Source organism: Octopus sinensis, linkage group LG23, assembly GCF_006345805.1.
Source record: "Octopus sinensis linkage group LG23, ASM634580v1, whole genome shotgun sequence".
NCBI lineage: Eukaryota > Metazoa > Mollusca > Cephalopoda > Octopoda > Octopodidae > Octopus > Octopus sinensis.
This window is the reverse complement of record NC_043019.1, coordinates 10,017,177-10,130,632: the sequence shown is the minus strand read 5'-3', so window position 1 is coordinate 10,130,632 and position 113,456 is coordinate 10,017,177. Positions and strand designations below refer to the sequence as shown.

The 113,456-nt window shown below is 36.8% G+C and overlaps 3 protein-coding genes across 3 annotated transcripts; 2 read left to right on the top strand and 1 right to left on the bottom strand.

Annotated features, from left to right (window-relative positions):
- Window positions 1-860: 860 nt before the first annotated feature.
- On the top strand, window positions 861-38,610 carry LOC115223674 (zinc phosphodiesterase ELAC protein 2). The gene is made up of 22 exons (XM_036512539.1): window positions 861-1,243; window positions 3,974-4,024; window positions 6,036-6,106; window positions 7,243-7,307; window positions 8,163-8,217; window positions 9,960-10,100; window positions 10,739-10,803; window positions 14,025-14,083; window positions 15,268-15,328; window positions 16,849-16,900; window positions 18,555-18,661; window positions 18,807-18,865; window positions 20,410-20,652; window positions 21,254-21,372; window positions 22,946-23,048; window positions 23,417-23,558; window positions 27,048-27,196; window positions 29,527-29,617; window positions 29,867-29,987; window positions 32,637-32,715; window positions 35,351-35,495; window positions 38,316-38,610. The coding sequence occupies exons 1-22, from the start codon at window positions 957-959 to the stop codon at window positions 38,490-38,492; spliced, it is 2,442 nt and encodes an 813-aa protein (XP_036368432.1). The 5' UTR covers window positions 861-956; the 3' UTR covers window positions 38,493-38,610.
- A 5,908-nt stretch (window positions 38,611-44,518) lies between these two features.
- Window positions 44,519-46,939, bottom strand: LOC115223475 (radical S-adenosyl methionine domain-containing protein 1, mitochondrial-like). The gene has a single exon (XM_029794073.2). The coding sequence runs from the start codon at window positions 45,969-45,971 to the stop codon at window positions 44,637-44,639; it is 1,335 nt and encodes a 444-aa protein (XP_029649933.1). The 5' UTR covers window positions 45,972-46,939; the 3' UTR covers window positions 44,519-44,636.
- Window positions 46,940-47,036: 97 nt separating this feature from the next.
- LOC115223549 (integrator complex subunit 9) lies at window positions 47,037-92,524 on the top strand. Its single transcript, XM_029794186.2, has 21 exons — window positions 47,037-47,179; window positions 47,875-48,002; window positions 53,984-54,053; window positions 54,651-54,719; window positions 56,789-56,928; window positions 57,842-57,928; window positions 59,611-59,731; window positions 64,548-64,637; window positions 66,402-66,446; window positions 69,460-69,571; window positions 71,247-71,427; window positions 74,322-74,382; window positions 77,749-77,791; window positions 80,468-80,596; window positions 83,445-83,500; window positions 85,705-85,854; window positions 86,272-86,358; window positions 88,191-88,289; window positions 89,450-89,560; window positions 90,810-90,866; window positions 92,087-92,524. The coding sequence occupies exons 1-21, from the start codon at window positions 47,171-47,173 to the stop codon at window positions 92,204-92,206; spliced, it is 1,965 nt and encodes a 654-aa protein (XP_029650046.1). The 5' UTR covers window positions 47,037-47,170; the 3' UTR covers window positions 92,207-92,524.
- Window positions 92,525-113,456: the final 20,932 nt, after the last annotated feature.

The window sequence follows — 113,456 nt, the reverse complement described above, 5'->3', positions numbered from 1 at the left end:
TACTTAAGAAAAGTGGTCACAGTGCGTGCACTCGCGCTAGCTAGTCGTGACTACTCGATCCTTACTATGTGTTTTTGTTTTATTTACTTTGTTTAAAAATTTTTTTTACTTTGTGTTTTTGTGTTTTATTTACTTTGTTTTAAAAAAATGATTTACTTTGTGTTTTATTTACTTTGCTAGGAAGTCATTTCTTTAAGAAACTGAAATTGTAAAAGAATTCATTGCAAAATTTTACTGACATAAGTTAGAAAAATAGTAAATTAGAAAAATGGACGAAATGGAGAATACAAGAGAAAAAAAATTATAAAAGTATTTATGTAAATATCATTACCATTAATTAAGTTCGGTTTAATAATTTAAACATTTTGAAAACGAACAAAGAATACAGAATAGGAGGAATATAAGAATAAGGTGTTGACTCCATTAAAAAAACTTCCAGCTCATAGAAAATATTTTATATGAAATACAAAATATATATACAAGAGAAAAAAAGTTAAAATATCTATGTAAATATCATTATCATTTAATTAAGTTCGGTTTAATAATGTAAACATTTTGAAAACGAATAAAGAATACAGAATGGGCGGAGGGATGAACTTAAGAATAAGGTGTTGACTCAAAATTGACTCCACTAAAAAAAATTCCAGCTCATAGAAAGTATTTTATATGAAATATCGTGAAATATTACATCATTTTATGGTTAAAACCTATTATTTTCTCGCGGTCGTGCAGACGTTATGTATAGTCATCTAGTTTTATATATAATTAGAATTTTAGAATAACTACCAACAATAATAAACAATAATAGTTTATGTAAAATGTGTTCCGAGGTGCAACTCTGACTTTTTCGTAAAGTGATAAGTCAACGAGAGTTACGTCCCTTGACTCAATGTCGTCCATCCACGATGTTCTTCTGTTGTTGACATGAATCTTCTTTTCGAAGTTATAACTTACAAATGAATATATTGATATTCCCAGTTTGGAAAATTGCCAAACCTACATACTTTTTCCCTTCGCCATCAGTGTTAACAGCCTACCATTCTCGTGCCAGCGCAAACAAAGTAAAACGACTCCTTCAGGAGATGCCAAAAGCCCAGACGACGAAGGAGAAGCTTCGACATGTGCGTTACAGGGAGCAGATCGGAGGGAAATTACCAATTCCTGGCAAAATAGAGTTGGAGGTTATTGGTAGCGGTGGTTATGGTACACCCCGCTCTGTAATACTGTCAACGGATCATGTGCGGTAAGTAAAGGAATTCTAACTAATTGCTCGCAATAACAACCTTGGAGTCTCTACACAATCGCTCAACCTTTTAGAAATAACAGCCAAATCAACCTACTATCACACCTTACTCTTTTAAAACGGTAGGGACACATTAAACTGTAGTTTTACAGAGTCTTTGGTGGTAGAGTTTGATTTTTTTTTATACACACTAAATATATTTCTGTGTCTTTCTATCCACTTCAGTTGAGCTCCATATTTCCTTTATGGATGTAGGAAGGCCGTACTTAGTCGTAATGTAAAGGTTCACATTTAACAGAAACAATTTAATTAAATGCTGCCTTTAGTCTGCGATTGGTTTCGAAGATTGCGGAGTAATTTCGAGAAAATATGAAGTGTACCCGAAATGCCGAGACGAAAACCAAATAGGTTTTATAGAACACAAACATTTAGTAAACTTATAAATATTTCATTAGAAACGGCAGTGACAAACCCCCCCATTAATCTTAAGGTAGAATAAGGTAAACGAAAGCGTAGAAACAACTTTATAAAAAGTGGCAGAGGTAAAGAATACCTGTTCGGCGTGACCCCCCCCCCCACTAAACCTAACCCTAACCACCAGGTGTATGTGATCTTTACTTTCGCTTAAAAACACTAATTTTAAGTTGTAATGATACATAACTGCGATACTTACAACTTCGTTTTAAAACCAGATTTAAAGCAAGAAAAAGAAAAAAAACACTTAGGTAATTTAGAAGTATTAATGACGAGGAATGATGCAATTTTTTTTCTCGTTACTTTGCGCCACAGAAATCTCGAAATATATGATTGAATTGTTTATCATCTCGAGTATCAAAGATTCTTTCAAAATTTCATTTCATTCGATTCTATAAACATTCGATATTCTGTGTGACTTTCCTCAACATCTGGATCGATGAAATTCTCACAATATAACAACTGAATGTTTGTAAAGGCCACTGCCACATCGATCCCAGTGATGTTGAGATTCAAAGAGAATAAGTGCAGCCCTGCAGGGGCACCACGTTGAACGGTTTTAGTCAAACAAATCTATCCCCACCAGGACTTACAAACCACCACTGGTTGTCAAGGAGTGGTGGTGGACATACAAACACACGCACACACAGTGGGCTTTCTGTTTCTGTCAACCAAATCCATTCGCAAGGCTTTGGTCAGCTCAGGTCTGTAACAGAAACCACTGGTTACTTTGTTGGAGGTTGTGGGTGGCTACCAGGAATCAGTTAGATCTGTACATGCCCGACCACATTGCTGATGACAAGTGCAAACTTCTTCATGGGCATCTTGACTAAAATTTTAAACTGTGTTCAGCAGAGTTATGAACCAAAAAATTGTTGATGTCCTCAACAGAGCTGGGCATTGGACAAAATTCCTTGATGTTTTTAGTTACAGCCTTTTACATTTCAAAATTCAAATTGCATCAAAGTTAAATTTGTCTTCCACTCTTTCTAGGTTGGTAAGATAAAATATTCTTTTCTACTCTAGGTTCAAGGCCCGGAATTTTTGGGGAGGAGGCCAGTCAGTTAGATCAACCCCAGTGTGCAACTGGTACCCTGAAAAGATGAAAGGCAAAGTTGACCTTGGTGGAATTTGAACTCAGAACATAAAGCCAGACAAAATATCACTAAGCATTTTGCCCAGCATGCTAATGTTTCTGCCTTGGTAAAATAAAATATTAACCAAATGCTGGGATTGATTATACCTGCATCCAAAATGAGTGACTGTCTGTTGGTGTTAGACATCAGTTATAATCATTTCAAATTTAAGTACAAAACCACAAATTTGGGGAGAAGCAGATTTAGACTCATGGCTGAAATTTAGCTTGAAGAGGGTATAGTTGATTAAATCAACTCCTCTTCTCTAGAAAACAACTGGTTACACACCTTAGCATACAGCCACACATTATCAGTTGAGGTGTGAATTAAATTAATGCTTTACAGGTTTGGTACTTGTTTAGTCAACTCTTGAATGACATAGAGTATAAAAGATATTAGTTGGTTAACATCACATTTTATTTCACATACACCTTGAAGTTGGACATTTATTTTCTTTATCTGCTTTTCACTAGAGACCTCCATGATGTTGCCACCTTTCAACAGTATTGCTTTTTCCAGTGATGCTGAGCATCATTGATGCCACCAACAATTGCCTGTCTCTTTTTTTTTTTATTTTTTAATTTTTTTTTTGCTCACCTTCAGTTGTGTTCTGTTTCTCCTGTTATCCATGCAAACATCACTACACCACATCAAGTGTAGTTGTAACATTTTCAGTCATGCAGCAACTATTTTATTACCTGTTGGACTTATCTTCAGCTTTGGTTTTTCATTCACATGTCTCTACTATATCTCTGAAGAAACATTCTCTGCTACCCTCTACAGCCCACAAATTCTTGCTCTTCTTTCATCCTTAAGGCTAAAGTCAGCCATGTAGAACATTACTGATCAAACTATAAACTGATGACATTCAGTGATATGTATAAAGTTAGATATTTCACTAAACTCTTCCAAAATCTTGCTTGTATTAAGCAGTTTATTCATTTTTAAATATAGTCATTTGAGAGGCTAAACTCTAATTTTCTACATATTGTTCTGCTCATCTACAAATATTGAAGCTAATGGTTTAGAAAATTTCTGGTAGTTCATTTACTTGGCCATTGAATCTGCTTTATGATAATTCTTTTACTGTATTTTTTTTTTTTTAATCTTTTGAATGTAGATATTTATTTAATTGTGGTGAAGGAACTCAGAGGATTGCATCAGAACATAAGTAAGTGTATCTTTTTCTTTTTTATAAATTTGTTTTTGAATGTCAATCCCATCAAGGTTGACTTCTCCTTTCATCCTTAGGGATTTCATGAAATAAAGCACCATTCAGTGACTGTCCCTCCTCACTTTTGGAAATTTATATTTTATGTGTACCATTAAACATTTGTAGGGAGCAAAAAGGACAAAAAGTGTTTCCTCAAGTATGGTTTGTGGGGAATCTCCATCACTTAAGATGAGAGTTTACTCATTTAATGAACTAAATTACCTGCGCCTTAATAAGTAGCTGAGTATTCCCCAGACATTTTGTATACTGAATTTAATTCTCAGCCGTAATCAGTATTAGACAGTATGTGGCAAAGCTGTTCCTTTTGGATTATGGATACAATCTGCCCAGCAGGATTTTCTGCAGTTTCTATCTCTCCAATTTCACTCACAGGTATGGGTTGACTGGAGGCAAATGATATTTGCCCAAGACGCCATGCAGTGGAAATGAAATTAGGATGGTTGCAAAGCAAATTTCTTAACTATTCAACAACACTGTACTTGTACTTCAAAAGTATTAGGTACCTTTAAGGATTTTTTTGATGGAAAAAAACAAAAGCTGTTATGTTTCCAGCATAAAATAATTTCCAATCCTATTCCTGCTTGCATTATGGTACTGGAAATTGGGAGATTGGATTTAGTCAGTATCATTTATTGAACACAGAAATGGTCTGCTCATTTTGAAAAATTATCATGAAAGGGTTAAGTTCTAATATTTTTATGCTTTATCTTATGTAGTTATTAATAAAAATAATGTCTTAGTAGTAGAAAAATTCTGATAGTTTGGTACCATTTATTTAATTCTCCATAAAATTAGGGCTCAATGCTTCAGTTTGTTTATCTCAGATTACAATTAAGCTTTTCACATTTAAAACAGCCAAATCCAATCCAAATCTTGTACCGGTTTTATGTTGAAACTGGTCACTCTATTTTTAGAAATGTCATTCTAAAAATAAACAATCACATCATCAAAATCTTGAAGCTACAAGATAATGCGTGATTAATTCCAAACAACATGAATAAATATGCATTACATTTCACAGAGTAATCTGAATGCTAAACTTTGCCAATGTTCACTTAATTGTATTTTCTTGATACAGAAGAAGACATCTTTTCTCTGTTAGTCTCAGCTCTATCTTGTCATACCTTTGTGATCATCAGAAATAATGCTATTTTCTATGTATAATTGTAATGTAACTATCTCTAAAGCTAGAAAGAGCATTTGCAGACCAGGGCTTAAAAAAGACGAGAGGTAAATCTCCTTCTGGGATAGGATCATAGAGTATTGCAGATAGCTTTTAGAAATGTTATCTCCAGCAGGAAACTGCTGCATGAGATAAGGGCCAAGCAACTAAAGTGGTCCTAGAGAATCAGCGATGAATGGAAAGATTGAAAGGAAAAAAGCAGAGGAGGGAGAAGGAGGACATGGATTTCAAGCTTGATGAACGAGTTGGAAGAAAGACTCGTTAACACTCAAGATATGGAACTGTTACAGAAAACAAAGAACAGAATTATAGTAGTACATGATCACCTATGTCCTACATTCTGGACATGGAACCTGAAGGAGAAGTTCTGCAATAGGTGAACTGAATAATGAAGACTTACTTAAGTGTAAAAAGGTATTTTAACTGCAGTATTTGATGGTCTTCACAAGTCCTTTGTAGCTTTAGAGGCATTTGCATTATGAATATACATAGAAAATAGTGTTACTTCTGTAGATCACCAAGATACAACAGGATAAAATTGAGACTACTGGAAACATTAGAAGTAATGCCATAAACATTTCTATAAAGATGTAAACTACTTTCAGATGAAACTGGTGGGATTTGGCTGGATTATGATAATTTTCAATGTTGTTGTTTTTGAAACTGAATTTCTTAGTTGCCAAAATATTATGTCTTTGTTCTGCTGTTTTGCAATTTGCTTTCTAATGTTTCATTTTCTTTTTTTTTTCTTCTTCTTTTTGAAAGATTTAAGTTATCACGGTTAGAGAATGTTTTCATAACGCATAATAGCTGGAACAATATTGGAGGCCTTCTTGGTATGTGGAACCATTTTTAGATTTATGTATTCTGAATTCATGTTATTTTTTCTGGAAAAAAAACAAACTGTGTTTCATATATGCTGGATACATGTTTCAATCTGCCTAGACAAGAATTATGACTCTAGAATTCTTTTTCTGCATATGTTTTCTTCACCATCCAATCCATAGCAAATGTTTGGATTGCTGTAGCTCTCTGCCTCATGCCAAGTCCCTGACTGAAAGATCCATTTTGGTTATGCCAAGGAGATCCATTTGGTCTACACCAACATCTGGATCAAGCTACCTGACACAGAAGTACCCTGAATTCCTGAGTGTTGTATGAAGCAACTAAATGGGTTGGTGTCTAGGACATCCAGCTGTAAAATGCTTCCTCAAGAAAAATATATCTGACTTAGCATGGAAAAGCAGGCATAAAAAAAAACAATGACAATCAATTATTTACAATTGACGGATATTTGTTGTTAACACAACATTTCGGCTGATATACCCTCCAGCCTTCAGCAGGTGTCTTGATGAAGGCTGGAGGGTATATCAGCTGAAATGTTGTATTAACAAAAAACAAGTTGCGGACAAATATCTGTCAATTGTAAATAATGTACATAATTCCTTATCTCTTAAATATAGAACTGAATCATGAAGATGTGGTAGTGCTAGTGTTTGACCTACTGGAATCCCAGAATTCTAATTGGAATTCATTGTTCAGTTAGCTTTTGATTAAGATTTTAATTTAAAATGTGAGCATTTTAATTTTTCTCTAAATTTCTGAGATGAGTTATCAATATTATATGCTGATTTATTCATGTTAGTATCACCATCTTAGTTTTTATAGTGACAGCATTTTGACTGTTGTATTCTCTGGTTTTCTTCAGGTGCCTCTTGTATTTGGTAATGTTCTTAGAATTTCAAACACTTTGGTTTATGCAGTGTGAGCTTGTAACCGACATCATAATACGAAATCTCCCTCGCATGTATAATGGAATGAGAACATTATCAAATATGAGAGATCCCTGAAGAAGGCTGAAGGGTGCAATGGTTGATAGTTTGTGACTTGAACAACCAAGATAAAAACACTAGTCTAAATAGATCAGTGTACTGTAAGGAACACTTCAGAATATTTTTTCTTATATTTTTAGGTTTAGCCCTGACTCTTGAAGCAATTAATGTACCTAAGATCACAGTTCATGGGCCTCTTAAAGTGGTAAGATGGAATTTTATGCTGCATCTAATAAAAAATTTCTCTTCTATTCCAATGGAATTTATATCTGGCAGAATTGCTGGTCCTTTTGGATTCTAAAATATTTTGATTGGACTCTGGTGCTTGTCAATCTGATACACTGCTACAAAATAATATCTGACAAGTGATGGACTCAATAAAATGAAATAAAATATCTCTTAGCTCTTTCATGACTATATTTCTAATAAAATATACTGTTTTACATGTTTCAATTAAATTTGGAAATAATCAAGAATTTGGAGGATTTAGTGAAATAGTTATTTTTTTAATTATTAAACTAATGTTTAGGACATGACTTAACAAAAAGATTTTTCATAAAATTACGATGAAAGGTTTCCATTTAAATATGAATTCTTTAAAATTAGTGGGTTTGTGTTATGGAAGCAGAGGTGATGCCAAAGATGTTAATGGTTTTTATCACTGAAGACTTTTAGCTGAAGTCATCATTGTGAGGTATATTCCACTTTTGGCTGTTTACCATGGCTGGAATCACTTTAGTACTAAAGTCTCAGCTCCTCACAACTTGCTACTTGCATATCAATCTTTTAGCTCTTTTGATGAATCTAATTCCTTTTGTTATTCCTTCTTCTGCTTTCTTACAATGTTCCAAAATAAGACATCAATATATTTTGTCCTCATTACACTGAAAAATCCAAACTTTAGCAACTCTTTAGAAACATCTCATTTCTTTTTCTTTTTTTGTTATCTTCATTGTTATCTCATGTCTTTAACTGAAATGAAATGTAATTATACTTTTTATTCAAATTTAAAACCTTTTATTTGTTTTCCTTATGTCTATGTTTACCTTCTTTTCATTAGGAACAATCAATTCGAATGGCCAAAAGTTTTGCAGAGAATTCAAATATCTGTATAGGTAAGGTTGGTTATAATATATTCATTGAAATTTCTGTGATGAAAGTGGTCAACAAATAAGCTGATAATGTAGAATGAAGACATTGACCACACAAAAATTAATCCTGTTGGTGTTTGCCATCTTCTGATGAGTTAGAACTTTCTCAGATTCAACCTCTTTTAGTAATCCAGATTTCATCTGACTTGACACAATATCAGTTGTCTCTACCGCTTCTCTATTTTTCCTAAATTCTCTCTCTCATCTCTCTTGTATATCATGTTTAACCCCAGGTTAACACTGGTTGATCCAACAAGTAATCAAAGGCATTCCAGCCATAACTGTCCTATCTTTTTTTTATGCACAGGGAACTCGAGATCATATTAGTGGTTTGAGGGAGATTTGATTGCTATTTCTAGCAGTTTGTGAATGCCAAAACTTTTTCCTCAGCATCATTCTGTTAAAAACTACTACAAAAAATAAAAAAGACATTAGAAAGACTTGTGAAAAATTTATCTCCATTTAATATATTGGATATCTTAAGGTATGTCAGCTTGGCAGAAATATTCCTCTCCAGATCAGAATATACTTCTTAATATTATTTCATTAAAGGAGGAAATAAATGTGGTCTTGAGGAGCATTAGTAATAAAAATGGATGGAAATGGATTGAGTGATCCTTGATTAATGAGGAACCATATTTTCTAACCCCTCCTCTTAAAATTGCTGATCTGGGATATCCAAAATGGCAGGATCTATGTAAATACACATTTTTTTAACTGTATTCTTTTGAGAAAAGGCTTTTGTGCCCAGAATATAAAGGATTTAAAAGCTTTCTGCAGTGTTAGCAGCTTTCCTTATTTCTCATTTCATTCATCTTTTTACTTCTGATACTTCAAGTGAACTACAAACATCTTCTTCTTCTTATTGCTATTTATTATAAGATGGTGAGCTGGCAGAGTTGTTAAGATGCTGGATGAAATGCTCAGCGGAATTTCACCCATCATTAAGTTCTGAGATCAAATTCCTCCAAGGTCAACTTTGCTTTTCATCCTTTCAGGGGTGATAAATCAAGTACCAGTGAAACACTGGGGGGTCAGTGTAATTGACTTGTCCCCTTGCTCAACATTTCAGGCCTTGTGCTTTTAGTAGAAAGGATCATTATTATTGTTTCTAAGATGGTGAGATGGCAGAGTTGTTAAGATGTTGGATGAAATGCTTAGTGGTATTTCATCTGTCACTACGTTCTGAGTTCAAATTCTGCTGAGGTCAGTTTTACCTTTCATCCTTTCAGGGTTGATAAAATAAGTACCAGCTGTGTACTGGGGTCAATGTAATTGACTATCCCCTCCACCAAATTTCAGGCCTTGTGCCTTTTGTAGAAAGGATTATTATTATTATTATTTATAAGGTGGCAGATCCGTTAGCACACAGGGCAAAATGCATAGCCGTAATTTCATCTGTCTTTACATTCTGGGTTCAAATTTCGTTGAGGTTGACTTTACCTTTCTGCTTTTTGGGGTTGATGAAATAAATACCAGTCAAATACTGGGGTCGATGTAATCGACTATCCCCCTCCCCACCAAATTTCAAGCCTTTTGCCTTTTGTAGAAAAGATTATTATTATTTCATATTTATTATTACTAAATCTACTTTTTTATATCAATCTACTCAGTTTTACTCTTCTTCAATCTGTTATGGTCTTGTGTCAGTGTTAGAAATCATTTTTATTTGTACTTTCAATGCTTTCTTTTTTTTTTATGTGTAGAAAAACGTGAAGCTGATATGGGCATTTATGAAGACACTGCTTTTAAGATAGAATATGTTTCCCTTCTACCAAATGCCATTGCAACAGAAAGAGTTAAGATGTGTAAACTAAAAGAAAATTTGACTGAAAACAGTGACCCAGGTAAGAAAGAATTAAACATTGTCAACTTTCAGGGAACCAGAATTGTTAAAACATTTCAAACTTTACTCCATGAAATTTGTTTTATCATTTTTACATTGGCATTGTTGTTATGTGAGGATATAGCAACTGGATGATCAAGTAAAACCATTATTTATCTTTCAGTTCAAATACACACACAAACATACGCACCACTGGAGATAAGAAAGTTTCTGTTGTTTTTTAACTTCACCTTGGTATGAATAAATGAAGAGTATGGAGAATGATTGGTGCTTGAAGAAGGGCTGAACATCACCTAATCTTCCCTACCCCCTCTATGTATCCCTTAACACTTGTTCATTCATTATATTCACCGTTGCACTCGACTCTTCCATATTCTCTTGCAATCGCGACCCATCCACATTGATGGTTCTTCTTTTCTTATTAACTTCTGTTTGCCCTGTATCTTGAGGGTCCACATAAAATATCTCATCATCCCTATTTTTATCTCTTCTCCTCTCCACCCTAATCAGCCCCTTGCACTCTTCTAAAATTGTTCTTCATGTGTTTTTGCTTATTAATTTATCTTTTTCATGACATTTTCATGTAGTTTCTGCCCCCCACCCCCTTCTCTCTCACATATTTGATCCCTTTCATTACAGCACCTCCTAAGAAAATGCGATTTTCTGTTGAAGAATTAGATGCTGCCATGGCCTTTATTTGTACAGTAAGTGAGGCTTTTTTTTTTTATCTATGCAAAACATAGGAGGCATTTTTTAACAAAAAAAAGTATTTGCCAGGATTAGAATTATGGTTAAAACCTAATGTTATTGGTGAGCAAAAGGTAACTGTTGATGCTTCAAATTCTAATATAATTTTGTTGTATAAATCTTCACATTCTTTAATAATTTCTGTAAAATTTTAGATTAAGGACTACATGTCTATGCAAATATCTGGGTAGAATAATAAATCTCTGCAAAAAATTATTGATTCTGTTTGATTTGTTTTTATTACAAAATATAGGGCGTGAGGCATATGTGAAATGTTACTCCAAGAAAGGGATCATTGAACTACAAGACATTGAGAATCATTGCTCTGCAGTGTCATTTGACCTGCTAGAAGTAGTAGCTACTTCAGATTACTTCCATTTGTCTTGAAAAAATAACACATTGGATAATGTTTGAAAATACGAAAATGGATGGTCATGATTGGAAGGCTTTGATCATAAATCTGCTTAGTTAAGATTCACCTGGGTTACACAACAACATTAACTTCTCCAGACCCATAAGGTGATCTTGAACTCAGTATTCACTGCTTAATAATCAGTCCTGATTTAGAATTAGGGTAATGGGTCCCTGTGAGTTGCCTTGTTTAGGGGGATGGTGTAATGCCAGTGGCAGGAAACAAGTCAGTGATTTCCTTAATAGGTTTTTATGGTTATACATAAGGTAGTGAATTGGTAAAGATATTAAAGCATCAGTTAGAACGTTTTGTGGCATTTGTTCCAACTGTCTGTGCTCTGAGTTCAAGTTCTGCCATAGTCAGTTTTCATCTTTTCATGATAAATAAATTATTAATCAATGGTGGTTGATTGGCTGAATTGTTAGTATCTGTTCTATTTGTGTGCATTCTGAGTTTAAATTCCACATTCTCTCATTCAAAATATCGAGTGACATTTCTGTCAGAAGTTGTGACAGAAATGTAACGACAATGAAAAAGCCAACGGGTGAAAGGCGAAACTGACTTCACTGAGATTTGACTGTTCTGAGTTCAAATTCTTCTGCCTTTCATTTTTGATGTGAAGAAAATTATCATACAAAACTCTGGCAAGATGAAAGTAAAGTCAGCTCTTGTGGGATTTGAACTCAGGACATAAATTTAACCAAATATTACAAAGAATTTTATTCACTACTCTTCCAATTCTTCCAATTTACCTCTCTAATAATAATAATAATGATAATTTATTTTATTAGCCACAGGGGTATAGATGAGGGAGGCATCACAAGGATAGGGAACAATTTGTGTAGGGATTTACATAAAGGATGCAGGGAAAGAAATGCAAAAGGCAGTGAAATCTGGTAAAAGTATGCATAATATACAAAGTATGTCATAACATGAATGATGCAGTCCTCCTGGTACAGGAGAAACTCCAGCTAAGACCAATCAAGGAACCCCACAGATCCCGGATTACCCTGACCACCAAAAGTATGAACCCTCTCTCCTGCTCATCTACAGGTGTATATTTAGAGTAGGACCATTAACCATTTTTGCCACAGTCACCCATCTTTTCACAATTTAACTGGGAGATAGCACTTCCCTCTCCAATAATAATAATCCCGTCTATTAAAGGCACAAGGCCTGAAATTTGTGGGGAGGGGACTAGTCGATTACATTGACCCCCAGTGTGTAACTGGTACTTAATTTATCAACCTCGAAAGGAGGAAAAGCAAAATCGACTTCGATGGAATTTGAACTCAGAATGTAGAGGTGGATGAAATACCTATTTCTTTACTACCCACAAGGGGCTAAACACAGAGAGGACAAACAAGAACAGACAAATGGATTAAGTCGATTATATCAACCCCAGTGCACAACTGGTACTTATTTAATCAACCCTGGAAGGATGAAAGGCAAAGTCGACCTCTGCGGAATTTGAACTCAGAACGTAGCGGCAGACGAAATACCGCTAAGCATTTCGCCCGGCGTTCTAACAATTCTGCCAGCTCGCTGCCTTAATAATAATAATAATAATAATAATAATAATCCTTTGTATAGGTACAACCCTGGATTTTTGTGGGGTGAGGGACAGTCAATCGCATTGGCCCCAGTTCTTGACTGATACTTAATTTGACCCCCAAAAGGATGAAAGGCAAAATCAACCTTGGCAGAATTTGAACTCAGAATGTAGCGATGGGTGAAATACCACAAAACATTTTGCCCACCGTGCTAGCAATTCTGCCAGCTTGCTGCTTTAATAATAATAACAATAGTAATCCTTTCTACTAAAGGCACAAGGCCTGAAATTTTGGGGGAGTGGGTGAGTTGATTGCATTGACCCCTGTATTTTGAACTCAGAACATAGTGACGGTTGAAACACTGCTAAGCATTTCGCCTGCTCTGCTAATGATTTTGTCAGCTCATCTCCTTAATAGTTATAACAATAATGGTTTCTAATTTTGCCACAAGGGCAGCGATTTTGGGAGATGGGATGAGTCGATAACATCGATCCCAATGTTCGACTGGTACTTATTTTATCAACCCTGAAAGGATGAAAGGCAAAGTCAATCTTGGCAGAATTTGAACTCAGAACATAAAGACAGACAAACTACTGCTAAGAATTCAGACCAACATGCTAACGATTCTGTTAGCTCACAGCCTTAATAATAATAATAATATTATTTTTTTCTGCTATATGCACAAGGCCTGCAGTTTTGGGGGAGGAGGCTAGTCAATTACATTGACCCCAGTACTCAACTGGTACTTATTTTATTGACCCTGAAAGGATGAAGACAATGTTGGCCATTGTAGAATTTGAACTCAGAATGCAGAGAGCTGGAAGAAATGCTGCTAAGCATTTGGTTGGTGTTCTAATGAGACTGCCAGCTTTGCTGCTAAGCATTTGGTTGGTGTACTAATGAGTCTGCCAGCTTGCTGCTTTTAGATAAAAATAATAATAATGATGATGATATGATGATTGCCAGCCATAAATAGAATAGAATATATAGTTTGAGATTTTTAAATGAAATTAAAAGCTGTGAAGTATATATTTTCATAAGACAATAAACAATACAAGCAAAATGGAATAAATTAGCTTGTGGTTTACATTCTCCAAAAATGTAATACCACTCTATAAGTACTGATGCTTGCCACACCAACTTTGATTATGATTTTGCTATTAGATGTGAATGCTGTCACAAGAAAATTAACAAAAAGTTTCTTCATTTCCAGCCTCATCCTGCTCGGCGTCGATTGAATCTTGAGAAGTGTGTAGATCTTGGGGTTCCTGTGTAAGTACCAAATGGCTTTTGTTCTTTTCACCTTCATCCTTCTTTATGCAAAAGGTTCAAACTTAATCATGTTTATTGTCAGTATAGGAACTTTGCAACTGTTTTGAAATCCAACAAAGGCTGACTTTAAGAGTTTATTCCTCTGATGGTTGCTGTTTTAAATGGAGTAGCTTTGATCAGCTATGCTTAAGCAAACTCATTCAATAAGGAAGCAGGTGAAATGTTTTGGTATCAATGGATTTGTAGTTGAGACCAGCTCAGCGTTAATTTATTCTGCGAGCATATTGAACACATGCAGTATCTGACCCTTCCCTTCTTACATAGACAAGATGTTTGAGGGTCAGGGGATTAGTCAACACATCAGTCCCATTGCCTGACAAGAATTATAATTTGTTAGCCCCATAAGGATGAAAGGTAAAGTTGATCTCAGTGGTATTTGAACTGAGAATATAAAGAACCAGAACAAAGACTTCCATGTATTTTGTCCAATTTTCTAATGAAATAATAATAGTTTCAAATTTTGGCTCAAAGCCAGCAATTTCTGTGAGGGGATAAGTCTCTTACATTGACCCCGGTGCTCAACTGGTACATATTTTATTGGTCCTGAAAGAATGAAAGGTAAAGTTGACCTCAGCAGAATTTGAATTCAGTCCATGAAGATGGATGAAATGCTGCCAAGTACTTTGCCTGCCATGCTAATGATTCTGTCAGCTCTTTGCCTTACTACTACTACTTGTAATAATAATAATAAAGAGAACCACTACTGCTAATGAAGCAAAAACAAATCACTGCACATCCTGAAGGCACACAAAACTGCTTGATAGTACAGTGGAAGCATGCAATTAATCATTCAGTAATGTAGATTCATTCAGCTTTGCCATCCAAATATTAAATTTTTCTGGTTCGGCTGTCAAAAGTTCAATTATGATAATGTGCACCCCACCCACACATTCTTAAAATTATAAATAACCTCCTCCATTTGCTGAGGTGACTTACTCCAAGGTATATGCAGTCCTTCAGTAGAGTTAGATGTCTTAGCTACAGATGCAATGTTATCGTGATGTTAAACAAACCAATGTTGTTTCATATACTTTTGTTTGTTTCTTTTGCTTTAAACATGAAAAACCATTTTACTGAAGTGAAATTAAAATTCATTTATTTTCTCTCTTTCTCTATTTTTACAGAGGGCCACTTCTGGGAATTTTAAAGAATGAAACCTCTGTGACGCTAGATAATGGAACTGTGGTAAACATGATGCTTGAATAATTTCATTGTTATATGAAGCACAGTAGCTGCTGTTTTTTAGTTGTAGATCAACCCTAATCTTCTCTATTGATGGTCGAAATCTTCTCATTCTTATGATAACATAATTTGCATTTCAAGCTGCTGGAGTGACATGGATGTTCCCTTATTAGTTCAAAGAATAGTTATCAGGTTAAGTTGCCAGGAGTAATGACCATATTGTTTTGGCTTCAAAACAAACAATAGCCAAGTGGACTAATTTTATTTTCGTTCTGGTCAAACGTTGTAAAGTATCTAAATTTGCAGGATAAACATTAGATGTCAGTTTTTGGCTTTTATGGATGTAAACCTGACTGTGTGGTTAAGAAGCTCACTTGGCAACACTGTAAATTTGGGTTCAGTCCCACTGCATGGCACATTGGGCAAGTGTCTTCTACTATGGCACTGAGTGACTAATGCCTTAAGGGTGAATCTGTGTGAAAACCCTTCATATGTGTGTATATGTGTTCCACTACTGTTTAACTAATGTTGGTTTGTTTACATCTCCATAACTTTGTTTTCTCATATTTTATTCACTGTATACATTTATACAGAAACTCGTATATAAATATATACATTGTTTTTATTTTCTTTTAACATTGGCTCATGGTCACAAATTTTGTGGGAAAGAATTATTAATTGACGGCAATATTTGACTGGTACTTTTCACATTGACTGCAACCTTAAAAGGATGAAAGGCAAAGTTGAACTCAGAACATAAAAGGATCACAAATAAATGCAGCTGGCATTTTGTCCAAGGCTCTTTCACTTCTGCATTGAATCATCAAGTGATGTGAGACATTTTCAGTTCCAATTTGAAATGTTTCATACTGATAATGTCTCATATCATTTTATGCTGACAATTCTAGCTGGCATAGCTGTATAATTAAGAAATTAACTTTCATACTCATGGATAGTGGTTCAATCTCACTGTTCAGCACTTTGGACAAGTATCTTCTGCTATAGGCCCCAATACCTGGTAACTGAAATTGGTCACTGGAAATTGTACTGAAGCTCATTACATGTGTGTGTCTTCTTGTCAACTAGTGTTGCTTTGTATTATGACCCCATAACTTAATAGTTCAGTAAAAAGTAACTGATAGAATAAGTGCCAGACTTTAAAATAAGTACTGGGATCAATTTAATTGACTAAACCCCTCAAGATGGTATCCTAGCATAGTTGCAGTCCAATGACTGATTCAAGTAAAAGAAAGTAAAAAAAAAAAAGGTTTACTTATATTCACAATTTTATTCATATAACATTTTCATCATAAAATGAGGCCCCTTGTTATTGGATATTTGTATATATAATATTTATATATGTGGTTTAAAACATCCTGCTATACTAAGATTAACTTTCAAGTTGTTTTATATTGAGATTTTACAGGTAACAATCGGAGTTAGAGTATTGCCTCTAGAAATTATATCATTTAAGTATTTTGCCATTAATATTATTTGTTGAATTTATTAAAATTATTCATCAGATCCATCCTGATCAAGTACTTAGTGAAGTTGAGAAGCCATATCCTTTATTGGGTAAGTTGTTTGCTATTTATATAACTTGTGTACATCTGCCAGTAATAGAGATCTCAGCACTTTTTTATCATGTCTTGAAGGGACTTAAAAGACAGATGTTAAGTTCCTGATTAGCATGGCTTGGTCGAGTTTTCTGTGCAGTACATCATTAATTGTTATGATCTTTCATCAACTCTTCATTAGAGTCCCAATTGAGTTTGATCTTGTCACTCTTCCCAAGACCTCATCATACTTCCTCTTCTATTCCTAACAGCTCATGACATCTATTTTACCTGACCCTCACTGTTCATTCACATCCCATGTCTATACCAATACAACAATCTCTTTTTCACACATTGGCAGATGGCTTAAACACCCAATTACTCTCCTCATCCTCATGCAGGCCAATGCTACACATCAAACTGCTTGCATTATTTCTCTATAGCCTCTTCATGTTTTATCGTGTCTGTGCCCTGTCGCACCATGCACCATCATACTTCATACACATTTCATAGTTCTCCTTTCACAAAGGACCCTTTGTTGCCCACAGACAACTGTTCTAAACTTTGGCCAGATCTTCCTTCTTCTTTTTTTTTTATTGCATTCACCTCCAAAGCTGATTAAACAGTTATTGTGTGAATGCTTCAACTACGCTTCTGCACCTTTTGTGGAGCCATTGCTTTTCCTGAATACTTAGAATTGACTTCTGACTTCACATATTAAGTAAAGTGACTCCTCAGATGGAAGAGCTGTATTGTCTCTTTCACCAACTAAGCACTTTGGTCTTTGTTGTGTTGATATCTAGGCAGGATTTTTATGTAACTCTCTCTCCGATTTTATTATAAGAACCAAGTCATCAACATACAAAAATTGTCCACTGACAACCAAGCCTGACCTTAAGGTCTCAAAGGAATGAAAAATTTTGGATACTGAGAACAGTGTAAAGATAAGACCCTACTTAAGTTAAATCCCTAAACTCATTGCCAAGCCTTGAAATAAAAATAATAAAAAAATATATCTTTGACATTATGAACCCTGGTGGAATTTTCAACCACTTGATTGGGCCTGATCTCTCTGATCATCATCATTGTAAACAGCATAATAATAATAATAATAATGATATAATAATAATAATAATCCTTTCTATTATAAACACAAGGTCTGAAATTTTGTGGGAGAGGACTAGTTGATTACATCGACCCCAGTGTTTCACTGGTCCTTAATTTATCAACTCCAAAAGGATCAACAGCAAAGTTGATCTCGGTGAAGTTTCAACTCAGAATGTAAAAATGGACAAAATGCTGCTAAGCATTTTGCCTGGCGTGCTAACGATTCTGCCATCTTAATAAGAATAATGTCAACAATAGATGACAACAATAGAATTTATTCATATTTGTTATTATAAGGAATAATTCATATTTTAAACGGCAAAAAAGCGGGCAGCAATGTGAGTGACAACAACGAAAAAGTCAAAAGTGACCAAACTGAACAAACGAATGGAAAAGGTTTTTTGGTGCACACGACAAAAGCGGTTTATAATAAACCAAGAGTTTGCAAGTAGCGTCCGCGGACCTTTAGGGTACGTCAAAAATTTAAGGTAAAACGTTTGGGGTGGTAGTTATAAATCTTTTTTTTTGTTTTTTAATATTGATATATATTTTTTTTTTACCCTCAGTTCTTGAATGCCCTAATATTGACTACTTGGATGCTCTTTTATCAAGTGAGTCCCTTGCTTCATTGCAAGTTGAGAATGATGACCAGCACCTACCTGCTGATGTTGTGGTGCATATGTCTAGTGTTGGAAGTAATTCACATCCCAAATACCAAATGCCCTAATATTGACTACTTGGATGCTCTTTTATCAAGTGAGTCCCTTGCTTCATTGCAAGTTGAGAATGATGACCAGCACCTACCTGCTGATGTTGTGGTGCATATGTCTAGTGTGGAAGTAATTTCACATCCCAAATACCAAAAATGGATGAAAAGGTATGGAAACAAAAGAAATCCTCCATTTGTTTATCATAGTAAGCATTGCTTCAAGCATTCATTGTTTCACAGGCTGTGCTCCATTTTCGTTTTTTGATAATAAATATTAATAGCACTTTCATTTATGTCATTTTATTATGTGACAACCCGAAATAATTTTGTTTTTGAATAGCAACGGTTAGGCTCAGTGACGATAAGGTTGAAGTGTTATACTTCTGTCTTTGCTACTGGACTGTTACTAGCTACTTCAGACTTCCAGTATAGCTATTACAATGTGTATCTGTGTAAGGCATGTAACACTATGCTGCATAGTTTATGTTGTTTGGTTGACAACAAGTTCCTATTTTCTGTCCAATTATGAAGACAATTGTTGCACCAATATGCTGTTGTCAAAATTTCTCCCACCCATGTTCACATGGAAAATGGATATATAGCTGAGAAAAAAACTGTCTTTTGCTATTAGGGTAAGCATTCTGGCAATTTTGCTGGATGCACACTTGGTTGTAGTGAAACAGTAGAATCTGAGAAAACAAGTGATTTTGTCAGCAAATAGTAAATACAAAAGGCCATGTCTCCTTCATGCCATGCATTACCATTTTAACCCTTTTCTTGCCATGTTTTTATTGAGAAACATGTCACTTTAAAGCAGGAAGTTTGTATCACAAAACCAGGAGCAGTCTCAGGCAGGTTGGTTGGGGTAACAAAGAATAAATGTATAGAAAGACAGGACGGTCATAATTGATTCCAATTTGATCATAGGTTTTGCACGACCAGAGCTGACTTGAGCTACACAGCAATACCAACAACTTGCATAGTTTCTGTCTACCAAATTTTACTCATAAAGTATTGGCTGACTCAAAGCTATAATAGAAGACACTTGCCCAAGGTGCCATCCAGTGGGGTTGAATTCAAGGCCACATGGTTGTGAAGAGAACTAAATAAATCAGCCATTCCTTGGCCTCTGTACAACTGCATCTGCCCCTATCCATGCCTATATAAATGCATGTGATGCCAGCATAGCTGTGTGCTTAAGAAATTTGCTTATATCCTCATGGATTACCAATTCCACTCACAATGTGTCTGAATATTCATATTCTCTTCTTTAGACAAATTCTATAGTGTTTTGTTGACTTTCTCTTTTAATTATCCTGCAGCTCTGCGCATTTGAGGTGGAATAAAAATAAATCCCTTTTATGTGGAAAAGATAAGGGCTAGTGACTGGAAGAGCATGTGAACATGAAAAAAATTTAGGAATATATATAATGTATGATGGTAAAAGATATAAATATTAGCCAAAAATACTTGTTAAACTTTCAATGCTGTTAAACTATACTTTCAAGCCAAAAAAGCCTTGTGTGAGTGGTATTTCTTATGCCTGAGTTGCACAGAAGCCTCTTCTCACTTTGGCCATCATAAATGCAGTCTCTGATTGACCTGAAGGAAACCTGTTCACCAATGGTGCTACTATTCAAACAAAAGCATGATATGAAATAATTATAAAATATTCATGTACCACAAGGTTTTTGTCATCCATATCTTTTCAGGTTTCCCAACAGCACAAGCCATCTAATTGTGAATGAAAGCACCAGCTCTGTGGCTAACTTTGGTTCTTACAAAATTCAGGCAATGTTGAATTTACTGAGTCCCAGTATCTTTCCATTGCTTTATCACCAACGACCTGAGAACTCAAAGGCAATAACAGTAAATGACACTGCTTCAGAAGACAATGTACAGCTGGCCAGTACTAATCTGAAATTTTTTGTACGACCACGGAAAGGGTTCAATTAGTTAGTAATCAATTCTCTTTAGCCTTTTTCACACTTTCTTCCTTTGTTCACTTTTGTTTTAAATCCTTTTTGCCCCCTTCTCTTTCCATTTCTCTATTTCCCTCATTTACTTCTTTGCTCTTCAGCCTTTGCCTTCATTTCTCTCTCTCCTCTTTATCTTCTATCTGCTTCTTGCCACTTCTGCCTCCTGTTTTCACTCATCTTTGCTCTTCCTTCTACTCTTTTACTGGATTACTACATCATCCCAAAAGGCTTTACTTAACCATAGCAACCTAAGTTGCTTAGCCCAATACTTAGTTCACTGATCTTTCTCTTTATCAAATGATTCAGTTTTATATTTTGATGTAAAAGGATGCAACTTCACCTCCCCCCCCTCCACACACACACTCAATCAGACAAGCAATTGTCTTTCTGTAGATTGCAACTAGCAATATTCCACTTGCAAGGCATTGGTTTACTTGAAGCTATAGTAGAAGATACTTGCCTGAGGAACTTTGCATTGGGATTGAACCCAGAACCACAAAGTCACATGGTGGACTTCTTAACCATGCCTGTGCCTGGCGTTTTAATTTTGATTCTATTTTTTCATGTTTGATTTCAGTGACCAATGTTTAGAGTTGAATAATGGTGAGTTTATAAGAGAGGCTTGGAAAATGAAAGGCTTTGAAAAACAACTTCAAGAATTCCATGTAAGAGTTAAAGAACATTCACAGAATCTTGGTGAGTCCAAACATTTTTGATTCTTTTTATTTGTAGACAACTTATTGAGTGATTGTATTCAAATACAATGCACTCCGTCTTTGATACAATAAAGTGGCTGATAAGAAGGACATTCTAGCAAGAAAACCTTGCCACCCTTCCAGAAAAAAAAAGTGTATGACATACTATAAAGTTTCAGTAATTTTTCTCTGTTGCCATTTGTGCCTGATGAAGAACTGAGATGCCATGAGAAGCATCAAACTTGTACAAGATTGGGAAAAAGAATGTTAAATGATGATTTTAAAAGCTTTTATGGAGAAATGCTGTAAACTGGTGATTATGTTAGTGTATTAGCTCCTTTGTGATGGGATTTTTAATGAAATACAACTGTCTATATGTTTCAGTTAGTTTTGGAAATTCTCAAGGAAGTTGGTGGACTGCTGCTAATGGACTGGTACAAGTAAAAGACCTGTGGTGTTTAGATACAAATCTTTATGTTCTGAGTTCGAATATTGCTATGATTGCATTTTATGGATCTGTTCCCTTTTTGTTAACTTCCTTGAGTTACTAGAATCAAATACCAGTTATATCAATTTACTATTCTTCTGAAGTATCCTAGTGATGAATGAAATTACTGGAAGCGGCAACAGCAAGACAAGAATTGAGTGGATTTAGGGAAATATAACTTTTTTGCATTATTAGCGTTTTGAACATAATTAAAAAAAAAATTATGTAAAAATGAAGTTTTGCACCCTAGAATGACGGGTAGTTTCACATTGAGGATAGATACACAAGTTATGAGAGGGGAATTAATTATATCTGAAGGATGGTTGATTAAATTAACTGTTATTGATCTTGGAAGTGAGAGGAGCAAGCTTAGTAGGGTTTGAACTGAAAACTTAACATAACCAATACAGCCAAACACCAATTTCTGTGGCACTTTACTGATATTGTCGTTCATCACCAGCCTTGAAATGATGCAATAATTATTCCATTTTGAAGAGTCTTTTAAAAAACTGAATAACCCGAATGTGCTACAAAAAGGGTTCTGATGTTGTGCAGAGCAGGGCCCAAAATTCTTTTGCTCAAGAAATAATGCATAGCAAGAGAAACAACCTCTGGGTGTCAACCCATCAGCTTAGTAATTGAATTATGGTGTAATATTCTGGTTATGTTCTGCCTCTTTCTTTGTTCTTCCATCATTTGATAGGTTTTTCTTCTTAAACGTGCCCAGTGTTCACTCATCTTATTTACCAAGTAAACTTGAGAGGAAAGAGAGTTTTAGTTGCTGACCAACAGACCATAAAACCCATTTTCTACTTTAAACTTTATCAAAGTAACTCCTCAGCTGATGCTGACCACCATTAGATATCTTGTTGCTACTGTTGTTTAGACCCCAGGTTGGCCCTGATCCAGCACACCTCTCCTCATAGGAGTTTCATCTGTGACTATCCGTTTTACTTCATTTTTTTAATTATTATTTTGCTCCAACTCAAGCTCTGATTGAATTTTATTTTATTGTATTTTTTACTTTTGCTACAAGTTGTTAAATTAACAGCAAACATGCAATAAGTTTTTCTTTTTCTCATTTCAGAGGAACCTATGACATCCAAAGGTCCTGAAATTTTGTTCTTAGGAACTGGTTCTTCGGTTCCAAGTAAACGGAGAAATGTTAGTGGTATCCTGGTTCAGATAGAGTAAGTGCCATTGCAGCTGTTCATTCCTAGAATATCAGCTTTCTTTTTAAGGGAAGCCTGAGAGACAATGCAAGCAGAGAGAGAGAGACAGACAGATTAACAGTGGACAAAACCTTAATTGCCAATCATGGTTAGCTTTTGTTTGTAGTGCTGTCGTTCCACTGGTTGGAATCTACCCAATGCAAACTCAGTGAACATTGACACACACACACACACTATTGCCTTGACCTTATTCTAGTTTTGCTGTTCATTTTATTATGTATTCTATTCACTGAGGTAAAAATGCATTTTAAATGATAAGTTGTGAACAAATCTACCCTTCATCATTATTTTTTCACTCTCTCCCAATCTTTTTATTTTGTTTACAGGCCAGACAACTACGTATTGTTAGACTGTGGAGAAGGAACTGCTGGTCAACTTTATCGGCATTATGGTGAAGAAAATTCTGCCCACATCCTACGCAATCTGAAAGCCATTTTCATTTCTCATATGCATGCTGATCACCACATGGTATGTTGCTTCAAGAGAATTTCTTGATAGTTTCTCTTATTAGTCGTGATAATGGTTTTTTTGTTTATGTTACCATAACCTTCATACTTCTCTCGTCTTGACTTTTTCAAGAAAATCTATGATTCTTATACTTGTCTTTTGCTAACCACATTGTTTCTTATAACAAATATTAATCAAAACAACCATTCTTAGGTTGTAATGAATTCATTAAGCAGTAGTACCAGGTCTTGAGCCACACATAACTGCAGTTGAAGAAGTTTTGTGGTTTGGGACTAAGAAACAAGAACCAAGCACTCTTTTGTGCAAGGAACAATGTTTCACCTAATTTTAGAATGATCTTCCTCAAAAATGATAATTGATAAATAATGTGTGATCATCTTTTTTGAACAATTCACTGGCAATTTTCTACTGTTGTGAGGTAATAGGATTATGAAGGTAGAATAAGAAAATGCACAGCAGTTGGTGCAATAGAAAGGGACCAATGCATTTGAGAAGCAGATAACATCATCAACAATTAGGTAAGCATAGTTGTGCCTATGCTAGAGGTGGCATTGCAGCATTGTAGGAATACATTTCACAGATGTTTTGGAATTTTATGTTAATAACGGTGAAGATTGTACATTTGGATTTTCAATAGTAAAAGTATCAGAATTTTTTTTTTCTTCAGTTTCAGAATAGTTAAAATTTAGTGATATTATTGATTTATTTATTTTTTAATAATTTAATTGGAGAAAGACAATTTGGACTTTGAGGAAATAATCAGAGTAATATTTTCGAGTCTTTTCACACCAATGTTAAGTGATTCTGATTAGATCATTTAAGATTGGTTGCCTGTGGCAATTCCTCTGTTCATAGAACTAAATCTGTAGTAGAATTACAAAAGAAATACCAAGTAATCAAAGGGCCTTAAAGTTAACTTAAGACTAAAGTTCTGGTTAGTAGGGAAACAGACAGGACGCTAATCCCTTCAGATAAATGGATGTTTGGTATGTAGAAAAGGTACAGGTAGATATTCCGTATGGTGTTTTCAGTGAAAACAGTGGATACATAAGAGTTGCAGTAGAATCATTGGCTGCTTAACAGAGAACTTTGTGGTAGAAGCATTGAAACAATAAACACCAAGAACACAAAGGAAATAAATTTTCTCAAAAACCCAAGAAGATCCTTCGAAGTAGTTGAGAGTTTCTTTTACCTTGATAACCTAATTAACGATGGAAGAGGATGTTATGACAGATATACTTCCAGAATGAGAACCAAGTGGAAAAATTCAGGAAGCTGTTAACTCTGTTGGTAACAAAGTCTGTTTCTCAGACCGAAAGGCAGATTGTATTATGCTTATGTATGAACAGCAATGCTACATGTTAAGAAGCTGTGAATGCAGAGGAAATGCAAAGACTAGAAAGAAATGAAGCTAACCTGTTCTGCTACATGTGCAGTGTCAGTGTGCATGTGCAAATGCTGAGATAAAAATTGGGCATAAGAGTCATTAGGTGTAGTGTATATATGGTCGTGTGGTGTGGATGGAAGAGGATAGGTGTATAAAGAAGTGTCATTTGCTAAATGGATATAGCTTGTGGAAGTGAGAAATTCAGGGAGACATGGAAGAAAGTAGTAAAGGCCAATCTGAAGATGTTGAGCCTCATGAAGGTGATGAGAAACAACTGAGATGATTGGTGACATGCTGTGCTCAAGAAGACGCATCCGTCTCAGCAAAAATGAGGCCCTTAAAGCATGTCATTTAGGTCTGTGCTCCTCCACCTAATCTGTCTTTATGAAACCTTCCCACTCAACTCATCCTTTTATGACTCTTCCAACTGGTTGGTGTTAGGAAGGCCATCCAGCCACAGAAACCATGTCAAAGCAGGTATTGCCATTTGATGTTATCCTTTGGCTTGTCACACCTTGTTGAATCATCCAACCCACACCAGCATGGAAGACTGAAGATGCACGCATTAAATAACGATGATGAGAATTTATCAGTTCTGAACAGGAGTGAAATGACTGCATAGTTAATGATTTCATTGGTGCTTTTGTTAGTGATGTGCCCCGTACAAGAAAACCTTTCAACTTCGAGGCAAAGTCCATTGAGTATTTTCCTCAACTTTTCCTTGGGGAAATTTCTGTCTGGATGAGCAAAGAGGCCTGAAGGTTTGTGCAGCATCAATAGGTCGACATCACCTTCAGTTTATCAATGGAGGAGATGAAAGCATATCTGGGACTGTTTTTTCTGATGCTAGATGTGCAGCTTCCAAGTTACATAGACTACTGAGATAAATTCAGCTGTAAGACAGGAATTCAGTGCCCAAGAATCAGTATCACCTGCATATAATTGACACACCTTTATTCAACTGAGCAGTTGACAAGTAAAAATGAACAAGAACTATTGAAAAACCACATTGGGATTGGGAGATTTCTAGGGAGAAGGCAACACCATAGGAATTTCAGAGTTAAATGTTGATTTGTAAGAGAGAAGTTGTCATTGGGTAAATCAATTCCAGTATTTGATCATTACTTATTTTTATTTATCAGTGAAGTTGACTAATTTACAGGAATGGATGATTAAGCTGATTCCTTTATTTGACTGCTATTTTATTTTATTCATTACTGAAAGGTGAAAAAAGCAAAAGTCAACTCAGGTGACATTTGATCTGGAAATGAGACAAAACTAAATAATTCTGTTTATTTGGTCCAACACTCAACTGATTCTCTCAACTCCTATTAATAATAATATTTTTCTGATATCTGGAGATTTATAGTGAAAGGAATGTGGTGGGGTTTACAGTTGATTAAATCAATCACGATACATAGCTGAAGAGAGAACGTGGGATAAAAGGCAAAGACTACTCAGGTATGGTTTTAACTCAGAATACAGAGGGGTTGAAACGAAATACTGCTGGATATTTAGACTAACAAAAACCACAAACAATGAATTTCAGAGGATGATGGATTTGGAGCTAGTGATGGATGTTGTGAAAGGAGATGGCAGGATCATATGCTGGGGAAAGACGGCAGTGATTGAGAAGAGTGATGGAAATAAATGCTGAATGTAGTTGTATAGGAAAGGGAAGAGCAAGAAAGATATGACTGAGGGTGAGGTGGTAAAAAACTGAGGGTAAATGGGTTTTTTGTCAGTAGGGAAGGTAGAGAGTAGAGCAAAATGGAGGAGACTGTGATGAGCTGCTGCAAAGGGAACCACCTTTGCTGTTTGGTGTGAAAAAATGACCTTAAAATGCTTATTATTGTAAACTTATCTTCAACTCCTTTCTCTAGTAAAGTCAACTTTACCGTTTGTATTTCTGAGAGTGGTGAGGCAATAAAATGTTGGACCAGTTAAATATTGGAGTTGACATAATCAATTATAACCCTTCCCCAAAATTTATGGTTGTAATAAATTAATTATCCAGGTTCTTACTTTTGATTTGATTTTTAAACTGACAATATTTGATATTCTATTCTTTTTTTTTTTCTTCTTTTTTTCTGCATCCTTAGGGCTTGTTTGGTATTCTACGTGATCGTCAAAAATATATCAAAAATTGTAAAGAAACTGTAAATCCTGTTCTGCTGCTTTCACCTGTTCAGATTAGACGTTGGTTAAATTTCTACATGTCAAACATTGAGAACTTACAGCAGGCTGTAAAGTAAGTATTTTATACATAGAGTGTAGTATCGTTATACTAACATTGAGAGGAATAACCGCAGGCTGAGTCTGACTGTTAGCTGTTGCCTAGTTTAACTTTACCACCTGTCCCTTGGGTACATTCAGTTGAATTCACTCTTCATCAAGTATTCAGAATATGTTTGTGTTATTAGAGTTTGAAGAGCTTTCCCCACTTCTTGCACCAGTAACAAAGGCTCTATAAAAAGCTGAAGGACACTGCCCATCTTCCTCTAGCTCAGATAAGAAAAAAAAGCTTTAAGAGGGTTCCACAAAGTGAGAAATCACACTACTGTAATCTGTGACAGCAGTTTAACACCAGCAAGTTTTAATAGCTTGCAATAAAATTTGACACTTGCAAGTTCTGAGATTGAGTTGAGTTTATTTTCCTCATTGAATGGTAAACATAGACTTACAGGGCAGACATGATTAAACCATTTGAACTGGGCAGAACAGTTGGAAATCTGATTCTGTTACTTTTCTAAAGACAGCCACATTAGAAACAAGATAATGCTTAGAATTATACAAGGAAATTGCACGGGCATGGTGGAGAGTTATAGCCCAACTAACTAGGGAGATAGTTAACTTAGATAAGATGCATTTAGTTTTGTACCAGGGAGAAGCACCACTGATGCTATATTTCTGGTAAGACAACTTCAGGAGAAATACATAACCAAAGATAAACCTCTTTACTTGGCCTTCGTTGACTTGGAGAAAGCCTTTGACAGGGTCCCCTGATCCTTTATCTGGTGGTCAATGTAGAAACTAGGGATACATGAGTGGTTGGTGAGAGTTGTACAAGCTATGTATGGAGATGCTACCAGTAAGGTGATGGTTGGTAATGAGTACAGCGAAGAATTTAGGGTACAAGTAGGGAATTCACCAAGGATCAGTGCTAAGCCCCCTCTTGTTCATTATAGTCCTTCAGGCAGTAACTGAGGAATTCAAGACAGGCTGCCCCTGGGAGCTCCTCTGTTCTGATGACCTTGTTCTTATAGCTGAATCACTACCAGAACTAGGGAAGAAGTTCTAGGTATGGAAGCAAGGTCTAGAATTGAAGGGCCTTAGATCTTCAAACCATGAGCCTCACAGAGGCAATGACTAGTGACCGAGCCTTTTGGTGATATGCTATGCTTCAGAAGACCTGTCAAGCCAAGTGAAATCATAGTCATGGCCGATGCTGGTGTCACGTAACTGGCACCCATGCCGATGGTATGTAAAGAGCACCTTCTGAGCATTGGGCCTCACTGAGGCAATGATCAAGACTTTGGCATTATGTCGTGCTTGAGAAGAAGACCCATCAAGCTGAGCAAAATCGCAGTCATGGCAGATACTGGTGTCATACAAATGGCACCCATACCAGTGGCACGTAAAAGTACTCATTACACTCTTGGAGTGGTTGGCGTTAGGAAGGGCATCCAGCCATAGAAACCAATGCCAAATTAGGCTGGAGTCTTGTGCAACTCCTCAGCTTACCAGCCCCTGTCAAACCATCTAACCCATGCCAGCATGGACAACGGATGTTAAATGATGATGATGATAGTTGTGCAGTTAAGAAATTTGGTTCAGTAACATGTATTTCTGGAATCAATTCCATTGTGTCACTTTGGACCAGTGTCTTCTGCCATTGCCTGAGGTTGATTATTAACTTTTGAGTAGGATTTATTTGACAAAAAAAAGCCATTTCGGAAACTCTTTCTGTGTGTGTGTGTGTGTGTGTGTGTGTGTGTGACCTACTCTACTATAATGCAATGCATGTGGTACATCAAAATGCCACATGCACATGTAAAATGCTACCTCTTCTCTCATTTGGAGTCTTGATCTTGCCAAACTGCTGTATGTCATCATTATCATCATCATGAGAACTTATGATGAGGCACTGAAGAGGAAACCATAAAATCAGTAATCATTGAATGAAGTTCAAAGGATTAGGGGAAATATTAACTTGCATGAAAAGGATTAGGGGAAATATTAACTTGCATGAAAAGGATTAGGGGAAATATTAACTTGCCTGAAAAGGATTAGGGGAAATATTAACTTGCATGAAAAGGATTAGGGGAAATATTAACTTGCATGAAAAGGATTAGGGGAAATATTAACTTGCATGAAAAGGATTAGGGGAAATATTAACTTGCATGAAAAGGATTAGGGGAAATATTAACTTGCCTGAAAATAGATGAAGTTTGGGAAGAGGAAGAGGATACAATTAGAAAAAAAATCTCAGCTCAATTTTGACTGATCCATTGAAGCATGGAGAAGTGGATGTTAAAACAATTCTATATTCACATGAGCTGTTTTTGTCTTCACTTCCAGATTAATTCCTCTGCAGAGTATATTACCTCATCAATCAGAAGTGAATAGAGAAATGCTCACAGAAGTTCTAAATGCCTTACAATTGTCAAAGGTAAGAATTGTTACTACTACTACTACTACTACTTTTGTTACTTGTGAATAATGTATATTGGTATCTGATTCATGACTCTGTGTCTGTCGTGGCATATGCCTCTTGAATCTGTGTGCTTCCCTGGTTTTAGTATGTGCAATGGTCCTTTTGTGCCATTCTTGGTGACAATGTAGTCTATATGTGTAAACGTACAATGCTGTATGAACTGACATTTTTTAATCCCTTTAGGTTTTCTTTTGTTTTTTTTAGTTTGTCCCTGTTGAGGTTGACCACTGTAAAAATGCATTTGGAGTAGTTTTAGCTCATACCTCTAACTGGTCAGTGGTCTATTCTGGAGACACAATGCCCTGTGAACGGCTCATTAATGCTGGTTAGTTACTTATTTCTATCTCTTATAAGCATGGCTGTGTGGTAAAGAAGTTTGCTTCCCAATCACTTGGTTTCAAGTTCAGTACCACTCTATGGCACTTTGGACAAGTGTCTTCTACATAACTCTGGGCTATCAAATCCACTCTTATGAGTGGATTTGGTAGATAGAAACTGAAATATAAATATATAATCAATGTCATCCTATAAAGAATGTTTTCTATGCTGGCATAGGCTGAACGTTTTGATAGGGTCTGGTGTGCCCTGGGGCCATGTCGAGCTCCAGTGTCATCTTTAGCATTGTTTCCCTGTATGATGCACTTTGCAATGCTAACCACTTTACAGAATGTACTGGGTGCTTTTTTATTGAGCAACCAGCTCTAGTGAGATCCCTAAGTAACGTGCAAGACAAAGCCCCGTCATGTAAGTGGCGGTGGGGTAGTATTTAAGAGGAATGGTGGGTTTATGCCAAGTGTTGAGAGACTGAAATATGGTAGAGTAACAAGCGCAACTGTTTTGTTATAGAGGAGATACATGGCTACGCCACATTAGATTTATAGAGAGTGGGTGGGAAAATGGGTGGAAAGGAGGCAGAGATAGTGGTGACAAGATAACAGAACATCTTGAGATAAAAGAAGATGAGTATAAGAGAAGATAGAGACAATGGCTGGTGGTGGTGGTGGTGGTGGTGGGAGTAGTTTCATAGGAGTGTGAGGGGAGAGTATGAGATGGTTAGGTGTAAGTGAAAGTTGTGAATGATGAACAAGGGTAGAGATACAGTTGATGGGTAGCACGAATATGGAGAGAGGGTAAGGTAGGAAAGATAGGAATGGCTCAGAGTAGGAGAATAGATTATAAAATAGGGGGATGATGTGTAGGAGTAGCAGGAGGAGGGGTGGAATGGTATGATAGCTAATATGAATGTGTGTTGAGAATGATAACAGAAATGAGAGGTGTTTAGATGGAGTGTGGCAGAGGAGAGAGTGTGATGTTTGAAAGCCTAGAAAGAGGATTGGTGGAAATAATGTGAATCAGAGATGGAAATGGTTCCAGCAAAGAAGTTCAAAGAAAGGTAGTGAGGCTGTAATATATGCCAGTTCTGCTCTTGAGTGATTGCTGCAGGTGGGTAGAGCTATAGATAGAACAGGGATTGAAATGTGGGAAATGCTTGACAGAACAGAATGAGTGGAGGGGCAGGGCCCTGTACATAAAAGCATAACCCAAGTAGCTTTAGGACATCATTTTCTGTTGAGAGGAACTGGCCTTCTTGAACACAGTAAATCACCATCATGTTGATTCTTTATCATCTCCACCATGAGATCAGTCTTTACTAATAGCATTTTGAGATCAGCCTTTAGTACGATGTCTAATGTCTTCCAGGGACTCCCTTTCCATAAGTTCTATTTACTTTCAGGAACCTGCACTTCTTTATGCAGCTGTTCTCATCCATATGCGATGGCAATCCCTCAAGGTCGAGGATGATGGTCTTCGCGCAGATTTACTGGTGAGTCTGTAGGTGACCGATAAGACCAATTCTTGCTTGAAAAGACCGGTCGCAGTGCGGACATCTAGTGGTTGTTGTTGGCGCTCCTTCCGTCGTCGTCTTTTCTCCTCCAGCTCTGCAGACCTTTTCGACTCTCTAGTCTTTGCATGTCCTCTGCATTTTTACTGCCATACAAGGATCATACAATCTGCCTTTTACTTTATGAGAAAGACTTTTTTGTTGCCAAGAGAGGTAATAGTGCTGTGAACTTTCTCCATCCTTTTCTGATTTTAGTAACTATACTTTCAGAATGTCCTCATCCATTGCTAATTTAGTCCCAGGTAGCAGAAACTATCTACTGCCTCGCAGGAACCTCCAGGGCATTTGAGAAAGTCAGTTTCCCCATCTTTCACATACAAACACTACTTTTTCAGTTAACCATTCCATAATTCCACTGTATCTCTCGTGTGTTGATAGCTTGCACTTGGTACACTCTATGGAATTCCTGCCTACATCTTTTCTACATATCATGTAGGGGCATTTACCTGAAGGGTGGTTGGCATCAGGAAGGGTATCTGGCTGTAAATAATATGCCTGAAAAAATTCTGTTTGACCCATGCAGCCATGGAAAATCGGATATTAAAGCAATGATGTTGAGGAGGTTACATATATGCTTTGGCTTAATCACCGGTTCATTGCACCTGTGATATCAAGAGTGACAAGAGTATGTATAACTCAGTGCAGAACAAATATTGCAAAGCATTCATTTAGAGAACAATCATCTTTTTTTTTTTGGTGTTGATGGAGCGTTCCTCACTCATATTTGCAACTTTTATTGATGTATATTCATTGGCAAAAGCATCTAAGAAACTGATTAAAATAAATTATAGTTGGTTACACACACACACACACTTTATATACAAGAGGTTTCTGCACAGTTTCCATCTACCAAATTCCACTCAAGACTACAGTACAGAAGCTGTAGCCCAGTGTACTGTGCAATGGGATTGAACCAGTGTCATATAGTTGTGAAGCAAACTTCTTAACCATTCGGTCTTACTGACCCCCCCCACTTCTCAGGTTCGATTTGACGGCTCTAAACAGTAGTAGCAACAACAACAACAGGCATGACATTTTCACTAAAAATGAATAACTATTTTCTTCTTTCAGGTCAAAACTGTGATCTACTTATACATGAAGCTACAATGGAAGATGACTTGGAAGAAGAAGCCAAGATCAAAACCCACAGGTGAGAAGAGCATCTTTGATAAATGTTTTAAATATTGTCCTTTAGAAACGAAAACAATACAAGTTGTAAAAAGATTAATAATACAGGTCAATGGTTGGTACTATCAGCTGGCTTTCATTGTTTCAAGGTTAGGACCCCTTCAGAAAATCTACAGAGAAAATGTGCTGAAGTCATAAAATGTAACAGTACTAACCATCAATTTGTATTATTAACTCTTTAAAACTTGCATTGTTTTGGGTTTAAAAATAAAACAATATTCAAAGCGTCTCTATTAAATTTCTGCTCTATTTGCAATCGCCTTTAGGATGCATTTGAAGAATATAGACTGACTGCAATGCATGACTATTACTTTGTAAATCCTTGAAGGATAACAGGCGAATTTGACCTTTGGAGATAAAGGGCCATAACTCAATAGCACACAAGTCTTTTGAATGATGTTCTAACAGTACACGGACAGGATGCCAAATGCACTTTTGCTGAAGGTCAAGAAGGCGAACAGACACAATGCCGAATGGACATAAAGCTGAACAGACAAGACTTATGAAAATTAGAATATATGATCATCATTTTATTCCCACAATATGACCATTTGACACTAAAATGTAGAAAAAATAGATACATAAAACCATTTTTTAAATAGGTTTCATTACTGGATTTACAATATAAACATACAAAAATAATATGATCAGATATTTATTTCAAAATTATTACAATTGACATATTAAAATGTACAAGACAAAAATAAATAAGAGTATTTAAAAATTGTGAGCCAAAGATCATAGAAACACCAATCCATCTTTATTATAAGATTGACTATTTATAATCTTGTTAAATCTTAAGTGACAAATTGGTGAATTGATCATTAAACTATGTAGGTCAGAATGTTCTTTTTTATTATTGTTTCCCTTCAGCATTATGGCTTCTTGTCCTGTGGCATAAGTGCATTTGGCGCTCTGTTCGCACACGGTTCTAACAATTCTACCAAAACAACTTTTAACTTGTACATAATAAGCAAGTTTATTACAGTGTGGTCACAGGTTCCATTTCACTGCATGGTACCTAGGACAAATGTCTTCTAATGTTGCCTCAAGCTGACCAATGGCCTTCTATGTAGAATTGATTGAGAGAAACTGAATAAAAGCTGGTAGTGTGCTTGTGTGTTTAAATGGTTACATTTCAGGTTTTTTGCATGGAAAAGATGATCAAAAGACGGAAACCCTAACCCTAACCAGATTGTTCTTTAGCTTTGTGCTTTCACACATTTAGTGAAATAAAAAAGGTCATTAAACAAACAGATAAAAGTCAGCAACAAAACAGATATCATCATCATTTAACATCCACTGCGATTTTGCTCAGCTTGATGGGTCTTCTCAAGCACGACATAATACCAAGAGTCTCGGTCACTGCCTCTGTGAGGCCCAATGCTTCAAAGGAACTCAGCCACTTTGCCTCCATGAAGCCCAACACTTGAAAGGAATTGGGCCAACTTACCCTGTGACGCCCAACACTCAAAACAAACTCAGCCACCTTGCTTCTGTGAGGTCCAACGCTCAAACAGAACTCCATCACTTTGCCTCAGTGATGCCCACTGCTCCAACAGTGCTCTTTATGTACTACCATCATGGGTGCCAGTTATGTGACATATGCATCAGCCATGATTTCACTTGGCTTGGCAGGTCTTCTGAAGCATAGCATATCACCAAAGGTCTCGGTCACTAGTCATTGCCTCTCTGAGGCTCAAAGTTTGAAGATCATGCTTCATCCCATGTTTTCCTGGGCCTACCTCTACTACAGGTTCTCTCCAGTTAGAAATTGGCACTTCTTTACACAGCTGTCCTCATCCATACACATCATATGACCAACCAGCACAGTCATCTCTCTCTTGCAAACCACATTCGATGCCTCTTATGCCTAACTTTTCTCTCAAGAGGCTTACACCCTGTTGAACATGCACAATGACACTGCACATCCAGCAAAACATACTGGCTTCATTTCTTTCAAGCCGACGCATGTCCTTGGCAGTCACACCCCATGTTTCACTGCCACGTAGCATGGCTGTTTGCATACAGGCATCACACAATCTGCTTTCATTCTCAGAGAGGCCCTTTGTTGCCAGCAGGGGTAGGAGCTCTCTGAACTTTGCCCAGTCTAATCTTATTCTCACAGCTACACTCTTGGAGCACCCCTCTCTGTGATACGGTTTTATCTGCCTGTAAAACAGTATCACAGTATGTATTTGTCTAACCCATGAGAAAAAAAAGCAAAATAAGCAAACATAAAATGAATGAATGAACAAACCAATGTCTACAGCTGGAATGTTAACAGCATTAAAGTCAATAACTTTATGCAGTCTTTCTTTGGTATTCTATTAAGCATCATTGATTTTCAGTTGTTTACTAAATCATACATGTGACAAAGAGATAGGGGTGATATAGTTTGTTGATATAACTCCTAACTCATAACAGGTGCTAATTTTCATATATATTCAGAGGAATAAAAGGGAACTTCAACAACATTTTGAACTCAAAGCCATTTTATTTTATCCAGCACTTTAACATTTGTGCAATTCCATCTGTGTATATATATTTAGAATTTAATACAATGGTTCACACTAATATATTATTCTTTATTTCAGCACAACGTCACAAGCAATTGATGTTGGGATGAAAATGGGTGCAAAGTTTATTCTGCTGAACCATTTCAGCCAGAGATACTCCAAGATTCCAATAATTAGCGACAGGTTTTCAGAGAAAGTCGGGATCTCATTTGACAATATGAGAGTAAGTGTTGTGCATTTTCTCAAATATTTTTCATTAAATTACATATGTAAAAACCTACTAATTTCAAAAGAAAATCCTGCACATCAGAGGTGCCGGCTGTTGCTGTTGAGAAGTTTACTTTACAATAATATGATGACATTCAGGCTTGAAGTCAGTGTGTGACACTTTGGACAAGTGCCTTCTACTAGTTTTCAGCCTGACAAAATTCTTGTGAGTGGAATTCGACATGTAGGAGCTGTGTTGAAATATATGTGTGTATTAAGGAATAAGCACACTATCAGAAACCCCTACAGGGCTCTGCATTGCTTCTGTACCAGAAGACTTGTATACCTTCGTCCGTCCTTCCCCGCCACTAACATTTGCCCACACTACTGCATGCACCAAATGGTGATATATTACTCAGGAAATTATTGGTAAATTAACAAACCACCTACCTCTTTCTCCCTATATATATATATAATGGACTAACCAATAGCAGATCAGTTATATAATTAATTTATACATTAACCTGTTCATATTTGCAGCAATAACGCTTATATTTACAATGCTACTCACTACCAATAGGGACAACAATTTTAACATATTTGATTGATGGTATGTTAAAGCAAGACCAACTGATGTGACATGTCTGTTACCACACAATCACTGAAACCTTCTTTTCAGGTGCCCAATACCATCTCTCTTGCCCATGTTCCTTCCCGTGCTCTTTTCCCAGTTCTCATGATTGGCACTCAATATAGGCACACTGAAAGGTAGGTCTAACGAAATTGAGCTGCTTGAATGAAGGCATGCTGCATCCATGAGGCAAGGTGGAGAGGAGCTTCAGCCAGGCTCCTCACAGGCAAGACACATAGGTATAAAATCTTTTGGGAAAGTAACAGTGATGGGGTATGCAGTGTGGGCATATTTCTTGCAGAGAAATGGGTGGATAAGGTCATAGAAGTAGTCAGAATGAGTGAAAGTGCTTAAGCTCAGGCTCATCATGCAGAATAGCATAGCGTCAGTTATCTCTGCCTATGTTCCACAAGTGGGCCTACTAAATGAACAGAAGGACCATTTTTATGATATTCTTTTGTAGGCAACCTCTAAAACAAATGACAAGGATCTCATCTTCGTGGCTGGGGACTTCAGTGGGCATGTTGGACAGAAGCTTATTTTTGGAAAAACCCAGTAATGTTTTTATAAATTTTGTTTTAATAAAATATAGAAAATTTTTAAAATGCTATTCTTGGCTGCAATATTTTAAGTACAATAGAATTTTAATTTTAAGTACTTTTTAATTTCCTTTAGAGGTGACAAATTAGGCAAATTCTACTGTTGAAATCTTGTTCTGTACTTTTCCAGGTGTAATAACTTAAGAATATTAAAATGCATGCGCCTGCATGTTTCATTGTAATATATACATACGTATATTTATAGGGTGGCAAGCTGGCAGAAATGTTAGCTCGCCAGACAAAATGCTTAGCGGTATTTCGTCTGCTGCTATGTTCTGAGTTCAAATTCTGCCGAGGTCGACTTTACCTTCCATCCTTTCGGAGTCGATTAAATAAGTACCAGTTACACACTGGGGTCGATATAATCGACTTATTCCATTTGTCTGTCCTTTGTCCTCTCTGTGTTTAGCCCCTTGTGGGTAGTAAAGAAATAGGTATATCTTCTGCTGGTATGTTCTGAGTTCAAATTCTGCCAAGGTCGACTTTGCCTATAATCCTTTCGGGTTTGATTAAATAAATACCGGTTACACACTGGGGCTGATGTAATCAATTTAATCTCTTTGTCTGTCCTTGTTTGTCCCCTCTATGTTTAGCTCCCCTGTCGGCAATAAAGAAATAAATATATATATATGTGCATGTATGTCTACACGTGTGTGCATTTATAGTTGCTACTCTGATCTCTTCTTGAAATTTTACGTCCAGCTATTTTGATGGTTGCTTTATATATTGTTGGCCGGAGCAGAGCCTGGCTTTCTCTCTAGGAGCCAGGCACTTGTGACTGAGGATGAGCCAAGCAGCTCAAAATCAAGTCAGTCTCGAGATCCTGTTGTCTGCTAGAGGATGGTAGGGGTTTGCTTTCCCTGCTAGCAATATATATGGAATAGAAAGGGTGCAGTTTTGCACCAGTAACCAGCTGGCAGAAGATCTGCCTGGGGTTAAACTAGTAATGGAACAGCCACTTTGATGTCACAATTGACTTGTTTATATAAATAAGGTTTTTGCACAAAGCATTGGTCAACCTCAGGCTATGGGTGGTAGATTCTTGTTCATGGCACCATGCATTGGGATGACACCTAAACCCACTTCTTAACCAATGAAAAGCTCCATTAGATCTGCTTTTTCTTTTCATGGCAAACTAACTTATTCTACTTTGTGGGCTTTTTGCATTTATTCCTTGCTCACAAAGACCGTTACTTGTTTGCACAGATTGTACTCTTTCACATCATTATGTAGTTTAATTGATATTAAAATACTTAATGTAGTATGCATTAATAAACCATTGGATATAAATGTGGTAAGGTAAAAAAAAACAATGAGTCAGTGACTTAGAGTATTTTATTATTTAACCAAGTATGGGAGATAACTCTTGATATATTTCATTATTATTATGACCTCATCAGCAAAACACTGACTTCACTGTTTACAAAAACAAGGATAAAGAAAAAAATTACTAAGTAGAGTTATGTGAATATTTACAGTCATTAGTTGATAATCCACCAACACCTGCCTCATTTACATAGGCATTGCAACAATATTTTATGGCTGTTGTTATTGGTCTCAGTTTTTAAATACCTGGCTTATTCTCTATTTTTGTCTTCTACAATAGGTATCACTGTCAGATTTACCACTTTTGCCACACCTCAATGTTCCCTTGAAAACATTGTTTGCTGAAGATTATGCAGAAATGGAAGAAAAAATTATGAAAAGGTTTTTGCGTAAAAACCAAGATGAAATGGAAGCCACCAGGACAAGAGACACAGATTCGACATCATCCGTTCTCTGATATATAACATGCATACTTGAGAATGTATGTGTGTGTGTACTTACATATATATATACACACTCAGCGGTATTTTATTAAAACCTTTTAAAGTAAATAATCATATATTTATTCTTAGTTACCTAATGTTTTGACTTCATTCTTTGAGACATTGTTTTCACTTTATGTGAGTTCTACCTGGAATTTAAACATCTTCAGAGAGAGTTAGTTAGGGAGGAAGTGAGAGGGTAGAGAGAAAGAATTCACAACACACACATATATACAACTCACTCTAAGATTTCAAACTCACACATGAACTGGGATGTCTGCAGTTCTTGGTGATTTTTGATTTTGAGTCTTAGGTTGAGCAAACCTGTAATGAAAGCTGCTACAGCCTTGACCTATGTTTTCGTTTTCTTTTTTAACATGATAAATCTTTGATGGTGATTTGCCTGCTATTTCTTGCAGGCAGAACCACCATATAGAGTATCCTTCATTAGTGTAATGCATCATTATCATCATCTGCTTTCCATACTGATATAGGTAGGATGGTTTGGCAGGGAACTAGTCTCCAATGTCATCTTTGGCATGATTCTATGGCTGGATGCTTTTCCTAATGCCAACCAAATAACATGGTGTACTGGGTCTTTTGTTTTTTCATGCCACTGACTCTAGTGAGGTTGCGATGTAACTTGTAAGACAGAAAAGAACAAATATTTGAGAAGGGATGGTAGAGATCTGTGGCTGTATTGAAACGCTAAAGTATGACAGAGGAACAAGCTCAGGTGTCTTGCTATAGAAGGAGTATGTGGCTGAAGGAGATAAGTGGAAGGTAGTGATGGGGTGCTACAGCAAAATCTCAAGGAATAAAAGAAGGTGAGCTTCAGAGATGACAAGGACTATGGATCATGGGAGGGGATGAGAGTGGATACTTTCATAAGAGTGTGAGGAGGGAATAAACTGGCGGAGGTAAGGGTCAGTGCAATGAGTGAAGAACAAGGGCTGGGTTGCTGATGATGGGAAATATCCAGATGTGGGAGATGTAGGAGGGGCTCCAGAAGCCAGATTCAAACAAGCTGAACAACAACTTAAGCTGGTCTATCATGGACTTGAGTTGACTAAAAATCTTGTGAGTGAAATTTAAAATGTAATAAATGGTGACTGTGGAAGTCCTTTGTGTGTGTGTACTATATATATAAAAACTGTGGTTCAATCCTACAGCTTGGCACCTTGGACAAGTGTCTTCAATATTTCCAGGCCAATCTAGCTTTGTGAATGGAATTGGAAATTGAAAGAAACCTGAGTATAGGTGTATGTGTGTTTGCATTTCTCTGAAAACTGCTCTGCTGTGGATGGTGATATCATCTCCCCTGCCAGTAATTTGCTGGTGTTGTGCCTTCAAAGATGAGTGGAATAAGATATCCCTTACTTAAAAAATAAGGGTTGCCAACAGACAGGGCATCCACCTGTAAAACGATGTTTTAATATATTTGTTGAACCAATGCCTGCATGGAAAAGAACATTTAAAAACAATGAATGAATATTTATTGTCATTTTACATTCACTGTCCATGCTGGCATAAGTTGGATGGATCTTTTCCCCTAGACAGGTCAGCAAGGTCATCTTGTGTTTTATCTTGGTTAGATTTCTATAGCTGGATACCCTTCCTAACACCAACCATTCTACAAAGTGTACTGGGTGCTTTTTTCTTGTAACACTAGCACATGTCCTTGTCACATCTAAAGGGAGCTCACAACCCTTTGCTTGCTTCTCCATCTCTTTACAGAGTGAGAAGCAGGAGTGATAGAGATTTGAATAATAACAATAAGAATATATCCTTAACCCTAAGTACTCAGTATTCTGAGATTGGAATAAATAAATAAATGTGATTGAAATGGCAGGAAGGTGAAGGACGTCTATGTTGGTCAGAGAAAATGATGGTAGGGGTCTAGGATTTTGGGGAGAAAAGAAATATGAAAGGGACAGTAATTACAGACAATATGATATATATTAAAGAGAGAGAACCTCAAAGAACTCTGTCATAATGTAGGGCATATAGTCATTAAGGACGAAATACCTTACAAATGGATTGTAGTTTTTAGTACATTGCACATTGAATGGCTCATACACAATTCATTCCCCCCATCTCTACATGTTAGAGATGAGGGGGAATGAACATACTATAGTTCCATTCACACTTAAAATATTAAATTAATCCCAGTATTTGACTGGTCGATACCCAATATTTTAAATTCGGGCTTGTCCCTGTTAACGAGGGTGGCCGGATCTAACTCTTGTCTTTATCCCTTCATACAATCTCATTACCTCAAGTACACATCTCTTCCTCAATGCCCACTCAATCATCTTCCTTGGAACCCTATCAAATGCCTTCTACAGATCAACGAAGCACATGTACAACTCCTCCTCATCTCGGTGTTTCTCTTGTAATCTCCTTCCAATGAACCCTGCATCTCTTGTACACTTTCCTGGCATAAAACCAAATTGGATCTTGTCCACATCCATCATTTTCCGAATTCTCCTCTCCAATAATCTTTCCACAATCTTCATTGCATACTTCAATAACTTCACTCCTTTATACACCCCACAATTCATCTTCCTCCTTCAACATCTCTTCCATAAGCCTAAACACTCGATCTGGGTTCTCATCCAGCCTGCTCCACCTCACCTCAGCCTCCTTCCTCATAGATCTTGCAACCACACTCTTTGTACAATTCTTCTTGTTATTATACCTGGCTTTCATTTGCTCAGTCCTGTTATTCCATAAAACTTTGTGTGCCTCCTTCTTCCTCGCTACCGCTTCCCTCACTTCCTTCTTCCACCACACATATCTCCTTGATCTCTCCTACCTTTTGTCCTTCCACACACTTTGTCACATACCTTTATTACCCCTTCCTCAAAAGACTTCCAGAAATCCGGTGCATCAATGCTTACCAGCTCCCCAACTCTCTCCTCAAACCTTGCTCTTGTTTCTTCTTCCTTCACTCTCCACACCTTTCTCCTCTCAACCATTCACTTTCTCACACACTTTTTAACTTTCTTCTTATCCAAGTCAGCAACCACCAACCTGTGCTGCAACTCCTCTGGTGTCTTCACATCTCTCAGATACTTTCTTTTTTCTATGCCAACCAACACAAAGTCAATTTCTGTCTCATTCCCTCCGGCACTGAAAGTCACCTTCCTTTTCTCTGTTTTCTTAAACCACGTGTTCGCCACACACAACTCCTCATCGCAAAACTCCAACAGCATCCTTCCTTCCATATTTCTCTCCCCAATTCCATTTCTACCATGCACACATTCAAAACCCTGGATCCATTTCCCAACATGTCCATCAAAACCACCCATGCCAAAAACCAGTTCATCTATCTTATGTAAGTCCCACTTACCATTCCATCAAAGAACTGCTCTTTCTCAGCAATCCCTCTTCCACTTTGCAAACCCACAAATCACCCTCACCACTTCTTCCTCAAATGCTAATACTATTGTCATCCCTCTCTCACTCTTTCTCCTGACCTCCATCACCTTCTCACGGATTTCTTCCTTGACCAAAACTCCCACACCTCCAGTCCCCTTGCCATTTCTTGACCACCACAAATCTTCCACCCTGGCTCCTCCACCTAACCTTCTGCACACAACACACATCCACACCCTCTTCCTCGATTCCTCACACATCTCAGTTCCCCTTCCATGCAGACTGCCCACATTTCAACCTCCCAACTTCACCCCAAGCTTCTTCTCAGGTCGTCGGCCATCATAAGGCAAGTCATACTTGTGTGACCCAGGATGAGAGTTTGTACCTTCCTCTTTGAGGTAGGTAGGTGCAGCCCACCTCAACCTTTGGGCTGGCAGGTGCCCTTGCTTCTTTGCTATTGTCATGAGACTTTTCCAGAGCTGGATTTTCTGCAGGGAGCATGCCCTTACTTACCCCTAACCTCAGTTTCTAGACATGAGTGGTCCCGAGATGATCCTCAAAGGCAGAACAGTAGACTCTGGTAAGAATTGAATTCACAATGTAGAGAAACCAAATGAAAACTATATGGAATACCATTAAAATATGCATTTTATATGCAAGTTGTAGATTAAAGCACAGCTATTTCTGTCAGCTTGCAATCTTATGCTTAGAAATACTAAAACCATATTAAAGTGGTGAGTTGGCAGAATTATCACTGTGCAGGACATAACATATGCAGAACTCGTAATGGTCTGAGTTCAAATGCTGTCGAGATTGACTTTGCCTCTCATCCTTTCAGGGTTGATAAAATAAGTATCAGTTGAACAATGGAATTGATGTAATCAACTTACCTATTCCCTTGAGTTCACTGGCTTTCTGCCAAAATTTGAACCAATTTTAATACCATAGTTAGAAAATAAAACACCCAATGAAGAAATCTTTAACCCTGGTTCATCAAAAGTGTTTAAGCAGAACACAAAGACCTCGTAGCTTATTTTCCAATGTCGAGAAATAAAGATAAACAGTCTTTCACTATTGATATGAAATATCTTGCCCTGGAATATTTTATCCATTTATTATCATCATTTAACATCCACTTTTCCAGGCTATGCTTTGATCAGATGGAATTTCTTGAGGAAGATTTTCTTCAGCCAGATGTCCTTCATCTGTTTCTAAGCAAGCTAATATTTCCCATGATCAGACACTTTTCATGGCAGACTGGAAATGAAGAGCATTGCTTGTAATTATGGTAATAATTAATTACAACCATTGCATGATGTCAAGACAGGTACACCACACACACACGTGGCTGGTCTTCTTTCAGTTGTTGTCTATCTCAGCTACTCAAAAGGCTTTGTTTGTCTAGGGACTGTTGTAGAAGACCCTCAAAGAACCATACAAGAGGACTGAACCTGAGACCACATGTTTGAGAATCAAGCTTCGCAAACCACCCATCTACACCTGAACAAAATTTTTCATACCTTTTTATTTAACTCTTATCACATAATACAAAATGGAGCAAAGAAAAATTATATCTGCAGCTTTTCACTTCCAAACTACAAATGAATAGGGTCTTTGATAAACTCTGAAATTACATCCATATTTTGAACTAATTTTGTGGATATAACCTTAATCTATTGCTAAGTTTAACATCACCAGCTGACATTAGTGTAGTTTTAGAGGAGTTTAATCATTTGGACCAGGTGTCCAATTTCTGTTTTCCTTCTACCTACCTATCGGCAGAAAAAGGTCACAGGTTCCTACCTTTCTTCTCTGACTTAACCATAAACAAAACAAGAATTAAAGAGAATATAATAAAAAGTGTTGTGAGTCTTTGGCAAGATTCAAATCACCTTAAATTTCCTGCTATGGGCCACAGCCTGCTCATAAAGCTATAAAAGGTATGACCAGCCCCTTGAGAGAACAGAGCATGCATGTAAACGTTTACAGGCCCCTCAGTATTCACTAGCATGAATCAAGTGATGGCACCAAACATCAATGAAGGATTATGTAAATATCTCACCAATTTGCAATTTGAAGAATCTGGAAAGTTTGGCCCAGGGTTATTTGAACTGGTGGCTTGGACACCACACCAAAGTCAACTTGTTTTCAACATGGAACTTTGTCACTTTACTCCACAAAATGTGCTCTCACCTCCTGCTACTTGTCCTTGTATAATTCTCTCAGAATACATCATCTTTTCTACTATAGGCACATGGTCTGGAATTTTGAGGAGGGGGAACTAGTTGATTATACCGACCCCAGTGTTTCACTGGTACTTAATTTATCGCCCCTGAAAGGACAAAAGGCAATGACGACCTCGGTGGAATTTGAACTCAGAACATAGTGACGGGTGAAATACTGCAAAGCATTTCGTCCAGCAGCTAATGATTCTGCCAGCACACTGCCTTCTCTTATTTCTAAGGCACAAAAAGAAAATGACTCTCTCCAGACACAACAAGGTAGAGAAACAAAATCATTTTCTGTCTTTCATATTGTAAATCTTCAAGTACTATCTATAGACACAGCACAACATTATGTACAGACACCTTGAAACATATATTAGATATAAACAATTAAATAAAGGTAAGGAATACATATTTATTTGTATGGTCATTCTTGTCCACAGATGCAGCCACTTATCTAGTCGCTTATTATCAATTATATAATAATGATTCTTACAAAATTACTAAAATTATTTACCTTTGATTTTTCTCGAATGATTCAAAGTAGTGTTGCAAGGCTAATATGAAATCAGGAAGAAGTCTGTCGAGTACAAGTATTCCCTTTTTTGTAGCTTTTAACCGATTTCCTTTTATGGAAAAGAACTCTTGCAGCATGTACTCTTGAATTGTTTCAGAGCTAAAAAGAATTTTCAGTAGATCCACACCAGTCCTTTGGTGCCATTCTGAACAGTCAATACCTTCATCTGTACGAAGAGTCATCACCAGACCTTCTTCTAAAATATCTTTCAACGATAGTGGAACTGATATTTTTGTGCCATGTCCGAATCTTTCAACTGCAGCCATCCACTGCTCAGGCTCCAGTATCTGAATACGGGCCTGTCGGAAATTATGTCCTACTTCCAGACTTTGACCTTTGGTAACAAACCTGCCATGAGCACCTGGGCCTACTCCAATATACTGCTTACCTTGCCAATAAGATTTATTGTGGATGCTCTCAGCACCATTTCGGGCAAAGTTTGACACTTCATAACGTGAAAAATGTTCTTCCTCTAATATTTTTACTGTTTCTTCATACATATCTGCTAAAATATCATCGTTAGGAAACTTCATAATTCCTTTAGATCTTTTATGATAAAGTGGAGTTCCTCTCTTAACAATCAACTGATACAAGGACAAATGATCATCACAAAAGCACAAAGTCCTCTTCAATTCTTCCAACCAATCCTTTAGAGTCTGACCAGGGATTCCAAAAATTAGATCTATCGAAACGCTTCCTTTGTAAAGATTTATAGCTTCTTCAACACATCTAATTGCCTCTGCTGCAGAGTGATTTCGGCCAAGAATTCGAAGCTGCGCATCGTTTAATGATTGGACGCCGACAGAGAGTCTATTGATACCCGCTGTTTTAAAGTCGCGCAATTTTTGGAATTCTAATGCTGTTGGGTTGGCTTCAAGTGTAATTTCAGCTCGGTTGGAGAGATTTGCCAGCTGCTTTACACATTCAATGATACGTTGTATAGTGCTTGGAGGTGCGAGAGAAGGTGTTCCACCGCCGAAAAAGATGGACGTTATTTGCTTTACTCCACTAAGTTTTAGTAAAGCTTTAGTTTCGGTTACTAAGGAATCGGTCATTCGTATGTTGTTAACATTGGAATTGATATATTTATTAAAATTGCAGTACGTGCATCTTTTGGCACAGTAAGGCCAGTGTACATAAATAGAGGCACTGTTTGTAAAATCTTCATAATAATTTGAAGTAGAATATTTTATTTGTAAACTTAAAAGCTGACATATGCCAGGAAATTTTAATCCAAATTTATATTTCGAAAAACCAACAAAATTATTCATCGTAAATTGGACAAAATATTGAAAAACCTACTTATATTAGTAGGTTTTTGTAAAGTTAATATAAAGATCTTCATTGTAAAGTGAAGAAAATCACAATATACACGTGTAATAAATTCGGCGATATCGTTAGACAGTATAAAGAAATATAAAATATCAAGATGAATAAAGGCTGTTTTTTACTAATCAAGGTCGTTAGCGAAGTTTTATTGTTTCAGTGAAATAACTGATTAAATTCGTGGCAGAATGTGGAGAGTTGCTGACGGGAACAAACCATCAAAATATTGAAAATACTCGACATAGGCACTGAAATAATAAGATTAGATAAAAACAAAGAATCGGGGTAAACTTATTAATGAGGTATTCAGTGTCGGTAGGAATCAATTGATAATGTGTGCAAATTAAAAACAATTATATGTAATTGTAGGAGAGAACGTGAATTATAACATTCAGGTCGTTTTCAGAGGGGAAAAAAAGTAGTGTATTGAGAGTTACTTCTAAATGCCCGCTCGAACTCCTACACAGGTAAATACTTCACAGGTAAATACTACACAGGTAAATACTTCACAGGTAAAAATACCTCTCAAACCGCAACTTACTGGATTAAATAAAGGTTAAAAACAAAAATTTCAAAATCCAGGGGTTCTGGACTTGTTCAACAGCCTTATTTTCTCTCTTCTTTACTTTAAAGCAAAACTTCAGGGTTTCCTCTTCACATGAGTTGAAATTATCAAATTGTCGTATAAAAGGTAAAAGGCGATTTAAATAAAGTAGATTTTTGGAAATCCGTGCTGGGCCCAGCTGAAATTTGCGATGTCCTCCTCGCGAATATTTCTTTATTAACCTATAAAAGGTTTACATAGAAGAAGGGACAGACGAGGGACCCTTCAGGGCACCAACTCGCTTCTTATATACAGAGTGAAAAAACGGATGAGAGTTAAAAATATAAATGATGATCGGATGAAATCTGGGTCTGGATTAATGGATTAACCCGCCGGCTGGTTGTTCCTTTTGGTAATCTTTTTGACCTTTCTTTTACGCTCCGACCGTGCCAGCACCGCCTCGTCCGTCGTCTTCCGGTTCATGTAAAGGGGAGCTAACTCTCACCGGCACACAACAGAGGACGCTGAATGTCTTGAAAGACGAAAAAAAAACATTTTCCGAAGATTTTTCCTGATTCGAAGAAGAAAAAATCTTCAAAAATGAAACTTGTAAGTTAAGACAATTGTTTATTTGGGGTATTTATTTGTTATGATCGTACATACCTGTACAAGTCAACTTTTGTTTGTTTTAAAGGCAAAACTTCAAAACTTTTTATCGTTTAGTAACAATTTCCGACTGAAATTCGTATTTACCGGTTTCGAATCCCGACCGTTTCTTCGTTTTTGTCCCAAACCACAAATAAATGAAAAACCAAAAACATTCGCACGAATTCGTATACAGTATCTCAGCTGTTTCTTTCAATTTTAATTTACGCTCCTCAGAAAAATAAAGATATAACGTTTCTTATTTTTTTACTACCCACAAGGGGCTGCTAAACACAGAGGGGACAAACAAGGACAGACAAAGGGATTAAGTCGATCATATCGACCCCAGTGCGTAACTACTGCTTCTGCTGTTGCTACTGCATCCCGAAAGGATGAAAGGCAAAGTCGACCTCGGCGCAATTTGAACTCAGAACGTAACGGCAGACGAAATACCGCCAAGCCCGGCCTGCTAACCTTTCTGCCTGAAAATAAAGATATAACCTTTCTGAGGAGCATTTATTTGAGATAATCATTGTGATATTTTCCATCAATCTGAGTGCCTTTTTTTTTTAACTATTCATTACATAATACTAACTGCCATTATATTTTTATCTTAAATTTTCCTTTCTGTTACTTTTGATATTTGTTAACCATTTCAGATGTGTTTGTCCAGTAACCACAGTAAGCCCTGCTTCGTGTTACAGTTCAAAGGAGTGAACATCATGATGGACTGTGGGCTAGATATTGCTCAAGTGCAGAACTTCATTCCTTTACCAGTTATATCTAGGTAGGCAATATATTCTGAGTTCAATTAATTCAATTAACATGTCTTAGAACTTCATTAACAACTTTATAATTGTTTTCATTCTTAGAAAGAAAGATAGATTCTGCAGTTTTAAATGAATGTATTGAATTAATGCGTATGGTGTTGATGAAGGTGGATTGTAAATGAATTGATTGAAAACAGAAAAATTATAAAATTGTAAACAATTGCAGCTTGGAAGATGTTTATAAGCTATTTAAAAACACACAAAAATTTAATTTGTCAAGATATTTTTGTCACTTTGAAACCGTGACTAAAATATGACAAAATTCCATGCAGCACAAAATTTTGTCTGAACAGGTTGCGGTTTCAAAGCGACAAAGATATTTTGACAAATTAAAATTAAGTGCTGAAGTGAATCTAACAGTTTTTGTGTGTTTTAAATGGCTCTGCTACTTACCGCTTCTCCTGAAACAATCATTAGTGTCACTACTGAAGAACCTTTAGGTGACTCTGATCATTCCATGATCATGGCCGACTTGTCTCTGATTGGTTGTAACAAAAAACACAACCATCTTCAGACTGCCCGCTTTGACTGGAATAAAGCGGACTGGAGCTCGAATTTTATGCCTCTGGAGATGTGGACACTATACTCCAGAACATTCTGAATTCAATATGGGCGGCATGTGCAGCATCAGTACCACGCAAGCACAAAAAACCACCCAATAGTGCAATTTGGGAGACTGCAGCAGTCCGACTTGCCAGGAAAGAACGCTGTAATGCTGAACAGGAATACAAATTGCACAAATCAGAGAGCAAGAGGAAAAAGCGCAATAGGTCAGCCAACCACCTCAAGCAGGTGACAAAAAAGGCAGTGCTTGAATTTGAACAATGCATTGCAGCTAACCCTGACAGCAAAGTGTTCTGGAAGTATGTGCACTCAAAGCAGAGACCCCACTCTCCAGTTGGTCCCTTCACAATCCCCACACAGGACAGATTACTGGCAATCCCGAAGAATGTGCAGAAATCATTGCTGACATCGGACTCTATATCTACTATGACATCTGACTCTATATCTACTATGCAATTTACACCAGCAATGCTACAACGCCACCTTAAGAATAAACGCAACTATGCCTCTCCTGGTCTCGATGGTGTTACATACCTACTTCTCAAACGCGGTGGGTACTTTCTTCTAAGCCAACTTTCTCTATTCTTCTAATTCTGTCTTGACAATGGTGTTACTCCAGAACAGTGGAAAAGTGCCAGTGTTATCCCTCTGTTTAAAATAGGCGACCGCACATCGCCTGTCAACTATTGCCCCGTTAGTCTTACTAGCTGCATTGCCAAACTGATGGAATCCTGTATCAGAGAAACCCTCTGGAACTTCTGGAAGTCTCACAGCCTCATCCAGCCATCACAATTCGGATTTATTCCTAACTCCAGCTGCTGTAATCAACTCATCGAGTTTCTTGAGGACGTTACCCAAATCACTGATCGTGGATCCTGGATGGATGTTGTTTACCTGGACTTTGCTAAGGCTTTTAACTCTATGCCACACAAAAGACTTATGGTGAAGCTTTCTGCGTTGGGCGTAAGAGATGAACTCTATAAGTGGTTGAAGTCCTTTATTTTCGGCCGAAAAGAGATTGTCACAGTTCTAGGACAGCACTCTTCGATCTATGAGATGACATCTGGTGTACCACAGGGATCTGTTCTTGGCCCCCTTTTATTTGTTGCATATGTTAATGACATAGATGCCAACTTAAAGAATGCCACAGTGCTGAAATATGCAGATGACATCAAGCTGTACCTCGAAATAAAGAGGTCAAATCCTGTACACTATAGATCTCTATTGCAAGCAGACCTGGACACAATGCAGCAGTGGATCATGGACTGGCAACTCAAGCTGGCTGTGGACAAATGTACCACCATGCATTTTGGGAGGAGAAACCCAGCGTCCACCTACTCCCTCCACAACACTAGTCTCAAAAAGTCTTCATGTGAACGTGACCTAGGTGTTATTGTCGACAGTGATTTGCGTTGGACAAAACACATCGCTAAAATTGTCAAGAAGGCTGAGGGTATCTTGGCATCACTCACCAAATCCTTTGTGAGCCACTCTCCGACTATCTATCTGCGGCTTTATATAGCTATGGTAAGACCTCACCTGGAATTTGCATCACCAGTCTGGAACCCCTATCTTGCCCAGGATATCAATCGTCTGGAAGCTGTTCAGCGACGTGCAACCAAAAGAATACCCTCCATCAGGTATTTGCCATATCCTGAATGCCTTACTTCCCTGGGCATGGACACATTGAAACTCCAACGTCTGACAGCTGACTTGGCAGACACCCATAAAATTATCAACCATCGTACAAACAATAACTCTGAGCACCTTTTCAAACACCACCCATCTAACACCCGTGGATGAAAACAGCACAGTTCCCATGACTTTCGGAAACATTTTTTCACGCTGAGAGTTGTTGAAGCATGGAACAAACTGCCGGCATCAGTTGTTAGTTGTCGGAACACTGCATCCTCAAAACTTCCATGCTTCCTGAGATTCGCCAACACTACACCTGATTTTCTCCCCTCCATACACACACAAGCATGTATCTGACTCATGCATTGTTCGCTTTCCAGACATTTGTACATTACTGCACATACTCTTACAAGTTGTGGTGCACCTGAGCACTGTATACAATAATTTCATTATTATTATTATTATTATTATATTATTATAAACACCGTCCACGCTGCATTTGTTTTTGTTTCAGCACACGATCTCTGATCAAGTCACTTGCTATGCAAGTATATCTCCATAAATATAAAATTGTAGCTTAAATTAAAAAGAACTATGTCATGTGTATTGCCAATGTCTTCAAAGCAACATTATTAGTACTATACCAAAGTGTAGTATAAGAGGATGATATTGGAATTGTGGGAACTGCATTCAGTCCTTCTATTCACCTACGCAACATTATATATAGATGTTATCATCCTCCTCATCATCAGTTTTTCCCTGCTTGCATGGATCAGACAGAATTTATTGAGTTGTATTTTGTACAGCTAGATGCCCTTCCTGTCACCAACCCTCACTTTTTCCAATTAAGGAAGGGGATGGTGATATATACATATGTTCCATTAATACTCTTCTCTCCATCCATATTTTACATCAATCACTCACACACTGAGCCACTAAATCATCTCTCCTCTCCTATCATCATGTGTTTCTCACTCTTCTCAGGTGCTATGCTTGCCTCTTTTCTCCCTCACCCCTACTGCCATCTACCCAACCACATAACATCTCTCTCATCTTTCCCCTGTCTACTGTATTGTCATTACTATCTTGCCACTTTCCCTTGCTTTCTTCTGCAATGCCTACTTCTCTCAACTCATGCAACATTAGTCACCCACTCTCCATTGATCTACTCTTCACTACATCCACCCTTCACTCTACCCAGTCTTTATAGTTGCTGCATGTTTCCTTTCCCCTTTCTCTTTCTCCCCATCTCTCACTCCCTTGTGTACTCTTGCAACCCCCATCTACTTACACTCCTAATTCCTCTATTCCCACTCATGCCTACCCACCATGCACCTTGAAGGGTCCATCACCACCATAATTTCTTTCCAGTTCCACCTGGTCCTTCTCACCCTCCCTACTAAATATGAATGCTCATGTAACTCCTCTACACTAAGAAATCTTCTTTGCCCCCCTCATTGCTGAGCATAAAGCTCCCCAACTCCTTTGAGTCTCATAGTCTTACAAGCTGCATGGTGACCTCACTTGTTTTGGAGGCATGAAAGAAGAGCATCCAGTAGACTCTGTAAAGTGGTTGGTATTAGGAAGGGCAATCCAGCCGTAGAAACCATGTCAAAGCTGACACTGGAACATAATGCAGTCTTTGGACCTCTTGGACCCCCCATCAAAGCATCCAACCCATGTCCACATGGAACATTAAATGATAGTGATTTATTTATTACAAGTCTTGTGTATGTGTACAGCATCTTTATCTGAGAAAAACTGGGCATAAAGGGAATCAGATGTATTGTACAAGAGAGCAGTCTGATGGTATGGCCATGTGATGTGTATAGATGAGGACAGCTGCATAAATAATTACTGATTGCTGAATGTGGATGGAACCTGTGGAAAAGGAAAACCCGGAAAGATGTGGGACAAAGAAGTGAAAACTAACCTCAGATTGTTGAGCCTTGTGAAGGAAATGACAAAAGGTTGATATGGTTGCTAATCTACTATGCTTGAGAGGCCTCCTCCATCACAAGGAAAGGGAGGTTCTAAAAACATTGTGTTTATATGAACACTGGGCCTTGCCTCTGTATCCAATCTGTCATTCTCATGCCTTCTTCACCTTCACCTTCCATCCCTCTTCTTATTTAGCTGTTTTATTCATATGAGAGCAGAACTGTACATCTATTTACTTCACATTAACCTCAAATAGATTTTCTCTGACATCATATCTGTAACATATGTTGATATATATAAGAGGAAAGTTTACGAAAATAAACAAAAGACGAAGGCAGGTGGAGTACAAACAAACAAATGTATTAGTATAGCGCCATGATCGATCGTTGGCTCCTACACACATTTTTTTCTCTCCTTGTTTTTTTTCTGTATCTTTCTGTCGAAGAGCGTAGGCTCGAAACATAAAAGACTTTTTCTATTTCTATTGCTGAGCGCTATACTAATACATTTGTTTGTCTCTACTCCACCTGCCTTCGTCTTTTGTTTATTTTCGTAAACTTTCCCGTTATATATCACGCGCTCATGTGGTCTCACTTTGATCCTATATTCTACCACTACCAACTCTTACTTTTCCTTGACGGACACTACCTCTCCATTGGATTTTTTTACCTCTAAGGACACCTACCCTCTGGCTGCACCTTTCCTACACGGATCAGTTGAATTGACCATAATGTTCTCACATTCACACTGGATTTCTGAGATGAGTAAAAGAGAGGGTAAAAATAATCCTCCAACCAGAAATCTTACTCAGATGTTTGCAAAAGTGAATTCAGTTAAAGACTCTCCAGGTGCCAGGTGGTAGTATTAAACTGGGCATTAGATGAAACCATTTATATCTTGTATCATCATCATCATCGTTTAACGTCTGCTTTCCATGCTGGCATGTGTTGGACAGTTTGACAGAGGCTGCACCAGGCTCAATCTGGTCTGGCAGAGTTTCTACAGCTGGATGCCCTTCCTAATGCCAACCACTCCAAGAGTGTAGTGGGTGCTTTTTATGTGCCACCGGCACGAGGGCCAGTCAGGCGGTTCTGGCAACGACCGCACCCATGCTCAAAAGGTGTTTTTACATGCTACCTGTATGGGAGCCAGTGCAGTGACATGGACAACGACCACACTCGAATGTTGTTTTTCATGTGCCACCAGCACAGGAGCCAATCCAACGATCACACTTGGATGTGCTTTTAATGTTCCACTGGCAGGAGTGCCAATCAGGTGGTACTGTCATCGGCCACGTCAGCGATTTTGGTTGGTTTTCACTTGCCTCAATAGGTCTTTGCAAGCAAAGTTCATTGTCCAATGAATGAGGGGTACTCATAAGTGACCCGGTTACACCCCCACGTTCGGTTGTGCTTATTTTTTGTAATGTGATTACTGTATGTCACTTTTGTATTCTACACTATAACAGTGTGATATATGGTACCATGTAATGAGGTAGACACCAACTGTCACTTTTGATGTATTCCCAAATACCTTGCCAACAACTGAAACCAATCCAAAACAACTCTCAACAAACTATAACAACTTCTCAACAATATCCTGTGACTCTACAAACTCACAAACGACACTTTTTAACTTCCTGCAATTTCTCATTTCTCACGCTCAGTCAAACATGCTACTATTTACACAAGTTCAGCTAGTCCATTCTCACAGGGGATGTCATGATTCTTGCCATAACAATATTATAATGTCTTTCAGTCTTCAATGGAAATCCGTTATTTTTCAAATTTCTTTTCAGTTCTAAGTTTGATAACTTACCCAACTGGACTCCTCCAAACAACCAACCAACACAGTTACAAAGGGATGTGGTAAGTCAGAAAATGAACGAATATGTTTCCAATTATTTATTTCTTTTCTTTTTCAGAACATATTTAGATCACCATGCTTTAGTTTTATACTTGATTATACTTTTTTTCTTTATAACCTAATATTGTTAATTATGTAAATGAAAGTAAATATTAGCCAAAAATGAGTATTGGATTTGGAAGATGTGCAAAAAATGAGGTGAACTTGCATTGCTGGATGTGTTATGTTTGCATGCATGAGCAGTAAAAACTGGTAACCAGAGAAATCAGAGATTGTGAACAAGGGAGAAGACTGCACTAAGTTGGATGGTTAGAGGATTGCTACGTGATCTTTGAAGTAATCAGGGGAAAAGGAAGCCATGAGGAAAACTGGCAAAAGTTGATTTCAGGATACTGGACTACAGGGGATGAGTCAGGATAAGTGGCAGAATGTCAACCAAAGAACAAAGGTGCTGGCGACAACAACAAAGGCACTCGAGTATAAAGAATGTTTTTAAAGTGATGAATTCTCAAATTTTATTAAAGTTTTCCTTTATTAGCTATGAATTCTAATCCTATGTAAATGATATCTTTCCTCTAAAAATTTTTTCCTTCTTCCAGAGTAAAGAACTAAAGGAATGTGGTGGTCGTGTATTTGTGGATGGCACTTTGGAATTTCTACCTCCAGAGGTAATTAATTTGATTGTGTAGAAATAGTCTTGTTTTTTTAATTTATTAAACTCACTAACATTGCACTTTAAAAGTGATTTGTTATATACTTTAGTTGAGATATCTTTTTTTATAAATATGATATCTATTTATAAAACTAATATTTGTATTATATTATTTATATCCTTGAATTATTATTTCTGTTCCCTCACAAACTGCAATGGTTATAATTTTTATGCACTTGTGATGCTAAGTTAAAAAGGTTCATTTAGAAGCATGCTAACGAACAATATTGAAATATAACTTAAATAGCTAATTACCCTGAACGTAGGGTATTATAGCCGCTCGTCTTTATCTGTGGGTTTGCAATATTACTGGGAAAGGGCTGAATGGATTTTCACCAAATCTGGCAGAAATATTCATTGGTTGAGTGGCTTGAACTTATTGATTTTGGTTTGATTATTTTCAAAACTGGCAGACGGCTGAATCAAAATGTCTTTTTTTCTTTGTTTACATATGCATAAGCAATATGCAGAGGATATATAACTGTTGATGTCATTTTGTTGAAATATGAATTCGTATGAGAATATATTGAATTAAATTTTATTTTATCCTTGTGTGCACACAGGATACACATCACACCTCCAATGCCTTTTTTTTTCATTTGAAGTTATTTTCTCTGAAAATAAAAGAATTATTATTTTAAAACATCAGTCCATATTTAGTTATATAAAACAGAAAAGAAATATTTGATTGATCCTTTGATATGAAGGGTATTAAAAAAGTATAAAATGAATGGAAGATATTTTTAGGTTAATAGGCAGTGAATTGGCAGAATTAGTAGACCTTCAGACAATACAGCCTGGTATTATTTCATTACGGAAGTTTACTTCACTTCTAAGGTCAACTTAACTTTCATTGTTTTGGGGCTACTTCAAGCAAGAGACTACAACTGAGAATTCCGCATGAATCTTGTTAGTGTTGCTTCTACTTTAAGGACAGATGATGGTAAGAAACCCAACAAACACTATTCCTGGGAAGAGCATGTCTATCCCGAGTATTGAGTTTCTTCTTTTGTTGATGACATGATGATAGGACTTCCGTGGAATTGTTCCATTGTTTCTTTCAAAGCAAATAACACTTGGAGTAGGAGTATTGCATCTCACCTGAATATTAAGGCTGTTAGAGTTTACATCTTCAACTGCCTTTAAAGACTTACACCAAGAAGATTTCTTCAGGATTCTCAACCGCAGTCTCTTGCTTGGAAAAGCTTGAGATACTTGACGGGTCCTTCATTATTAACTTAGAAAGACCATCATGATAAGAACTGCAACAGTCAAATCTTATAATTAAAGGGAAGCATGACTTGCTCATCATCCTGTGTGACGCAAGTCAGCAGAAGAAGCTAAGTTCAAATGCTAGGAGTGGGTCTCTGCCAAATTGGTTGCCTGAGATTAATATTCTCAATCTGTGGGTTGTAACCAAAATTGGTTTCTTCTTAAATTCTGAAAGGGTTGCAAAGACCAATTTTTTTAGGTTTTAAATATTTGATCGAATCAAAAATGTTCATGAATATGTTACACAACTGACAATAAACATAATAAATGTCACAATACATTACATCAATACATTTACTACAAACAACAACTGAGGGATATTTTCTCCAGAGAACTTTCAAAATTATATGAAGCCTTTTTAAGTATGCTTTTATTGGAATAGATTTATTTTAATTATCCAAATATTAGAAAAAAGAAAAAAAACTGGAAGTAGATCGATTTAAAAAATTCGGCGATGATGGTACATAGCTGGGAACTTCTGCTCTGAACACATTACATGAAAATTACCTCTTTATGTATTGCCTTTGCTTTCTGTGAGTTATGTTAACTATAAACAGATTACTCATTTTTGAAATGATAAATGGTTGCAATTTAAATGAAATGAGACACAAAAAGTTCAACTAAATGCTGGGATATTGTGTAGGAGACTCCTCTAATCCATTTAAATTGAAACTCCTCCCCTGGATATTAAAGAATTAATGGTGTTGATTGGTGATGATTGTAATTTTGATATTTGATTTCTCTAATTTTCAGACTCGTATGGTTAATTTGTCACAGGTTGATGTTATCCTCATCTCTAACTACACTTGTATGTTGGCTCTTCCTTACATCACAGAATATTCTGGTTTCAAGGGTGTTGTTTATGCTACCGACCCAACTGTACAGATCGGAAGGTACCAACTTCACTTTTCTTTTTTCTTCTTGTGCATTGCACACATATTTCATTTCTGGGTGTTTTTACCTTTATTTCCTGCTTGATTACAAATTGGATAATTTTTACAAATATTGAATCATAAAAATCAAGTTACACAACCTTATTATATTGGAGGATTTTTGAGAGACGTAAGATCATTTTGGTTTGAAAAAGTACCAATCCTTGGCAGTAGAATGGCAGACCAGATGCTTTATGGCATTTGTTCTGGTTCTTTGCATTCCGAGTTCTAATCCTGCTGTGGTTTACTTGGTAATACTGCATTAGTAGACTTATTTAGCATTGCCATGTGGCACCTTGCTTACTTTTAACGGAGTCCACTCTGTTGCAAACATTATGATCAAGTCTTCAGTTTGCCGATTCCGGATCTTTTCTTTTTCAACGGCACTTTTCAACACAATTTCTAGTTAACTAAACACTTTTAAACTTCGTATACTGGTAGAATGTATTTATAAAACATCATTTTTTCTTGGCTTTATTGAGAAAATTCTATAGTTTGTAAGATATTTCGTCTTTAATTTCTTGCATTTCGGCAATTTTAACCTATCATATGGTTATGGCTTTGTCAGGTGTCACCTGTGATTTTTTACAAAACCTTTGAGACTAGTGTGAAGGGAAAGGGTGAAACAAACAAATATATTCATAGTTTATCATATTAACTGAAACAAATAGACACACTACTTCAATAGAAATAAGACCACAAAATGCATGTAAGTTTTTTTCCTATTAGTAGATGAGAGAAATGTTGGGTTTCTAATGTCTTGTTTACAACATTATGGTAGGATTTTATGAATATTATTTTTTGCCTTCTTCAAAATTACATTTCAGTAATATAATATTTATTTCTGATATTTTCTCTTTTTTTCCCCCCATAGACAATATATGGAAGAGTTGGTGACCTATGTTGAACGTTTTTCTAAATCAAAGGTTTCTGCCAAATGGAAATCTGAAGACATTATTAAGTAAATCTTATTCATCATTTTATAATAACTCAGTTGGAATAATAGAATTAATGATTAGAAAACTAAAGGAATATACTGCTCTTAGAAGAGCCTTAAAAGTATTTAGTTACCCTATTATGTGTTCAACTTGAACCGATATCAATTTTGTCTTTCATTTTACAATGAGGATAAGTGAAATAGAACCAATTGAATACCGGAGTTGATTTGACTGCAAATTGATGGATATTACTTGCATGCGATTGTCTAGTTAGCTGAATGCTAACAAGCTGTTGTGAAATAGCATCCATCTGGGGAGGACTATAAGCTTAGCATTTGAAAGGATAAAAGCACCACCAAAATTTCAATTGTTTTTTCAGTTTTCTGATAGAACCATATTTTTGATCTGTTCTGGCATTCACATCTTTATCCAGTAATAAAGGTATAATACAAACATATATATATCATCATCATCATCATTGTCATCATTTAACATCTGTCTTTCATGCATGCATGGGTAGGATGGTTGACAGGAGCCAGTCTGGTTGAAGACTACCCCAGGCTACTCTGTCTGTTTTGGCAGGGTTTTTTACAGCTGGATGCCCCGCCTAACACCAACCACTCCACAGAGTGGACTCAGTGTGTTTAATGTGGCACTAGCACAGGCAAGGTCAGTTTTGACATGATTTTTACAGTTGGATGCCCTTCCAAATGCCAACCACTTTACAGTGTGAATTGCATACTATTTACATGGCACCATCACTGACAGGGTCACCAAGTAACTTGCAAGACAAGATATTTTGAGAGGAGTGAGGGCATCTTGTGTCAGATGTTGAAAGGTTAGAGTGTAGCAGAGAAATAGAGAGGCAGAAACCAGTGTCTTGCTATAAAGGAGGCACATGAAAGAGTGAGAGGGAGAGAGAAGGGGACTGTAATGTCTGCTTTAGCATGGTTTCTATGGCTGAATGCCTTTCTAGTAGCAGTTGCTTTGCAGTGTGCTGGATGCTTCTCTTGTGGCACCAGCACTAGTGAAGTCTGAGGTAACTGGCAGGACAAGAAGCTTTCAGCTGAATGGGGTGGGGGATACAATATTGAAGGTTATAGATTTGTGGATAGAAAGACAGAGACAGGTGTCTTCCTGTACAGGAGAGACTTGGTTACCACAAAAGATGGTGGAGATGAGGTGTCAGGGCAAACCCACAAGTTCAAGAAGGTGGAGAAAGAGAGAACAGGAACAGAGAATGGGTAGATGGGGTTGGGTTCAGGAGAGCATGAAAGGAGAGTGACAGATGGTTAGAGATGGGGTTAGAGGTGAATGCATCGAATGGTGAACATTGGTGGAGGTATGGTCAGTGATGAATCTCAGTTTGGAGGGGGTTTATTAAAAAAAAAGTAGCAATGAGTAAGGAAGGATTGTGGTAGGTAAAGAGGAAGAGGTGGATAGCAACAGTATGATAGAATTGTAAATAGATAAGAAATAGGGAGATGTGGAGTGTGCTTTTGAAGAGGATTAACTTCATGAATTATCTGCTTAGATTTTAATGTAAAATTATATCAGATATTATAATCATCATTTTGAAAGAGGAAATGGACTCTTGATGGGATGGTCATGGAAACACTTGATTTTATGCCTGCTTGATCAGTGCCTACTTAAGGCAAAATGAAAACAAGCATAACTGATAATTTTTCTTTTTTGGCTTTTCTAGAACCCTACCACCTCCAGTATGTGATGCTGTACATCCGTCTACCTGGAAGAAATGTTATACATTTGATGATATCAACTCATGCCTTGCCCATGTACAAGTTATTGGTTTTAATGAAAAGCTGGTGAGGAAAAAACTTTGCGAGAAACCTTATATATATGTGTGTGTATGTGTGTGTGTATATATATATATAATATATCATCATCATATAACGTCCATTGTCCATGCTGGTATGGGGTGAACTCCAGTCTGATTTGGTATGGTTTCTAAAGCTGGATGCTCTTCCTAATGCCAACTACTCTGAGAGTGTAATGAGTGCTTTTATGTGCTACCAGCACGGGTGCTAGTTACATGACACCAGTATTAGCCACATTGCCTCCATGAGGCCCAATGCTTGAATGGTGTTTTTTACGAGCCAGTTACATGACACCGGCTTTGGCCACATTGCCTCCATGAGGCTCAACACTCGAATAGTGCTTTTTACATGCCACCGGCATGGTTGCCAGCTACTCGATGCCAGTATCGGCCACGACTACAATTTCACTTGGCTTGATGGGTCTTATATATATATACTAGCAGTATCGCCCGGCGTTGCTCAGGTTTGTAAGGGAAATAACTATAAAGCATTTTTAGAGAGTTATAGCCAAAAAATGGAAAAAAAATGATGGTAAATTTTTTTTTTGAGAGTAATAAAAGGTTGAGTTGCGTCCCCTAGACAGTCTGTGGTTTGTTTTTTTTTATTCTCGACCCCATGTCGAATTTATCGATTTTTTTCAGAACTGGGGGAACTTTTCAAAATTTTCGCTGCGTTAGTTTTGAATTATGACATTGGGCTATGTGTGTGTCAAGTTTCATCAGAATCGGTTGAAAGCCGTGGTCAGGGTGAGGGTACGAGAAAACAGACACACAGAAACACGCACAGACAAACTGCCGTTTATATAGAGAGAGATATATAATATTAATTAGAGACAAAACCACTATTTTGCAAAACAAACAAGGAAAGACTTAATCAATACATAAAATTTTAATAAAAAGTAAAAAAAACGCCACTACAATTGTTTCATGTCTTGATCGACAATCTTCAGGTGGATTTCCGATCTAAAATATCAATATTTTAAAATATAAGTATAAAAAATAATTTTAAAATAATTAAAGTATCAATGAATATATAATCTATATATAACCTATATATAATCCATATATAATCAATATATAAACTAAAATAAACCTATCAACAATTAAATATAAAACAAAATAAAAATAAACTATATATACACCCATACACATATAACTAATTATATATTACCATATCTAAATACATACACTAACTCACACACCTATATATATATCCCTATACATACACATAAAAACGTCTAGGCAGCGATAAATAAATAAAATAGCCAAATTTTATTTATCGTTGCCTAGACGTTTTTATGTGTATGTATAGGGATATATATATAGGTGTGTGAGTTAGTGTATGTATTTAGATATGGTAATATATAATTAGTTATATGTGTATGGGTGTATATATAGTTTATTTTTATTTTGTTTTATATTTAATTGTTGATAGGTTTATTTTAGTTTATATATTGATTATATATGGATTATATATAGGTTATATATAGATTATATATTCATTGATACTTTAATTATTTTAAAATTATTTTTTATACTTATTTTAAAATATTGATATTTTAGATCGGAAATCCACCTGAAGATTGTCGATCAAGACATGAAACAATTGTAGTGGCGTTTTTTTTTACTTTTTATTAAAATTTTATGTATTGATTAAGTCTTTCCTTGTTTGTTTTGCAAAATAGTGGTTTTGTCTCTAATTAATATTATATAATATTTTACTATAAAATTGGATTTAATCCTAAATCTGATTTTTTCCCTGTAAATTTGGATTTATTCCTTAATATTTATTATTATATATATATATATATATATATATATATATATATATCTTTATAAATAGAAATAATTACATAGCTATCAAGTTGTTGGATCAGGCAATGAAGGTTACAAAGAGATTCATAGCCCAACTAATTAAGGAGAGAATTAGTCTAGATGAGATGCAGTTTGGCTTTATGCCAGGTAGAAGCACCACTGATGCTATATTTCTGGTAAGGCAATTGCAGGACAGATACATAGCCAAAGATAAACCTCTGTACTTGGCTTTTGTTGATTTGGAGACGGCTTTTGACAAAGTCCCCTGATCCCTTATCTGGTGGTCAATGCGGAAACTAGGGATAGACGAGAGCTGTGGAAGCTTTGTACAAGGACGCTACTGGTAAGGTGAGGGTGAGCAATGAGTACAGCCTAGAATTCAGGGTAGAAGTAGGGGTTCAACAAGGATCGGTGCTCAGCACCCTCTTGTTCATCATAGTCCTCCAAGCAATAACAGAAGAATTCAAGACAGGCTGCCCCTGGGAGCGCCTCTATGCTGATGACCTTGCTCTTATGGCTGAATTGCTACCTGAGTTAGAGAAGAGGTTCCAGGTATGAAAACAAGATCTAGAATGAAAGGGCCTTAGAGTTAACCTAGCAAAAACCAAAGTCATAGTAAGTAGGAAGGCAGAAAAATCACAAATCCCTTCAGGTAGATGGCCCTGCTCAGTCTGTAGAAAAGGCATAGGTAGAAACTCCATAAGATGCACCTAGTGTAAGCTTTGGACACACAAAAGGTGCAGCAACATCAAAGTAAGGTTAACAGAGAAACTAACTTTTGTATGTGGAAGGTTCACAGGCATAATAAATGCTGGACATGTGCGGAAAATAGATTCCATCAACTGGCAGTGGGGCAAGCTAGAGTAGTATATAGGCTACCAGGTTAGTAGTGGAGGTGGATGTTCTGAGAGCATAAGATTAAGTTGGGCCAAGTTCTGAGAGCTCCTACCTCAGAGTGAAAGGCAGATTGTTTGATGCACGGCAGTGAAACATGGGCTATAACAGCTGAGGATATCCATTGACTTGAGAGAAATTAAGCCAGTATGCTTCGCTGGATGTGCATGTTCAACAGAGTGTAAGCATCTTGAGAGAACAGTTAGGCATGAGAGGAATCAGATGTGGTATGCAAGAGAGATGACTGTGCTGGTATGGTCATACGATGCATGTGGATGAGGACAACTCTATAAGGAAGTGCTGATCTTTAACAGTTGAGGGAATCTGTGGTAGAGGTAGATCCAGGAAGACATGGGATGAGGTGGTGAAGCATGATCTTTGACCTTTGAACCACAGAGAGGCAATAACAAGTAACTGAGACCTTTGGCAATGTGCTCTGCTTCAGAGGCCTGTCAAGCCAAGTGCATCCATGCTGGTGGCATGAAAGAAAATCAACTTTTGAACATTGGACCTCACGAAGGCTAAGTGGCTCTGTTTTGAGTGTTGGGCCTCATGGAGGCATAGTAGTTGAGTTCCTTTCAAGGATTGGGCCTGACAGAGGCAAAGTGGCTGTGTTCCTTTCGAGCATTGGGCCTCATGGAGATGAGGTGCTTGGGTTCCTTTCGAGCGTTGGGCCTCATTGAGGCAAGGTGGCTGAGTTCGTTTGAAGCATTGGACCCCATGGAGGCAAAGTAGCCAAGTTCCTTTCAAGCTTTGGGCCTCATGGAAGCAATGACCAAGACCTTTGGCATTATGTCATGCTTGAGAAGAAGACCCATAAAGCCGAGAAAAGTCACAGTGGTGGCAGATACCAGTGTCACGCAAATGGCACCTGTGCCAGTGGCACATAAAAGCACCCATTACATTCTTAGAGTGGTTGGCATTAGGATAGGCATCCAGCCATAGAAAACCATGCCAAATCAGACTGGAGCCTGGTGCAGCCTTCCAGCATGTCAGCTCAGTCAAACTGTCCAACCCATGCCAGTATGGACAACCATGTCAATTGATGATGATGATATATATATATATATATATATATATATATACACATACACACACACACACACATACATGTATGTACATATATACACGGATGTGTATGATTGTGTATAGAAGAATATATTACTCAAAGAAATTCGAACTTTGTCTGATTTTCATGTTTTATTTACAATCTTATAATATAATGTAATGAAATGATAGAATATTGAAAGTCCATTCTGATTGAACTGGTACTTTCATGCATTAAACTATGCAATCTTCAATTTCGTGTAGTAGTGGTGACAGTTATGTTTTACAATTTACAACTGTAGTGAGATGGCTAAAACATGTGCTTTAAATACATTTGTATAAGCTCCAAGATGTTAAGTTTTGCAAACTGTATTCTGACCAATCAGTGTATGGCTTTACTAAATTACTTGAGTTGATTGGTGTTTGGTTTATGCATCTTGGTTTGTCAAACATATCAAGAAACCTGTATTTTGACCCAAGCCAAAGCAATGATTCTTTGGCTATTTTCAGAAATGCTGTAAACAACATTTCCCAGGGATTTTTACATTTCAGTTATCATCACCTTTATTATATAGTATCAGTCAAATACCGGGATCAGTTTAATCGACTCTTTCACAATCGGATGGTGCTTTTTACGTGCCACCGGCACTGGTATCACAGCTACAATTTCCATTGATGTTGATCGATTTCAATTTTGATTTTGATTTTCACTTGCCTCAACAGGTCTTCACAAGTAGGGTTTGTGTCACAAGAAGGAAAGGTATGCATAAGTGGACTGGCTACATCCCATGTAGAGGCCACGGGTTATGATCTCACTTGTCCTGCTGGGTCTTCCCACGCACAGCATATTTCCAAAGGTCTCGGTCTCTGGTCAATTCCTCAGTGAGACCTAAAGTTCAAAGGTCGTGCTTCACCACCTCGTCCCAGGTTTTCCAAGGTCTTGTAATTTAGGAATTTTCAATATTTTGATATTGTTATTGTCTTTTATGCTTTCTTACATTTTACGTGTAATTTATTAATGTTTGTTTGTTAATGTGTCTTTAAATTAGGAATTTTTTGGTGCCTTAGATGCCATGGCCACAAGCTCAGGTGTATGTCTTGGCAGTAGCAATTGGGTAATTTCTTCACAGTATGAGAAAGTAAGTTCATTCATTATAATACTCATTTTGCTTTTTTATAGCATTTTGTGAACAAAACTGCAATGGGCTAATCGGTAGTTCACTGTATTTACAATGGTGAAAGTAATAAGATCTCATATAGAACAATATCACAAGACATTTTTGTTTTCAAGCACCATTTTATTAATTTTCTTGCCAATTTTTTGTCAAAAGATATGTGTGTGTACCAGGTTGAGTCAGAAGTTTTTTTATATTTCAAGTTTTAATTAATAGTTCAATCAAATTACATCAGAAAAGCATTTATTCATCAAAATATATCGCATCATATGCTATTGTCTGTTGCCATAGAAGCTGTGTATAGGGACATCCTTAGCATGGTGTGAGTTTGCAATAAATTTGGCAATTTAACACCATGGTAGATGTCCATCAGTGTCCAGTTTGCAGCCCACTCTTGTTTATTATATTTCTTCTGGCCATAAAAGTGAAGTTTGAAACTGGTTGTCATGGAAACTTTTGTATATACTCCTGTCCTATTTCTCATAATTGAATTGCTCAAAGAATTAATGCAGAAATTCTGAACTTGGAAGTGAAACCTAGACTTGAACTCTCAAAATTTTAGTTAGCAGGGGCAGAAACAGGATCCTACTGCCATTGGAAAAGGGATAGGACTTGATATGAATTCTTCCAAATGGTGTTTCTATTATAAACTAAGGGTGCACAAGAAATGCATTGTTATTGCAGGCAGGTTAAAAACAAGGACACAGAAGAGCTGAGGGGAAAACTGTAGAAGAGTAGGCATCCGATGTAATGAAGAAGAGAAAAGAGTTTTGTTGGTTCAGTATGTGATAAGGATGCAAGCTGATTGTATGGTAAAGTAGTACGAAATGATCCAAGCAGAAGGAATCTGTGGGAGAACAAGTCCAAGGAAGACATGAGAAGAAGTGGTGAAAGCTAATGAACATGAACTGCAACAAGTAACTAATACTCTGCAAGAAAAGACCTATCTAACCCAAGCAAGTATGGAGGAAAAAAATGGCGACCATAACAGACTTTTGTATGATTTCCAGCTCTCAATTATTACTTACAAAGCTACCATAGAAGATTTTAGCCCCAGATGCTGTGTATTGGAATCAAACCTGTATCACGTTTTTTTAAGAGGAATTCTTAAAGGCATAGCTATACCTGTATACTTTACACAGTTTAAAAACTGATGGTGTAGTGGATAAAAGAAGACTGAATACGTGAAACAGCAGGCTGGATGTTTTCCCTGTATCTAGTTCCATATCTCATTAGTTTTGCTTGTTCAGTACCTCGTTAATTTTTACTGTCTCGTGTCCAGTACCTTAGTGTATTTGACTGTCTCTAGATTAGTTCCTTACTAGTTATCACATTATATCTTGTTCAGTTTCTCAATAATTTTGCCTAGTTCAGTACCACACTAGGTTTAACTGTCTCTAGTTAGTACCTCTCTAGTTTTAACTCACTAATTTGCATATTTACTTGTGATGGCATTTCCAATTATGATAATCTAATTAAGTAACTCTCTAGTTTTGACTCTGTCTGGCTCAGTTCTTGTCTATTTTTGATTATATGTAGCCCAATACCTTTTTTTTTTCGATTATACTTTGCATGTTTTGATTTAGTTCAGTGTCTCTGTTTTTGACTATTGCTAATTCTGTAGCAAACTTATTCCTTTTTAGACTCTTCTAATCCACAACAGACATTAAAAAATCCTAAAATTTTGATGTTGCTTTTTAAATTGTTCTCTTTGTGTTTGACTTACAGATTGTGTACATTGCTGGTACGTCTACCCTAACAACACACCCTAAAGTAAGTTGAACAGCTTTTAATATTACAGTAACAAAAACAATCAATGATTTTTTATTGTATTAAGTCTAACTGCAGTTTAAAAAAATAAAATAGGATCTTTTCTGTCTGATCTGCCAATTTTCAATCTGTTCAATTCCTACTCGAATTGATTTCATATTTGGTGTAATGATATGGTTTTATATGCTAATCACTGGTTTGAAATTCATTTTCACAATAAATCAATAAATAAAGAGCTATTAGCTTTTAAAGTTTGAAAAATTTGGGTAATTTTAGTCAAGTCACAGACACATTCATGCCTGTTTCCATAGTAACAAGCCAAACACGAGAACTATTTTGTCTGTGACTGCGAGAAATGTATTCTATGCACATGTGTTGACAAATATATTCCAATAAACTTTGAAAAGATCCAATATTACAGTTAAATGTTCGCGATTTTGTTTCAGTCAACGAATTATGTGTGTGTGTGTGTGTGTATGTATGTATATATATATACACACACTCACAGTCAATGAAATATATCTTCATTGACCAGTTCAACTCAATCGACGGCAAACATCCAGTGACAAATATAACCAGAGCACAAGCAGAACACAGCGTCAACACGTTTCATGTAGAATATATTTATCAACACATGTAGAATATATTACTCGCAGTCGCAGACAAAATCTTCAGAATATTGACAGCACATGCTGTTTTTAAGATGTTGACAAAACGTACAGTCACACACAAAATGATAGCTTCCAAATCCTGTTTCTGACTGGGTGGAAATTATCAAACTTCAAACCTCTATAACTCTTTTTTGAAATTTTTCTGGAAAGAAAGTGAAATATCTCCTAAGATTCAGCTTGGGAAACTATATTAATGTACCAAATTTTATAATTTTTCAATAAACTTTGAATTTTTGAAAATTGGCAGCCAAACTGCAAAGATCCATAAAATAATTTTATTGCCATCAGCTGAAAAAACGGCCCAGAAAATCCCACTTGGATTGTGCTAATAATAATAATGATAATAATAATAATAATGATAACAATAATAATAATCAAGCAGTTTTAATAAGTTCTATTACCAACAACAAATCAATGAGGGATTTGATTAAAAGATAACTTGAAGCTAAAAGATTTATTGTTAAAAGTGGTAAGGATCTGGGCTATTGTTACGACAATTATATGTATATCCTCATCATTCTTTTAATGTCCACTTTTCCATGCTTGTATGAAAAAGACAGAGTTTATTGACACAGGTTTTCTACACTTAGATTAATTTGCTTTCACCAATCCTTGCCTGCTTCCAAGCAAGGAAATACAGGACGCAGACAGTATTTGAGGCCGGGTTTATGGTTTAAAAAAACACTATATGATAACAGAAAAAAACTCTATTTTTATAAAAATAACATAAGCATAAAGCTAAATTATCAATCTAATAATTTCATTCAATAAAGCCACCATAAACATCAATAAATGTCTCAATGCAGGGTCAAAATTGTTTACAAGTTTGGATTAAGCAGTCCTTGTTCATATTGGCCATGACTTGAACTATGGCAGCTTTCAAAAATCTTTGGTGCTATGGGGTTGTTCATTGACATTTTCTCAATGATGCTTCATACATAGTAGTCCAGTGGATTAAGATCTGGAGAATTAGGAGGCCAAATGTTGGGGTTGATGTGATCATGCAAATTGCTGGCCCTCCATTCTTGTGTGATGGCACAGAATCTTGTTGAAAGACATAAGGCCTTTCATTGCATACATTGTTGATTCAAGGCTTAACAACTTTATCCAGAACCTCAATATATGCAGTAGCATTCACCCTAAGGCCTTGTGGAAAAAAGAGATGAAGCATCACACATACTTAATTGCTGACAATACCCATAATCATGGCACTCGCTGGAAATTTTCTGGGCATTACACTTGGAATCTCAGAAGGGTCTGCACATAGCCATTTGTCATTTTGTCTGTTAGTTTTCTGGACCTGGTCCTGGTCAAAGTTTTTAAGTTTGTTCAAAAGTCTTTTGGATCTGATTAAACTATTTTCTTTTGTTTTTTTCTGATATGAATTGACCTCTCCTCATCACATCAGATTTGTACCTGATGTCTTCATGCACAACATTTCTGATTGTTTTTTCTGACATACGAAATTTTTTCTGCAATTGACCTCATGGATTTTCCTGGATTGTCTTCAATGTTTTGCTTAACTTCCTGAATAAATTCAGGTGTCCTGATAGAACCAGAGCGTTTGGAATGTTTTTTACGTTTTGATACAGGTAATATGCTTCCATCTTCTTTCTCTAACTCAGACCAAGTCTTGTGGCCAAAAGATCTTGCAACTTTCAGAAGACGAGAAATTTCTAAATCAGCATACTTTGCCTTCAAAGCCACAATCACAGCATACTTTTTCATTTCATTAGTAAGCATAGGGCCTGTCATTGTTATTTTCTGAACAGAAGTTCAATAAAAATTATTCAAATGAAATAATGACTAAAAATGCATGTCCTCAAATACTGTCCACACCCTGTATTTCCTTGTGGCTAAACATGTTTTATTAGAATATTGGAAATGAATGACACTTATTTACAACTATCACCCAATGTCAAGGCAAGGGAATGCACGTGCACACACACACGAAACAAGCTTCTTTTAGTCAAAGGATTTTAGTTGAATCTAACCCAATATCTATTTTTAAAGCCTGGTACTTAATTCTATTAGTTTCTTTTGCTGAACAGATATATTTCCATTAGGGCTCGCTTGTCTTTTCAGGGAGCTGTTTTTCAAATTAATATTTCCATCCCTTGCTTGGCAGTACACACACACACACGATTCTGTAGATGCTAGTACTCAAGGTCAATTAAAACTATCTTGTTTTACATGTAAAATGAAATACACACTCACTAGTGCACCCCCCCCACACACACACACACATGCATGCACACATACACGTAGACACAAATATACACATGCATGAAGAGAAAAACTAGATAATGATTATAATTCATATTCTCATTGTTCATATTTTTCAGCCGATGGAAACTGGACCCTTGAAGAACGCTGATGTCCTCATTCTTAGCTGTTTATCTCAAAGGCCACTTGCAAACCCTGATGCTATGATCGGAGAGTTTTGCTTAAAAGCAGGTCTGTTTTATTATTGTCATGTTGTGAGTTACTCTTGTGTATCTATATACATGTCTATGTGTATACATGCGTGTGTGTGCATCAGCCCTGTGTTAACATCCACATTTCCATGCTTGCATGGGGCAAACGGAACTCATTGAGGCAGATTTTCTTCAGCTGGATGCCTTCACCTGTTTCCAAGCAAGATGATATTTTCCAGTGGCCTGTTGTATTTTCATGGAAGATTGAAATAATTACCATTGGTTGTATGACAGTGATTACATAAAGTCAAAACTCAGAGACACTAACGCGTACACACACACACACTATATATATATATATATATATATATATATATATATACACATACATACACACACACATATGTCCAATCCATGCCTACATGAAAGGCGGATGTTAAGCAATGATGTTTATGATATATATATATATATGATAGTGCTGAACAGTGAAAATTAGTGCTCAACATTGCATCTGATGGATAAATATATTCTTTACTCGTGGGATCCATGTAAATTCCATGGAATGATAAAAATTAATAGGACTTTGCATTTTTAATGCATTCATAGTTTACCTTTCTTTACTTGATGTTCTACCTTCATTTCCTCAATTCTCCATCAGTGTTGCTTTTTTTTCCCTATTTTTTATTATTGCTGTTTCTCTCTGATAAATGCTATTTATACAAGCATCTTTTCTTGGGCAGCTTGCAACTATGTTTTTTGTGAATCCATAGTTTAGGCTAAATTAACCCTTATAAACAAATATCAATTTTTTAAGTGAGCAGATGATAAATAATTGCACTTATGCATATACGTTAAGTGATGGTCACTATAACTGCCTCTCCTGTCCATCTCTCTTTATCTATTTTTCCTTGACCTCATCACCTTCTGCTAAATATTGTTTCCTAAACATATCTCTTTCTCTTCACCTTTCCCTTCTGCTTACTTTTTAATCATGTAATACGTATTCCTTCCCCACCCCACTGTCTGTTAACACTTCTCTCTCCTTCTTTTTCTCTTGTTCTTTGCCTCTACCTTCTACTGACCATGTGATGCATTTGGCCTAGGTGTATTAGTATTAATTGCCTTTCTCTACTTCTTCCTCTCTTCTTTCTTCACTATCTCTCTCTCTCTCTCTCTCTCTCTCTCTTACACACACTCCACTTCTCTGACTAAAGTATAATGGGTGAACGAACAAGGAGATTCAAATTGGTCTAGATGCTATCAATGATTTCATGCAACATCCAGTACAGTTTAGTTGCACTGTACGAATGCATTCACTCATACTCTTGTATAAATGCATGCAATATGTGTCACACATATGACCTTTAGTGGATGTATGTGCCTCTGTATACATCAAAACAAATGAAAGGAACATAACCTAAACAGCTACTATAAAGAAATAATATAGAGAATTTACTGATTGAATTATTGACAAGTTCCAAAAAAGTCAATGGTGTAATGACTTTCTCATGTGAATGTGAACGATGTGAATTTTTATGTTTGCTTGCAACAAGTATTCATGGCCTTCATTCAACTGTGGTGGTAGTTGGAGAAAGTTTTCACATTTTATGAAGTGTAAAATAACAGAAATATTTCTTGTAGTATTAATGATAGTAAACATACAAACAGCAGCTGAGATATTTCATGTTTTTCCTTCTTTTTCATTTTCTATACAGCACTGACAGTGAAGAATGGTGGAAATGTCTTGGTTCCTTGTTATCCTTCTGGCATTACATATGATCTCTTTGAGTGTCTATCTGGGCACTTGGACAGTTGTGCAATGGGACAAGTCCCCATGTATTTCCTCTCACCGGTATCTGATAGTACTCTAGCATATGCCAATATTTTCTCTGAATGGTAAGTAGTTCTTTCTGTTTTCATTCATTATTCTGTGTTCATTTTCAGATCAAGAGCTGTGAGAGTTGACTGTGGCAGTTTGCATATTGAACTAAATGACTTGTAGTATGGTTCCTCTCAGTCTTTAAGTTTGGGTCCTGCCATACTTTCTTTCAAGGACTTGTAGGTAGACACCGGGTAAAATAAACAGCAGGAATTCCTCTACCTCTCCTTCATCGTTTTTAACATCTATTTTTCCATGCTTGCATGGGACAAATGGAATTTGTTGAGGTGGATTTTCTGTGGCTGGATGCCTTCCTGTTGCCAGCCTTCACTTGTTTCCAAACATGTCCATGGCTTCTGTGGACATGTTTGGAAACAAATGAAAAACACACAGAAGACAGGAAATGAATGACATTGCTTGTAAAACTGTAATGGTCATTTAGAAAAATCATGACAAGACAAGAGACATCCACACACATGTATATATGTCGCCTAATTGTCAACAAGGTCATTATAAATTCTGTGTTTAAAAATTTGTAATAAATTTATAAAAATTCAGATAGAATTAATGTGTGAAAAGTTTTAGTGAAAGAATTATTCACATGTGTAAATACACAAAGGAGTGTCTGCATGGTGATTTGAGCTCTACATATTGCACCCTGAGATGATACATTTTTTAAATATTTAGACCCATGCTATGTTTTAACTGGTTTGATAACCCAATCAATAAGCCCAGCATGGATTTCAGCTCTGTATGACTGTCTTTATTGTAAAATAAATTTAAATAGGCTAAAAAAAATGTAACATTAATTGTATTAATTGTGGAAAAAAGCATTACTACCCATACTGTAGAAATAAACATTCTTTGTTGAAATTTTGTCTGAATTATGTACAACGAGAGACCAAACTGAAAGATAGTCTAGATGTAAATCTCAAAAAAATATTTTATGTCTAGAAAAGTTAATAGTGGCTTATATACTAGCATAATGAACAACTTTATAACCTTACTCCCATCCCCTGAAAAATAGGGGCTTGCCTTATGCCTCAGGTGTGAAATGTGAATCTTTAATTTTGTGTCTATGGTTGATGGTTGACAATATGTTAGCCCCTCCCTGGGTAACAACCTACATGTCTTATATATACCAGTTGTTTTACATACCAACATATACAGTAATCTTATTAAACAAAATTATAGTTGGACTTGGTTCATCCTTTAGTTCAGAGTGTTTGAATTTAATTATCAGTAGTAGTGAAGTCTATACATAATATACTGATGTGTTAACAGTGTTTAGCTTTGTTGCTATAATGTACTGTGGAACATATCTACAGGATTTTTAGCCAACACTGTATTCCAACGATTGTAAACATTTCATCTGTACAATATGTGTGCAAACAGAAAAAGAAAGAACAGCCATAAATATGTTTCAACTGTTTTTGGAGTCTTTGTCAGCAGGTGTGTATCACCTTTAAGCATTCACAAACACACTGCTTATAAATCCACTCATATCTAAGGTTAAAATGGATAGACTAATTTACATTTTTAACACTTTTGTAGTGGTGAGGTATTATTAATGCCTGTTAACAGTGTTTTGTTGCCCTATCTACTATAGAACATATCTATAGAATTTTTTTTTTTAGCTAACACCTAAACAATTCGTCTGAATGATGTAAGTACTAACAGATAATAGGGGACACAGCTATACATGTTGACTCTATTTGGAGTCTTCATCAACAGCTGTGTACCACCTTTAACTATCCTCAAGCATTCTTCTTATAAACACACAAATATTAAAGGTTAAACACAATAGACCAATTTGAATATTTAACATTTCATTCAGCAAGACTGAATATTAACTTACTCATGTGTTAATGGTGTTTTATTACCATAATGTGCTATTGAACATTTCTTTTGGTTTCTTAGTTAACAACACAGTGCATTATGACAGTTGTAAGCAATTTGTTTGAACACTTTATTGCAAATGGTAAAAGAAGGAACAGCTGTATATACATTTTGATAGCTTTTGCAGTTCTTAGCAGCTGTCTACCACCTTTAACTATCTGCAAAAAATGTATTATTACAAGAATTTTACATTGTAACCCAAAGTATTTTCTTTGAGCTCTTCAGGTGATTATAAGAGTTATAAATAAGCAGTTTGAGTTTCAAAAAAGCATTTAAAGGCAGTCTATTGATCTCGTTTGATTGGAATAATAGGATCATTGGAACATGACTGTCACTAAGGGTTCAGAATATTCAAGGATTCATGTAAATATGATTATGGTAATTGGAATATTGAACTATGAAAACTAACAATTTACATGCATTCTTTCTTGATTAAATAATAATTCTTTCTTTCTTTGTGTATATAAAATTGATATTTTACATAAGCACAAAATTTGGGGCTAGGGAAGAGTCAATTATATTGACCCATATTTGACTGGTTCTTTATTAAAATTCCATAAGAATGGAGAGCAAAGTTGATCTCAACAGCAGGATTTGAATTCAGAACTCTATCAAATACCATAAGGTATTTTGTCTGGTGTTCTAAGGTTTCTGCTAATCCACTGACCAAATATTAAAATTTAAGACAATCTATTTGTAGCTTTGGCATCATTGCTGCAAAAAAGCCAGGGAAGTGACTTTAATCTTTACTCGATCAGTTTTCAATTTCTCAAAATGAACTGAAACTTGGCAAAATGAAGCTAGTTTTAATTTGCAGTTGAGAATATTTTCATCTTGGAGCAGAATGACTTTTTTGACTCAGACAAGCAACACTGTTAAATATTTTGCTGTTGCTTGTTGGCTCTATATTTAATTTTTTTACAAAATTAATTCTAATTGTATTGTCTTTTAATTTCCACCATAATTCTATATAAAATATTTCTCATTTACTTATTTATTCATTATTTTTAAGGTTATCTACTGCCAAACAAAATAAGGTTTACCTTCCTGAACCCCCTTTTCCTCATGCAGAGGTAATTACACTTTTTTGTTTCATAATTCTGGTTGGGTTCAATCCTCAGGCCATTGTATTTTCCATTTTTCGGTGTTTTTCTGTTATTTGATGTGAATTTCTGTCATTTTACAGTTTGGAGGAAACATATAACTGTTTGCCCTTCAAGAGGAGTTAGTTTTAGTATTATAGCATCAGTAGATATAAAACCTCTATGTGGTTGCTCAACTCGCTACAAATAGTAGACAAATCTCCCTCAAATCAAATTCTATCATCTTAAAATAAATAGGACATGTTGGATGCTGTACTTAGAGATACTCTCTGTCTGGCAAAATGAAAGAATAGTTATGGCTTGAATGTCTTTGATCACAGGCATCCTTGATTAGGATTGACTAGGAGCTGTGAGATAATAACAACATTGTAAAACTGAAGTCAACAAGGTAGCCTCTATATGGTCACTTGACCTACTGCATACAGCAGCCAACCAATTGTCCTTCAATTTACACCCTACTATTTAAAAAAAGAGAAAGGACACATTACACAATGCAGTCCTGCATACCCTTAAAAAGGTGGGATACTCATTATTGGAGTGTCTCCGATAAGAGATCTTCTCAATCAGGAATGAGCTGTTGCCAAACAACAATGAAGCCAAAAGTCAATGCAGGAACACAAAGTTGATGAAACAACTAGAAATGACAGCATAAACTAACTCCATTCAACCGAGACAGCTGGTGAATAATGGCAGGACTGGGAAGTCTCTTCAGCTCAGATCCTCTCCACTTAGCCTTTCGTCCTTCTTGTGATGATAAGTAAATACCATTCATTAAAAATAAGTATTGGAGGGTGGGTTTGATATAATTGACTTAACCCTAGAAAGTGATGCTTCAGCATAACCAGGGTCCATTGATTAAAATCAGGAAAAGAATGAAAGAATATCAGTTTAAAATAAGAATACATTTAGGTGGTGTATTCCTGTGTATGAAGAAAGCAAAAAACCTGATGGGTATGAGACAAATAATTTTAACCATATGTTTACTTAATCACAGCTCTACCTGGGATTATCTAAACACTGATAACTACAACATTATTTAATTGTTTACTTTTATTAATAATCAGCAGAGTCTGTAATTTAGAGCAGCAGGTATCTTGAAAAGGGCTTCCTTTGAAGAGCACCAGTTTCTCCACTTCCTTGCCTATGTTTAGTTTCTTTCTTGAAGAATATATACTTACATAGATATGTAAAATTTGTGTGTGTGTGTGTGTGTGTATATATAAACAAATTTCAAAATGTAACCACATGTGAATCGTTGGCGATTTTCTTCCTTCGTCTTCCTTTTCTATTGGATTTTCCTCTGTTTCTGAAGAAGAGCTTTGCTCGAATCATTAAACCATCTTTGTTTCCTTCCCTGAAAGTCTGCTAATACTTTACATGTACCAGGTCCTCGTGTTGTTTTTGTGTGTGTGTGTGTTCTTTGTTTTTTTTGGGATTTACTAATATATATATATATATATAAAACTTAAAAGGGTAGTTTATTAGCAATTAGAACCTAAGGGCTAAATTAATAAAGGTCACAAAAGTGATGGAGGGTGCTGGCCAGCACTGCTTATGCTAAAATATGAGTTAAATTAACTCTAAAGGCCACTAAAGCACTATATTTAATGACTGACGAAGGGAGGTGAGTCCCTAGCTTACGTAGCCATATTGCAACTTGGTGTAGAACACTTTAATTCTCAACAGCAGCTCTTAACACCTTTGTCAGTCATCAGTGCTTTAGTGACTTTAGAGTTAATTTAACTTTTACTTTAGCGTAGGAGGTGCTGGCCAGCACACTCTCTCAATTTTGTGACCTCTATTAATTTTGTATCATCATCATCATCATCATCATCATTTAGCATCCGCTTTCCATGCTAGCATGGGTTGGACGGTTCAACTGGGGTCTGGGAAGGCAGAAGGCTGCACCAGGCCCAGTCTGATCTGGCAATGTTTCTACGGCTGGATGCCCTTCCTAAGGCCAACCACTCCATGAGTGTAGTGGGTGCTTTTTACGTGCCACAGGTTCTAATTGTTAAATAAGCTACTCTTTTGTTTACACTTTCACTGTTTTGAAAATCAGCATATGACTTTAACAGTGTTTCTTATAAGATTGACAAGGGAAGTTGAGTTTAACCTTAGGCGTTAAGAGCCACTGATGAGAATTAAGGTCTTTCTACACCAAAATTCGAAATTGCAATACGGCTATGTACGCTAGGGACTTACCTCCCTTTGACAGTCATTAAATATAGTGCTTTAGTAGCTTTAGCATAAGCCGTGCTGGCCAGCACCCTCTGTCACTTCTGTGACCTCTGTTAACACACTCACACACACATATTTAAAAGTTTTTACAACTTTGTGTAAATGTGTATAGATTAATATATCAGTGAATAAAGTTACAACATGGTCTGGTTTTCATGTTTTTTATTTTTGTATTTAAAAATATTTTTTTACAATGTTGAGGTGTGTTAAACATTAAAAAAATATTTTGCAATGTTCATAAAGTTCAGTTAGCGCTTTCATACTTTCATAGTAATCATCAGATTTCTGTCGCCTCGTGTGTAGTCGATGCCAGTGCTGCCTGACTGGCCCCCGTGCCGATAGCACATAAAAAGCACCCACTGCACTCTTGGAGTGGTTGGCGTTAGGAAGGGCATCCAGCTGTAGAAACACTGCCAGATCAGATTGGAACCTGGAGCAGCCTCCTAGCTTACCAGTCCCAAACTGTCCAACCCATGCCAATAGGGAAAGCAGACGTTAAATGATGATGATGATGATGACAGTTAAGTTCTTAACAACAAATGTAAAATGACTGACTTCTTCGTTTTTATGGAAGAAGAAGTTTGTCATTTTGCTTTTGTTGTCAAGAACTCAAGTGTCAGTTAAATACATTTTGAAATTTAATGTTTAACACACTTCAACATACATACATATGTACATATATATATATATATATATATATATATATATACACACACACACAGGTGTGTGTATGTATATAAGTAAATGTAGGGATATATATTTATATAAAATTTATTCATTCATTTCTGTGTAAATTTATTCAGTTCTTTTGAATTGTTGATTACTTTGATTCAAACAGTTAAGTCCTTCAAATCATATCGTGATCATTATCATTACCATCATTATCTTTTAATGCCTGTTCTCCATGCTGACATCGATTGGACAGTTTGACAAGAGTTGACCAACTGAAGAGCTGCCCAGGCTTCATGTGTCTGTTTTTGCATGGTTTCTATGGTTGGGTGTCCTTTCTAATGCTATATATGTATATATATACACATACACACACACACACATAATCACTAACACATATAATTTGATGTTTCTTATTTATTGCAGCTTTTAAATAGTGGCAGGCTTCAGAATTTTACCAATATTCACAGTAAGTTTCGTTTTTCTTTGGTAAAATATCAGTGAATAATTGATAGCTGTACAATGAAAGGCTTTTACACCTAAATAACATTATCACAAAATAATAATAAAAATGAAACATGAAAGAAAAGTTGGAGGAAAGATAGACTCTGTAAATCACAGTGGAAACAGCCTCTGTAGGAGCTGTTTCATTCCACTACATAGCATCCTTTGAACAAATTTCTAAAATTGTAACCTTGGTTCACTTGCTAAGAGTGGTTTTGAAATGTCACCTGGATAGATCATCTGACCAATGAGCAATTTTTAGGGAACCTTTGTCCAGTATGAGACAGCATCAAAGAGTGTAGAGTTAGATTTACAGGGTGTTGCTGGAGAGTTAAAGACGAAATTATTAGTGGGAGCTAACAGGGGACAACAAGCCAAGACCTATATTAAACCGGTTTCTGACAACATAAATTGCAATCTTTCTGACCTACCAGATACAATGAACAATAGAATTGGATGGCAACAGAGAGTCCGGAATCTATGCCTGCAGTGTGACCAGGTGATGTAGCCCCTGGTTAATCCAAATCTTGTTACTGAAATTGAGTAAACAAAAACTGTGGAAGCTAATTGGATTGACTTTAACTGCTCTTGTGTAGTAGACAATCCACTACCTGGTCCTTGGGAGTCTTTAGTGGACCAAGTTTGCAGTTTAAAGTTAATCCATGAATCCAGATTTCTTCCTTCATTCCTCTTCATAAACCTTAAAACTAAATGTCTGTAGCTAACTACCTGTGTGTGTGTGTGTGTGTATGCGTGCACGCACACAACCATGGTTGCATGGTTAAGAAGTTAAAAGGTTTCAGGTTCAATTCCTTTGTGCACATGCCTTTTGTAACCCTGGACCAACCATAGTTTAATTTGGTAAATAGAAACTCCAAGAAGCCCATCATACATTTGTCTGTGTATGTGTGTTTATATCTCCTTGTCTTGATATCAGGCACTAATTATAAAATAAACATCACCATCATATCAGTGTCATTCATTTGCAGTTGTCTATAAGTACATGTCCCCACGTTTGGGTTGTTTCAGTTTTGCAGCACTCTGGACAATATTGTGATACTTGGATACAAGTGATGGTTAGTAACAGGAAGAGCATCAGACTAGAAAACTGCATTAATAAATTTTGTCTGACCCATGCAAACACAGGAAACTGGACATTAACAAGAGGATGATGATATTTATGTGTCTGTTTGTTTGTGTAATGTCTCTAAAGTTATAAATGACTTGTGTGAACAGTACTTCTCCCTAATTACTTGGCTTTCCTCTGTAAACATTTCTAGTCTGTCTTCTTTAGATATTTTAAATGGTTGCTTTTGTTTAGTGTGAGGTGTAATTAGCAAAGGAGATAATTGTTCTAAAAGTACAGTAACCAGAGTAAGTAGACGTTGAGAAAGTTGAGGGAGTTACTTCTGCTGCTGATGACCAAGATATTTCCCATCAGAAGGAAGGATAGCTTGCGTGATGCTTGAGTAAAAATTGCAATGCTGCACGGTAATGAGACATGGGCCACGAACACAGAGAACATGAGAAAACTGGGAAGAAATGAGTTGAGCATGTGAACTCTGTGGAGTGGTTGGTGTTAGGAAGGGCATCTCGCCATAGCAACCAAGTCAAAACAGACAATGGAACCTGGTGCCACATCTGGCTTTACCAGTTCCTGCCATGCCGTCCAACCCATACCAGCATGGAAAATGGACATTAAATGTTGATGATGATGATGATGCTCCATTGAATTTGCCATGTTAGTACACATGAACAATGTATAAAGATGGTGAGAAATGTTTGCAAGAAAGAAAGCTGCACTGGCATGGACATGTGCATAAAGAAATGCTGATCACTTAATGTGGTTGGAGCTTGTGAAAGAAGGAGACCCAAGACATGGTACAAAGTGCTGAAGACAGACCTCAAAACCCTTAGCCTCATGGAAGTGATGACAAAGGACCAAGATGGCTGGCAACGTGAAAACCCATCTCATCACCATTATTTATCACTTTGCACCTCTTATTGATTATTCTCACCCTATTTTGATAAATGTGAATAACCATGTAACTCCTCTACAAGAAGAACCTGCTGTACTTTAACAATCATTCCTTAGCATAAAACTGACCACCCCACATTTGGAGTGTATAATTTTGTGAGTTCTATGGCAACCTCATTAGTACTGGTGGTATGAAAAACACCCAGTGCATGCTGTAAAGTTGTTGGCATTAAAAAGGGCCTCCAAAAGGGCAGAAACCATACCAAAGCAGACTCTTGGGCGCAGTGCAGTCCTTAGACCCATCAGATCCTGTTAAACTATCCGACCCATGCCAGCAAGGAACATGGACATTAAATGATGGTGATGTTCTGAAACAATTTAAATTTGACTCTTTAAGACATGGCTATGGCTGTGTGATTAAGAAGGATTTGGTTTTTTGTTTTGTAACTTCTTAACTGCATGTGGTTCCAGGTTCATGCCCACCGCTTGCTGTTTTTTAACATAACTTTCTTTTATTCAATGTCTCTTCAGTGACATTTAGTTGATAGAAAATATGAGAAAGCCCATTATATATGTGTGTGTGTCATCTTATTTTATATGAAAATATGTAATCACATGTCCTCCTTAAATTATTCCTTCATATTTTTTAAAATCATTTTTTAGGTGGTTTGAGTAATTCTTTCAAATCTCCATGCATTGTTTTTGCTGGACATCCGTCTCTACGTATGGGAGATGTGGTACATTTCTTGGAGCTGTGGGGCAAATCTTCTGCAAATGCTGTTATGTTCACAGGTAAGTTTAAGTAATCAAACTTTTTCCATATTTTAAACTGTTCAGTGAGAAGAGGAAGGGCAGTGCCTCTGATTAGTTTCAGAGCCTCAAAATTTGGTAGACGGGAGTAGTTATGCTCAGGTTAAATACCTGGCTTAAATGCTTGCAGTAGGACTGGATGGAGATAAACTAATAGTTTAAGTCTACCAATACAACAAAGCAGAAACAATCCTTCTGAAGTCCCTTCATGCAAATTTTACCAAATTTAACTCATAAGATATTGACTTTGGGGAATGATAGAAGCCATTTGACTAAGATACTATGCAATTGGATTAAAACCATATGGATGCAAAGTGAATTTCTTAATCACAGCCATATCAGCCCACAACAAGTAAAGGAATATATATATATCTACATGCGTAGATATGTATGACAACATTCTTGTATTATGCTTTTGTGGCTTGAGTCATTGAGTCTTGTTGAGGCACTACCATGAAGGGTTTCATTGTCTATATCTGCTGCCCCTTTTATTTGTCTGATACTTATTTTATTAACTTCAGAAGAAAAGGTAAGCATACCCTAGGTGGAATTAGATTGAACTCAGAATGGGAAAAAAGATGCAACTAAATACAAAAGGCAGATCCCGCCATTTGTCCATCCATTCTTCTTTGCTTACCAAAGGTTTTAGTTGATCTGAGATGATGGTAAATGATACCAAAAATGTTATGCTGTGGAATTCAGTCTGCAATTATGTGGTTGTGAACTGAACTTTACAACCACACAATCAGGCTTGCACCTATAATGAATAATTTCAGATACAAAGATTTAGGTATTTTGGTGCGTAGAACTGTTGGGTTAAAACTCAGATTTATGGAAGGAATATGTGCCTGGATATCAAATTCCCACTCTTCTGATTTTAAAATCTTATTGCAACTTTTATTGCTGTTTATGATTGAACAAAGAGACAAGTGATTTTTTTAATATGACTTCAATAAAGATTTCAAATTAAAGTCTTGTTATCCTATAACCCTCTCTTATAATGGCAGATTGGTAGAATCATTAAGGTGTTGGATGAATTGCCTCTGTTATAGCCTTTTATTACATCTGGAGTTCAAATCTAGGTAAAGTCAACCTTTTATCATCCTAAGATTGATAAAATAAAACACCAGTGAAGTACTGGAGCCAGTTTAATGTTCCTATAAAGCATCTTATTTTCAAGATTAAATGAAATACATTTGCAGTGGATTTGTATCTGATCGCATAAACAGTGAAACTGTTATTAAGCATCAGAAACCAAAAAATATTTCTGTTGAGAGATCTTGTCAAACTATTTAAAAATATTTGATCTGCAGAGATTGAGGATTGTGCAGTTATTTAAAAGAAAACCTCTTCTTCCTGGTTCTAAACATTTACATGTTACATACCTAATAGCTGCATAAACATAAACGAATGAAGGAGCCAAGTACCCAGTTGCTTGGGTCGCAATTGTATCCCTGTCTTCCTCAAATCAAACCCTACCATTATTAAAAATGGCAGGACACTTTGGACAGTGCAGTCTCAGATATACTAAAAGCTGATATGGTCATGGCTGGAACAAGAAGATCTGCTCAGTCCAATTCTGGCTGGGATCAAAGAAATTATATAGTCAAATATGTAAATGATGTTTCTTGAAAAATTTTGAAATATGTACCAAATTAAATATCTATTATCATCCATATTTTCAGACTTGAACATCATCATCATCATCGTTTAACGTCTGTTTTCCATGCTGGCATTGGTGTGCACGGTTTGAGTGAGGTCTGGAGAACCAGCAGCTGCACCAGGCTCCAATCTGATCTGGCAATGTTTCTACAGCTAGATGCCATTCCTAATGCCAGCCACTTCGAGAGTGTAGTGGGTGCTTCTTACATGCTACCGGCACAGGAGCCAGTCAGGTGGGCCTGGCATCAATCATGTTTGGATAGTGCTTCTTACATGCCACCGGCACAGGAGCCAGTCAAGAGAGCAAGAAATAGTTTTATTTCTGTTACTTTCTCAGAGATACCCAGGCATGATGCTAAGCCTGATTTCATACCAATCACTAATAATCCAAACACAAAAGCCTTTATGCAGTCACTCAATCTGCAGAATTTACCAACCAGATTTCCCTCGGACACATTCGATAATCTAGTTTTTGTTATATTATTCTTTTATTGGTTTCTATCATTAGACTTCATCCATGTATTATGCCTCATCATCGTCATGAGTTGGACAGTTTGATGAGTGCTAGCAAGTTGGAGAGCTTCACCAAGATCCAGTTTCCTGTTTTGACATGGTTTCTATGGCTCGACACCCTTCCTCAGACCAGCCTCTTTACAGAGTGTCACTGGGTGCTTTTTACATGGTACCAGCACTGGTGCTTTTTACGTGCAGCCAATACCTGCAGGGTTACTAAGTAACATACAAGACAAAGGTCTCATAGTTGAGATGGAGTGGAACCGAGGAAAGTGGGTTTGTGCCAGGCATGAGCTTAGTGTATAATAGAAGGATAGGGATAGGAAATAGGGTTACCCCAGTATGACGAGGAAGGTGGGAAAGAGTTAGAAAGAAAGATAGAGACAGTGAGAGAGAGAGAGAAATAGATGGTGTTGGAGATGTATTGGGGCCTATCCACAGGGAACATTGCAGGTCGGGGAGTATAAGTAGGATAGAGGGGGATGTTCCATAAGAGTGTGAAGAGATAAGGAGAAAAGGACAAGCTGTTCATGGTTCGAATGCTTTTGTTCATAAGTCTGTTTGATGAGAACTGACCTGAAGTTAAAAAGAAAAAGAAGCAACAATTACCAACACAGTCTTACATCAATATTTTATATCTTCTGTAATATTTCAGAACCAGATTTCCCATACTTAGAAGCTCTGGCACCTTACCAGCCATTGGCAATGAGAGTGAGTTCTTGTTTGTTACTGTTTCTTTCTTAAATTTAGATGTTATCTATTCATGCAAAGTATTCAATATCTCGTTTAACACCAACTCTAAACTTGTGTTTATAATTCACAAGCTCCACCGACATGCTCTCTCTCTCTCTCTCTCTCTCTCTCTTCATTCTTTTTATGTTCTATTAGTTACTCCAAAAGCTTCCACCCAATGTCACTTGATCGAATTTATTTCTCCTTTTCTCTTGTATTCTGTTTAAGAGGAAGGGAGGGATTAGATGATGTGTTGTTAAATAGCAATGGAATTTGTTTTGATTCTCATCATAAACTATTGAATAGGTAGAAGTCTGCTTAAAACTCCTGTGATTCCTGTCTTGAGACATTTACTTGAATAAGTGTCTTCATTGTCTTTGATTGACCAACAATGCATTGTCAGTTAAATTTGATTGATGGGAGCTGTCCAGAAGCCCATCCTGTGTATGTTTGCACATGTATGTAATTTAATTCAGTTTACTCAAGCCAAATGGTTAAAACTGTCAGTTTTAATCACATGTAAAGGACTGTATCTTCAGTTAGTCAGTGATTATAAAATATCTTACATATCCTCTTACAAGATAACCATCCAAGTTTATCATACTGCTGCTTTCCACCTTCCTGTACCACCACTTACTAAGAGCTACAGACCAAATCTGTGGTTGGTTCAAGGCTCCAGTTAGACCAAGGCTGAAATAATGGTGAAACTGAAGTAGACAAAGAATTAAAAGCAAAGAGAGAGGCTTGGAAAGATTGGAAGAAAGAGGGCAGCAAAGAATTATACCAGGCAACTAGAAGAGAAGTTAGGGAACAGCTTTATTTAGCGAGGAGAGTAGCAGAAAGTAAGAGGTTTGTCAGTGTTCTGCAGCAAGAGAATGAAGACATTGTGGGAGAGAAGTTTGTATAGATGGGTAATGATAAACTTGCATTTAGTGAGTCTGAAAAAAAAGCAAAGGGCATGGAAGTACCATGTTGAAAAGCTATTAAACCTGGAGGATGCATAAGAGAAAGCGAATCCTTCTAATGTGGACCCAACTGGAAGGATCAGCCTTTCTTGTAGACAGCAGCTTGGCAGATAAAGCAGTTAAGGACAGAAGATCAGGAATTACTCCTAGGATGCTTGAAATATCTGGTGCCTGTCATTCTGGAAGGTGTCATCCAAAATGACTTGTGTAATAGCATCATAGACATCTGCTACAAGTGTAAAGGAGAAGCATTTAGCAAGAGTTAATTACAGTGGTCTGTATACGTGCATGTGTATATATTGAGAGGTGCAATCTACGTGGGTGTCTTTTCAGAACATTGCCTGGTTTAAAAAGCCACATCAGAAGAGCCATGATGGTGGTATGGTGTAGGTACAGGAGGAGGGCAAACTCTGCATAACGTGTAGACAACCACTATGTGTGTATGTGCACGTGCGTGCGTGTGTATAATATAATAAAAGGAATTCATAAATCCAGACAGAAAGCATTCTGTGTCAAGTGAACTTGATTGACATCAAACAATCAGATACCAATAAATCGAAATAGAATTTACTATGCAGGGTCCTTTCCCATATTTGACTTGGAGATCTAAATATTGCTTAGAAGAATTTTAAGCTATCCAGAGTGACTACTTCAACACTTACACTACAATGTCATTCTCAAAATAAATAATCCCATCAGCAAAATCTTGAAGCTATGAGCCAATGTATGATTAATTCAAAACAATGTGAATCTATTATTAGCATTACATTTGACAGAGTAAACTGAATGCCAAAAGGTTTGAAGTGAATTAGATACCAGAACTGTTAGTGAGTTGCACAAAATGCCTTGTGGTATCATATATAAATGTTTTACTGAATTTAAATCCGTCTGATTTAAAGACTCTTGCCTTTTATTCTTTTTCGTTTGATCTTGCTTTTATTTTACCTTTACCTCTGATTTTACCTCTCATCTTTCTGGGCTCAATTTTGCTTTTTATTCTTTTGGGATTGATTTTGCCTTTCATCTATTTGAGATTAACTTTGCCTTTCCTCTTTCTGGAGGTTGATAAAATTAGTATTGATGAATCTTAATTGACTGTATGCACCTCTAAATTTCTGCCCCTGTTCCTTTCTTATAAACATTCTATTTATTTGTATGACATTCTGCATTTTGAAATTTGTCTTAATTTTTTTAATTTTTTTTTTTTTATTCTTGAAGGTCTGTTACTGCCCGATTGATATTAGCTTAAGTTTCAGTCAAGCCAATAAACTGATTAAAGACTTAAGACCCCTTCACTTGGTGTTGGCTGAAGACTACATCACTCCACCTAATGTAGCACCCATGCGGACAGACTTAACAATTGAATGGGTAATTGAAAAAATTTGTTTCCATAATTAATTTTCAAATAAACATTAATTCTGATCCAAACTGTTCGTTTCTTAATTTGTGTTAATTTTTTTCTTTCCATCCTTTTATGTTTTACATTCTTTTCTATTCATCATCATTTATTCAATCTTCCTTAATGTTATCTCTCAGGAACCAGCTTCACTGAGGCATGTGTGTTTATCTGAGCGAGAGAGAGAGAGAGAGTGAGAGAGAGAGAACTATATTACAGAGTGTGTGTAGTTTCTTTTTGCTTTACTTTTGGCATCACAGCTAATACCATGTGTGTTTTTGCACTATACAGCTTTACATGTTGATTAATAAAATTCATATTCTTTCTTTCTCTTCCAGCCTTCCTTTTCTGTTTTTTTCTCATAAATCTTCTTCAATGTTGTTTTGTAGGAACCAGCTCCACTGACATACAAGAGAGGAGAAATACTTTCTCTGCCAGTGAAGAGACAATTTGAAAGAATTGAAATACATCCACGGGTAAATCTTTAACAAGAGTCAAAATGGATTCATCTGGTTCCTTAATAATAATATTCTTGCTTCAATACAGTTGTAAAAGGAAGAGATTGTATGTATGTTACTGGCATTCACCTCTTTAAATACTTAGAATGGGAACAAGCTGTAGCTGTATCCTTAAGCAATTTGCTTCACAACCACAGAGTTCTGAGATCCCATTGTATGCCATGCTGGGCCAGTCCTATTCAGTTGGAACAACAATGTCATCGTGGAACAAACCCACCCACATCATATCAACAAAGAAAAATGGAGACCTTCTCTTTTATTCTTTTATTGGTTTCAGTTGTAGAAATGCAACCATGCTGGAGCTCTTGCCTTCAAGGGTTTTATTTATTGATCCTAACTCTTTGGTACTTATTTCATTGATCTTTATTTATTGAATAGCTAAGTTTTACCTTAGTCTCACAAACACATACAGACTTGTATGTATGTGTGTCTGTATTTAATCATCATTTTATGTCCTTTTTCTTCCTACAGTCATGGATTGAACAGGTTGTCATAATCCAAGTCAGTTCCTGTTTAGAGCTATTGCCTCAACTTATTCCCATGTTTCATTTTTTAGCTCGATTTCTACAACTTGATGCCTTCTTTATTATCAACTACTTTACAGGAAGAATATCAGCCCATAGAAACTAAACTGAAACACACACACACACACACTCTCTCTCTCTTAGAATACATAAACCACTAGATAGATCATGATTAGTCTTAGGTATTTTTTTTTGCTGAAAGTTCTCAAGAGATGCTCTTATAAATTAGCAATTGTTTAGTAATAGTTTCAAGAACTATCTCTGGCAGTATACAAAAAAGATTGGATCCTGTTGTGTGCACTAAAGTTAAGTCCTATCAAACCTAGGTTGTGCTTAGAAGAATGATCACTTGGGAAACCTAGATGCTGGAGTTAGGACAACTGGCACCCATGCCAACCTCCCTTCATCGGACACTAAACTCTGCTTGCGAAGACCTGTTTGGGCAAGTGAAATCGAAATTAAACCAAATTCAATGACTGGCACCCGTGCCAGTGGAGCGCTGACAGATCCATCCGAGCGGGATCACTGCCAGAGCAGCTGTCTGGCTTCCATGCCAGTGGCACATAAAAAGCACCATCTGAGCATGATCATTACCAATGTCGCCCGACTGGCACTTGTGCCGGTGACACGTGAACAAAACATTAGAGCGAGGTCATTGCCAGTGCCGCTGGACTGACTCCTGTGCAGGTGGCTCGTAAAAAACACCATTTCGAGCTTGGCTGTTGCCAGTACCACCAGACTGGCCCTCATGCCAGTGGCACGTAAAAGCACCCACTACACTCTCAGAATGGTTGGTGTTAGGGAGGGCATCCAGCTGTAGAAACTCTGCCAGATCAAATTGGAGCCTGGCACAGCCATCTTGTTCATCAGTCCTCAGTCAAATCGTCCAACCCATGGAAAGCGGATGTTAAACGATGATGATGATGATGATGATGATGATGTGTGAAGGCATTGGTTTTTACTGTGAAGGCATTGGTTCATCTGAGGTGATAGTATAAGATGCCTTGTCTGAAGATACTTTGGGTCGGGTATTGAACATGGAATCATGGCTTCAAAAGAAGTAATAATGGACTGCAACTAGTAGTAAAGTACCGTGATAGAGCAGATCTGTCCTGTCAACCCTAACAGAGGGGAAATGGACTTAAGGGGATAATGAGCAGGACTCATACACTCTCACACGTGCATGTATACAAAATTATACACTCATTTCTTCCAAAAGGCCATCCTTTTTATATTCTAACCTCCTTTTTTGTTTTTTAATTGTAGTTGGCATCAACCTTGGAACCAGTGGAAGTAAAACCAGGATCTTTGATCACCATGGTTACAGGGTGCATCATGGGAAAAGATAATAAAAATGTCTTGGAGGTTTGTAAATTGTCTTGTTGTGTCCACGCATGTGTGTTGCACATGCACATGTATTGTGAACTATTATGTCTATTTCAGGTTGCTGTCGGCAACATGTACAACCAATTACATGGTAAGAGCATTAGCAACTAAACCGTCATCCCCAAGCTAGCCTTGGGTTGCTAGACTCCAATAAGACAAAATAAAGTTCAGAGAGCTCCTGCTTGTGCTGGTGACAAAGGGCCTCTTGCTCAGAGTAAAAGGTAGATTATGATGCATGTGTGCAAACAGCCATGCTACACAGCAGTGAAACATGGGCCATGGCTGCTGAGGACATGCCTAAGCTTGCAAGGAATGAAGCTAGTATGCTCTGCTGGATGTGTAATGACAGTGTGCATACATGACAGAGTGTAAGCGCCCTGAGAGAAAAGTTGGACATAAGAAGCATCGGATGTGGTGTGCAAGAGAGACAACTGCACTGGTATGGTCATGGATGAGGACAGCTGTGTGAAAAAGTGTCACATCCTAGCTGTTGAAGGAACCTGTGGAAGAGGTAGATGTAGGAAGACCTGGGATAAGGTGGTGAAGCACAACCTTCGAATGTTGGGCTTCATGGAGGCGATGACAAGTCACTGAGACCTTTGGAGATGTGCTATGTTTGAGGAGACCGTAACCAAGGCCTGTGCAAGTGCAGCATAACCAGCCCATTTAAGAGTAGCCTTCAATCACTGGGCAATAAACTGTGTTTGCGAAGACCTGTTGAATCAAGTGAAGTCATTGTTGTGGCCGATGACAGTACCGCCTGATTGGTACCTGTGCTGGTGGTACATAAAAAGCGCCATTCAATCCCAGTGCTGGCTGACTGGTCCTGTGCCCATGGTATGTAAAAAGCACCATTCAAGCATGGCTGATTCCAGTACTGCCTGACTGGCCCCTGTAAAAAGCACCCACACTCTCAAAGTGGTTGATGTTAGGAAGGGCATCCAGCTGTAGAAACATTGCCAGATCGGATTGGAGCCTGGTGCAGCCTTCTGGCTTGCCAGCCCTCAGTTAAACCGTCCAACCCATGCCAGCATGGAAAATGGACGTTAAACAACGATGATGATTGCCTTTGTCTTAAAGAAAATTCACTAACACAGAGTTTTTTGTAATAATTTCCTTTATGTTTTTTTTTTTCTCAGCCTATACCAGATGATGTAGCAGTAAAAAAGAAACTGAAGACTAGTGCTGCAGCACTCAGTTACCTCTGGGGTACTCTTAACATTAAGAGATTTGTAGATGCTTTGACTGAGGTTAATATCTTTATTGTATTCTCTTTAAAGTACCTGTGAAATATAAACTTCCAACGTTCACAATATTCCTGTAAGAAAAAAATTAGCCCCAGGTATTTGAAAGGTGTCTCCATTGGAAACTGTTGCCTGTCTTGTACCACATTCATGCAGATCATTGTCTTGCCCGAGGCCTATTATCATAGGCTTTTCAGCCATGACATATCTTTTCTTCAGGCATAATTTATCTTAAATTACATTAATAAATGTTTCCTTATTTTTTGTACTTTGAGGGAGATTTGATCATTGACCTTGTTTTTTTTCGAAGGCAGACTGTACTCAGGAACAGGTTATTCTGCATGTTCTTACCTAGAAGGGCATGGTGGGATTTGAAAATGATTTATGTACTTTTAGCAGATCAAGATACAACATAGTGGCTTCTTTGTTGATATGTTTGCTGCAGTGGCAAAACAATCAGATAGAACACTCACACATGTTTGTGTGTGTATAAAATTTCTGTGCATTCACTGAGATGGGATAAATTACAAACTCCATATATAGATGCAGAGCATTCTTTAATATATTATAACTGACAAGTTCATAATTTCCAGTAATCTGAGCTTGTTTTTTCTTGAATAAGCCATTGTTTGAATATGTTTAAAAATACATTCATGAAAGTTAGCCTGAAAGCCTTTATCTTTGTTTGTTTTTTTTTCATCATGCTACTGATAAGTGTGAAACCACTTTTCAAACTCAAGTTTATTCTTCATTTCTCTCTCTCATAGGAATTCTCCAAATGTCTTAAACCTCATGCATGATCACTCTATAACTATGTCATATGCCATCGAAACAGAATTGAATTTAAATCATCTGTTTATCATGCTAAATGTATACACTCCATCAGAAGGCAGGAAGCTGTGAAATGATGAGATCTTTTTCGTAGACATGTGTTAAAAATCATATATATATATATCATCATCAGCTAATGAAGGGATTTCTGTATGGTCACACAATCTGCTAGCAATAGCAACCAAATTTCACTCAAATTCCACTTGACTGTCTTAGAAGAAATTATGATAATGTTGGATAATGTAGTCCTAAGATAAGTATCTGAGAAAAAAAAAATGTTAGGATGGTCATGGCTGGAGCAGTTTTCTTTATAGATCAGGTTGATTAGGGATTACTTGGGGTGAACAATGTAAAACAAATCATTGAAATGTGTATATTTTACTGTTCTCTTTTATTTATCCATTTTTTAAATTTAATCTTCCAGAATGGAATTACAGATGTGAAGTTGGAAGAGGCTGGAGATGGTTCCATTATACATTTGGTAAATAATTTATTTTTCTATTGCTTAACTAGAATTTTACAGTATTATTGTACAACAACCACCTGTGTGTGTGTGTGTGTGTGTGTGTGTGTGTGTTATTATTTCACAAGGAATAGGAGAGGAAAAGTTTGAGTTTTATACATTGTTAATTTATTATGTTTATCTATTTTCAAAACATGTTATATTGTAATTTGTGAGTAATAGCTTTGTCAGTTACAAGAATTGAAAAATTCAATCTCTGGTTCATTGTATTTTTGATGGTGAGCTGTGCAACTTAGGTGAATTAATTACCTCAAGGTATTTTTATTTGAAAGCATCAAATTTTGGATATTTTGGCTCATATTTACATTGGTGAAAGATGTATATAGATAAATCATCATCATCATTGCTTTGCATTTGATTTTCAATGCTAGCATGGGTTCAAACAGTTTTTCTGAGGCTGTGTCTTACGGCTGGATACCCATCCTGTTGCTAAACCTTTCAGTTGCCTCTCACAATATATAGGGTACCTTTCCTAAATCCAAGATATACATACCACACTGATATATATATATATATATATATATATATATATATACACACACACACACACACATACATACAAGCACACACACACTCATGACAGACTTCTACTCAGTTTCTGTCTCCTAAATTCCACTCACAAGGCATTGGTCAATCTGTAAGATTACACATGCCCATGTGGCTGTGTTCTGGGATCAAACCTCAGACAATACGGTTGTGAAGTGACTTTAACAACTGACTAAGCTAGAAAAATAAGTTTAAAAAATAGTTGAAGAAAACCCTTCTATACTGCTCTACATGTTTTATCAACCAAAGATGTCATCATAAGCATTTGAAGTTCAAACCAAGTGCGATTGATAAATGTTAATGTATTCTGAGGCTTGCTGTATTTTTTCTGCTTGCAAACTTCCTTAACTTATATTACTAATTTATTTTTGGACAAAATGCTGTGCAGACATAGATTAGTTACAGTTCGTTTGAGTGTCTGAACTCAGTTACCATCAAGGTCAACTTTACTTTTCAACTTTGAGATGAGAAGCCTTAAAATACATACTGGTTCCTGGTGGATTGGAATATAGACTCCTCTGCACTCCCATGAAATTTGTGGCCTATTAGAAATCAATTTTAACTAAAGTAGTTCTTTCTTTAATGTTTCTGAAGTATTCGTGTTTAGTATGTTCATGTTGTTTATTTTGTAGCCTAATGAAGATACCCTCATACAAATTGAACCAGAATCAACCCATATCATCTGCGAAGGAAATGAGCCTATTCGTATCAAGATCCGAGACACGTTACTGAAATGTTTGTCCAAGTTTTAAATTCAAGACTCTCCCTCTTTCATGCAGAACATCATTTATAATTTTGTTTCATAAAGCCATTAAAACTTTACACCAATCATTTATAATAAATTATTTTGTTTTAAAGTAATATTGCATTCTAGTTGTCTGTAAATATGTTAAGAAGAAGCCGAGGGATTCATTGGGCAGTGCTTAGCTCTGGTTTCATGGCAAGAAATGAATGAGAGAGCATCCTTTCCATTGGATTGTATATTATTCTGTTGCATGTTGTTGTTGTTTAGTTTCAGATCTTCCTTGACCGAGCAAACATATTTGTAATAAAAGTCATCTCATCCTTCATCATGCATCATTCTTTTCTTAATAGTGTATATAGGAATAATAGGATGTGTCTTTCCTTGTGTAACCCCAGGTCAGCTCAGAACAAGACCTGTAACATGCACAAATGATTAGCTATGACATCGTAACTCCTCCTAGCTAAAGAAAATTATGTTCACTTTAACATGCAGTGCTTGGTCATGTGGTGTTGCAGTTTGAACATGCTGCACTCTCTCCATTGTTTAATATCTATTTCTGTACACTTAGGGAATCTCATATCAGCTTTGAATGACCAGCTCCACGGTATACATAAAGCCAGCTGAATGAGAAGGCAAGTTTCATAGATTAGTTGTTGCAAATCTCCCATGCTTCTGCAAATTCATGTATCTTAAATATGCTCCAAATGTGTTTGTTACTTTATGTACTGTCCATGTGGTGTGAATGTTGTTAAGATCTAGTATGTAACTCTTAGTATTTTCTCTGTTTATGCCATGTCATAATTTGTTGTATTTCATCTTCTTTTTCTGTACTTCTGTGGCAAAATTGTGGCTGGGTTGGGCATGAAGTAGAGTTTCTCCTTTAGACAGTGTGTGAAAGTACCAGGGCTCTGACATATTAATTGCCTTTAGTACTAAAGGGTTTGATGGGGAATGGTATTGACTTGGTTAAGCAATAATCAATCAGTTTAATGAAATCAGAGACAGAAATGACTGAGAAAAACATTGTTTTTAGAGATTGTTATATGAGATTTTGGTGAAGATATTAACTAGTATAAACAGTTCAAAATAGCAAATGATTTAGCTTCTTTGCCGGCAGTAATTGTGTAGAAGTGTCAAAACCAAAAAGAGCAATGTTCTATGAAACCACTTCAAGATGATAGCATCAGAGAAGGATGAAGTGAGATATGTCCTCAATGCAAAAGAAGAAAGTGTCAGATGATTGATGGGGGAAGAATTTGAGAAAGGTAGAGACAAGAGATAATTTAAAGAAATGTTGAAGAGAGAGACTTTGAGCCAGAGTAATTGCGTTTGGTTGGAGGAGAGAGGTTACAATGTCACAATGCATGTACAAATGTATTTTGGCATATTTAAAAAGTATTTTAAAGTGAAAATGACTTTTAAAATATGGTAAATATTTCATAAAAGAACCATTCATAACATTGGTGTGAAATAGTTTTTTTTTTCCGTAGGTTTTTTTTTTGAGTGCATACAATGTATCTCACCGCCAAAGATTTGGTTGCTATTTCTAGCACGCCCTCCTACCACTTAACAGGTGTTTGTGATAAAGGACCCAAAATACCTGTTACGTGGTAGCAGGGTATGCAAGAAATAGCAGCCAAGTCTTTCCTTTTCTTAGGAAAGGGGTTGTTTACACGTGATTTGTGGCATGTGAAATAACCTGGCAAAAAAAAAACTCGAGAAACAAAACTCTGTTTTTGGGAAACTCAGAGTTTCCTGGTGACCCAATGGGTCAGAGGAAGTTTAGTATATATATATATACATACATACATGCATGCCATATATATATATATATATATATACATGAAACCAGTATGCTTTGCTGGATGTTCAATGTCAGTGTGCATGTACAACAGTGTAGGTATCTTCAGAGAAAAGTTAGGCATAAGAAGCATGAGATGTGGTGTGCAAGAGAGATGGTATGGTCATGTGTTGCATATGGACGAGGACAGCTGTGTAAAATAGTGCTGATCTCCAACTGTGGTAGAGATAGATCCAGGAAGACATGGGACGAGGTAGTGAAGCATGATCTTTGAACTTTGAGCCTCATGGAGGCAATGACTAGTGACCGAGACCTTTGGTGATATGCTATGCCTGAGAAGACCCGTCAAGCTAAGTGAAATCATAGTCATGGCCAATACTGGTGTCATATAACTAGCATCCATACTGGTGGCATGTAAAAAGCAGCTTTCGAGTGTTGGGCCTCATGGAGGAAAGGTGGCCAATACTGGTGGCACATGAAAAGCACCTTTTGAGTGTTGGACCTCACTAAGGCAATGACGAATGGCCAAGACATTTGGCATTATGCCATGCTTGAGAAGACAACCCATCAAGCCAAGTAAAATTGTAATCCTAGCAGATACCGGTGTTACGCAAATGACATCAGTACTGGTGGCACGTAAAAGCACTCAGTACACCCTCGGACTGGTTGTCGTTAGGAAGGGCACCCCGCCATAGAAACCATGCCAAATCAGACTGGAGTCTGGTGCAGTATTCCAGCTTATCAGCCCTGATCAAATCACCCAACCCATGCCAACATGGACAATGAACATTCAGTGTCATCACTTCTCATCTCTATTCAGCCTCGTGCTATGTTTTCAAATAATGTATTTTGAAGTCCATTTTTGGGCCCACTGCTATGCTTTGGGAGTGCAGCTCAGTCTGCATGGTCTGCAGCTGGTCTATAGATTTTAGCAATGAGTATGATGTCATCTGTGAATCAGAGGTGTGTTAGTAGCTTGCCATTGACGCTCAGGCTATCTGTCCAGTCAGTGTCTCTGATGACCATTTCAAGACATGCAGTGAAGAGCTTTGAAGAGACCATATCCCCTTGTTTGAGTCCCTTACCAACTGGAACTCTTACTGATGGTTATTTGTTTGCTTGATGGGACTGGGGTCATCAAAGGTTAGTGGCCCCAGAAGAATCATCACAAATAGAGCTAACCAGGTCCACTAGTGCTCCCCATTGCTGGCAGTCCCATGCCAGCCCCTCTGCATCCACCAAGATGGTGTGAAGCTTCTGGAGATCTTCCTTAATCACATCCAGCCATCTGGCTATAGGAGAGTTTATCAATGGTGCATCCAGAGTTCAGATTGCTGAGCAGTTTCGTGTATTGCACCTCGACATCTTGCATTTCTAGAAGTTTCATCTCTGTGGTCATTTTGATGTTATTGAAGGCTTATTTATAGCTGACAAAAGTAATGCATACAACTAGCTTGTATTCTTTCACACGTTTTATAAGCTATTGAATGTGTGATCCATTGTACTATAGTTCTTATGGAAACCTGCCTGCTCCCTCGGCTGCTAGTCATCAAGCTGTTTCAGTAATCTGATGACTATGACCTTTGTAAAAGGCTTATTGATAGAAGAGGTATATGGGTTGATAGTTTTCTTTAAAAATCTTCTTTTGTCCTTGAGTGTTGTATGCTTTATCAGTCTAATGACAGTTTCAGATTCACTGGCCAGAATAAGTGGCACTTCTTTCAACATTTGTGACAGTGAAGGATGAATCTTCACTGATGATTTAGAAAAGTTGGTGTGGAGGGTTTCGTATACCCTTTCCAACTCCCCTTTGTCTACAACTATATCCCCACAATGTAGTTGTTTTCATTTTTGTACATAGTGTTTGGAGCTATCCAGGTTCATCTTCCTGAATAGGCTGTTCCCGATGTAAAGTCTCCTTGCCTCTGCTATGCTAACCAAATGTTCTCCTTCATTTCTCTCTTCTGATCTAAACTTTTCTCCATACTTCTCTCCCTGCAGTCCTTTTCTACCCTTTACATTTAAATCTCCCATCACCTTGGTGTCTGTGGATATGTGAGCCAACACTTTCTCTAGTTCGTAGTAGAATTCTTCTACTTTATTGTCTTCACTAGCATTTGTGGGAGCATAAATCTGGATAGTCTTCAGAGTGGCATCTTCTTCATTCCGCTACATGAAGAAGACAATTGGTAGGAAATAATTTTCAAAGCATATTCTTTGCTTACGGCAAAGACCTGTTGTTCTCAGACCTTTTGCTTTTCCCATCCTCATGACTCTTCCATCTGTTCATCTCATGTTTATTTCTTTCCATCAGTATGTTTTGCAGAGCCCTAGCATACTGCATTTTATCTTCTTTTCATTCTTCATTAGATGAGCCATTTTGGGTCTCCTTGCCAAAAACCTGCAGTTCCTTTTTCCATACTAGCATAATTTGGACAATTAGACATGAACTGATGAGCCAGAGGGCTGTGCTGAGTTCCAATGTTTACTGCTAGGTGCCCTTCCTAATGCCAGCCACTTCATAGAATGTACTGCATGCTTTTTATTTTTGTCACCAGCACAGGTCATGTCAGCAAGTAGTACTAGACAAGACTCCCTCTATTGTGTGGAGCATAGTGCTGAGGGATAAGAAAGTCTGACAGAGGGAGAGGAGCCAGTCTCTTGCTGAAGAGGTGAATATATGGCTTCCATATCTGGAAAGAGAAGGAGATAGGTGATATCATTTACAGCATCTGAGTGAATAGAACCTCAGAAGATTAATGGAGGAATGGGTGTTAGAAGATGAGTTGTTGGGGAAGGGTAGACAGGACCTCATTTTTGCTGAAATGAATGGGTCTTCTCCAGCACAGCATATCTCTGTCCATCTTGATCAGTCGTCATCTTCAAGGGGATTAATATCTAGCTGTTCATGCACTGGCATCACAGTCTACTTTTCACTTTGAGAGAGAAGCTTTTTGTTACCTGCAGAGGTAATAGTTCTCCAAACATTTTCCAGACAGTTCTTATTCTCGTAACTCTACTTTTAGAAAACTTCCTCCAGCTCTAACTTGGTCACCTAGGTAACAGAAGCTATCTCCTGCCCCTACAAAGCCCCCTGGGCATCCCAGAAAACCTGTTTCCCACATGTTCTCAGGGCTTGTTGCTCCATGCATCGACTGCAAACCAAGTCTATTTTTTCTTAACTTTCCTTTGATTACACTGCACCTCATATGTGTCCATAGTTTGCACTGAGTACACCATTTCTACATGTCGAACAAGACCATTTACCTGACAGGTAAAACTTTTAGGATCAGGTATAAATATTCATAGAATAAGATATTCTATTTTAATCACATCTTGTTTCTAAATACAGAAGCAAGATAATTTAAAATAGAATATAAGTGAAGTGAGAATTAAATACACGAGAAATAATACAAAGAGTACCAATGAAAAAACATTTTGATAAAGGATTATATAAACAAATAGTAATAAATGATTAGATAAATAAATAAAAATGACAGAAAAACCAAAATGTGAGAGAAAGAAAGAAGAGAATGAAAAAATAGTTTTAGAAAAAGAGAATGAAAAAAATGATGGAAGGAAAACGTTGCAAAAAAATGATGGAAGGAAAACGTTGCAAGGATACATGTTTGCTTGAATATATATAAGTAAATTTCATGTTGAATTGTTATAACTTGGAAGTTCCATGGTAGAATGATGATGAGATAATTTAGACGGATTGAAAAGATAAGGCTTCATATACGTGGCAAATTCGAAAGAGCATGAAATAAGGTTAGATAAAGAACAAAGCTTGCAGACACAGTAAAAGCTGATGCATAAATAATGTGGGTATGTAAAGTGTAGAGAAGGACACTGAGAGAGAGACAAAAGGAGAAAAACGTGTTAATAGGGACAAATGTATCAAAGCAGAAAATTGTGCAAAGAAGAAAGTATATTAATAGATTCATCACAAAGGCACAAAACAATTTTGTGAAACAAAGCAAAATGGACTGGTTTGGTTCAATTTCTGATGTAATGACTATTAACAAAAGTGTTTCTAGAGATAAATAGCCATACAAATATACAGCTTACTCTCCTCATTTGTCTTTCCTTTTCCTGAATGGCTTTGGAGAATTCTTGAATCCTGAGATTATCTCTGCTTCCCAAGTGTGGCTGGTCTTAATTACCACTTGATAATTATGACACATCCTCAAGACATAATTTTCATAAACCAAGAATTTATGTTGTATGGTATTTGATATAGCTGTATTTGTCTGTGTTATCCAAATGTATGCCACTGGCTGTTTGGAGTTTATTCTCTTCATTTTTGTGTAAATGGCTGTTCCTCATCATGCATATACATCACATGACCACGCTAGCACAGTCTTGTCTGTTGGATGCTATAATCTGATTCCTCTTATGCCCAGCTTTTCGCTCAACACATTTGCACTTTGTCACACACATACACTGATGTTCCTCATCCAACAGAGTATATTAAATTATTTTTTGTCCTAGTTTTCACATGTCCTCTGCATTCAGACCCACATCACACTACCATGTAGCATTGCTATTTGTACACAAGCATCTTATAATCTGCCTTTCACTCTGAGAGAAAGAGAGAGAGAGAGAGAGAGAGAGAGAGAGCTTTTGTTATCAACAGAAGTAATAGCTTATTAAACTTTTTCTGTCTTATTCTTATTCTTGCAAGCAACTATACTAACAGAATATTCTCTGCAACTGCTAATTAAGTTACCCAGGTAACAAACTATCGACCAGCTCCAGAGTATTTGAGAAAATCTATTTCCAGTGTATTCTTAGTGTATATTGCTCTTGTGCATCTGCTACATATGTCTATCTTGTGAGAAAATGAAGTCAATCTGATTTTGATGTTTATGAGATTGAATAGGTGATCAGATGGCTGGCTGGCTTTCTGTAGTGTTGCAAATCAAGTCATTTGCATCATGGAACTCCAGCAGCTTTCTTCCCTCCTCGTTTTTATGATCAAAGCCTCAGTGTAGACCATGATTCCATCAGATTCCTACCCAACATGTCTTGACTTCACCAACCATGGAAATAAGGTCATTGTCATTTGTCATCAAGATAATCTGCAAAATGGCATGGTAAAGTTTTTGTTTTTTTGTTCATTGAGGAGCATAAGCAGAGATTAATGCCACTATTTATCCAAAACTAGTCTTAGCTAAACTATCCTACCACACGCTCTGACAACCTGGATCACCTATTTTTCTACCCAAAATATGTCAAACTACCCAAAAGAACTTATTTGTTCTTTGCTTGTGAAGAATTTAGCTAAGGCATCCCTCCTTTATTACCTGTTGCACATAACAATCTCACCCAACCTACCTTTCATTGTTCAAAATTATAGTGGCTCTAAATTCAAGAACCTGATAGCAAGAGTGGTGGGTAATTGAGGGGCTATTGTCAGCAGCTGGAATGCAGATTTGCATGAACACCTGTCAGGTTGTAGGGAGCTCTTGCACATGTCCACTAATTTAAATAATCAATCACTACTCTATGAATTACAATTACCTGCAGTTCTGGAAACCATCAGAGGCAAGTGCTTACATAAAGAAAGAAGAGGAGAAAAAGGGGGAACTACAATAAGCTGATAACTTCATTCTTACAGCGGAATCTGTTGTAGAATTAGAAAAATGAAGTTTCAGATGGGGAAGTAAAAGTAAAAGCTCCAATAAGAAACAGAGAAACTGACAGGAGTCGGCTTCATGGAAATGGCTCTGCTCAATGTGTAGTCAACAGATGTTAGCAGAATGGACAAATGTGCACATACACTTGAAAAGAATTCCATACAGTATCCATGTGCTAAATTCCATTCTCAATTTATTGTTCCAACATGTCATGTAGTGGGGTTGAATCTGGAACCACATGGATGCCAAGCAAACTTCTCAGCTATAAAGCCATAATTTTTGATTTACCACTAATACTTTTTAAGTGACAGGTGACCATAGAGCAATGTAAATACCTGAGATTGTTTCATATTAAATTCACACCACCCCAATTTTATGAAAAGCAGAAGAGAGTAAAAACAAATAGGTGGGGAGCAGAGAGTAATGTAATGAAATTCCTCAAAGAATGCTTTAGAAATATGAAAATTACTTGAGTTAACCTCACAATGGAGAGTTAACATGCTAGAAATAGCAGCCAAATTCCCTCAAATTACATCTTATCATTTTAACATATGGCATTTCTTGTATCTGGAAAAAGAAATCAAAAAACTTAGTTCCATGCTCTACTGTAATTATATTTTCATTTCCACTGCACCAGACTTATTTTGGCAATGGGGAAAATCTTTACATGGTTGATTAAACCGGTAGAAATAAGAGCAAAATTTTTTACATAGCAGATAATCTGGTTCAAAAGTAAAGAAAAAAAAGGAAACGACCTGGTCGCATTGGGTTATACAATCTTAGACATGTTTGAATAAATGTAATATGGTCATAATTTCAACATCTTTGATTATAGATTTGCTTAAAAGGGATTGGCCTGGGATTAAACAAGTAGGAAAATGTATTTAATCAATATTTCTGCTTTAATAAGGAATAAATTTGAAAGGAAAACATATTTTGATGAAACATTCAATATAAAGGCTATGAAAGCCATGACCTTTAAAACCATTCACATATGTCTGCCCTGTTTGAGTGTATTTAAGATCAGAGATGTCCTATTTTTATTTAGATATGGTATCTCTAACACTACATTTTCCAACTCAACCTCCTTAGAGTGTGATTTGAGGGAGATTTGGCTGCTATTTATTGTAGGTGAATGACCATAGAGAGGCTCCCTCTAAGTAATGGGAATTATTTCACTGACAAAAGGACTGTTAACTGTTTAGCTGTGAGAGATGGCAGCTTAACAGTTAGCTTCTCTTGAAGTCTTTCATGTAGACATCTTAAGACACATCTCTTAAAATCACTGTGTATGTGTGTATGTGTGTGTGTGCAAGTATAGAGAGAAGAGAAGAGAAAGAATGAAGGGTAATGGAAATAACTATCCTTAGTTTTAGCAAAAGTAATTAACCACCAACTAATTTTGAATCATCAACACTCATCAATTGGGGCAAATTTTCTCAATGGAAATTTTGCTTATTGAATAACTTGAGAGAGAGAGAGAGAGAGAGAGAGAGAGAGAGAGAGAGAGTATGTGTGTGTGTGTGTGTGTAGGGAGAAAAGGGTTTAGAAATTTATAAGCCAAGTATTTAATTGCTTGGCACACATTCTATACTGGCTGATAATGATCTTCCTTTCATATATTTCTTTACTCGACTCAGTCAAGCAAACCAGCCAGGCAATGTCCCCATACACTTCTTTTGTTTCTCTCTTGTCTCAGCATTTTATTTATTTATTTGTTTTACTCAAATTGTAAGTGTAGCAGTTGTTTAGTCCCAACATCCAGGTTGACCTTATGTCCAAAAGAATCCTACATTTGATCATCCTAGTCTTTTCTTCTTTTCTTTTTTTTTACCTTAATCGCTTTATCAAGGTCCACCGCATGTGATGTATTCTTATTTTCTAAGAAAGTGACTTTTGATATGAGGGAGATTTTGCTGCTATTTCTAACAGGTTACATGTCTGTGATTGCAAGTATGATGGATAATGTTATGCTGGCAGTCACTGTATTTGCTTATTCCCTGGGTCAGATATTTCATTTTATACCTCTCACTAGGTGACATAAGCTGTAAAAAACATGAGCATACACCACATATAATTTACAACACACAAAATAAATCCAAAGACCAAGATTGTTATGATACACATTTATACTGTAATGGAGAAACTTGCTTAAAGATTAATTGGAATCACATAACTTTTACTGAAAGAAAGTCACAATTAAAATGTCTTTTGTCTGAAAATTCTTATAAATTCCAGTTTTAGTATATTTTTATCAAAATGTGGTTTTAAACGTCTTTTCAACCAAACAATAAACTTTAATTCACCGTGAGTGTTTTTTAAAATCTTAAATTGCATGATAATCTCTTTTAATGTCTTACTACTTCCTCTGTTCATGTTACCATAGTTCAGTATAATGAAGAGGAATGGTAAAATATAATTTCCCATTTCTGTACTATGAAGTTGTATATTTATATAAGTTATTAATAGTAAAATGTACACATATATATGTTGATGAAAGAAATGTTACACAATTTCATGTGCTATAAACAATGGTTAGTTTTCTATAAGGAACATTTTATTATGCCTTTAAAAATTATTTTGAACATCAGAGATTCTGAACCTGCAATTTTTTTAAAATAAAGCATTTTTCTTTTTAATAACAAACAATTTCTTTTTACACGTGATCAAAATATATTAATGCACATATGCTTTCATTGCAAACTAAATATATTTGTAAACTAAGCAAAATATATTCCTACCCAATTATTATACAAAAAATATATATAAACCTCAAATGTGACTTTTTTAACAACCCAACCAAGTGGATGTTCAAAACTCTTCTTTTCTGTCTCATACATGCATACCTAATGCACACATGCACAGAAAAAGCATGTTATTTTCCACCAAGGCAATGAACATTTAGTGAAGGATTTGAGGAGGTAATCTAAAACCATAAGGATAAGATGAAAGCACTTTCAAATTGCTATTATGTTCATCCTAGCCTCTTAATCTGTTCATCCGAGCCTCTTAATCTGAACATGATTTCAAGCTATAGAAGATCAGCTGAATGGAAATGGAGACAAAACTGAACTCGCCCCTGCAAACTTTGGGAAAAACAATCTCAGGTGAATATATTGGCTATTTGGTATGCTTATAATATATCCACATGATCCCTGGTATTTCTAGCATAATAAACAACCATGCAGAGGATGGGCTACTTTTGAGATTGTTTAAGAGAGAGAGGGAGATTAAGTCTGTGATAAAATAATGAAAGAAATATTTACTGACCAACTGACCAACAATTGGATGAATAAAGGAGACAAAGGGAAAGAAGCCATTACACATTAGGAAATGACACAAATTGAGAATCAATTTAAGGCTGTTGTAATTTCGTGGTCTTTCTGATTGTGGTAATAATAATCCTTTCTATTATGGACACAAAGCCAGCAATTTTGATGGAAATTTGCTTTTGAGTTGGAGTTGACAGTCATGAATGATGTGGCAGAGATTAAAGAGAGGGGTATCGAATGGTGGCCTTGATTTTCCTTTCCAAAAACCTAATGGAAATATTATCGTCACAAAAATTCTTGCAGAAAGCCTTGGGATAGTTTGTGTCACCACGAAATAACAACAGCCTTAAACCCTCAAAAGTTACGTATAGTTTTGTACTGTCTGGTAGATTAATCAGATCCAGTATGGATTCCATGCTTTGGAAATCTGTTTTGACCAATAACTCCATCCCTTGACTTGATCTATTTTATTTCTGCAGTTTCTGTATTTGAATAAAGTTGGTTTTGCCTTCTCTATCAAAAAGGCTAAGTGCCACCAACATGCAAATATTTATTTCTGGTGGCACGTTGGTTATTTTTACTTTAACTACCCTACGGCCAAGTGAAATTGTGATGATGATAAGCATTTTGTCAATCGTTAGAGCTTATTATGGAGTACTTCCAGGCCTAATCCTCTTTAGAGAAGCTAGTCTTAACTGTGCTGTGCTTTTACCTCTGCTCTCATAGGTTTTGGTGCTCCAAATTTGCTGCTGTGTCGCCTATTCTATTTTCTTACTTTTGTGGCTAAAGTTTTATAGACAACATTTTTGAGATTGGTTTGTTGTTCAATGGATTCTTGGATGTTGAGTACTTCATGAGAATGTTTTTTTGCATTTTTTGATCCTTCAAAATTTAAAACACGTCGAAGAGACGTCCTTCCCTGGCAAACATGATAATAATAACAGTAGTAATAATAATCATCCTTCCTACTAAAGGCGGAAGGCCTGAAATTTGGTGGAAGGAGATAATCGATTACATCGACCCCAGTGCGTAACTGGTACTTATTTCATCGATCTCATTACGTAACTGGTACATAGTTTATCGACCTCGAAAGGATGAAAGGCAAAATCGGCCTCGGCGGAATTTGAACTCAGAAGTATCAGCAGACAAAATACGGCTAAGCCTTTCACTCGGTGTGCTAACGCTTCTGCCAACTCGCCGTTTTGGTAGTAGTAGTAGTAGTAGTAATAATAATAATAATAATAATAATAATAATAATAATAATAATAATATAATAATAATAATAATTTAATTTTTTGTCACAAAGCTAGCAGGTTTGGATGAGGGATTAAGTCGATTACATCAACCCCAGTGTTCAACTGGTGCTAATTTTGTGGACTGCAAAAGGATGAAAGGCAAAGTCGACCTCAGCGGAATTTGAACTCAGAACAAAAAGACAGGTGAAATGCCGCTAAGCATTTTGTCTGGGGTGCTAACGATTCTGCCAGCTCGCCACTTTTTTTGCCGTCCAATAATGGAAGCTTAATAAGAATTTTCTCGTAAAATATATAGCAACTAACCTAGATTTCTAGTGACTTTTAATTTATTATATTGTCATTGCTTTATGTTACACTCCAAAACACGACGAAGAATTTTGCTAACATTCATTAATAATTCATTCTGTTATTTATTCATGAAGTGCGGTTTCAGTTTTAAATATAGAGTTACAGTTAAATTTCTCACTAACATCCATGCTTTATTATCGCACAGAAGCTCATTTGTGTAGAGAGTATTGTTCGAAGTCACTTACTGAAGGAAGAAATAATAAACTATATCAATTTAACAAGTGAAGGAACATTCATGCGCGCACACACACAAAACTGTACGGGGTCCATCCCAGAAGGTTTGAGGTATTTTTAGGCGAGGCAGTGGTAACAGTCCTGGATTATTGTAACTTTAGTCTATCATTACTAAACATCTAATAAGCTGACTTGCCAACTTTTCATCCCAGAAGCATACAGTTTGGAGTTGGTGTGGCAACTATCCACACAATTACCCATGAAGATCTGACCATGCATAAAATGTGTGTAAAGGAAAGATGCAATGGTGACAGCACGGAGATGGCTGAGCTCATTACCTTCAATCCAAGAGTATTTGAGTTCAGGTGACCCGTGACGGTAGGTCTTACGGTCGAAAGACCAAGAGACACAGTAACCAACAGAAGTGTCCTAGTTCCCCAAGACCCAAGAAGGCCAGGCAAAGCAAGTCCACCAACAAGTTCATGCTGAGCTCCATTTTCAATAGCAAGGACGTCATTACCACCCACTAGATTCCCTCTTGTCAGACGGTCAACACTTTGTGGAGGTTTTGAGGGAGTTCGGGAAGAAACTTCGTCGCAAAAGGTCAGAGCTCTTTCACTCTGGTCAGTGGTACCTGCACCAATCCACAATTCCATCCTGGTGATGGAACTACTTGACAGAGATGGTCGTCAAAGCTATCCATCAAACTCTTTATAGTTCAGACCTTCCTTCTTGTGACTTTTGATTGTCTCCAAGATGAAGGGGAACACCAGAGGCAGTCATTTTGTAGAGAAATGAGATGAAGGGGACTGTGACGAAGTCCTGGACACCTTCATTTTGACCCCTCTTGTTTGGGCCACTGTTCCTCGACTCACAAAATTGAGAATTCTCCCGTTTTGCCACCAGTTGCGATAGATATCTGTTGATAGTTCACCAAAGATCGAATTGTGGATTTATTGCCAGGTTGCGCCTCTTTCAATCGGGCCTATCGAGCGACTTACGCTCCCTCTTGTCTGACAGCACGTGCCTTAGCTCTGACAATGAATCCTTCGTGTCTAGCGTTGAAGAATTGGTTCAGGAGGCCAATTTCGCCGCCATCACGTTGGTTGCGATGCCTTTCCTAAGCGCCTCTTCTAAGTTTCTAGCTAAGTTTTCCTCTATTCTATTCCTTTCTATCGCTAATGCCTTAGCGAATCTAATCAATTCTACTCTAATTTCTTTTTTGAGGGTAAACCACCATTTATTGTTGACGATTGACTCCCATCAAATCTCGTTTAACTAATTCACTAATCTGGTCTCTATAAGCTTCACATGTCGGGATTGACGTGTTCAGCTTCCAGTAACTGAATCCCTACCACTGGCCAACAGAATACTTTGTCTAGATATGACGGTCTGTCCATGTCAGACAGTTGAAAACGCCTGAGGAAGTTTGCGAGGCTTTTGCACCCCTCTTCTAACAACTAGCCACACACAATCCAAACGTGAGTTCAAGATGGCGTCCCAATCAATCATTAGCACTAAAAGTCGAAAATTCCCAGGAAAACCTCCAGACGTCTGAAGAAATATGGTTATCCTGCACCTGTCCGAGTATAAACACCTGCTAGTCTGAAGCATCCCCGTCACTATTGTTCATATCCAGGACCACCAACTTACTGTCTGGATCCGGGAAGATGGTCCTTATCTTGAGATCCTCTCCAGAACAACACCACTGTCAGCCCTCTTCCATTCTCGGTTGAGACGGAGATAAGCAAATCTCATATCCATCGAAAGAAAGACATGAAAGCTCGTCGGTCGGTGAGTCTGGTTTCACTGACAGCCACTCTATGCCACTTAGTGACCTGAGGTCATTGAGTAGGTGTCTCTGTTTCCAAGGTGATTCCATGCCACGTGCATTTACACTGCCTGTTCTGAGAAAGGTCATGCTTATCTGAGTGAAGGAGAATGAAGAGAGTCACATCCTATTTTTTGTATAGAGACAGATGTTCTGTTCTGATTATTTGTGGATGTCTCCATATACATTTCTCTGTAGGACCTTTTATTTAGGGTATCTCCCATTCTTTTGAGATATTTTCTTCGACTTTGTTGTAAATTGTTACGCTGTTTTAATCATTTTTATGTGAATGGGGTATTATGCGGGGATGCAATGCATTCATTTAGAGTGATGTGGAATTTTGAATATGTTTTATTAAGTCCTTGCTGTTTGTGTCTATAGTCGTTTAATTAATGATGCCTTGGGTGTGCAGTTCATGTTGTTGGTCAGGATCGCTATGTTTTCGTTTGTTGATGTGTTAGTTATGTTATTGGTGGTTGTAGTGTTAAAGATATCTGTAGCTGCATCAGCGTCGGGTGTGTGGATGTGTGATGCTTTGCTGATTTCTCTATCTCCTCCTCTAATCTCTAGTTTTACTCTTGTACCGCGTTTTTTGTTTTGTCATTTTTACCTTTTCGTTTCACCGGGTAAGTTTCCAAGACTGTTTTCCACGCTTGACAAATTTACACAGTCGGAAAATCTGTAGCAGATGGGTGTGTCTGCCCAGTTGCGTATTTGTAAGCTGGTGATTTGCTCGACTGGTGTGGGTGACATTACTCTCAGTTGTGATGGTGAAGGTATTGTTTTAGTTTTTCTTGGGTGTGGCACCGGTGTTTGCTACTGATGTTGTTAAATGGATTTCTCCTGCTTCTCTTTCTGCTGCTGCTGCTGTTGTTTTGGTTTTGGATGTTACTGTTCTTGGCACTGATGCTGTTGGTATTGTTGGCGGTAGTGGTGCTGTTGTTGTTGGTGGTGCTGTTGCTGTTGTTGGTAGTGGTGCTGTTGTTGTTGTCGTTGGTGGTGGTCCTGTTGTTGTTGTAATTGCCTTGAAAGTGTCCGCAGGAACAGGTTCTTATCTTTGTGTGGGGCAGAAAGCCTTTAAATGGTTTGTTTTGTCACAAACGTGACATCTCAGCTGTCTTCCCTCTGCTACTACAAATAATTGTGTTCCACCAAGTAGGTTGATCAGTTCAGGGATGTCTTCGGCAGTCTCCAAATCAACGTGCAGCCAGGTACTGTTGATAGTAATTTTCTAGGCCAAGAAAAGCTTGTAATGCCAGTATATTCGTTGGAGGAGGCATATTCTTGATTGCGTCTGTCCTCGACGGGTCAGGACGTCTTCCATTCCTATCTAAGACTTGACCTGGGTATTTGATTTTAGGCAAAAAAAAAAAAAAATCACACTTTGAGTCTGAAATCATAAACCTTAATTTTTTCAAAGAAGCACTTCACGTATTCGATATACTCATTCCACGATTCGCTTTTGATTAACACGGCATCAAGGTAGGAATAGTAAATTGGCCAACATCGCATTCATCACCTGTTGAAATATAACAGGTGCTACGTTCAGTCCAAAAGGTAGTCTATTGTATTTGTATAGACTCCTGTGCGTATTGAGCATTTTTTAACAACTTTGATTTGTAGATATACGGCAAAGAGATCGGGTTTCGAAAATATTTTTCCTTCGTTTAGTTTTGTAAAAATATCTTCTGGGGTTAATTTTCAAACAGTCATTTAAACCGTCCAAAAGTTTCGCGTAATCCACTTTACGATAATTCCGTTTTTTTCCAATCAGTCTAACTCATCGTCCATATTGTTGCAAAAGGCACTTTCCTCTTAGGCTCGAACAAAGGTGTAACGTTATCGTCAAATTCAAAACACACTTCAGTTTTTGTGCATAGACCTAGTTTGCTCGAGAGTACTTGCGGAAACATTAAAAAAAATTTTCTCTTTAGCTCTTCAGACGAAATATTTTTAGAGGAACAATCAATTACGCTTTTACAATAGAGATTTATGGGGAGGTCCTATAAATCGAATAATTCTAACCAATCTGTACCAAACAGATCGGTTGCATGTTTTCCCTCAAAATGTGACATTAGTCCCCGTCACGCCACGAGCAGATTTCACTGTTTTTCTCAACATGTTTCCTTATTTTCTTCCATGTGTCCATATTTATTATTGAAATATCACTTCTAGTATCAAGTTGAAGTTTAATATGTATTCCATTTATTTTTACGTGTGCGAATTTGTTTATTTGGGAGTCGATTTTTGTTTTTGCTGAGAGCACTTTAGGATTTTTAACGTTTGACCATCGTAATTTTGTTCTGCAGTGTAAATTCTTGTGACCAATTCTTTTGCAACTGTAACATTTTTGATTTTTAAATGGGCAGTTTTTCTGAAATGTATGCCCCCAACATCCACAACATGGTTTAGGATGTGGCGCTCTTTTTTGGTTGTACTTTCCAGTCGAAACATCTGTACTTTTGAGGAATCCTTTTCTAAAATTTTTTCTACATTATGTTTCAGGTTTATCACTCTTTGGCATTCTTCTGCTACGGACTGTAATGTTAGATCTTGGTTCGCTTATTCCAATTTAAAAATAATTCTTGCCCGAAATTCTGTATCTTCACTTGCTGTAAGGCATTGTACGAAAATAATACACCCAAACATCTCAGGTGTAAGTTCTTTGAGTTTAAAACATTCACACAACCGGTTGACAGTTTCTGCGTATGTGATAAAATTCCCATTCTCTTTTTTGTTATATTCCAACACTTCATTCGAGTGCTAAATAGAGAAGTTTTATCACCGAATATGTTAGACAGTAATTCTATTGTTTCTTTAAAACAAACTTCATTGGGTTTTTTTTTTGGGGGGGGGGGGGCAATACGAAATTACAGTAACATTCATGTTCTAATGGGGCTAATTTTCACAATAATAATCTCACTTTTTGTTTGTCTGACCATGATTTGCAATCTTGCTTAAACATTTCTTCGTACCTTCTGTATTACGATGCAAAAGTTATACCCTCCTCTGGGTTATAATTGAATTCATTAATCGAGTTCGATAGGTCGTCTGGCGAAAACGAACTTACTTCATTTCTGGACTTCTTTGACTATAGCTCCAATAATTGTTGTTGTTGTAGTTGTTGCCGTAATAGTTGTTTCTTCGAGTCCTGTTGCTGCTCTTGCTGTTGCCTTTTCAACTGTACTATAGAAGCTAATAGGTCTTCAATCATTTATCAAGTTGTATCACGAACAAATTGTTAAATAACTTACGTGAGCTTCAAAACGCTCATCACCAGATGTAACGTAATTTGTTAAGTATAACCAGAAAACAATAAAAACAACGTAACAAACTAACAAGTTTCCTTACGAACCAACAATCAATATTTCTTGTGAACTAACCAACCGACACCTTCTGACTTCACTGCAAATTAAGACGAGCCTCACTCAACTCCGAACTCTGAATTCTGAACTCACTCGGATTGCTACTATTTATACTTTACTCGGACCAGTCTATCTCTCACAAGGGGGTGTATTAATTCTCATCACAACTGTATGATAAAAAAAAGGGAAGTCAGAAACATCTAGATAAGATTCTAGGAGACCCATGCCTCAGAGGAATCCAAAAGACTGTGCTGACAAGTACTGTTCACATCCTTAGAAGAATCCTATCCATTTAAATGTCTGTGTTGCATTACATGATATTTTTTGACTGCCCCTGCCACTTCCCCTCCCCAAGCTTTCAGTAATACTGTAACATCTCTTATCCTTCGCTCGCCCCAAAACGTTGGGTGTGTCTCGGCAAGTGATTCTGACAAACATGTAGATTAAAAGTAATTTGCTTGTCAGTTGTTTGACCTTAACCAGATGACCATGTCCCTTAGTGGTCAACAATATGTGCATCTCTGATCACGAGCAGAAGTAGTATGGGAGCATCATAGCCATGTGTCGAGAGGCATTCTTTGGGGTTTGGATAATTCACCTTTGGAAATATGGGTGTTTTGTTCAACATCCTTATGAGACAAGTAGTCATGATGGGTATACTGGGCTTTGTATATTTTACACCAGTGTCACATTGACGGCGGTATGCACTGCTCTCTCATTTAATAATAATAATAACAACAACAACAACAACAACGACGACGACGACAACAACAACAACAACAACAACAACAACAACAACAACAACAACAATAATAATAATAATAATAATAATATAATTAATAATAATTAAAAGCATTTGATAGTATCCCACATAATCGGCTACTAAAAACCCTCGAGATAAACAAGATCTCTCCTGTAGTATACAAATTCTTACAGGGTGGCATGGCCAAGTGAAATACACGTCTCCTAAACCATAGAAATGGGATGAGCCAATCTAACAACATCAACATCAAACGAGGCATCTTTCAAGGTGACTCCCTCTCCCTATTACTCTTTTGCATAGCACTGATCCCACTCTCAAACGAACTGAGTAACACGAGGTATGGGTTAAAAATGTATAGTATTATAGTAAATCATCTGTTTTATATGGACGATCAGAAGCTGTTTGCTAGAAATGTCGAAGAACTAGTAGGGATGTTCACAACTGTTAAAGTGTTCAGCAATGACATCGGGATGGATTTTGGCCTTGATAAGTGTGCAAAAGCAACTTTTGTGAAAGGAAAGCTCAAGCAAGCAGCATTCCTTAAATTACATCCACAGCTTCCATCCTCATTAAGAGATCGACACACTTTTATACAGCTGATCTCATCCATATACTTGGTATGTCCATAGATATACGGTCTTCTCTCTTACACACTACTTCTAAGTGCTATTTTTTTAACGCATCTGTACTCCTGACAAATGTGTCATCCATTTACACTTTGCACATTCAGTGAATCACCTTTGCTTTATTTCTTTCTTGAATATATATATTCTTTCTTGAATATATATATTCAAGGCTCATGTTTCACAACCATGTAACATTGCAGTTCGTATACAAATACCATACAATCAGCCTTTCACTTTAAGAATAAAAATTTGGGGTACTAATAGGGGTAATAGCCCTCTGACTTTCTTTTGTCCGTTCTTACTCTAACTGCTGTACTTTCAGAACATCCTACTCCACTGCTGATCAAGTTACCCAGATAACAAGAAGTTATATAAGCATCTCTAGAGCTCCTACTGAACATCTAAGGAATATTATTCCCTGTGAGTTCGTACTGTTTATTGCTCCAGTGCATATAACACGTATAAAGTCTTTTTCTTTAAACTTGCCAATGATTTCACTGCAATTCATATGCATCCACAGTTTGCACTGGTACACGACATATCAAGCAAGGTCATTTTTCCCAAGGGAGTAGAATTCTGTCTGCTTTCCTACTTGTTAAAGTTTGGTATTTGATCAGTTAATTTTGAGACTCCAGGTTTCATTTTCACATCTGAATTGTTTTACTAACTTTATTACAGCTTCTTCCATCAGAATGAGATCGATCCAAAGAGGGAAACCTCGACAGGTAACACAACCTCTAGAAATAGAAGTCAAATCAGGAAAACATTCTCATTGATATGAGAATCTGGAAACATTCAAATCTGGAAAACATTCTCGTTGATATTATTTGAACTACGTAACTATCAATTACAAAGCGGCTGTGTTACCAGTTGCATTGTAGTGTCCTGATCATTTGCTTTTTAAAGTAGCTAATATAATTGATAGACATTATAAGCACTTAATTCGAATAGAAAATAGAAACAAGACAACTAAAATAGTTTCTTGTATTTTGTCGATTCTTCGCAGAATTTGAGTTCAGCTCTCTCAGTGATTAACGCAATATGCGTGGTGGAGGAATAACTAGAATGGGATCCAATTTCCCCTTATGTTCACAGTAATAAAAATTTCATCGGTCTCGGCTTGTTGGGTTGTTGTGTTGAATAATCAAATTCCAGTAAACACAAGGCTATATTCACAAATTTTGTGGATAAAATATCCATACATGGATCTAAATAAAAGCTATTCGTCACGTCTTGTGAAAGTTAAATAAAATTTGGTACTGAAATTATATACGAAACTTAACTTAAAAGTTAAGACTAGTGAGAATTAAGACTATTGAAAAGGTTGTAAGACGCAACGAAAATTTTAGGAAAATGAAAAATAAGAAATAAGTGGAAATTTTACCGGTACGTGTGTTAAATTATAAGGCACAAAAAGAAAATGACTCTCCCCAGACACAACAGAACTTAAAAGTCATTATTATCAATATTCCATACAAGGTTAAGAAAATAAAAACGTTGTGAGTTTTCACTCTGGACCAGCAGCTTTACGATCACTGATCATTTGTAATTTGTGATATTTTAATATACATGACCGCTACAACAATTATAGTTACATATAAATCATTCCACATTTAGTTAATTGTACTATATCTTATAATACTAATTTCAATCATTATTACAATTGAGTGATGACTTGTTTGGAATTCATTTTTATCAGCAAATGGAGTTTTTCAAATTTATTGTTCTTCTGATGCCTCTTCTTGAATCAAGTCTAGTCTTGAATTCGAAGATTGTCTTGAAATTCTTGATAAATTGACAAGTAACCTATTTCAACCACTATAATGCTATTTTCTGCTCAATCTGAGCAACGAAAGTCAAATTTAAAGGAAGAGAAAAAAACAAGCAACTGAAGTCAAACAGAAACCGTTAAATTTACGACTTAATTGTAATTTCTTTCTCGTCTTCAAAAACCCTTGGAAGTACATTACAAGTGATTTATCATCCGCTTTTATTACTCTAACTTGTAAGCAACTACGCATGTCTTCTTCCACTGAGCTGGTGGTCATGATGTGAATAATGATGATTGTTGTAACGGTGGTTGTGGTTGTTGTGGTAGTGGTGGTATTGAGAAATCTGAACCATTTGGCTGTATGAACAACATTAGAGATATAGTGTTGCGTACGTCATCTTAGTGGAA

Excerpts from the sequence above, each read along its gene's own strand:
- LOC115223549 (XM_029794186.2), top strand. Across the intron at positions 57,929-59,610 it reads AAATCTGAAGACATTATTAA|AACCCTACCACCTCCAGTAT; the intron begins GTAAATCTTATT and ends TGGCTTTTCTAG. Across the intron at positions 71,428-74,321 it reads GCCAATATTTTCTCTGAATG|GTTATCTACTGCCAAACAAA; the intron begins GTAAGTAGTTCT and ends ATTATTTTTAAG.
- LOC115223674 (XM_036512539.1), top strand. The coding sequence starts at position 957 with ATGAATATATTGATATTCCCAGTTTGGAAAATTGCCAAACCTACATAC. Across the intron at positions 14,084-15,267 it reads GTAGATCTTGGGGTTCCTGT|AGGGCCACTTCTGGGAATTT; the intron begins GTAAGTACCAAA and ends CTATTTTTACAG. Across the intron at positions 20,653-21,253 it reads CCACGGAAAGGGTTCAATTA|TGACCAATGTTTAGAGTTGA; the intron begins GTTAGTAATCAA and ends GTTTGATTTCAG.
- LOC115223475 (XM_029794073.2), bottom strand. The coding sequence starts at position 45,971 with ATGAATAATTTTGTTGGTTTTTCGAAATATAAATTTGGATTAAAATTT.